At 25.4% G+C, this 120,973-nt stretch overlaps 3 protein-coding genes across 5 annotated transcripts in view; 2 read left to right on the forward strand and 1 right to left on the reverse strand.

The window, feature by feature from the left end:
* The first annotated feature begins 12,769 nt into the window (after positions 1-12,769).
* LOC112595855 (short neuropeptide F) lies at positions 12,770-75,611 on the forward strand. Of its 3 annotated transcripts, none has more exons than XM_025341240.1 (4): positions 12,770-12,882; positions 61,674-61,780; positions 64,691-64,851; positions 75,260-75,609. In XM_025341240.1, the coding sequence occupies exons 2-4, from the start codon at positions 61,696-61,698 to the stop codon at positions 75,302-75,304; spliced, it is 291 nt and encodes a 96-aa protein (XP_025197025.1). In that variant the 5' UTR covers positions 12,770-12,882; positions 61,674-61,695; the 3' UTR covers positions 75,305-75,609. The 3 variants fall into 3 exon arrangements, with proteins under 3 accessions (XP_025197025.1, XP_025197042.1, XP_025197033.1); XM_025341257.1 differs by having other exon boundaries at positions 12,780-12,873; positions 75,260-75,611; XM_025341248.1 differs by lacking the exon at positions 12,770-12,882 and adding an exon at positions 34,304-34,374 and having other exon boundaries at positions 75,260-75,611.
* Positions 75,612-86,109: 10,498 nt separating this feature from the next.
* On the reverse strand, positions 86,110-94,594 carry LOC112599245 (protein disulfide-isomerase 2-like). The gene is made up of 4 exons (XM_025346065.1): positions 94,562-94,594; positions 92,438-92,515; positions 90,377-90,575; positions 86,110-86,474 (listed from the first exon to the last, which is right to left on the reverse strand). Exons 1-4 carry the CDS (start codon positions 94,592-94,594, stop codon positions 86,110-86,112), a joined length of 675 nt encoding a protein of 224 aa, XP_025201850.1.
* Positions 94,595-109,228: 14,634 nt separating this feature from the next.
* LOC112592014 overlaps positions 109,229-120,973 on the forward strand; it is a 78,166-nt gene continuing 66,421 nt past the window's right edge. The window contains exon 1 of the mRNA XM_025336011.1: positions 109,229-109,751. Coding sequence (XP_025191796.1) covers positions 109,658-109,751 — 94 coding nt within the window. The 5' untranslated portion in view covers positions 109,229-109,657. The remainder of the gene's footprint in view (positions 109,752-120,973) is intronic.

Below are 120,973 nucleotides of genomic sequence, written 5' to 3' on the forward strand. Positions count from 1 at the left end.
TTCGATAATATTATATATATATAATTTATATATTAAAAAAATAATATTTTTATGGTATTCCATCCAAGTTAGTTGAAATATTATTTGTTTCGTACTCCTAATCAAATATTGTTAAATTAAAAACCAAGAAAGACACTCTCCTATGTAGTAAACTTTAAATATATTTCATAAAAAAAAAAATATAATTACATTATATAAATTTTTTAATTGTGGTACATTCAATATAATAAAGCTGGGTTATTTCCTTCGTTTTATTAAATTATTTGCAGGGCCGTATTGAGGTTTAGTTGTGCCTCTGACAAATCACTGCATTTATACTCCTCTCCAAAATGGGAAATTGGCATTTAAAAAAAAATAAAAATATTTGAAATATATAAAACATAACATATTAATACATAGTATACTAGGTAATGACTAATTAACTTTAATATAATTGTTAGTATTTACATTACTTTAATATAAAAACATGTATTTTTTCATTAATATTCTTAACTATCAAATAATGTGAAAAATGTGTACATTTTTTATGTTTACCAGTCGATTTTTATCGACTTGGGTATCTCTAAATATTTAATTTTTTTTAAAACTCAATAAAATTACACAATTGCACAGAACACCACAAATAAACAATAGTAGGTGGTATTTCCCGATGGCTGGAAATGTACATTTCGTAAAGTATTGTTATGCTAGAAATACATACATACATACCGACTTATTTTACGAGAATATTATTCACATATAAATTCATTATACGTATACTTTATATTATATATATTCTATGTATAATGAATTATCAATATTTCAAATTTTGTGCTTCAACGGCCATAACATAAATAATTGTTATACATTGAGAATAGAGCGAGACTCTACTATATATGTTGTTAAAATAAAAATACATTTTTCAAATATTAGGTGAAAAAAATTATTACACAAGTAGTATTGAAATTTTAGCCCCTCTTAGAATTGCGCCCCTGGCCCATACCCTCTTATCCTGCTTTAAATATAGTTCTGATTATTTTTATGACATTGTTATTGTTCATCAATCAATATAAATACGATTTTTTTACACAATATTAGGTATTTTATTATGATAATATTAAAAATTATTTTTTTTATTGAATTAAAAAAAAAAAAAAACCTAAATAACTATAATTATCCAGTTATTTCACGAACAATGATATTGTGAAAAAATTTAGATAACTAATTTTGTGACATATATTGATAATACTTTCAGTATGTTTTTCATAAACAAAAATAAAAGTTTGTAATTCTATATTCCAGGTATAATAAATAAATGTGTAATCAAAATAATTTGACTTATTATTTATACAATTCGAGTTAACTTACACATATTTCATGTTATTTATCAGCAAAATTCAAGAAAATTAACTGTACTTATTTACTATTTGTCTATTTGTAAAATGTATGCAATATTTATTTTGATTTAATTAAGATTAAGTTATTGCATCTTTAATAACTTAAAATCAATTGATAAAGAATTTAATTCATAGTTTATAACAAGATTCATTAACGTTCTTATTAACACTGAAATACGAAATACTTTATACAGTGTTTTATGTAATGAGAACAAAATTATTTCTAAAATAGAGGGAAGCATATTTTTTATTTTCAAATATAAAAAATATATAACACAGTCCAAAACAACACGTATTTTGTTTAAATTTTATTCGTTTCTTATTTTACACTACAATCTATTCTGCTCCACTTATATAAACTGAAATTAGTATGTTTTATTTATTTTAATTTTAATTATTTAAATATTTAAATAAATTTCTTATAATAATATTTTTTGTAGTAGTTAATAAATGTTTTTATATTTGATACACAAAAAATGATTTTACTTATGTCAAGTGTATTAAATGCGCAATAAGTACATGCTTATTTAATAGATTTTCAATGCATTTGATCTACAGCCTTGGTAATATTGCATAGCTTCTAAATTGCTGTAATTGTACCCACTCTAATATAAAGAATAATACGTTATAATTATTATACAAATTTTCTAGTTAAATCAGTTATATATAGAATAAAATATGTGAAATAGAGTTACGTACGTTATATGTATAGAATTATTATTTATTTCGTTTGAATAACTTCAATTGTATCTCATCGTAGGTATACTTGGTGTATATGTTACGGGCAATGTGGAATATCGGGCAATATGCAATTGTGAATCACGAATTTTTTTTTTAACATACTAATATTTCATTACTCGATATTCCATATTGCCCGTAACATATATATATATATATATATATACAATTAATATTCATATACGACACACTTTAAGAAAAAATCAGTCTGCATTACAATCAAACAAGTTGCAGTGTGGCTAAAAGTTTCAAAGTACTATAAAATTTTCGTTGTGTTCCGTGTAATCATATGGTCCGTGTTCTGAATTTTCTTGTTACTCATCAAATTAAATAATATTGTTTTGGTAAAATGATTTCATTAATTAGTTAATAACTACATTTTAATAATCAGGTATTTACCTAACCCAAAGGGTAATAGTTGAATACTTTCCACTTGGTAATCGACATATTATAACCTATGGTAACGAGTAAACCACATTTATTACACGAAGTACAAAGGCAGTTAAATAAGCATCGTTATGATACCCATCTGAATTAGATGACAGTCATAACACAGTTTGATTAGTTTGGAGTATAGTGTAAATGCAGGCTTTTGATTAGTGTATTTTGAGATAAATGACTACGATAACAATCATAGTATAACTCAAGGTTTATCTTAAGTATAAACGATAATAAGCATAAAATATATTCTATACAAAATAGTTATAGATCAAGTGCACGCAAGAACAACTTACAGGCCTATAGACAAATTGAAAAATTGACTTAAATATTTAAAAAATGGATTCCTATGTCCTGAGTCAAACCTGTGTTTACTAATAAGCAGACTGACTCGTAAGCATACACTCTACTCGGACGCACGAGCTCTATGACTACTTTCTTGAATAATTTAACATATATTTTTATGTCTTAGATAATCTGACTCATTGACTCGTTTAAAATATTACTAAATAATACTAATCCTATATGGCCATATTGTTACATATGAGTAACTTAGGCCACCCGTACTTTGTATTTGTTTGACATAATACTTATTCTTCAAGAAGATGATCAAACATCGACTTACGATAAAAGCCAAAATATTATAATATAAAGTAGTTTTAAGTAAATAAAAGAAAAAATTATAGTAAAGCATGTCAATATTGTTTATATTAACTATCATAATAAAATATTATATTATACGACACATTTCAATGTGCTTGGTGAATAACTAGTACCATCTGTAGTTATACAGTTTATTTAGAGTAAATTATTTTATTTTCTAGAGTGTGCTGTATGTATTAAATCAGTTTCTTCAAGGCGAACAGTATCATGAATCATAATAATATTTTATTCTATTATACAATAATAATAGATTATCTTAAAAATGAGAAGCTATGTAGCTTCAAACATCAATAATGTTTTTGATGACATTATTTGTAAAATACTAAAAAATATTATTCCGAATAAAATAGTTTTAGTAGATTATTTAATTATAGAAAAGTCTTATAAAATTATCCAAGTTACCAATATATAAAAACTATATTTTCTGGTAACAACAATGCACAGGTGTAGTATAATATACTGTATAGCGATAACACTATTAATTACAAATTCGTGCGTTAACGATAAATTACGTTAATTGTAGAAGTGCAAATTTCATAAAATTGTGTAATTTTTTATAAGATACTATTTCTAAAACCGTAGGTATTACATATTTAAAGTGTTGGGTAATAATATAATTTTATACAATAGTTATTATTATATTGAAACTATTTTAATTTTAAACAGATTTACCAGAGGAATAAATCATATTATATTTTTATTAAATCAATATTTTGAATTTTTGTTCATCAGTAGTCAGTAAAATATTTTCATGACTTAAATAAAATATTATTTATAACTGTAATTTTTATTGTATTTTTAAAAAAAACACTATTTTGAAATAAATTAAAACCTTGGCCCTCAGGGATAGGTATGCGGTTTAAATAACTCAGATTTTTCTTTTTTTAAAACAGTGGTGCCTAAGTATTCATAAACAACAAAAATTTATTACAATTGTGTATGTGTATGTTTTTATTTATCTGTGCCAGAAAAAGTAAAAAGTAAAATATTAATCAAAAATATTTTTTTATAATTTTTTTTTAATATCATTAAATATTTGACTACAGAACGTTTAGAATAGAATTTAAATAGAATTTTTCATAGCTTTAACTACAAAATCTTTGTCAATTATTTAGATCTGACTATTAGACTATTATGTAGTTTATAATATTATAATAGTTGGATTTCATATTTTAAGTTCAATTAAGTTTTTTCAATCTTTGGTCGATTTACTAAATCAATTGTTTTAAATATTTAATCGGTTTCTATCAGATATTATTCAACACTTTATCGGCTATATGTAATTGTTCAGTGATGACTAAAATTTTATTAAACATCACCATTTTTATCGAATTAAGTAATATTCTAACTAATATCTACATGAATAAGAGTGCCAAGAGAATATTATTAATGCTGTAGTCCTAAAATATGTTATGACTTTAAGCTTATTAAACGTCAGTAGCCAATCTACGTCAAAAGCGAAGAAAAAAACTTTTGAAACATCTAAATTTTATAGCCTATCTAATGAAAAAAAATGTATCCTAGTCAGTTTTTTTAAATATATATATAATATAATATACATATACAGTATACACACATGTTTAAACACGTCATTGATATATTCCAGAAATCCGCTTAAGATTATAGGATTACTTACTTTAGGGTAAATAGCCTATACACGTTTTTTCATCACTTACATTTAATTAAAATGTTTGATGAATGTTGCCACAACTGGGTTTAATATTTGTTATATACCGAAAAAATAATAATATGAAGTCCATTAAAGCTCGCCGAAAAAGGGTCATGTAAACAAAATTACAAAACTGACTTTTATTATTTACAGACTATAGTGAATACACATACGATTTATAAAATGACAAAATGTCGTTTAAACATTAACATTAATGTGTGAATTTAATTTACAAGCGAATCTTATTACAATTAAAACGTAGACTACATTAGAAATTTAAGATAAAAACATACTTATCAAATATTTATTTAGTAAATATAATTTAGAAGTTGAAACCGGTATTCAATATCAGTTTGAAATATAGATAAAATCATTACAAATCGACGATGAAACTGAAAAGAAACTTGTCTGTATATGATAGATAAATTCATCTATGAACCGCCACTAATTTTTGACCACAGACAGAAGATATTCTACACACTAATGCTATTCAAAATACCATTGAAAAGTCGTGGGTATGCTACGCATACAATACAATGATTAGTCGATTAGTGATTAAGAAAACTTCTCCGTTAACTTGATTCAAGTCTTTCGGTTTTTCTAAACTGACAGTTAAGTTTGTATAACCTAATGGATATAGAAAACTGCAATCGTCGGAGACAACTAACAATTCCAATAATTTCAATAAACAAATATTATAAATACGAAAAAAAAATAATAAGTAAACGACAAACAAAATAACTGTAAAAGCAAACCAGCACGTTTTATTTTACTAATGTTCATACTGATTTTCATAATTTTTTATTTTTAGTTCGAAGTGGTGAAGATGATACACATTACAATTTCCTCAGCAGTATTGCGGTGGTTTATTGTACTTTAAGGCGTAGGTTTTTTTCTAATTTTTTGAAGATCAGACAGAATATTAAATGTATGTAATACACACACACATATGCAGAATTAAACAATTGTTGTTATTGTTTTAAGTATGTATACATTTTATTAAAAACTGAAAATTTCCATCAACCCCTCTCATCACTAAGCGTTTAAGCTACAAGGAAAGCGAAGCTCATAAATTTAATTATGAGTGAATAATCGTCTCCTCGTGCACTGAACGCGCATTAAAGTGGCGAAAGCGCTAGTGGTTTAGTTTTAGTATACTATTAATATAATTTAAGATGTTTTAAATGAATTAAAGTTATACAAATAGTGTTCTGAAATAGAGAAGCAATTTCTTGAGAAAAAAAAAATGATTAATTAGAAATTTAAAACTGTTTTGTATGAGTAACTTTATTTATAATAAAATTTTTTTCTTCAAATTCGTTCGACTTTACATTATTCTTAGTGAATGAATATTTAGTAATTTTAAATTTTATAGAATATTTTATTGTCTAATATTAATAATTATTTAATGTATTATAATAACTAAAGCGGCGCTCTATATAGACTATTTAGCTACATTTATGTATACTTCTATCATTATTACATTACACAAATCATTATTATGACGTATTTATTTGTATTAATGTAATATTATAAAAATGTTAAACGATTTAAATGATTACCATTATTAATTATAATTTTTTCAATTTATTAATACACTGCATTACAGTTGTTATATAAACGAGCACAAATGTATTTTTTAATTTGTTTTTCAATAATTGTATCGGTTTTAGGTCTAAGCAGTTAAATTCATACAAACATAAACATGAACTAAAATTTAGTATTTAAGTAGCTTTATAGAATACTAAGAAGTTTGAAATAATTTGCATTATATTTATAATATAGGTATACATTTTATTCAGTAAAATTTTAATATTAGCTTCTAAAAAAAAAAAAATAGACAATATCTAAATATTTAATTTACATCAAGCAGACTTTATATTATTATATTTCAACAAATGTTACAATGATACATTTGATACATTTGTACAAAATGTGCGAGGTAGTATGCTCATCACGTACAAGTTATTAAGGGTGTGGAATTGAAAAACATTTTGTAGCGGATGCCAGTAAAATATTTAGGGAATATTCTCCAATGGCAACCTAATGACAGTTATTTGTTTCTGGTTATTTTGACGTTAATTTAACTGTTCGTATCGATTACTAGTAGACATAATTTAACTAAACTTAAACGATTTTTGTTAATTACTAAGTAATTTATAACTTACCAAAAAATACAAATACCTGATATACAAAATATTAAAAGTTAAAACTCATCCAAAAGGATTATAAGATGTCTTTCAAAAATTATTTTGTTCTTATACATAATCTTATACTGTAAGATAACCTAAGAACTTTGATTAAAAAAACTTTCTACGCTTTAATAAAATGTACATCGATCGATTTTCATATATATTTTTTATTCGATATTAAATAAGCATTTAAGGAATATAGAAAAAATGGATATTTAAAAATAATTACGAGTTTGGTTTTTGTGATTTACCAACAATAGAATTTAACTTAATTTAAAATGTACATTTGAAAAAGTTTCAGCTTATAAATATAAATAAATATGTAAAATCTATTTTTAGCCTACTGTAAAATGTGGGTATTTACTAATTAATGCAACTATTATTTTTTTATTTAAAATTATATTACATTAAATATTATATAGAATAATCCACACACTATTTTTTTTAAACTTATCTCATACATAATTTTATATTGTCAAAATATATACAGTATAATTTCTTATGGTTTTAAATAAATGTTACTGTATAACGCATGCATATACTTTTAAAAAGCATTATTGGTTTTGAATGTTTAAGTACTATATATTTTATTATTGTGAAAACATTATGAAAATAGCAATTGAGCTAACAGTCTTTTTCTAGTCATCATTATCATATATAAATACACTTCCAAAATAAGTTTACATATTTGTATTTCAGCTAAAATATTTTCTCATGGAATCCGTTGCGTTTGTTTTGACATCATTTACCTTGTTTTTAAATCTTGCTTAGAGTTAGGAGTAATTTTTGACGATCACCTTCCAGCAATTCATAAATTGCGTTATGATTCTTTTAAGTAGTTTCGTGAAATCTTATACGTGATGACTAGATTTATTGTTGTCTCCAAATATCACAAATCCCACAAAATTACCATAATATAGAGTTGAATAAATAAATCGTTCTTATGAACATTTTAACATATAGTGAGGAGTATGATATAATATTATACATATGTATATGATTTTGTTTTTATTATTCGTAGAATGTGACAAACTGCAGTTATACTTCATAGCTTAAGAAGCAGAATGCAGGAGTTATTCAACAACGCGTCAATAGAGAATTGCGTTTATTAATCTAATAAGATGAATGAATGTAGGACTATGTGTAATTTATCATTACTACCGCGGTTGTAAATGAAATTAGATTTAAGCCACGCATTACATTAAATATACCATTATAGTTATATGATTATTCTCACCATTATTATTATAGAAAGAGGTTTACGCTTAAAAACATAAAATAATATTGTGTTTACCTTGCATATTGATTAAAATATAAGCACCGTGTGTTGATTTTTGGAGATTAATGTGTAAGTCTGTTACTCATTTAAAAATATTAAATACATTGTTTAATTATTTCGAAAAATGCATATAAATAATTGTTTCATCTAAGAAACTGTATTTTTATGAGTTTATAAAACAAATTATAATGCCAAATATATTAAATTTGTTGAATGAAAATTGTTTTTTTTGACGAAAATATGAAATAAATTATTAAATTTTGAAATGATAGATGAATAAAGTTAATTTCATAATGCCTGTGTATGCTATGGAAGTATTAAATTATTAAAATAATCTTTAGTGTTTGGAAGTGTATGGAATTCAACTGCAATTTAATACATTTTTAATTAATAATTATTTTATTCTAGAAATAATTACATTTTTGAATTATTTATAGACTAATTTATGTGAGTATATGATATGAAAATGTTTTGAACAAACTAACATAATCATCGAGTTATTCAATATATGTATTTCATTATATCATAAGTGTGATACACAATAACTTAATTTTAGAAATTTGACTAAAAAAATAAGTTATAATATATATATATATATAGGTTTTAATTGGAAAACACTAAAAATACTATGTTAAAAGTTATAACATAAAATAAATATTAAACTATTAATTTATGTGTTTGATACGTAAAAATAAACTTCATATCATTTTCTAAACCCTGTGTTCTTATAAAGTGTTAGTAATAATATCAGTTTATTAGATAGAAAAATAAATAAATTAAAATATTTAATACCATTAAATATACATATGTATTATCTAAAACAATGAATTATTATTCTATTTTTTTTTTAATTTATAAGATATGTAACTTAAGTTATTATATTTATTAGATAAATAAAATTATTATATTATCACAAGATTTATTTAAAATTCAAATTATAACAAAACATTCAAAAAAAGCTTTGGTATATTATGAAAAAAATCATTTTTACTTTTTAAAATCTCACATTTAAGTAATATAAATAATTCATACATAAGTATTTTAAAATAATATTACTAATGTATTTATTTTTTATTACTAATATGTACCTATATGTTAATACTCTACAAAGTTATGGAAATTACAATTCAAAAATGAGGATACGCTATGAATTGTAAATTTATAAAATTAAGGTTACCCGTTGAAAAAAAATATGGAAATTTACATATTATTGTATTTGACAAATATTGTTCACAAAAACTAATTTTGTTTTGACAATTGTATTTTGATTTTAGAAATTTAATCATTTTTTTATCATGCATTAATTATTATCTTAGTTAGGTATGTAAAATAATTATTTAAACATTTGAAAAACTTTCAAGGCTATAAAAAATATTTAGTTGAAAGAAAATATTAGATATATTTTTTTAATAATATAAAATTCATGAATATCCTGTATTTTTATTGTTATATGAAAGTTATTTAGTATTTAAATTTACTTTTTACAATTGAAGTTTATTCTGCCTATAATATATTTTGAAAAATGAATGTGTATGACATATTTTTAAATAATTTTTTAGTTTTATGTGGTAAATAAAAATGTTATTACTCTTAAAACTTTTAACTTAAACTGAATATTAAAAGTTATATTAATGTTTAGTTGTTTAAGATAAATGTAAAATAGACGTTAAAAACATTTATTAAAAAAGTATCATCGAATAAAAATAAATATCTTATGATAGCATACATTTTTATATTTTTTCAATATTTATAAATTAGATAAAGAACAACAATAAATAAAACAAACACACAATCATGCTTGAAATTTAAGACTTCATAAAAAAAATTAAAAACCATATAATAATAATAATAAACTAACTGAAAATCAGTCACATCTGTCTTACATATAAGGAGATCTCACGAAAAATCAACCACAAACAAAATGTACTTCGTGTTGAATGCGATGACACAAAATCAAATGGAATTCTCTTCTAAAAAATATATATTTAATACATATAGTTGTTTTTCAATTATTAAGCACGGTTTATTTAAATCTTTAAGTTGATATTATTTATTCTACCTTATGTCTTTTAAATAATAAGCTTTAATAAAGTATGAACAAATTTAATGCTCTAGTTATTAAAACTTAATAATAATAATAATAATAATAATAATAAAGGGTATCAAATAACATATATTATTATTTTTTATTTACAATTTCAAGTTTTCAATTATTAAGTCATTGGTCGTTTGAACAAAATCTTGTGTTTTTTTTATTATATCAATACATTTACAATAATTGTTTTTTAATATCTAACATAGTATATATTGTATATGCCTGTCTAGAGATAGATATTATTATAATAATACGCAAATTAAATATACTATATATGGTTATATGCCTTTTAGACCTTTTAATATAATAATCGATTATATAATGTAGTTTTTCACATTTTAATATTTTATTAATGATTATTTTTGTGAGCTATTAATTATTCTAAATATTATTACCTGTAAAAATATTTAATACAATTTATAATACATTTAAAACATTACTATAATAACTTGATTAGTTATAACCAATGGAAATTTAATGTAAAATTAACGAATTCAAAGAGGATACGTTCTTTTATATTCACACACTACAAACATGTTTTAACTTGACGTGATAATATATAGTATATAATATTATTATATTTTATACTGATATTTTACCGTACTTAATATTTGTATTGAATTAAAAATAATTGAACTAAGTTTTTATAATAATCACGCTATCAAATAAAATATTATAAACTAATAGGTAGATATTAATAAAAATTTATTTATTTTTTTATGATTTGGTTCACTAGTATTCTCTAGTATTAGTAATACAAATTATCTTTAAAATAAAAAAAAAATGTCTTACTTAATTATTATAATATTATTTTTATCACGAATTGTTTTTATCACGACGCATCTGCATTTGATCTTTCTGAAATATAATTCAGTAAATAATGAGTTAATTAATAACAATAAATATGGGTTGAAAAACTTAAGTGAAAGTTTAATAATACGATAAAATTAAATGTAGCAGGTGTTAAATACAAAAAAAAATCCATTAAATTTGATTTAAGTGTAATAATAATATAGGTACTCACGCGAATACGTAATTTGAAATTATATAATACATGAAATACAAAAGTATTAAAAAATAATAATTAAAAACATCGAAGATAAACAAATAGATATATTCTAGTTCATAAATTGAATACAGATTAGAAAAAGTGTTTAATTGAGATTATATAAAGAATAGAAAAAAAAAAAAGTGATTTAGATTAAATATAGCTTATTAATAATTCAATAATCATCAAATTCATTTAATTTCTAAAACCATTTTGTATTTAAATTTATCCGTTTAATAATAAGGTATGATTTATAATAAAAAGGATAATGTTTGAATTTTAGTGACATTTCTTTTAGATATGAAACGAATAAATCATGTTTTTTTTTTTACTGTTACTATTATTTAGAGATAAGAAAAGTATTCTGAAAATTCTAAGTATCTATATTTATGAAGATTGTAAATTGAGCCAATACTCATTCATTGAGTTTTTTTCAAAAAATTCACAAGGCATATATGTAGTTCAATATCTACTTGGTATCTGTGTGCGTCACTTTGTCTAGCATGTAAGTTTATTTTAAAATATTATCAGAAGACTATAATAATCTTATAACTATGATACTTAAATCACTAATATTGATAGTATTTTGCGTGCATTTATTTTATAAATTTATGTATAATGATAATAAAAAAATTATACTTAGAATCATTAAATGAAAGTATATATATTTGAATATTTGATATTTACGCACTCTTAAAAAAAGTATATAAAACGTTAAAATAATGAATTGTTATAACGAATTTAAACTGATTATTATAATATCATAATAAACCATAGAGTAATATAATACTAGTGGTATCATTATAGTATTGTATTAATAATAAACCCATGCAAATCTACTTATCAAAAAGGAACAGTCTCCTTGATTTTTTTCTACCGCACTACCGCTATTCTGTGTTTACTATTCTTCATTTTAATTTTTGATAAACTCGACAAATGTCTATGTCTACTTTAGCGTCGTAAGATTTTTTATGAATTTAATGTTGCTTATAATATATTATTAATATACAATAATTATATATAGTTATACACATTGTAGTCAATATCATTTAGTATTATTATTTAAATAAATTTATGCAGGAATTTAATTTGGACGATAAAATATAAAAATATGTTTGACGTTTCATGATTTTTTTTAGTCCGAAAATATCCACGACCGACTGTCAACGTGTCGGTGTGGGCGGCACCGGCTACAGGACTGGCACGCAGGACCGCTACACTTTTTGGTCGTCCCTGGTGCCAACCGACTCGGTATATAAGTGCGAGCGTAACGGCGATCGTGCGGACCTCCACCGGTATTATAATATTGTATCATTTCACTGCTGCCGATCGCGACGATCATCGCACGACTACGTCTAAGTCTTTCGTGTTAACAGTAAGTCAGGTAAGAACCATTTTATGTTTTTTTTTTTTTTGTCCCGTGGCGTAATTATTTTCATTTTGGTATTTTAATTTTAAAAATATTTATGTATAAATGTTTACGCCATATCTGAGATGGTTATGTAATTATTCAAAGACATGTGATTGATTCCATTTTAGTACTCTCTTATCAACAAAATGCATGCACACTACTTTTTTTATGGTTGTCAGAACTAGATATTTATTAAGGAGTAAAAATGTAGTCAATTTTTAGTTAAGTGATGCGGTAGTTATACAATAGGACGTATGGAGCAATAAAATTAAAATTAAACTCATTTAAATAATTAAAGAAAAATATATTTAAAAACACTAAAAAAGGTATAAATATAAAAGTTAAATAAAAATCAATTTTAACTAAATATGTGTATATTTTCCAATTATTTGAATTAGCATTATTGTGATGTTTTTGAATTTTTAAAGAATGCAGCTGTTAACTTAAATTATAACTAACATAACTAAAATTAAATATTGTTATGCGATTATTGTGTTATTTAAAAATAAATATTTTAATTATTTTTGTTAAATTAATATAGTTAAAGTTTTGTAATATAATAATTGTTATTTCTATTCATGAAATTATCTATAAACTTAATTTATTTTGAAAACCATTGTTTTGTGTTAGCTGTAAATAAATCAAAATGTTGATTGATAAAAATTATTTGGTAAATTGTTTATCAATGTAATATACTTTTTTAATATTATTTTTATGTATAATATATAAACAGTATTAATTACACATACACACACACAAAAAAAAAAAAAACCGGTTTTTAATATAAATGCAATACATTTATACAACACAACTAAGTTTTAATTAAATTATAAAAAATCAGAAAAGTGTCTACAAATTACAAAATTTAATTCGAAAAAATACATTAATGATAAGTACTTTTAAAACATTTGCTTAAATTATTTAAAAAAAAAAATTGATTAAAAAACTTTATTCTTAGCTTTAACATACTTATTAAATTTTATTTAATCAGATTCTATTAAAATAAATTAAGTGTAGCTCAAACTAATAAATTGAACTTCTGATAAAAGAAAACCGAACTGAGTACATATATTTTCGTAAAAAATAATTGAATATATTATATTTTCATAAAACTTCAATTATAAATTAAAATACAGAGAGTTTACAGTTAGTTACCTTTAAAATATTTAGGTTACAGTTTTACAATTTTTTTTAATATTAGTAACTAGGAAATATGCATAGAATAACTCTAACTATATAAATTTTAATTTATGAAAACTATTTCATTGTGCTATTTTTAAACGGTTAATACATTATATATACAATTTGCACCATTTATAAAATTGAATAAATAATATAAGACGTACTTTAAATTATAAGTATGATGTATCTACAATGTATATTGTTTTCGTTAACGCTGCAGCAAACAAATACACTGCAAGTTCAAAATATATTATACAACGTTTCGTATTTATTAAGTTATTTTATGCTTAATTTATTTATGGCAGGTAAATCAAGCTTATCAGTTATTGTAATGCTTCCATTTTGTGTTAAAAATAGTGAAATATTTGTCATTTAATTACTATCAAAAAATACACTAACAAATAGTAAATATAAAATAAAAAAAATCCAATACAACTATTAAAATATCTAATAAGTACGTGATATTATCTATGTTTATCAACAAAGGATTTCATGAAGTTAACTTATGGTAACCTGATACTTATAATTTTAATAGTAAAAGTGGTAGAATTTCTCTAAAAATAAATCATTTTAAGAATTTAAAATTTATTAATTTATTTCTTATTTATTTTGTGCGGATTGAAATTCTACTTAAAAATAAAATTTAACTAATATATCATATTGAATAAATTAATAATAACTAAGTTTATTAATATAGATACTTACATATTATTATAACATTAACTAAGTTTGTAAGATTGTAATTAATTATATTATTGTGATTTATTTGGTAAATATTTGTTTTAATGAAAATCATTATTTTTAATTCTATATTTACATATAAATATTTAAATGAAAATTTCAATAGATATAATGTCATGACAAATATTAACTATATTAATTAATAGTAGTTAATTTTATAATAATATAGATTTCAAGGTATTGGAATATTATAAAAAAAAAAAATTCTCCTGGTATTAAATATATTCTATCTCCTAAACTTTGAATTATTATAAAGTTATAAATAATAAATTCTTAGTTATATCAGGTAGTACTTAAACGATATTTTTTTAATTTAATTAAAAATTAGGTGTTTTGTTGAAAATATCAAAAAAAAAAAAAAATAAATAAATAAAATAACAATAAAAACATGTGAAATAAATAATGAAAAACAGTAAAGTTTTTAACATAAATATAATAACTTCAAATAATTACTAAGCTTTATATATATTATTTGTTTATATAAAACGTATCAAGAAATTTAATGGTATAGCTTAATACTATGATATATTTCTATTTTTTGAGTAGAAAAAGTTTTGATGAAAGAACCAAGATATAGCCAGTATTCACTTTTTTAAATCTTGATACTTATGTCTTAAGTTTTTTTAAATTTATTTAGTTTTTTTTTCCATTAACCATATAATTACAATGCAATTGTATATGTTAATTGATGAAAAATTAATTTTCAGTTTGTTTTTTTATATATTTACTGACTCTGAAAAGTATGTCTTACTGTAGAGCTATAATGCCTGTTACTAATTTGTACTTTATGACATGCAAACATCATATACTGATTATTTTAACAGAAACTTTTTCTGATTTAATAATTCCTGTTAAAACTTCAAAGTATTTTCTGATAACGTAATTTTCATACCTAAATTGTGATCAAATAACAGTTATAATCACATACTTGTAATAAAAAGTGATCTTAATTAACTAAGGATATTCTATTTTGAATATTTTTTTTCCCAATACTATAATAAAATAGATTTTTATGTAGAATGCTGTTTTACTTATTGTTTTTATAACTTATTCGTATATTAAAATATACATATATCATATACCTATTTATAGATATTTATTGACTATGTTCTAAATATTTTATACTATATCCATGTCGTTTCATAAATAAAAACGTTAACTTTTTATACATCGTTCAATTAGGTAGGTCGGTATGTCTCGGAAAACCATGCAACGGCGATGTTCGACACGTTACAATATTTTTACAGTCAGTCAAACGAGAACAGGATACGACTCTATAGGGGTCTCATCTATCACCGTTAAGGCATTTTTTTTTTAAAGTCGTTCTGGAACTGCTTTTTTGTTCATCTAGCGGTATTGTAGATACCTCTCATTATCTATATACTATCACGCCATGATTGCTGTGGTCCCATGTAATACGTATTATTATTAATTTTTCTAGACGTAATGCAATTTATTGTAAAACTATAGACCACGAAGGGTTAAAGCGATTATTGATTACTACAGTATCCATTAAATAACGTTTTCGGTGTTGTATCACAATAAATTATATCTGTATAGTTCATGTAATTTTTATTTACTTAAAACTCTGATGGATATATAATAGATAATATATAGATACATGTTTTTAAATTATTGAAGAAACCAATAATATTTACTCTTACTGCACGTACATATACAAAAATGTTAGAGACATATTTTATTTATGATAAAAACTTAAAAGTTAAGATTAATTTTGAATTCAAAAATTAATTTTTAATTGAGCTCATACTAAAAATAGTCAAAAGTTATAATAATATAGTAAAAAATAACTATACGAGTGATAGCTTTTTATTTTGCTTTTTTTTCGGTTACTTCAAAATTAACTCAACAAATGACCTCTTAAAACACTATTTTTATTAGTAACCAATAATTCATAGGTACGTACTACATTATTTGTTTTGATTTTGTTTGTAGCCTTGTTTTCAACGAAACAACGCATAATTTGTCGAGTAATATTTATTCAATCTATTTTGTGGAATATATAAAATTACTTTCAAAATTTAAGTGTATTCTCCAGGGTAGTAACTAGTAACTTACTATATATGCCTATAGGTGTATTTTATTCCAAAAATATTTCACTAATAGACATATATACATTTTATGTATACACTATACATACATAGCGCATTAACATATTATTAATATACGTTTACTAGTCGTAAATAAATGCATATAATGGTAACTTTTGGGTTGACAAAACATCTGTCGTCAGCCGCGTAGATATAATCGGTTATCGTAACACTTGTCTACCACTCTATCAAATTTGAACCGGGTCACAGTTTGTCAAGATTCATCGAATTTCTGCTCTGTATAAATACATTTTTCGTTTTTGGAACAATTGATGTCGTAAAATATAGAATGAATATATGTTTCCACACTAAACATAAGAGTTAATAATAGTTAACTCGTAAGTTCCTTATTTGCTTTGGTGTTGTATGAAAAATAGCTTCTATCTTATTAAAATAAAATTGAAATAAATCTAAGAAAATGAATTATTTATACTATTTTGATATCATAGGTAAATATAAACATACATTTCAGATAGCGTTAAGATGTTAAATATTATTCTGTCTTACACTGTCTAGTATTGCCTTTAATTTAATTTTCGTATATCTGTTCGCTTACTTTTGGTTATATAGGAACTGATGTACTGGAGATTTTTTTCTTGTAGGAACTTATATGTTATCGTCTACCAACTTTATTTTGTACTGGCAGTTAAAAACAGACGGTTATCAATTTATCATACATGATATTATTGTGTGACATCAACGGTTACTTTGACCAAATTTGGTCGCGATCGTCAATGGAAGTCGGAACAACAACGCGTTGCCAGACACACTTCACTGTAAAATATATATTATTATATACAGAATACGACCAGTTTTTCGCATCCACGTTCTACTTTACTGTTTCCGTCGTAACGCGCGATTTTTCCACTATCTAGAACATGCACGTATATTGTATAAAATGCGCATAAAAAATTGTAACCGCGATGATGACGTTCACGTATACATTATAGTAGGTATCTATATATAATAAATAATATTATTGTATTATATAGGTTTCTACATTGAGTGCATGCAACACATGTATTTTCAAAAAACGATTTACTGGGTCAGAGAATACATTTCGTTAAACCTTTTTTACTTCATGATGCATCTTTTGAATTTGAAATTGGTCAACCATTTCTATGTGTATATATGTGTTTTTCGTGTTGACTTTATTTTTTTATAAATTACCCATGAATAACTCTAATAGATAATAATTTAAATCTTGTTCGATCTTAGTCAGATTAGTTAAAGATTCAAGCAACGCATAAGGTTTTTGATGGAAAATTAATTTTTAACAATAATATAATAACGCATTTATTATATTAATAAAGTGTTTGTAAGATTTATTCTTAGCAACATTATATATGTATTAAATTATAGCTTTTTCAACTATCAAATCTTTTTCATTGGCATTTAAAATATTGATAAATATTCAGTTTTCGTAATTTTAATCGATCATAATAGTTATTGTTTAATATGATTCCTTCCTGTCTTCCAATCATTAAAGTAAATTTTTACACTGTGTACTGTCAAGTATAATTAATTTTACTAATAAAAGCCTTTGATACAATTTAATTCAAAATTCACTCTCTTGTATAGGATTACAAATTCGTTTCAAGTATCTGACAAAATGCCAATATTACCGATGCATATGTATGTACAAAATACCTTTACCAATAATCTGTAAGCAGCTTAACTCGTGAATCATGGATTTATCATTGTTAGTAAGCTGAAACACTAAACATAAAAGGCATATTAAATATTTGATAAATAGAAATAGTAGGTTAAAAAAATAATAATAACATATTTAAACATGATTTACAAGTAGAGAGAGATTTGTGTTCAAAGTCACAATGTGTATTTATTTATAAGAAAAAAAACCAAATGGATATTTTAGTATTATCTTTTTATGATTTTTAAGTAAATTAAATATATTAAACAATTTATCTAATCTATAGATGCTTCACTATATATTCTGTTTCGATTTTATAGTTTTCATACATTCTAATTAAACGCAGTTTGAGTATTAAAACGACGTTGTGAATTAAATTTGTGGCAATTAGTAAACACACATATAATTTCTAATATAATGGTTATAAGTGCATTATGATTTTATAAGTGATTTTAATCAAAATGAATTGAAGACTTATTATTTCTAAACTAATTTCCATCGTCATAAGATGTACCTAACTGTATTAATAAACGGGTACTCATAAACGGGACATCATTACTTCTGTGTGTTTTCTTAAAATGGATAAATAAAATCAAACTTGTTTAAAACTACTTAGTTTTATAACTGCATCGTGACTCCATAATTTACTTATAAAAATAAAAATGTGAATGTAATAATTTCATGATGTAGGTTCACACAATATTGGTCATGTTATTATATAATTAAAATATTATTTAATTATAAATAAACCAAAAAAATAATTATTATCCTTTTCGCATATTATCATCCATATTAATTGTGATATAGTTAAATAAATTATTTTGACATTATGTCGTCAGCTACAATATAAACTCTTGTTAGCTCTAGTGATTATATCAAAAATAGGATGAACTTACAATGTTGTAAACTTGTAAACATTAAACACATTTTTTATTTTTTTAAGTATTGTGTGTGATTGCGTTTGTAAGGGATTTCACTGCGACACCGATTTCTGACAGCGAAACGCACCGTTGTTATATTTTGACTTTTTTCTCTCCTTATCTATACAACGTTAGATGTACCTACCATGGCAGTTCTAACTGTGTTTACAAAATGACAGTTTTGTGACAAACTAATCGTGATGGTCGTTTTCAGAGTAAATTTTAATATATTGAGAAACTTTCATAACAATTATAATGGAACTAAAAAAATTTAACTACAGATACTAATATATTATTTACACATTATAGTACATTTGTAAAGTAATTTTTTTTTTTAAATATTTCGAAATATATTGAAAGTGTAGAATTTTGTAAAATAAATAATTTAATACTACAATTTAAATTTTAAACATAATGGATATTAATATTATTATTATTTTTTTTTTTTTAATATTATATTATACTGATTTTTGAATTAAGATAATGATTAACTAAAGCTTGCTTATAATAGAATATCAGTTATTACTAAAAATATTTAATAAAACAACGTATACGAGTACCCGTATAATAATACGGTGCAATTAATAATGTAGTTTTATAATTGTTATTTGTAAAGGTTACTCATTTGTAGTTTTTTTTTTTTTAGTCAAGATAATATAATAGATAAAATACATTTTTTAATTTTATTTAAAATATATCATACTTCAAAAATAATGAAAATAAATATAAAAATTTGATTAAAATATGACATTTTAAACTTTAAAAATAGCATTTTTTGAGATAATTTGAATAAAGTTAGAGACGTATTTTTAACTCTATATTAATAGTTCTGGTTTTAAAATCTAAAACTTATTATTTAAAATAATTTATTTTAGAATTTAAAAATCTCAACACCTAAAATGTCTTTAAATTTCCAAAAATTATAAAAAAATTGAAAATTAGCTCAATAACATTTAATAACTTAAGTACTATAATCTTAATTTTTTTTAAGAACCTCTAATTTTAGAGTTATGAAGAAATAAAAAAAAACTTGCTTTGAAGAAAACCGTGATTGTAACAATTTTAATTAATCTTTTAGTAGTTTTTTTTTATGCATGTACTTAAAAAACATGTACTTAAAAAATTCAAAATTATAAAACGTTATTTCAGAAGTAACAGCTATATACAATTATCTAGTTTAATAAATATTAATATTGTATGGATTAAGTCTTCTGATAAAAACAATTTAATTATTAAATAGTACTATTATTTATGGAAAATAAATATTTTACTAAGTGCGATTTACATAATATTTATTTAGATAAGAAAATTAGTTAACTAAATATAAATAGCAGTTGAGTATTATTTTATCCATAGGTATAGGATAAATCATAACAAACACATTTATTTATTCAAAAAATATATTTGTTACTAGATTGCAAATTACGATTATAACATATAGAAATTGTGTAGGTATCTATAGTATTATGATCATATATAGTTATTCTATATTACTATTCGTAATTCATATATGTATAAATAGCTACTGTTCGAAAATAATATTTATACATTTAAACATTAAAATAAAACATTTATATATAGGTTATACGATTTATTATTATGGAATGAAATGCAATAAAATGTACAAATATAAAATACTCATCTACCATAGAATTTTAAATAATATATTGTATTACCCAAACTGCATAAAATCGCGTTATTAATTTTTGATAAATCATGTTGGACATCCAATAATTGTAATTATTAAATAAAGTTAAAGAAATTGTAAAGCTTAAAAAAAAAAATTAAATTTGAAATGCTTGTAAGCTTCTAGAGTTTAACAATTATTAGTTTAGTATTTTGTAAAAAGAAAACGTCTACCGTACGTAAAGCCTGTTACGAAATGTGAAATAAACTGATAATAGAAAATACAACCTACTCTTTTCAATAGTACCTCGTTCATCTATAGTATGAATTGTTTCTAAAAGAGTGAGTACCTACACGATTAAAATTAAAATATACAGAAAGAAATTATAAGACTGATTCGCGATAAAAAGTGATGAATTGTTAAAGAAAGCACACGATGAGTGCAGCATTCACTGATATTATTGATACGGCATACATTATAGATGACGATTTGAATGCGATACATAAGTCAGTATTTGCCAAGTATGTATACGTATTATATATGTATACATAGTACGGAATTTATTATGTTATGTATGGAGTGTGGTTTAATTTTATTTTAAATGTACAAGTTTTATCAAATTTTGTGAGAAAAATATTTTGAGGGTCGCGTAAGAATCGTTACAATAATAATTTTCAGTCACACGAAATTCGAAAGACGCTGTCATCTATATTACTAACGTTGTTGTTTTATTGAACAGCGTAATAATATTCTTTTCATATACAAACATAAAGTATTGCAGTTACTGTCATAGAAATATATATTATAATAATTGTTTTTGTGGCTTAACGGACCGTATCATGGAGCATTACAAAAGGATTGGATTTCGATAAAAAGAAAAAAAAATGACTCCTCGAAACATCAACGGTATTTGTTGGAAGGGAAACGATCCAGCAATCTATACGACCGTATTATGATGTGTTTCAGAAACTAAACGCGACAATGAGAAATCTGATATAATATGTATATTAAAATCAAATTTATTTAAACATTTTATACTATTCTATGCAAATGTATACATTTCCCGTCGTATTTTATTTGAATTATTTTTTAACGACCTGTTCTTTGGGCGAGTATCGTCATCGTCCGTTCAATGTCGCAAAGCGTGTTATATACGCATAAGTACGTAACACATTGAACATTTGCTCTTCATTGTCAAAATGATGGGTGGGTTTTTTTTTTCTATAAACCTAATCGGCTTGATATCCTAAGTAGGATTAAAGAGTGGATCGGGAAAGTCCTACGCTGTATACACTGACATAACATTATACGTGCCCTATAGATATCATATAATGTATTAACATTATGCTCATTCGACGAACACATATCGTCTAGCGCCCTCCTACGTCTTTGAATATCGTTAGCCGCTGTGGAAAAAGTCGAAATTTTAATAACAATACCATACACAAAAGACATACACAGACGCGAGAAATATACATTCAACAGTCAATCTCATTCCGCCATCTCCCGTCCATATAACCATTTAAATGTGACAATATTTCGGCATATATCATAAAGCGTTTATTTCTATTGAAATCTTCGGTCGTTGGTTATTTATGGTCAGATTTATGTGCTCCAGAACGATATACCCCATGTTATATTATTATTATTATTGTTATGACGCGTTTATTTGATTTTATGAATTTAAAAAAGATCACACCAGTTAAAATTCTCTGTTGAATTTTGAAACGAAAGAAAAATACTAAGAAGCGTTATTTATTTATTATTTAAATGTTTTTAGTTGTTTCCATATTTTAAGGAACCCATTTATCACTCTTAAACATAAGTAACAATATTTTTATTGTTTATATCAAGACATCCAAAAGTCATCGGTTTAATCTGCAGTACGATTGTACTGCATAATATTCTTAATATTCTTCAATCATTTATTATACATAATACATGGTGGTACCTAGGTACCTATGTTGGGACAACATTTAATCACAATACTGTTTTTTTTTTTTTTTGTAAAATGTCTATGAATAACCGAGATGTTGTTTGTATTTACATAATTATTAGTTATTATAATTTATTACAATACGATTTTTTGTTTATGGTAAACGGTTTAGTATATAGACTTATAGAATTGTGAAATCACGCTCAATTTTGATGGAGAAAATAAAAATGAAAAGTCTGTAGCACAGAGTACTTACTGGAATATAAATACAAAACTAGTACCTTATAGTAGGTTAGTTAGTAATAGGTAGTTCATACAAATTTATATTAATAAACCATAACAAATTTATACTGGCTTTTAGGTGTTCATTTTTTATTATAGTGTTTTTTCATTATTATATTGTTAAGATTCATATAGTTTATAATTTAGTTACATTTATTTAATGTAACCTGTGTTCACTGTTCAGATATTAATCACTTGTGCGAGAGACAATATTTGGGTACTTCACTATTTTCCAACAAAATATTTCTGGATACCTATATAAAATACTAGACACATATCAATGGGCATATTTTATTTGACGTATCTTTTCAATATCAAAAGTCAAAACTGTACAAAACATTGAATGTAATTTATAATATAATGTGGGTTTATAACATTATGTAAGAGTTTCATTATCTACTATTCAAGTTTTCTCGTATTTGAAACCCAATCGATTCCTATGTACTTATTATACAATTCATAATGTTCATCTTATTACTGTAAGTTTATAGAGTACTCCCATGCGTTTACAAAATCAAGTTGTTTGTGTTATAATGTTATAAGATTGATATAAAGCATACAATGTACGACCATCTAAAATTTTATAATGTTATTTTGTTAGTAATAATTGTGTTTATTAATGTGTTCTCTGTTGTATGTCATAAACGTAGGATAAAATCATTAATAATTCATTTAATAAAAATGTATTGAAACATAATAAACATAGTAATATAATTAATCAATATTTCAGTAGTTTAACTAGGTACTGAAAATGTATTTTTGTAAACAAAATATTTATTTTAAAAATTTTTATATAAAAACTGTTTGATTATAATTATTATTATGACGTTTATCTTCTCACTAATCTAGTGATTTAAATTATCAAAATAATAATAGGAATACAAAATTATAATTAGGAAAAAATACTAGAATTCCTATGACCGTGTTTTTGAAAACTATTTATAAATGTAAGTTAGTCGTCACGTCATATTGAACTATATACATTAGTCTCTTAATTAAAATATCGGGATATTTGGGATAGAAAAAATATATGAAAGTATTTAGATAATTTTTTTTAAATATTTTACTTAAGTACATAATTTACATTTAAATTTGAAAAATAGTTAAAAAAAAATACAAAAGTAAATACTTAATACAGTATTGAGAGGAAACTCACGTATATATACAAAAATATTAAAACGATCATCATTATTACTTATTATTAATAAAATATAACCTAGGAATTAATTTTTTGATTTATTAGTTACACAATATATTATATACGTATTGTGTTAACTTCTTAACTCACATAAAAATAAATTATGCTAATCAAATATATATTTTTTTTAAATATACAATCTATGCCCTTGGCATGATAAGAATTTGTGCTATAAGTAGATTTGACATGTATAGGGCGAGGGAAGAAACCATCCAGTGATTGCACTTCCTTTTATTAATTTATAAATAGTCATTATATATATATATATAATTTTTTTCTTTTTAATGTTAATCATTAAGAAGGCCTCTACACCAGTTTCTTTTTAGACGCCACGATGGGTTTCTTGGAATTGTGTGAGTGGCTAGACAAGATATAAGAGGATTTGGGTAGAAAGCAGTTTATGAAAAAAAGGTTTATAGAACGTTTTGGCTTCTTCATGTATAGTTTTGATTTTCACGTCGGAGTGGAAAGTATAATTTGAAACATAATGTGGGGCATTGGTAATGGAGCGAAGGATTTTGTTTTGAATGGTTTTTTATTTTATTTAGATTAAATTTCTTGGCATTGCCCCAGAGTTGGATGCCATATGTCCACATGGGCTTCATTAAGGATTTGTAAATGAGCAGTTTGATATTCAATTTGGTTTGTTTACTATTTAATAATGTTTTAAGCAGCCGATGACGCGCATTTAGGGCGATTTTTTTCCCTCACGTATAGTGCCCAACTGTTAGTAATCAAAATATAAGATATTCGTGTGTCACTGAATGATAATTAAAAAAGTATTAACTGTAACTTGTAGGGTATAGGTACTTTAATAAGTATTATCAAAATTTAATAAAATAATATTTTATTATATTCAATATAATATGGATATTTTGTACGTATATTTTATATCTAATCCATATAATAATAATAATAATAATAATAATTATTATTATTATTATTACTACTATGGCAATATCACATTTAATAATATTAATAAAAATACCATCTGTTAAAACAACATATGATTTTTGAACAACAAAAATTATTGTACATAGTTGTAAAATATATAGTACAAATATACATAATGATTTTTTTTTTTAACACAAATAGGTTATATTTATGAAATTATTGAATAATCAAATCTTTTTTATACTTTTCACAAGTCCTAGAGACATATTTCACCTCTTACAGTAGCGTGTACACGATTTCAAGTTAAAATTTTCAATTGGTAACTTTTAAAACCGATATCGGTACATGACAAACTCGTTATCGAGTTTATTAAACTTTATTTATTTATTTTTTTAATTTTGTAAATTGTGTATTAAATAATAATCGCCACAATATGTGTTGATACTTGTTTTGCGTTTTCAAGTGAAGCTATACAATACACCATTATTCATAATTTATTATTATACTATAATTTATCGTTATATAATATTCCCACGAGCTCTCTTTGCACGTAGTCGAAGGGGGATTCGGGAGTGATACACTTAAGCCGGGGATACGGGTATGCGTTTTTTAAAAGATGGTGGTGTACGTTCATGGGATTAAAAATGTCAAAATATATTTACCAAGCAAAAAATAATATTTTTGGACATTTTTGCACAATATTTTTTGTGCGAGTATGCAGTATTCAGATCGAATCATCGCTTCAATAAAGCTCTATTATCGTCGCAGCTGTCATTTGCTAATTTGTATATAATAATATACATAATAAATGTTTTTAATTCCAACGTCGCGGTCGTTGTCGTTTGATACACCATTTCACGAACGAAAACTATGTTTGATGTTGCACATTGGCAGTATTACACATATATACACACACATATTTATTAAATATATTATTAAACATAATGTATTACATTATAACATTCTATACGGTGGCTGAACAAACCCGCCACGTCTTTAACGCGAATTTTTAGGTACGTAAGTCTTTTATTTATGTCTTAATAATCAGTAATCATAGTTTATGATAATGCGTCGTGTATACGTTATGTTTAAGCTAACACCCAGGAAAGTGTTCGGAGCAGACAAGACTCAGTAATCTTAAAATGTAATGTGAGATTTACAAGAATTTATAACCACACAACGACACGTGGAAGATAACATCATAGTTTTGTCCGGCGCTGATGTAGTGTAGTCTTTGATGGCGTAAACTTTATTTTTCTATAAAGTAACAATTTAAAATATGTGCCCACCCAACAATTTTTCTCGTGTCAATGTGGAGAGTTAACTCATACACAATCTTAATTTATAAAAGTATATACATTATTTGTAAAATATTTAAGTCTGGGATCACCAAAAAAAATCTTGCCCTATTTTTACATGAAGCCATTACTTTATTAAATAACTATTCATCCAGCCATTGAGTAAAGTATACGAGTGCACGAGTCGAAGGGTCATACATTTAGCATTATTAATTAGCTAATTATATTGTTCCAGATTAGAAGATATTAGAAATATATTAGAAATTATATTGAATAATTTTCGGACGTATCGTATTTACGTAAATTAGCATACCGTATTAACCCAATATTCAAATTAATTAAATTAACTCCTATAGTGTTTGAAATTATTTTTAATATGATTAATTATGTTATTCTAATAAAATTGGTATTTATAACAGAATTGAATGCGCTCAGTATCATTTACACGTTATTGAATTGATATTATATACCTATTACCTATAAGATATTAAACAAAATTTGTTTGTATGTGGTATAATAACTATAGTGTAGAAATACATATACATAATATAATTCACTTATGTACTGTATGCAATATTATACGTATCATTTTCAAAGTTCACTGTAATAATATAATAGTATAATCGATTTATACCCCATTGAATTCAAAGCCCATGCCTTGATTTGTCTTTTTACAACTTTACTATACTTACGCACAAATTCTAACCAAATTCAACGTCACTTAAATTCCTACTTGTTAGTCACTATAATATTATTTCACTTACTATCAGACAGTGAATACAATATTATGATTATTTGAATAGATTTTCATATATTTACTACTTTTGTATACATTGTTATGAAAATTTCAAATAATATTATAAAAGTTGTGAATTGAACAGATAATATTATGATGACAATAATAATGATAAAAAAATAAATAATAACATTTATAATTATTTCATATTTCATATTTTATATGTATATTGCTAGTTTGGTTACGTGATTATGAGTCAATAAAAAGTTATATTACCATATTATAGTATTAAAAAGAATGACAAATGTTTTTAATCTGTATAATAAATTGTTATATTGTTTTAAATAAAATTTATGCAGTGTGAATTTTTTACTATAAACCATGAAAAATTAGAAAGGTATCATCACAGTTTTTTAATACGCAGCTCCTACTCAAATATTTCTTTACTTTGTCTATATCGTAGTTCTCCATTTCTTATTGGCTGACATTATTATTGTTGCGTAAATAAAAAATGTTATTACAATTTATTGTAGATCTACAGAATAATCAAAATAAAAAAATTATTATTCCGTGGTAGATCTATGAAAAAAATTTTATTATATTAATTTGTAAATTGTTACCCAATTTACGAATATTGTGTATACCTACTTAACTACTTCTGTCACTAAATAAAATATAATTACTCTGTGCTTCAGCAAGTGTTTTTTGTTAAAAAAATAAAAAATTTAAATTTGATAATAATATCTAATGATAGCATGGAAAATTAAATCGATCAATTAGAAGTGAAGAACTACAACATAGGCCGGAGGTGAAGGAGATGCGCATACTGCGCAAAATTAGTATCTACAACTGTGATGATACTTATCTAATTTGTCATGCTATAAACCAAGATAAACAGTCAAGCAGATAATAAATTTAGTTTTTAGTTTAATTAAATCAATGATTGCAAAAACAACGCGGGTCACATTTTTTGTTAAACGTCAAGAGTCAGAAAACTTTGAAAGTCAATAATAAAAAAACATATTATTTATATACAAAAATTATGTATAATCAGTGCATAATATATTTCTACAAGTATTCACTTTTAAATAAGAATTTTTTTTAGAATTATTTAAATTATATACTTTTTATCAATTATCCAAAAGTTTTAAAAATTAACTCATGTTATTTCTGCAATTATCGATTCAATTAAATATATTCCATTTATTTTTAATAACAGATTATTTTTATTTATATGATCATAATTTATTACATCAATTTCACATATTACAACATTTTAAAGACAGTTGATAAGAAATTATAAACATGACAAAAAAAAAAAAAAATACCAATAATGCTAACTAAGAAAAATTATTTATTTAAAAAAATTTATAAATATTACTATGTATAAAATTATTCTTATATTTTCTAAACTATAAATTATATAAAATAGGAGTACTAAAATAATTAACAGTAGAATAGTAAAATAGTACGTAATATAATAAATAATTTAAAATATTTAACTGTAATACAATTCCCAATTTTACACTTTTTAAGCAGTAAAAAAAAAAAAAAAAGGAAGATTATTATTGACTTTAGTTTGTGGTTGTATGCTTAGGAAAAATAAATTTAATGTAGATTTATATAGTAAAATTTATCATAAGTGTTATTGTTTTAGGAAATATAATATCTAAGTAAAAATGCTCAATGTTGTGGTAATTTTCACAGATTTGAGTTATATTTTATTTTGCATGAGGAACATAAACATTAATATTACAAGATAAATGGCGTTGGAAGAAATTTGGAAATTATTTTAATCCATTATGCATGATGTTATAATATTAAGTGTAACGCTAAAATTAAATCGATGAGTAACTTTAAGTTATTTATTGTAATATGCCAGAACATGAGAATAGTATCCAAATAACTGAACGTGAGTTTAATGATACAAATATTATATGTAGGTTATTGGTTAATAAATACATAGATGCTATACTATAGTATTGATAATATGTTATTGTTAAACTACATAGTTTTTACCATTTTTTTCCAATTTTTGCAGATGGCTTAACCGTTTGATTTAATTTTTTTAGAAATTCATTTAAGTATATGATATTAAATAGTATAATAAAATATTATTCTAGGACCAAAATAAGGTATTTTAGGGCATTATACAATAATATACTATAATATATTTTATAAAAAAAACCAATTTAATACTAGATATAAATAACTATACTAATATGCTATCAGTAGTAAATTATTGATACCTACTATAAGTATATAAATGTTAAAAAATATTTTTCAATTTAATACAACATGATAAAATTACCTTTACATTAATTAAATATCTTTCATTTAAATATTGTTCTTTACAATATTTGAATATTTTTAGCATTGATTTAATAAATAATTAAGTATATTGTTATAAATATGCATTTATGATTTAAATTATACGTAGTAATATGTCCTAACTTATAATTTTATCTCTACTTATGAAAAATATGTTGATTTTAAATGTTTCATGTAAAGTATAGTGTTAAGTGTTTTTAAGCTTACCATTACAAGCTTATTCTTTTTAACCACAAGAATGTTTTGGCAAACAATAGAGATAACTAATATTGAGGCATTTGTTGAGTAGGCAATGAAAATTAATAGGTCTAAACTTAAGCTCGACGCAAAATAACTAATACATACCTAGTCATACTGATATTGACTCTTATGCGTTATGAATAATAATTGTATATCTACGTTAAACAAATTATAAAACATGTAAGCCATGGTTTTAAAATTAACAAGTGGGTAGTTAATTTTACAGTTTTATGAACATTAAGGTTGTGCATAAGTTATGTACAACTTTAATGTTCTGTAATATAACTAATAAGAATAATCACGTGTTTACATAATAATAGTAATATTAAATTATAATAATCAATTGAATTAAAAATGTTATAAAAAATTTAAAAACATTGTGTTTAACTTAGTGACTTGTAACTGAAAAATAGTAGTAAAATAAGTTATCTCTGCTGTAATACTAACCACCATAATTTTAATTCATGCAATAGATTAACTTGACAGTGGGCTTGTCTACGTCCGGCCCGTTTCTTCCATCCCTTTCTGCTTCTTTAATCGGTACTATACTCTAACTGAGCTACCCGAAAATACCTCACATAGTTTTTAATATAAAACGTGATGAAATTGCAGGACAATATGACTCTTTTCTCATTTCTGGTCATAGTGAGATATAATTTAGGGTTGCTCCTAAAAAAAATTGTAATAGATGTTGACATTTTCACATTATATATTATACACACACATAACAAACATAGTTACATATAGTCTTATCTGCTCTGTTTTTACGAAGTTCAATCATTAAAAAAAAAAAAAAAAATAATAACTAAATAAAATAGAATTGCATATTTGGCAAGTTATTTTCATTTTTTAAATCTATTATAAATAACATGACTTTAGTTGACACCAAACAAGCTATTCATTTATAACTTAATGTAGATAAAAGTTTTATAATTATAATTTATATGCGTGTTACATGTAAAATTGTATACACCTTTTTATATCATACATATTATATAATGTTATTAATAGTTATCATACAAAAAACTGAAAAAAAAAAGAAAACAGAAAAAAATTCATTTGATAGGATATCGAATACCCACTATTTTATAAACACAATATACGTTATGTGTATATTTATACACAATTGTATGTTTAATCATTTTTACAAATTTATCATTTTTTATATATCAGATTTAGTACTCTGAATTTCATATTACGTATATACATATTGCATACGCTAGTTCTGTTTGACGTGTCTTGTTTTATCGCGAAAAGCATAATATACGATTATAAAATTTATAAGATACTATAATATTTTATTGAGTATTGATTATTTTATATCGCGTCTTATTGTAAGTTTATGATCTAGTATTGTGTATTTATGTATTGAAATCACATCTAAAATTATTCTTTTATACAGTTTGCTTTACAGCCGTTTGTATTATTTCGATCTTGCAAGTTATATACGAGTGAAATCGGTTAAATTATGCAAACGTCTCGGAAAAAACAAAAAATAATATACATTACCCATGTGATAGGTAACTCATTGTGTTTTTATAACACCATTTTATAAACTATTCAATGAAAAAATTTTGATCGAAAACAAAAATGTATTTGTAAAACTAACAGGAGAATGTAACGCGTACATTTTAAGAATTGCAATCTTTTTAATTTAAAAATGCAAAATTATAATGTTAAATTTGAACTTAATATGTGTTATATAACTTAAAAATATCATAAATAAACACTTCATTAATACTGTACTAGATATTTCATAAGTACAATAGTATGTATGAATGTGATAGAAATATGAAATGATTAAAACAATATGACCATCTGGAAAATGGAAAAGTTTTAGTGCAATTCAGAGTCAACATGAAAAGACCATACATCATATATAAATTTAATACATATAATATTAATAATTTTTGACTTATAATTCAAAAATTTGTGTAATTATCCTATAAAACAAATGTCAATATTTTATTTTTTAATTAAATAACATTTATCTATTAACATAATTAATATTGCACCTTTTTTTCTTGGTTCAATATATTATTTTTACTATTTTTTATTAAATAAATCTCCATATAGTAAAAGCATACATTATAGTAAAATAAATACAATTTATAATAATTTGGTGGTTTTTAATAATTACGATTGTCGTAGTAATTTGAGTAGCAATTACTCAATTTCATTAATTTTATAAATTATAAATAAACAAGGTTTAGTTTTACAATAAACATTTTAAATGACTTTAATATTATTACATATTCACTAAAAAAAAATTTGCTAGCAAAGTTATGTATTTCTTAGTTAAAGAAATAATAAAACTGAGGAAGATTTATTTCTTTGATCGTGCTTTTTATTAAATTAAATTTTATATTATTGCATAATATTTTTAAGATATTCATGGATTGGTTTTAACTTCAAACACTTTTATTTCATTCATTACTTTTATATTTTTTGAATAAATACGTTTAATACTATTCAGTAGAAATATTTAAATTTTCAATTTATATAAATGTATTGTTTAATATTTAATTTTTTTTTTTAAGATAAAGTTTTTTTTTTTTTACAAAGGCAAAGTTATAGTAAGCAGGGAACTGTTTTCATATATAAAAAAAAACTTGGATACTCTTTCTGAATATGAGCTTAGGTATTACTATAAAATCTAAAACATAATATATTTTATATTTAAATATAAATTATCTAATATAAATACGTATTTATGCAAAAATACCTAAATTTAATTGTTTTTTAATACACAATGTAAAAAAAAACCAGATATTATTACATATTTACATATGGGGTTTTAGAAGCAATTATATTTGTTCCAAAAATAAAAAAAAATCAATGTACATTTATTTTCTATGTGTATACTTTTATTTTAAACTAAATAATAATTAAACACGTAATATCATTTAATGGAAGTATGTTCAAAAAATATTATGTTAAAGAGAAATTTAATTGAAAAAGTATCGTTTTCTTAGTTAAGGTAGATACACAGTCATGTAACACACGTATGATTAAATATCAGCAATACGCCTTAGCAGATTCGAACTAACAGCCTCAGAATCAGGTTGACCAAAATATTTAAATTTATTAAATCATTACAATATTTCAACTTTCAACAACACACTATCACAATATCATTCATACAGACGTTGAAATTAAAGTCGACGTTTGCAATATAACTTAACGCGATCATGAAACTTTTGTTTGTCCGAATGACTATGAAATTAATTTCTCTTATGAGTTGTAAACGAAAAAACGTCCAATTTTGTTCGAAATTAAAAATGTTTTCCCCTTTCCATTCAATAGGATAAAATTGCCATTCGAAGATAATATAAAATCCAATTGTGCTTTATGGTAGTTTACACTTGTACGAGGTATAGTGAAAACTTGGAAAGTAGGAAATATGCAACGAGGTCGTGCTCGAAAGTAGAGCGGGCATATGTATTTTCTTATACAAGAAACTAAGAGACGAGTGCTCATTATATTATTCGTGGATTACATTAACGTGACAAAAGGGATTTGACTTTGAATGTATAGTGGCAGAGAGTGAGAGAGAGAGAGAAACAGCGACAGACAGACAGACAGACAGAGTATCAGTGATAAAAAATACATTTTAAATTATCGAACTTACTGTAGCCGGTAACCCGTATTCGAAAAAACACCTGCTGCTGAATATAAAAAAAAACTATTGTTATTACGTCGCGTATGATAAACACACACACACACACATATTTAATGCGGAAAAGACTGTCATGGTTCACAAACCAAAAGCTTCTATTCGAACATTATAATAATAATAATAATAATAATAATAATAATATAAAAACACATAAACACTCACACCGACATGCATTTAAGTGTTGAGAGTTTAGGTGAATACAGCCGTAGAATTCGTTTTGATATTTTTTCTTGTATAATATTCGTTCAGGCGCGCCCAAATTGCAATATAATTCATAACTAATATATAGTGATGCGTAACATACATGAATATTGTAGTATACTTTTAAAGATATAAGCGATTCCATCAGTTTTAAGATGAAATAATAAAGTTCAAGCGTATTATTATAGTGTTATTCGTGAACTTATACGCAACTTAATTACGATTCTCTCTTTCGAATGGAAAAGTACAAAATGTAACTCGCTTTTGGGTTATTATTCAAAATTCGTGTGTTACAAATATTTTGAAACTATTACAAATTAATTTATTAACCATCTGTGTTGCAAGTATTTTTACACATAAGCATTATTATTTAAAAGTATAAAGAATAATTGAACGACTAGCATCATATAGGTATTTTGTGACATCTATTAATAGGTAAGTCATTTATTATTATTATTATTATTATTATTAATTATTTTTATTTAATTTGTTATTTTACCTCTATGCATATTATGAATCACTAAAACGTCAAAACTGTAAATATTACGTATCGATTAATATTTGCTTCTAAAATATTATATATTGAAATTTTGAATGAGTTTTTATAAACATTGAATAAAATAAAATTTAGTTATAATGTTAGTCTTCTTCGTATTTGGTTTTTCAATAACCTTTCAATAAAAGGTGATTTGCTTAATATTAAATTTAAGTACTTCCTAATAAAGCATACAAGTGTTTGCTATTTTAGCCATGGATAAAATTAATTTTTTTGGTAGTGTAATTGCTATAATAATAATCCATAATATTTACATTGTTATAATTTAGTGTAAAAATAGTGTCAAACTGCTAAAATATCCAATTTTTTAGATACATTTTAAATTACTATAAACATACTGCACTGTTAAATTAATACATGAAAAATAATACATGTCTATAATTTCAATTTTATTTTTTTAAACGTATTGACTAATCTTATGGGCTTACTATATCGATACAAATAAAAACAATACAATCCGATAAATCAGCTTTACAATTAAATCAACCCTCGTAAACGCATTCGACAACATTACTACGACAGACGCATACATTTTATTATTTTTCTCGAAAAGTAGAAAGCATGATGATTTATATAAAAAAAATCTATTAAGAATTAAAAATAAATTGTATTTTTTTTTAAACATGTATATTATCGCGTATCAATATTAAAAATGTAAATGGCACTTGATGCAGTATAACTGATATGCAATTATCAAACGATATGTAGATAAGTGTCTATAGTATTCATAATCAATTAACTTTGAAAAGATAACTTTATTCAAAATATTCTTTATATATGTTTATATATATATATATTAATTCTGCATCTATTTCAATCCTGATAATTTAATTATTGAATGGTTAAAAGATAAATATTTGGATTTTAGCCGTATTATTACCAGTCTCCAGAGATATTACGTATAAGATATTTGTTCAAAGTATTCCCTCTATATATATATATTTAAACACTAAGTAAATGGCGTACCTAAAAGATCAAAGTAAAGGTAATACGTAACACGAGTAATCACATTTTATTATACAAGCCATTATTTCCAGGTAATAATATTGTATAGTTTGTGAAGCATTTAATATTACAATAAATCAATTGAAAAAAAAAAATATTAAATCTCTTTGAAATACTGTACAAATTAACTTTTAATGCGTTTATAATTTTATATTATAATAATTTTCAATTAAATATAAGCTACAAAAAAAAATATATATATATATTAAATTACAATCATATTTAATATTCCAAAATGTATGAAATTTAAAAATGCGTAAATAAGAGATATGTTGGATATTTTATATAAATGGTATAAAGTTATACAATAAAATAGTTAATGATCCGTTACATGGACAAAATAATAATTTATTATTTCTTTACTCGTTAAAAGCAAAACCATGCTTGTTGGTACTGGTACACCAATATTTCAATAATTTGTGATTTACAGGGACAGAGACAATAAAAATGCTTTTGTTAAAAGCTACAACTACAAATTACATTATTAGTGTCATATTTCTATTCTATAAAACAATAGATTAGTTGCACGCAAGGTATAATTATTGTTCAAACCATGTATAGTATAGGTAGTTAATAGTTGCGTACATAATATAAACTTAAATTTAAAATTTTTTTTTGTTAGTTTGTTTTATTTTGTGTTTGTAGAATTGCTATTGATTTTTTATATTTAATGTTTTTATATACTTAGTGTTTTTAAAGTTGATACACTGATAATAATATATGCTGATGGGTATTATTATTGTGCTTCGAAATTCGAAATACCACACAATTGTTATAAATATTTAATGTACTTACCTAATGTTTATCGTATCCATTGCTTGAATTGACCATAAAAAAATATTAATATAAAAGATATCTTCGACGTCTTTAATGAGTTACAAAAAAAATGTATTGGTGATCATCATATTTCATTTATTATAATATAACTTAAATCTGTAATAAAGATAAAAATAATATTCACGATCTAGTGTAGTGATTAGGTACATGAACAGTTTTATATGTTAGTATTTCGGTTATAAGAAATTATATGATCCAGAGTTTAAATAATTTTATTGTTTAGTGTAGATAAATAAATAAATTATAACGAAATTGGTATTATTAGTTAAGGTTTGATAATCTTTTGATATTTACGGTAATTTTCTAAATCACAATAGAAAAAAAACTACTTAAAATTTAAGAAGAAATTAAGACATTTAATCCACTGTTGTGAGATAAGTTTTTAATTTTAAATTATGTTTCTACCGATGATAAGATACTTATTTTTTTAATTGTTACTTAAAAATTAATCTTATTCGAGTATTTGAAAAAAATACTAAGTTCATGTTATATTATTTGTCAATATAATTTTGAAAATAATTTTCTATCAATTTCAGTTATTTTTTAATCTTTTAATCCGTGTAAGTTATGTGTCTACATTAAATTATTTTTTTTAATAACAAAAGTAAGAGTTTGGTGTACCAGACTTCCACGTAAATAATATTAATTTCGAATGTAAAAAGTGGATTACAGAGTTTCAAATTATAATGCATGTCTCGTACTATGTTCAAATAATAACTATGCTAAATAATTAGACCTTTGTCTGTATAAAAATCGTAATGACTATAAGTACAGCTGCATACGTTAGTTTTTAAACATTGAAACTTCTTCAGCAAGCGAGTTTAGCATTTTATTTTTTTTGTTTAAAATTCATCAGATTTAATAAGTCACGTAGATGTTACACAATAAAGTGTTGAAATAAAAAAAAAAAAAGTTTAAATTATAGAATAATAATAATAATAATAATATTAAATTTGAAATAAAATGTTAGATTATAAAATATGAAAGTATAACTCTATATGAGTTATGTATTTATTTATAGAAAGCTGAATTAATAAAATTTAAATGATAAATCATTTATTTAAATTATAGGAATCTATTATATTGAATATTGTGTGCACTATTAATGTACATAAATAAATAGAACAAATCAATTTAAAATTATATTTTTTTTTCTACTCTTTAAACTAATTATTAACACAGAGTCAACTTTATTATTATTATCGTTGAAAATATCAAATATCTAATAAACTTCGTGTTTATTATTAAGAAATAACGTTTATATTTTGAAATACATGATTAATTGAGATTTGAGAGCAAATATTATTAACTTAATTCAGGGATACTGTTTATTAGCGACAAAAATTATCCCAAATAGTTTAAAACTCAACCATTCATATCACTGTTATATTATCGTAAGGTGAGCATTTTTTATAAAAATAAAAAACGAAACAAACAATGTTTTATTAATATGATAATTTTTTATTTTTTCCAATTAGGTACATTTAAGTTACAATTTATTAAAATAATAAAATAATAATTATAATACGTTGCTTTTTTTAAAATTGTTTCATATTTTTTTAATACATTGATATTGTTTTTACAAACATTATTTAATAATAATTAAATAATCATTAAAATGATAACATCTTATAAAAACGGGATAAAAGGCGTCCATTCAGAGTTTCTCGTGACAACGGGACATGATGATCAAAAAAAGGGACAATTCCATTTTAAACGGGACGTATGGTCACCCTATATTATCGGTTGTATATTATAATGATAAAATATAAAAATATCTTCTACAGTTTTTGAGTTAAAAAAAAATAAATGATTTTTCAACATGTTGTTCACATATTTAAAATTTGATAAAAAAATTAATTCTTTATGTTATGTGTATACTAAATATTTTAATACAATGATTATCATACTTATAAAATTTTACTATAATAAAAAAAATAAACATTTCATAACAATTTTAATAACAAATATATGGTTAAATGTTTTAATAATTCTTGAGTAAATTGTTAAGAAATGTATACTTTTTAAAAATGAATAAAAAATTTTATTAATATAGTATACTTAACAATTATTAAGTGCATATTATTAAATGTATTACCTATTTAATATTAATATTATTAGGTATATATATTTTAATATTAAATACAAGTAAAATAAACCATTTGTTAAATTATTAATTGTACTAATAGCAATAACCAGCAAGAAAGCTCTTATAATAACTCAGTTAGTATGAAATTGTTTTTAAATTAAATTGAGTGAAAAATAGGTACAGCTCTTGAAAATAATAATGTGTCTCTACTATTCGATTTCTATAAAATAAGTTATAATATAAATTATACAGAAGTTTTTTAAATACATAAGAATAAAGAGTTATCCTAAGACAATTTATATTGGACTTAATTAATTTAATTTGAAATAATTACTAAGCTTAACGTGGTTACATTGTGTTATTATCTTCTCTGAGATTTGATTTTAATTGTCTTTCGTGATTTTAATTAATTAAAGATAGACTTAAATAGTATATTATAATTATTAAACATGTAAATAAATTTGTTTTAGTCAATTATCTTGTTTTTTGTGTCATATTTTTATTACAGTTTTACAACAATAGTCATCATAAAACATGATAATTATTTTAATGTATACATTGATAGTATACTAAAAATATTCTCGTTTATGCATGAATTCAAAAGACATAATTTAAATATCATGAATAATCTGCATAAAGTTAATTATTTTTCGTTTAATACATTAATTATTATGGATTTACATATGTAATATTATACTTATTTTTTTTCATCAATGGATAGATGTTTACTGAAAGTAAACTAAAAAGACAGTTTCTAGTTAATTTCATCTCTAGATTTTTCTAGGTATATCACAGACTTATCACGGTACGGCATAATAGACTTTTTTTCCTCCTTTACTTTTAAATAATTAAATCTTTCTTGAAAAACAATCATTTTCAGTATGTCGAAAAAATGAGTATTCAACTGCCCAGAATATATAATCTTGGTTGATTCCCCAGGGTGGTAACCTTTCACTCACACTCTATAATATAATATTTATACCTGCATCGCAAATATACTAACATAAAATCAAACTCTTATCGCCATATTATTACAATACTTGCTTCAAATAGAAATTCTTATACTGTATCACAGTGTCGCATAATTTATAATTACATTTAAATAAAATTGAGTCATTGGAAAATTAAAATTAATAATGAAATATCTCCTCGAGTGAACTTTCTTTTAATGAAAAAGAAATTTAATAACTTACAAATCTACTACATAATCAATAAAATATATTTTGGTATAATTTTGGATAAAAGGTTAAAATTGTAAAATCATGGTAAATGAAAACAAAAACAATTCAACACTAAAATCTAATACAAGTCTTGAAAATCAATTACTTATATACAAATCAATCATTAGACCAGTTATTTGTTCAGTTATTGGTCATAGGGCATTCAACATTCGCTCTATTCAACCCTCTCATTCAATCATCTTAAGACTTATCAAAGGTGTTTCGCGTTACTTAACAAATGAACCTATCTATAATGATCTAAAACTAACTTACAAACATTAAATGAACTTGCTAAAAGCCACTACAAAATATTTCCTTTTAAATTAATCAATTATACTAATCCGTCCATTAAACATATGTCTTTTTTTTACAATTCCGCCATAAAATAGTCTCCGTTAATTAAAAAAAAACTGGGCTAAAGACCATTTAAAATAAAATATAAAAAGAAGGGAAGTCTAAACTTTAAATTTTGAGGTTCTGTTGCTGATTGGTCTCTTCTCCGCGTGTTTCATGGGCTCATGGCATTGTTATTAGTCTTCTATCATCTTTGTTACTTATTATTTTTTTATCTATAACATATTTTAGTATATGTTATGATAAAAAAAAAAAAAAAAAATAATAATTTTCTTGATTTTGTAGGTTTTTGAAACGCCGCTAGTATTTTATTTGTACATACTTAGGTACTGCTAAATAAAAATGTCGTATATAATATTGTATACACAAAGCTTGAAAAATGCGGCAGCATCATAAATCGTATTATGTTGTATTATGGTATAATATCATTATATTGTTATTCCCTGCTGAATTTAGGCATTTTTCCCTCACTGTGTCATAATTATTTACGTATAAACACGTATCAAACGTGTACTCACGTGTAGGCATACTCGATACGAAAACTATATTTTTATTAACCTGGTGTCTATAAAAAGAAAAAACTCTCCGGAATCTCATATTATTATTATTATTATCACCATCGTCGTCATCGACCCTATTACCTACGAAAATTTGTTTAGAATTCTATGTCACCGTCCATCCTTTTACGCGGAGCTGTCCGCAATATATAATATTATATTTTGTTATCTGCACGCACTTTATATACGTATATGTACAATATTGAATATAATTTAGAAGAATGTAGGCCAATTACATTATTCATTGCAGCTACATAGAAATATATATGCGTTCAAACGCCCCAACGTAAAGTCCTCGGGGACGGGATGTCGGCGGGGTTAAATGATATTGCGTGGAGGAGACGTTGAAGAGTAGTGGTGCAGTCCACAGCCTCCACCTAAGTCAAAAAGGCTGTAAGTGTCAAAAAGTGAAATGTACCTTTTTTACAGTTATTATCAAAATATTTGTTATTTTAAGCCTTATAATCTAAAACATATTTTATTTGTGCTCAAAAAAAAAAAAAAAACAATGGTTTTCAACGAAAACACAGTAGATATCTAATATTATGTACCTATGGCAGTAAATTATGTATAAATTATGGTTATAGTAGATAATAATGAACTTGATATTCTGCTTTATTAATGTAAACAAATAATTAATAATTATTAACTTTTTTAAAACTTAAAATCTTTAAACTGAATTTTCAAATGTCATAGCATTAAGTGAAAAATATGTAAGAATAATTGAATTACAAAATCGGGGGTACCTAAACAATTAAGAATAATAATGTTTGAGCATGTTTGGTGAATCACTCTGTACGAAATGTACGGCGTGAGTGTGAGTACAATCGTGCATAGAATTTCGAAAAAGGGACTGTTTTTCTCGCAATTTTAGTGTCCTGGGGCCTCAGTGCGTGCGTAAATTGTATTATATATACATGCAATCCCGTAAGAGAGAGGTTCCGATAAAGCCAAAGATTCCATTAATTTTTCACCACAGCCGTCTCCGAGGAATAACCCACAGCGCGGTGGCGTCCGCTGATAGGTTAGTTAAAGCAGATATCATTGTATTATGTTATGTGTTTGCGCGTACACAATATTATACAATATATGTTTAATAATAATAATATGTGTATAGCACAGGTTAGGTTAGCGCGTAAAAGAATATTTTAACACCCATGTGTTAAGTTTTTATACAGTAAACAGACGATTTTCACGCGTGCGTACACTATGGGACGAACCCTATGGACAATAACGGTAGAGTGTTATTATACGGTTATAATAATAATATGCACGGTGAAAATATATTGTAATAAATCGACCGATTGTTATGACATGTGCAAAAGAGCATAAGCTGAACTCAATTTCATACACACAAAAAAAGTAAGCAAATAAATAAAAAAAGAAATAGACGTCAGCAATAAACCATGAAGTTTGCGTATTATTGGATAAAAATTGGCGAAAAGAGGAAAAAAATACCCTTTCGAAATCCAATACAAATCGTTTACACCTAGCTTTTTCCATCGTCAATAATGCTCATGTCCAACTTTAAGCAGTGTGGATGTAATGTTATTTATTAAATAGCATTATGTTGCACAAAGAGGGTATTATTGCGAATGTGACTATTGCACAATTCAAATGTTATTAATTTTACGAGTATAATATGTACTAATATTTTAAATTGACGAATAATTATAAAAATTCTAGAATTATTTTTAATCATCAAAGCAATAGTTTATTGATTAGACAGAAATGTATATATAATTATATAAATATATTAGAAATTTTTTTTGTGTTTACAATAATTTGTTATGTTATTAGTATAAAATCTGTATACAATTCATAATAGATATGTATCTTTATTACCGTTTTGGCAATCTGTTCATTATATAGTTCTAACCGATTATTTAAAAAACAAAATATTTAATAGTAGTTATACATAAGTGATAACTGATAGGTTTACCGACAGTTGTATGGTAATGTGGTCGGCTTTATATTCGGTATTTGTTAACTTTCGTCAATGATGGCAGAAAACTAATATCAAATTAATAAAAAATTTAAACAATGGTATAAGCTCAAATAAAAAATTAAATCCATAAATTATTAATATAATATATATTAATTTTTTGATGCACTATATAAAAATATATTTAAAAAAATGTTTAATCAAAATCTGACGTATAAATACACTGGTGAAAATCTGTTGAATTGAAAAGTTTTTTTTCCGAAAAATAAGTTTTAAACACTTTTATGATAAAAACTGAATACCTTTTATGTAGTATATTTTATTTGACAGATTTGAGTTGTCCGAAAGTTTATCGTATAATTTATTTTACCTACCAAAATAATATGAGGTTTTGGATATAATCAATATCGGTACAACAGTTTCTGATAAACATACCGTAAAATACTCCTGTAATCGACTACAAATACTATTAAATAAAGGCAGGAACAACAGCCGAGTATCCAAAAATAAACACTGATATGTATAGAACATAACTTTAATCGTGTTATATAGTATACCTACTAAAGTATGTCGGTATTGCACTGTTTCGGCAATAAGTCGGTACTCGGTAACATCAATGGGAAGTATTTTTCGATCGAAATCGTTATACCGGTTTTGTGTAATATGTATTATGATTTTACTTATTAGGATTTAAAAAGTTATAATTATTTTTTTTTACCACGTTCATTTTTTAAAACAAATTACCTAAACAGGATTAGTTAAATACAATGCGGAGTGCTGTAACACTCATATTATAGTCCCGATAGTAAAAGCGATAATAAAATATGAAACGTGTGAATGAAGTCTACTCGCGCACAACTATTATATTATTATATGTGATGACCTAAATTAACAGTGAAAATAAATTGACCGAATACTGTTGCAGATTCGCATGTTTTACTAGTCTATACAAGAAATCGCGATTAATGATGCTTTGCCACTGTGACAGTTATAAAGTTTTTTTTATGTATGTTAAATGTTGACGTCTTTTATGTATTTAATTAATAAATAATAAAATATATCGGTGCCCATGAAAAACATATAACATGTTTCCGTGAAAATGTATTTATTTGAAAATACTATGTTTTCATTAGATATTGTTTAAATAATAGCACAAAAATGTACCAACTTTATGTGTGACGTTTACGTCAATAAAAAAAAATGTTATAATCATTATTATATTTTATTTGGTATAATTATTACATATCATAATAAATTAAGAAATATATATGTTGTTCATAAATAAAAATTGATAATATTTCATAATAAAGTATTTTAGTTGACAGAAACCATATGAATTATTTAGTATGTATTTGGCACTTGTAGGTATTACTTGACACATAAATACGTAATACATTGTCTAAGAATTAAAATGATTGATTCTCAAATTTTTGACAAAAACGGGAATTTAATTTTTAAATTTTTGAGGGAAACCTGTTTCCCTCAAACAGGCATCAACCATATTTTACACCACTTAAGCAATACAGTGCAGGCTATTGTTATCTTGTCGGATGGACTTTTAGGGCAGTCTAAATACTACAGCTGAGTGGCTCGCAATAATATGTTTTACATTAAACGAGCAATATGGGCGGCCGATCGAATAGACTTAATTTTCGGTTACTACGTTCAAAGTTCTTATTATTGTAACACCTGTACAAGTAGGTACATATTATTAGTATTGCGATGACGGCGATTTCAATAAATCTGTTACCTATGCAAGTAGGACAACAAACTCGTTGACAGCTCGCGACGGTCAAAATACTCTAACAGTGATATGAGTTTTTCTGTATGCAATGTTTATCGAATAAACAAAAGAAAACGAGGAATAAAAGCACACGGTTGTTTCTTTAATAAAAACGATACATGTTCTGCTCACGACACAAAATATTATGTACTCGAGGCTGTTACATTGTATGCATAACGAGCGTACATACTTAAAGAAAGTGCTCTTGTCGAGAACGCGTTATCACCGTGCCTTGTGTTTCGATCTGTATAATAATTACAAAATAATAATATTACAACTGTTCGATGTTTTGGCCTCACGCAGTCCGGAGGGTTGAACATTCGAAACTCAAATCCCGGCCCCGTGGTGGCGTACGCTGCATTGATTGAACAAGAACAATATAATGAGTACTTACATAATTGTTATAACCTGTCTTTACTGGCGTTGTTATGAAGAGGTTTGTTGGAAATAATATGATATTGTTATACACTATAATATACATGTTTACACTCTATTATACTGTACACAACTAAATAGTAAAATAAACAGATCACGTGACTATATATGACCGCAAAATATTATAATAATTATTATTTTTAAAGCATTCATAGTTGATTCTATTACTCTTTTTAGGACCAGATTTGATGGATGGCTGAAATTGGCATTAAATGAATTGCCCAAAGCTACACTTTTTTTTTCTTGCAGGCTCAGGCTCAAAGACGAGAAAGTATGACTCAGGTTCTCAATCTAGCCCCTGTGTTATTATCGTTAGTTGTTATTATTTATTTTTAAGTCATCATAATGCAAGAATAAGCGTTCTTTATTTGCGAGTTTTATGTTAACCGTTTTAAAAACAATGATGAGTAGAACTAAACGAACACGAGTTTCGTAATTATTATAATATAGGTGACGTGTATACTCATGAGAACAATCCTAATTTGTGTTAATTGAATTGGTGTGTGGAAAATAAATTTAAGAAGTACGAGAACAATATATGAATTAAAAACACGTCACGATTATACCATCATAAAATAAATACATTAAATGTATTTTTTGTACGCGTTAGCAATTTGACAGTTGTCCAGAAAATTAATAGCTGCATCAATCATTATCATTAATTGCGCATAAATAATTTGCAACATCGTGTTCAATTTTATTCATTCATGTATCGTTGCTCAAAGTTTTGGCGCTACTGTGGTTGTCAAAATAGGTAACTATACTCATTACAGCATACCAGGCGGGTTTAACGAATGACAAAAAGGGACAACGCGTACGTGATTAACATTGTTACGGTATTCTTCTTGCTACATTATGATTTTGTTATGTATAATTTGCGTACATGTTTATATGTGTATAACTACCCATTATATTTATAATTATTACTGTTCAGACAGTTCGATAAATAAAATGCATAAAGTTATAGTTCATAATATAATACGTGCCAGGTAACAATAATAAGTAGAATACATTATTGGAATGTAGATAGATTCTATTAAAATGTTGCAAGTTGTCAAATCAAAGAAAGTTATTAAAATCTGGTTACTTTTTTGTCAGCTGCCTGTATAATGAAAATTGAATATAAGTTCGTACACGTACGTAAATTAAATTAATCTTATATATTTATATACACTTATTTATTACTGCAATCGTTTGAACAATCTTTCATTTGAAAATGATTTGATTACATTAACACAATTAGTAATCGTATTATCCATTGCCATTAGATATGTAAATGTTAATAGAAAATAATATTCTAGACGTCATCGCAGGTATGTACCATCACCTAAAAACCGTACGCATACTCTAGTTTCAAAGTATCATGTTATGCATTATTATTATTTTTATAAAACCTACGATACACGTGAATTACTATATGAAGTATAAAAAATGTTAAAAATGCTTGAATCTTGGATTCTGTGTTTGTTTTAAAAATAAATGAATGCAATATAAATCAAAACTTTCTGTACCGTGTTAGTACAAAATGAATGTGAAAAAATAAATATGATAGGATTTAAATATTTCATGGCTCATACATATAATTCATGATGCGTGTAAAATGTCTGTATAAAGTCGTATTCTTTTAAAGTAAACAATACCTTTGAAAATTTAATCATGATTTTCAACTCAGTGTAGCGTTACTAATACGACATCGCAGTTTCGTGTACTTATACGTTATGGATTAGAGTATAATGCGTGGTATGTCCACTTTTTTGTTTGTATATGCAACGCCAACTCTTAATTTGATTTTGCTTTGGTATCTAGACATTTTAGACATTATCCAATGAAATAATAATTATTTTCGTGCACGGCTGGTCTCCGAGGACCTAAGTTAGTTACTTGAAACATAGCAATTTAAATTCTCAACACTGTTGATGTGACACAGAAAAACTGAGAGATTCGTTAGATTCACATTAAGTTATTATCATCTTAATATTTTATGTACTCAGAGTTACACACGAGTAGTCACTCAGTACTCTCGTACATATACGCGTGTTTTTATGTTAGCCACCCATTCTTGTTGGCTGAATTTATTCGGTAACATTTTTCATGGAATCAAAAAATCCACGTGACTATTGTTTTGTGCACACGAGTGCAACTTCTTTTAGCCAAGCTTACGTCACTTAATTGCTGTTTGCGTTTGATTAACGCACGTTTCGTTTTAAAATCCTTCTGCAAAACGATAAGACCCTCGTAAAACTAGGGAACAGACTAAATTCCATGAGGTGAAAATAAAAAAAGAATCGGAATGAGATGATACATGCTATCGGGTTTAAATTAGATATTCACTTTCATCCTGAAAACAACTATATCAACCTAAAGATGGTTTGCAGAAATTGCCGAAGAACAAATTCAACATAAATGTATAATTTAATCTTACCATTATTGATTCATAGTTGACAAAAATTATTTCATATTACTTAAATTATATACAATATACACCAAGTCATTCATAATCACTGAATTTAAAAGTGAAAATATTTATAAAATAATTAATAAAAATTATATTATAATACACATCAAGAATAGTTTCATTTAATATATCTTGGCAATAATGTTTTATCGTGTTTTTTACATTATTTATTCAACTCAAATATATAGTATTAAGGTAATATAAACATTGACAAGAGCGATTTATAAGTAAAATAAATTAAAAATAAAATATATAAAGAAATAAATTTAAAAATAGCATTGAAAATGTTTTGAAGAAACTAATAGTAACCACCATCAATCGTCAATGAACTTGCACACCACTATATAACCACGAATTAGGTCGTCGTAACACAACTGTGTTTTTTGTTGTTTTATTATGCTATTTAAATTAGAGTAGGTTAAGTAACATCGCGTTTTGTTAAAGTAAAATGTGTATCTCAAAAAATTATGCTTGATTTTAATATCAAAATTTAGTTTATCAAAAAAAAAAAAAAATAATAATAATATAATTAATTATAATATTATATAGATTCAATGTGCTGGATTAATCAGATACTCTCATTGGAAACCAATTGTTGATTGATACAGATATAATTCTTTATTATTTATCGCATTTAACCTCTATATTTAATTTTCTCCATCATCTTCAGTTTTTGTTGAATGACGAGGACTATATTTTGAGTGGTGTCCATTAAAGTTTTATTGATGGTTGTAAAAGTACACTCAATGCTATCACGATTTTTTTTATTGCATTTTGCTCAAACATGTATGCCCGAAACCAAACCTGTAGTATGCGTTTTTTAATATACGCTTATGACTGATAAAGTACACCGAACGTTGAGAGTGGTACATGTACATGTTTCCTTGTAGAAACAGAACAGTGAGAGGAGTGAGCTGCAAGGTGCCATTATATAGTTTTAGAACGTTGTGGGCTACTTTTATAAGTGTATTTTGGGAAAACATAATTTTCGCTGGGTATGCAAAACATGACAAGTGGCCAATATAAAAATTGCTGACTTTGCTTTATTGTGATTATTTGTTGAAACAAAAGGAAATTGTATGTATACATAATATACTATGAACATTTCAATCAAGTAACCCAAATTGTTAGACACTTGCAGGTGCAATAAATATCAAATTTGTATTTTATCTTATGCGTACGTTTTGAAAAGCTTTTGTTATAAATGTTCGTTTTTATGCAGTCACGAGAAGAAAATTCTTTTCAAATCAAATCAAATAATAAACGCTTTCATCAACATTATTTCATATTATAAATATGTTATAAATCAAATGATTCTTTTAATGCAACCATTGGGTCGTAATTTCAATAAATAAATAACAATACTTTTCTTAAAACAGAAGTATAACAAAACATGCTTATACGGTTTGTATATTATTAAACACATATTAGCCTTTAAACCAATTATAATATGTATTTCTCATGATAAAAAGTTCAACATATAAGTATACAGTAAGATCATAATTTATTTTCAATTTAATTTGTATCCAGTCAAAAAAAAACTTAATTTTAATTATTAATATTAATTTTATAACTTTAAATTTCAGTTTTGATCACAATATATAATATTATGTATATTTATTTTTTTTCAACGAATTAGAATTTGAGAAATTGAAAAAGAAAAATGCAAGGAAAAAAATACATATTACTCGTGTTTTTTCCTTAAAAAAATACTTATTTATATAATTTCCTTTTGTAAAAAATACCATTCTATCATATTAAAAATCAATCTTTTTTAGTATAATAAACTGCGATTAATATTTATAATATTTATAATATCTTGAAAACAAATTATATTAATTAATTTATCTTAAATTAAAATACAATTATATAACAGTTTATATTATTATTATTATTATATTATACACCTATGTACAAAGTATAATATATATCTTATAATTACTATTATACATCAGTCATATTCATTCAAGGAATTTAATTAAGTTGGATGTCAACCATCAATGTCTTATTTTAAAATAAATGTATCAATTGATATTTTAATGGTTAAAAACAATAAAATTAATAAGTACATATTATACAGTTTTCGATTATAGAGTATATTATATATTATGATTTAATGACTTATAAAATACAATATATATAATTTAATAAATGTAATGAAATTTTTTAAACAAAATGAATCTAAAAAAAATGGTCATTGTATTAAAATAGTATTGTAGGTGTAGTTTCTAGAGTATAGGTACAATATATGTATTTTTTATTTAAGATAATAAACAAAATCTTTTTTAATTGGTAGGTTAAAATAAAATACATTTGCAAATCAAAAATAAATATAATTTATCATGTTATTGATTGATTGATGATTTAGATATTATCTTTTTTTTTCAAAAAATAAAAGTAAATATTTTAAAACATTGAACTTCATTTATTGATATATTATGTACCTACATTTTTTTTTTTTTATGTCACCAACTGTCGTCTGTCACTAATTACATAATTTAAATTTAACAAGACTAATCGGTCAATTTTGTGAATCGTCTTGTCCATTTTCCGTACGTCAAGGCATAATATTCTTATCATATTAAAGAACGTATTTATTATTTTGTTAAAATTATTTCAAAGATCGATTATCAGAAAAAAAAAGCTTTATTACAAAATTACCTTTATCAACTTTACCCTTAACTCGATGATAAGTATACACCTATAAATAAACTAATCTAATAATATGATGGTTCTCTGGAAAATAATACTTTTACTCTTAGTCTATGCTGGTGTTATAGATATTTATGTAATCAAACTAATAAATCAAACACCAAACGCTTATTATAGCGTTACTGTTAGGTGATAGTAACCACAGAATTAATTTTACTTAGTTATTAAACTAGATTTATTCTATTCAATATCATTTTATATTAAAATTTAAATTACTTATATGGTATAATATCACTTTACTAACCAATAGGCAATTATTATAAGTTAGGTATCTTGTGCCTAGTTTTCCCAAGAATCATCAGGTTATTAGATTAATCGTTTACATTAGTTGTTTATATTATTAATTATTATGTATATCCGAAATAAATAGATACGAACAATACATTAATTGCATAGGCAGTGATTGGTAAGATACTATTAAAAATAGCTTGATGAGGACCAAATGGATAACATTTATAAGCACATGAGATACCTGTTAATAAATCAATTTCAATAATAAACTATAAGTATTATAATTTATAAGTAGGTATTCCAGCTAAAATATCCTTACTCACACATCCCGGTTACCCTTTCCCTCACCACATCACCACAAAAAACGCTAATATCGTGATTAACCTCCCTCATCAAATAAAATAATTTATTCTTATATATTTTTATGTACACGCCTATCATATTTACTCATTGTTTTTTTTTTTTTTTAATACAGATTGTAAGTTTTTTTAAATAGAGAAAAAAGGTAGGTTTAAGGAACAATTAAATTATATAATAGCTATTTAATTTTAAGACTGAACGTTTGTTCGTTGTATAATTCTATAGTATAGATAATGAACAATAAGTAGCAGAACTTGTTACTATTAGAATTCACACTAAAATATATATCTGCATAAACACGATTATGACAATAGATTCAATTACAAAACACAACAATCATTATTTATTTTTTACTGAAAAAAATTATAGTGAATGCAAAATAATACAATTATTTCTCGACAAAAACACATTGGTCGCAACAGTAAAAATTGTATCAATTAAAACACGCAAATATTTATAGACGGGATATTATGCGCCGTGCATAATACACAATATTATATTATACCACTATGGCATGGAAAATAATGACCAAAATCGCATTGGTCGTGCATTGTAACAAAGACATTATTATTGCACTCGGGCAAACCGTTGAAAATTTATCATTTTGCCAGACTTGAAAATGATTCATACATATATATATATATATATATATATATATTGTTGAACACAGCACAAACTAGGTGATAGTTTACCACGAATACATTTCCCAAGTATATATTTTATTCTTTATCTTTGTAAGGAAATTATTTTGGACAGCTTAAATGTTAAACAATATCATCATAATATAGGTCTTAGATAGTAATATTGCGTAGTTATATAATATTGAAGTACTACAAATTACAATAGTAATGTCTGATATACATAATGTGCAACCATAGTGTAATAATTTACGTCATTCAAATTTGTTATTTACATGTCCATTATACTGAAAGATATTTTATTTAAAAATAAAACCGTTAAATAACTGTTTTAGTTCAAGTATTTTTTTATTATTTATTATGCTTTGTAGTAGGTAAAATATTGACAATTAGATAGAATAGTAATTGAAATATTTTAACACAATATACAATAAAAATAAACAAAATATTCTTCTAACCCGCACCTGAGTTGTTGTTAAATTTAGTTAATTAAAATAAACAAAAATTAACAGTGTACATTGTACAAGTGTCATCAAAAAGATGTACATAACTAAAAACTATTATAAATATATAAAATGGACACTGACGCGATGTGTTGTTACGCAATAATAGAACATTATATTTTAAAACATCGCTTAACCACTAGTTTTTAGTGTGATACTTTTAAGTGTATATTAAATTATTAAATCTATATTAAATTGTATCAGATTAATAAAGTAATAGACGTAAATTAATTTTTATGATTTACTGATGAATTATTATTATATTATTTATTTATTTTTCAATTAAATTAACTATTAGTATATACCTTGTTGATAAAAAGTATAGATATTTTTTTACAAAAAAATATTACAATCCCTTTTAAAACTTACATATTATATGGTATCCAATTTGATATACCTTATACTCAATATTATCCTCAGCATATTCCCGGTATTGAGTTTGTGAGTAAAATTGTTCGTTTTATTTAATAATCACTAGTGTGGTTGACTATACCAAAATCTCTGTATTTTACTGTGTTTTTATTATACATTTGGAAGCATCGAACAATAAAATTGCACAATACATGGTTTTATTTTATTTTATTTAATCCTCTTTGAAATATAAAAAGGCAATTCGTTTTTTTGACTCTAAGGACAAAATTAATAGGATGACATCAAATCGATCGTGACTATAATCAAAATATATTATTGATATCTAAGAATAAATTTAAACTTAATTTAAAGCTTATTATTGATATTTTTGAAAACTTATAACTGACATGGTTTATTATAATTACAAAATGGGAAAAATTGTTAGGATTTTTTGGAAAATCTTGTTATAAATATAAATAATGGTTAATAGCAGGGGTGATTAACATGCGGTTCTCGAGGTGCATGCGGTTTTCGTCATAGTCAGATGTGGTTTGCGTCTTATTTATAAAATCAAAATTTTCTTATTATTACTATGAATTTTAATTGTTTAGGTTATTTATTTATAAACATTTTAGTTCTTGGTAGATTATATTTATCCATGGGATTCTCGAACACATTCATGTTGACCACCCCTGGTCTATACAAATAGAATGACCTGAAAATCCATCTATCAGAGAGGCTGATTTAAAATATGGAATTCTATGAAGTTAATAAATAATGAAACTGACTGGTTTACAATATTTAAATCAAATAGGTATAGGTTTTAAATCTCCAGTATTTAATACCCGTTTTTTTAATTCATTTTATATTTAAATTGAATAGTATAGGCAGCGATTATGTTAAATAAGTATGGTCAAAAACATCATATTTTAATGTCATATAACGAATTATCAAATTTTTTTATGATTACCTACTTTTAGTTTGTTCATAGTAATACTCGTACACTTAAAACTCAAATTATTAGGATATACAATATTAGGTATAAGATAAATATGCAGTTCAAATCAAATCATCAATAATAATAAACTATAGATATTATGCGTTTGTAGTTACATTTTTAAATTGGTTTTCCTAACAAAGAGAGGTTTTGGTATAACTATCCATATCCATGAATTATACCCTATAATACCCTATAGGTCCTAAAAATACGTAAATATAAATACATTTATATTTATATAATAATATTATTTGATTTAAATATTTCATAATTATTGTTGAGCTATAATAGTTTAATACTTATGGGCTATGGCTATTAAAAAAATAAAAATAAGTTGATATAAATAGTTTAAAAGATAATATCAATAAAATAAACGAAAAATTATTAACTGATATATAAATATCTAAATAACTCATGATATAAAATCTTTAATTTAAATAGAATTCATATTTTCAACGAATCGATCAGATTAGAGTAAAAATGTTGAGTAAAAAGATAGTTATTTAACAAGTTGTTTTTTTTTTTTTTTTTTTTTTTTTTTAATGAAGTTTATATTAAAACACATTTTATGTATTACGTAGACTCTCCAGTCTTCTTATAAGGAGTTCGAATACACTTGAATTAATCTTAGTTTCAATTTTATGATGGACTATATTCTATACGAATTAATTATTAATACAATCATAAGTATTATCGTAAGAGAAAATAAATAAGAATGATCATTAACAATGTGTTATTAATTGAATTTATACACAACTGTTGTTAAAAATAAAATAAAAATATATTGAAAAAATTAACACAAATTAAAAAATTCATTAAATTATTGTTTTGTTATATGCTTACTTTTCGTATTTTGTAATGTTTTAAAAACTTAAACATTTTATATGTTTAATAATTTTAAAGCGTAGTTCGAAAAGTATGAAATAAACTTAAAACTTTTATCGCATAATATGTTTTTAGCCTATATTCTATATGATCTTCATAATTTTTTCTCAATAGCTTTTATGTTTGTCCAACAAGAGAAAAAAATATTTTTCATTACGCTGTACCAAAACAACAAAAAAAAAAAAAAAAAAAAAAAAAAAAAAAAAAAATAAAAAAAAAAAGAAAGAAAGAAAACGAAAAACGTATACAGACACAAAGCAGTAGAGATAGGGACAATAGGGCCCACTGGCACTTGGTTAGCATATTATCGGAACTATGTTTTTTTGTAATAAAGGGAACCCTCGGAATGTGAGTCTACGGAATAACCACGTATAACGTTCTATGTGCAAGTCTTCAGTCATAATATTTATCCAAAGGCTGAAAATATAAAAATTCCATTAACGAGCATATAGCATGGATGGTTATAAAAACTAAGTACATGATATAAAGTTGATTTTTTTACTACGCACTCGCGCCATACGTGGTATGCGATACGTCTCGTGAAACTATGTGTATAATCAAACACCCAGGAGAAAAAATACAAGCCAACCCACGGTCTAAAATTAAAGTCGTGTGCGCTTGCACACATCGTGTTTACATTATTTTTCCATCTACACGTGAATAATGTAGGTAATACTATGTACCGATTGAATAAATATGAATTCAATTTCAGAAATAAGAAATTGTATTACATAAAACTTTTTTCTTTGGAAATACGTAATTTATTCAATTTACGATTAGAATAATTTATTATTTCGTTGTCGTATGGAAATTAAATATGTCGTACTTAATATAGGTTAAAAATATAATAAGTTTTTATTTATTTATTTATTTATTTTTTGTTAATATTTATGAAAAAAAAAATAAACTTTTATATATATATGTATATTGTGTATTGTATATAAAGTAACTAAGATTTAATAAAACACTTTATAATTGTAATTTATATTATATTTACATTATTTGAAATACATAAAATATTAAAATATAATTAGCAACTATAAATGTGGAGAAATTAATTTATTTTAACTAACTTTAAGACGTTTATTTATATTTAATTCTGTTAAAATGTCAAGGTCACGCATATTATAAGAAAGAAATTAATTTCACATTTTAATATAATTTGATGAGGTGATTATAATGATATAATATATTGTTATGAATAATATTAATTTAAGCTTAATTTTTCAAAAGTTAAATTCAAAACATAATAATTATGGAGAAAAACTAAAAAAAAAAAAAAATTATATCATAACACAATTATTTATGTTGTAAGAAAGCATTATTTTAATAATAAAAATAATAATATAATTGTATTAGCCAATAATAATGACGTACAAAACTGAATAATACTTTTCAATAAAACGAAACTAAATCTATTGTGTGAATCGTTTTATGTTTTATTTTTATTTTTGTCTATACAGACTATATATATGTATATCGTATTTCGCACCTCAATTGATGAAAATTTTAAGTTTTATTGTTGACCTAATTTTTATGCTGTATAGATAAAAAAATGGATTGAGTTAAACCGAACTAAATTCAATTATATTTAGAGAGTGTAATATAATTTAATAACAAATATAGTTAACTAGTTGGGGCACCACTTGGTGGAATGGTTCATGACAATAATATAATAAAAATACTATTGATATGGTAGCTATAGTTAAACGATAATATTTTACTGCGTTATGAAAAGATTAACATAGATATCTAATGGTATTTTTACAAGCATATGCCATGTACTTGTTACGATTTAGAAAACGAAAAAATTCAACCCCGGGAAACAAATAAAACGTACAATAATTGCAGTCGGTGGACATCGCGATTTTGTACAAGCATAGTATATATTGTAATTATTTATAAGATGTTTGAGCATTGGAAAACAATATTATTATCAATATTATAATTAAATAGTGGACTTACACCGAATCGGTCGATTCCAGGATTCGTTTCTCGGGATGTTTATTATATTTCGAGGAGCTATAACTTACATAACCCGTAGAAATGAAGATCTCAGTATAGGTATTAATCAAAAACCCCAATGGAACAGTGTCCTGTGATACGCAATACAATCAGTGACGAGCATAATCGTGGACACTGCAGCGGACCGGCAGATAAATGTTATGTCGTCGGTGTATTCTTAGTGCTGTCTCCTGCAGTCGTACACTATATACCCAGACAAGTCTTACACATATCTATATATATTGTCTGTGTCGAAATCCCAACTACGACGTGCGGGACGGCTCTCACGTAACACTTCTGATACCACGTATGAGTTTAATCACCGTCATTACCGCGGCAGTATGGAGTGCATATAATATATCGTATCTACGTATGGGGGTCAGATATAGGATGCATTTATATATAGGTATTTATTCGGTTTTGACCGCACGACGAGTGTATTACACTAGTCGCGTACCTGCGTATATATGTATAATGTAGTCGCTGTATAAACTTTATATATGTGTGATGTGTGTGTGTGTATGTATTGATATACTTCGCGAGTAAAATAGGTCGGCCTCCCAACTAGTTTTCGATTTTCTTCGCCTGCGTGCCCGCCGACGATCATTGTGGATCGCGAGTACTAGAAATCGTCCGGCGCGATATTAGATAATGATAATAATAATAATAATAATAATAATGATAATAATATATCTGTCGATTGTGGCTGTGGGTATATTAAAACCCCGGGATAGTTCGGGTATAGGTTAGATGGTATTATAACAATATTATATGCAGATTTTCGCCATTACAATAAAACGGCGGTCAACACGGCTAATGTTATACTTGCGTTGAATAAATTTACGAGGATAAACCATTCATCCGTCCTTTAGGTAGGGCTACGATATCAGTTCATTTTAACTTTTTTCACAGAAAATAAAGCGGTACACTGTTCAATTCAACCTGTTTATTTGACGACAATCAATAATAATACCCACGCAAAAATATGCACACATACGGCGGAATTTGCTTAGTTATTCATTTTTCCCATAAAATTCCCAGTAGAATGTATGTTTAACTGGGCCATGATCTCGATTCGATTAATGAACACGTGCATAAATAATATGATACGCGACTTTGTTGTGTAATTAGGAAGTGCACTGGCTGTAATTTTGCTGCATAACCTCACTCGTTTTGATAAGTTCATCTTGCACCTAAATTTCAACCTAAGTGCCACCTAAGTCATCATTAAATGTCATATAGCACTTTTTTATAATTAAAACATACGTAAAAATTATTTATATTCATCGGAAGTATCCTAGCTGTTTTATGATTTTCAGTATTTAATATTAATATTATTTTCGTGTCTTGTGTGTCCTATATGGTTTCAAAAAAAAGCGTCTTTATATGATCTCGTTTGTTACAAAATATGTGTACGTAGTAGTTGGTATCTTCTGTTTGTCCAAATTTTGTACACATAATTGCTGGTGTTTCTAATTCATTGACTATATACAATTATTTCTGTGATATACGTATTCGTGTAGTCGTATCCCAAGAGACCATTAATCGTTTTATTTTTTTTTCTACTCATAATATTAAGATTCCTCAGGTTAGGTTAGATATAAGTCATTTTCGTTACTAATTTAGTTGACCCAGTATGTATGGTTAATATTTAATTGATTTTCACTGAATTTAACAGCAATAATTGCCATCGATATTGAAACTTCATTTTGAACATGGTTTCAGTTTAATTACAACATACTTAATAAAATAAATACTATAAAATAATAATATACTGAAGTAATATAATATAATGTTAATGTAATCTAGACATATGTACGGCTATCACGTAGGTTTATATGCGAATATAATACAATATTTTGTATATCATTAGGAAATATTACATTAGGATTTTGGACGACCGTGCCGTTACTATTTATTACAAATATAAAATATTAGTATTAATAATAAATTATAGGATGTATTAAAACTAACAATTCTATTTATGCAGTACGTTTCGTCGGTGTTTGGCGTGTTAAAATTATACATACATATGCACAACACCTATAACATATTATACTTTATACCTCATTCCTTTGTACACATCGCTTTTTCACCCCTTTCCTACATTAGACGTTTGTCTTTTATGGGTATCGAACCGAATCCAAATTATTGTTGTTACTCGTTTCCACAAAATACAAGGTGAATACGAGTGATGCGTTTCAAGTTGTTTTTTCTATTATTGTCACAAGTGGCGTCATCTCCGCACAAGAAAGCCGTTTTGCGATTAAAATAAAAGTGTTATGTTTTATATATATATAATATATTGTACAAGTCGGATATCACCTGGAGACGCGCAAACACATCGAAAACGTCGCAATATTTTTATTTATTTTCTCTAACGTAAATGTTTATAGTCTGAAAACAATGGATTTTCCGTCGACAAAACTAATAACGATTTCTTTCACGCGTTAAAAAACACTAAACAGTATTATATAATATAATATATATATAACGTTCAACACGATAAGTACTCGACGGCTGAATTTAAAAACATATGAAAAGTGTTTTCATGTCTCACCTCTACACAATTTAAATTCAATTTTATAGGTGCGTAGAACTTAAACAAAACAACAAATGAATACATAACAAATTATCGTATTTTTTTTTAAGAATATTTGTCCACGTAGGTACCTCCACGAAAATTTTTACATAAATTTATTTCAATAGGTTTAGTAATTTTATGTTCACAATGTTATATATTGTTTAAAACTCGTTTTTTGACAATCTGTTTCAAGAAATGATGTTAAGATTTTCATTATACAACCCATTTGGCGTATTGAAACAAGTTTAATAAAAAAAAGAAATTAAAATATTTAAGAGTTATAATTCCGGTTCAGTTGTATTAATTTGGGAATTTTACCCGGTCATCAATATTTATATTTTTATTTTATTAAAAATTTTGTATTTTAATTTTTAGCTATTAAATACATACAAATAATAACTATTTAACACCGTTAAATATTTTTATATTTATACGTCGTATTACCTCTGTAGTGTCTCAATAAAAACAAAAGATGTTAATCTCTAACTCTTGACCAACGACAACTTGATTCAAATAATACACTAGAATAGATAACACTACGTACTAAATTATATTACATAATATACATCATTAATTCTGATAAAAGTATTAAGCCAGGTTTTTTCCTACATAGCCAAAATTGGTATTATTATGGTATATTACTATGTATTCTCATTTGGTGTTAATACTGAAGTGCACGCCCATATTGTGTTTGTAAAAGCAAAAATTCCATATGACATCGATTAAAATAACTTTCTTTTTTTTCTGTACACGTCAGTGGTAGGTAGTTTATTGAGAAAAGAAATTAAGATCTGTAATCTGGCCAAAATCCCCAATGGCCTTACTATGAACCGGTGTTTGAACTTCGGATCCGCTATTATATTTTATTCGTTAATAAAATATATTACAAATTACAATATGAATACAAAATAATAGATCAGAAGTACACAGTATATGGACGATATTAAAACAAACCTATTTTTAAAGCTAGTTACAGTTTTCGTTAAAGTGACATGTTATTAAAGGGAAAACATACACAATTTATGTGTTCAGAATATCGCCAAAAACGTAGTATCATAAATAAAATATGGTTTTAAACGTCGATATATTTTATGGATTTTTATCAACATCAAAATGACATTTGCAATGATTGATTTCATTTGGGGTTGGACTAGCTTATTATTTATAAATAAATACAAGTACTGTGAATAACCTATCTATCATTCTTAGGAAATTGGTTAATAAAGATTTTTCTGTTTTTAAATTGTCAAAAAGCATAGTTCATTAATGTTTTATTCGATTATATTTTAGATTACTTATGACATAAGAAAATTATTTATTTATACTCATGAGTATGTGGATAACTGTAGATTCGATTTTTAGTCTTTTAAATCATAATTCAATTTGAATTGTATATTTTATTTTTATTATAACATGTTTAGGTACCTTTATTTTTTATTATTGACGGAAATAGTTAATAATTCCTATAAACCTAAAATCCATTTATAAATATATAATTATTTTCATCTACCAAATTTAACCTATGTATATAATACAAATTACAAATAACGTTAATCCAACAAATTACAACAATCTGCGTAGTCTTATATTTAAACGTAAACAATATTTGTGATAATATTAAAAATGTGGTAAATTTTTACAAAAAAAAAAATAGTAAAGAAATAAAAAACCTCTAAGAATATAATAAATTTTAAAAAATACTAAACTCAATTCTAATTTTAATTAACGACTAATAGTTAGAAAACAATAATAAATATTTGTATTAAAAACTGAATCTAACCCAGTTTAACATCTTTATAATAACACATAGTCATATAGATAAGTTGTAGAAATTAAATATTTTTATCATTGTCAGAGCATTTACTCTGAGACTTTAAAATTAAAATAAATATAAATTTATAAATATCTAATGTATAGTATCATAAATGTGCGAAATCTATATGAAACCTATTAAAATAAACAGAAAATACATTAAAAGTTTTTTTATGAACATTGTTTTAATTTTATTCATGAATATGAAAAGTATCAAATAAAAGTTTTTGAGTTTTTAAACTTTTTGTATGTGTAATAGTTTGAGTAAAAATTTTTAAAATATAAGCTAAATTGAAAACTACTTGTGTTAGTGACTATTATATGTATAATGTATAATGATCTTTAAATTATAAGGTACACCATTAACATTGACAAAATTACAATAACTTCCCATCAACATTTTTTTTTTTTTTTTGTATAGTCTAAAGTCTAAACGATTAATAAAAACATATACTTAATAATTACCAACTACGTGATACACATCACTAAAATATTTTTTAAGCTTATTAATCGTTAAAAAAAAGATAATTTTTGCACAAGTTAACAACACTATAATTTAGAATATCAATGAAAAAAATGTCTATTAAATATAAAATTAGACCGAGAAAAGAGTTCATATAAAAAATAAATGTAATTTTCAATAAAAAAAAAAACATAATAGTTTACTCTTTTATAAAATAAATATAAAACAATATTACCTACTTGATATCGTAGATTAGTTTCATAGACTCATATTTTCAGAGAATTATTTCATTCATAAATATATAAAACATATTTATAATTTACTCAACTACTTTTTGATTTTATATAATATATATATATATAATATATATTATATAATCTCGCTTTAAAATATCTTCTACTATCGCAAAAATGTTAAATAAACATAAATAAATATTTATTACCCTCAGAAAATAAGATATGACTAAACATCTGTAATGTATTAATCGTTATTTTAAGATCATTTACAATCATTCAAAATATATAGGTGTATATTAGCAGATGATAATAAAACATTCTCATTAATAATTTAATATATTAAACATGTAAATATTATAAATTCTATATTTTAAGTAATAACATAGAATCTTACTTTTAGATTATCGTGTAACTCATATCTATACGTATATCAGTATATGTATTACTTAAAAATGTTTGCTAATATTGTCTCTGAAATACTGTTATTTTTATACAATATGAATTCAATAGAATACATTTGGTTAAATGTTCATAGTACTACTTAGTCAATACCTATATGCTACAGTACAAGGTAAATTAGTACTGCATATTTTATACTATAATTCTCAGTTTATTGTAATAAAATTAATTATTATATTATTATTAATTGACAGTGCTTTAATGTTATTTTTATAATTATAAAGTAATAGATAGATCTTAATATTTTTTATTTTATTTTGCAGATAAAAATTAACTGAAATAAAAATGAAATCCATCGCAGCCGTGATCTGTACACTTCTTCTAGTCTCTACAATAATATCAGCTGCTCCATCTTACATGGACTACGAGAGTGAGTACACAAAGATTCCCGATATTATTATATTAACAAAAAAAAAAAAAAACAAACAAACAATTTACAATGTTTTTTATATTGAAGAATTCGTATAATAGCATGTTATTACATTTTATCTTGAATTCTTTAGATAATTTTAACTAATATAAGAAAATTGTAAACAATGAATGAATAATATAATATGCTTTGTTTTTTGTGAACGAATACATTTTATAAGAGAATTTAATAAAATAAAGTTAAAGCTGAAAATCACATCTAACCAACCAAAAATCTCACTGATATAATACTATATATTATTATATTTAAAATAATATAGTTATCTGTATACAATAATTTATAATAATAATAAAATACACGATTACATTAATAGCACCTCCAATTGCTGTTGTTAGTTTTGGACTTAGTTAGGTACTCTCTAAATACTAGTTTGTTTAAAGTATCTTATTTGGGTTCTAGGGATGGTTTTAAAGACATTTGATTATTATAATGATGTAGTAAAATAGTCTTGAGTTAATATTTAATTTTTTTTCATTCCGATATGCTTATTCTTTTACGAGTAAGTATTTAGAATAACTATAAGGTATTTTAAGGATTGATTTGTTGTAATATTTGATTAATGAATTTAAGATTAGAAAAAATACAAAATCAAAATTTCACGTATAAAAGAAAATAAACAAGGAATAATAAATAACTATTAATTACTAAGTTTTAAAAAATTCTTATTTAATATTAACTAATATTTATTTATTTATTTTTATTTTTAACAGTCAAAGTACAAATTGAATTTTAATTTTTATGTAACAATGGTATACAACGGTTTTTAATACAAATTCCTTAATTCAATTATTTGGTTAACACAAATGTGTGCCTGATTGACTAACTATAACAGCGCTCAATGAGAAAGAATAGTGTAGGATATATTTTTAACAAAATATTTAGTTACTATGAAAAAAAAAAAATAATAAGTTAGATATTCACTACACTAGACGTGGCTCAGTGCTCGGGTAGTACAGGTAGAAAAAAAAACTTCTCAAGTTAAATTAAAATTCTTTCTATACTAACTTTAATTTTTTAGAGATAAATTTAATATTTTTTTGTTAACTTTTAACTTATAAGTTATTACTTGTCATGCTTTAATTAACTATTTAAAATTATTTTTTTTATTTACTTGACCTCCTTTAATTTATAATAACATTACCAAAATGTTTCTTATGTAGAAGCGCTATATATATTATTATATTTGATAAGTAGTGTAATTTCTAATTTACTTAATCTTGAACTTTGTAGGAATATAATTATCTTTATTTTATCAAAATATGATTCAAACATATAAACAGTAAAAAAAATTAAAACGAAAATATTATAACTTTTATCTGTTATTAGAAATAATTTGAATTTAAATTCATATGCTATTACAAACTAAGCGTATTTTATGTTAATTATAAAATATAACAAAATTATTAAATTCAGGCTTCCGTATTCTCTGTTTATACCCGAAAATACGTTAAAATATTAAATGAAGTAATAACAACTGTTATAACTTGACAACAATTATCAAAAAATACGAATTTTCTTCAAATAATTTTAAAAACTTTTGTGAAATAATTATTTACAAAATAAATAAATAAATTTTTAACTAAGTGATTTAATATTAATAAGCATCAGAGTAAGCAATTGAAACATATATCTTGTATTTTAATTTTCTTTTTTTTCTTTTTTCTTATTTTGCTATTTTGGCCTTGATCTGAATATATTGGTTTATTATATTAATCTTCGAATAATTTGTACAGGTTTATTGTTATCTACAATTTCGCTGGGAGTGCAACGCATCAGAGCACTTTATATTCAAAATGATATAGATAGATACTTTTGTTTTCTGTCGAATATAAACAATATATTTTCTCCACTAAACCAACGACTTACGCGTACAAATAAACCACTACGTCACGTTCACCGTATGATTATACTAATACAAATAATTACATATTATACGGCTATAGAAGAACGTCGCTTGATAAAAATAATAATATTGTAACGAGAGTACAACGAAATAAACACAGAGGCAACGATGTCACGACGACGCATTTCATGATAATAATATACGAATATAATATTACATTATAAACGCATAAATCAAAATAAACAACATTTTCTATTCACCAGGGTCAATTTCCACCGGTAATTGGTATACATATAAATAGCGAACCCATACTAAAATGTGATACCTTGGTTTAATCTTTGTAAGCATATTTTATAATCATAATATTACACCATTTAATAAAATTAAATTTTAATAGATTAGTCACACTAGAAAAATACTTGAAAAAATCTCTTAAGACTAAAATTAAAATTTATAATCTCTTAGGTTTCGACAGGTTTAACACGTATGGATTTATAAAATTTAATTTTGGGACTCCTCCGAAAAAACTAACACATAAAAATTCCCAATAAAACAACTCTAGACACATTATTTATTAATGTTTTTCTTTACGTTTCAAAACGTACCTTCCGTATTGATCATTACGTTCCAAAGTTGTTGAAATATCCAAACTACATTATAACTAACACAGAAGTTACCATTAACAACATACTCACCCCCACATTTAAAACCTATTGACTCTATCTCTATCTTAGGAAATATTTTCAGATGGCTTAATTGGGATGACTTTGTGACTTTTTTTGAATTTAATTAATAAAACACAAATGTTATAATTTATTTCTCATTAAATAAATCCGAAGTGCCGTCGCCTAAACGATTTTTCTTACGCTTTTACAGTATCCATGTTATTTATTGTACATTTTGTACCATATGTATAGATATATTTAAAATATTAAAATTATCTAAATTAAAAAAAATAATATAATAAAACATTATAAATGTAACAAATACCAACCATTGTGTTTCAGATGCCAAAGATCTGTATGAACTTTTGTTGCAAAGGGATCTAATAGATTCCATGGGAAACTCTTTGATCGATCCCAATCAACATCGCATGGTTCGCAAAAACCAGAGATCTCCATCACTGAGGTTAAGGTTCGGACGCCGAAGTGATCCTGCGCTTTATCAGGTGAATTTAATTATATTTGTATAAAAGTTACTATAGATAAATCATGTGAAAAATTAGGTCACGTTATTTTTTTTCTAACATAATTTTATTATTATTAGTTAGGCATAATATTATAATATTTATAACATTATTATGATCGTTGAGACACCATTTAAAGCCGGTAATATTAAAAAATTTGAATATACTATAATTGACTGTGTTCTAGACTTAATATTTCAATAGGCGTAAGTATTGGATTTTACGATTTTTTCTATTATCTAAAAGTCGATACAACTATATTATCTCGTAAAAATTAATGTGATATTATGTAGTAGGTTGATTGCTAATATACATTTTTTGACATCACTAAAAAAGAAATAAAAATCGTATAGCTAATATTTATTAGCAATGTAATTAGAAAATTATTTGTTCGTTATATTTATAAATTTTTAGTAAGCATTTTGAATGGTTCTTACTCTATATCCAAAAGGATAATATTTAATTAAAGAAAACTTGTGGAACTAATACTGTTTGAATAAACAGAAAATAAAATGATAATTGAATTATTTTAACGAAACTTTAATTTGTAATGTGTTAATCTCAATAAAGTAATTAACTTGAGTAGAATTAAGTTTTCTGTTTAACGTTAAAGTATTAAACTTATAATAAGATTTGAAAAGATTTTTCTTAAAGCTTTTAACTGGAAATTATATCCATGGATTAAAACTATTAAAATTTTAATTGATAGTTACATTATTAATAATAATTTATTATATGATTAAATATATAAATATGTTATTTTAGAGAAAAAAAAATAGCCGAGTGGGTACCATTTTGCTATATATTTAGTTTCAAGTAGATCACTATTTTCAGTAGTGTAGAATTTTAATTCAATAATTTATTATCATTGTACACAAAAAACGATTCCGAAAATAAACAATCTCTTAGCTTTTATTGCTAAGTATTTATTTTCTTAATATGTGTTTTTGATGTAGCTATTTTAGTCATTAGTCATTAATTAAAACAATTAATGATTTTCTATGAATAATAATAAAATTTAGATAACTTATTTATAAAAAAAATATATTATTAAGTTGCACCCTCATATTTTTAAATATTAAAATAAATTATATTCATACAAGTGCTGCAAGTAGGTACTAGTGAAACAGTATATGCATAAATATGATTTCTGTATTTGTTTTTGTACAACTTTATTGAAAACAATGTGAATAAGTTCATTGTAAATATAGATAAATAATGTTTTAAAATTAATCTACACATATTTTATACATATTTTTAAATTTAATTTCATGTAATAATGTAATTGAAAGTTTTAAGGTAACTATAATAAAAAATCAGTTACTCATATTTTAATAATAATATTGAATTTACAAAAAAGTTCCCATATTCCTAATTTTTTTTTTTAATTTTGACTTCTTTAAAGTACAAAAAAGATCCAATTTTTTATATAAAACCACCTTCTAAGGTGTACGTATCGTATACATAGACGCGCACAAAAAAAAAAAAAAAACACTCATCTTTATAAAATCAATACATTCATTGCTCAAAATAAAATCTAATAATCACAAAATATTACTCAGCTTTAATAAGTTTTATTTTAAAATATAAATTTATACTTATTTTAATGGTGGTATAACACTATAATCTTGAATCTTGACCAACTATTATACAACCCTGAGTATATCATACATATTTTTAATTTATATTTCGTCACAAGTATTTGATTTAATAGATTACTTTCCGTTTTAATAAATTAAATGTATAGTGTCTAAAATAATGGTTTAATGTATGTGCTCTATTTTATTTTTCCGGTGATTGATGAAATTATGGTAATAATAAGTAATAACAAAAACAATAATACTATTATTTGATGTTACTTAATAATTATTACCATATAAACAATGTATTTTATTGTTTCCAGCACTATTAAAAGTAAATGGTCGTATTATATTTTAAAGTTACCTAATTTTTTCCGAATAAACATCATACGAATAACAGATGTAATATTTTATTATTACATTACAACAATCAAAGTAAGGGTTTTTTTTTTTTAAATAAATGCATTTTTATTTTTTATATGTATTATAGTTTAGTTTTATTGGTAAAATAAACCTTGTGATTTTAAATCATCTTTATTAATAATTCAATTAATATAATTTTGTATATGTTATTGTATTACTACATACATATAATGTATACTATTTCAGATTTAGTTTTCACCGTTAATTAAATATTATGTTTCACTCAACTTCCTTTACTTATTTTATCATAACTGTTTAAAATAAAATAAAGTTATATAAGTACTTGTATAGCGTCAGTTATAAAAATTGTTTGTTATTAAAACTAATGGTTTTTTATAAAAAAAATTTACTATATATCTATGCCTGAATACAATAGTTCAACATTTTAAGCGATATAGGTGTAATTCAATTGAAGTAACATGTGGGTTTCTAAAAATGTAATATATTATATTATTTCATTATTGCACTAATCACAGTCTTAACCTTTCTCATTTGATACGCAGAACAGTTTTCTCGATTTATCCATAATAGCTCGATTAATTTTCTATAGTTCGTATAATTTGTCATTTGTTAGGGAGTAAAGAGGTTCTTGGTATATTTGACTGTTAACATTCAAAGGGTTATTATTATTACTTTTTTAAAAATTTTTAACAGTGCGCAATATTGTTATAGTTATTAATATTTCTGAGAAATCATAACAATTATTATGATCACAGTATTATTATTTTAGAGTACTGCGTATTAAATATGAAGTATCTTATAGTACAACTAAATGTTTTAATCGTGTATTTTGTTTATAAGCTGTAACAAACCTGTGGAAAGGGAATTTCAATAAAGAAACTGGAATCGTTATCAAAATCATAACCTCGTAAAGTATACAAACTCGATTTAAATCTTACTTGACTGTTGATTTTGCATACAAGCCGGTATAAGAACAAAACACGAACGATGTTACAGCATTTAAAGCTTAATGGAAATAATAAAATTAGAATCTTGGAAATATTTAAATTCGAATAAAAAAAATAATAGCAATATTAATAATAATGTTCTTTGAAACTTGTATATTAATTTTGTTACATTCTGTTATTTGTAATTATTAATAATATTCCTATGGAGCATCTGGAGAATTCATTCAAAATAACAACTTGATAAATGCGCTTTTGTAACTGATTTTCCATTATTGGAGAGTTAACTCTTCAAGAAATTCACATTCAGAGCCTAAGGGATGTCGAATTATGGTTATACGCAATTAGTTTTGACAATCTAAAATCCTATTTGGATTATTAAGGGTATTAAATTGACTATTTGAATAATATACTAATAAACAATTATTGTTATTTCTGAATAATTTGATTTATTTTTAAACATTGAAACTTGCTTTTTATGATTTGATCTGATCCTATCGGAAAGTGGGTATAACAATACAAATATAATGGATATAGCTGGTATAATACTTATGTTTATAGAAATTAATCATTATATAAAACAAGTATGCAAAAATATATTACCATTACGATCGTACATCAAAAATATTTATTTTAACAAGCTGCAACTTTTGAGAAAAAATCGACAAAAATTTCGAGAAGATAATTTTACGAACAAAATACTGCGTATTCCAGTGAAGCTGATTTGTCCTTTTTAACAATTAGACGTGGTAAAATGTATCAATAAACCCTTCAATATTTTTATTGCCAAGCACTTTTAATTTATAGTACATTTCAAGTCAAGTATTTTATTTATATTTCTTTTTAACATTTTCTATGAATTTCTTAAACTAATTATAATTTGCAAAAACAAAAAAAAAAAAAATAATTAATTTGTATTTTTATACCTAAACTATGGGTCATCTTCTTTTATGAACTTATGTACACCTACACCATTATGCACTCGAGTCAGTATTATAGTAATATGATAATATAACGTTCAAGTTTCACTTAGAACTTTACTGACAAAGGCTCGCAGCTTTTCATAGTATTTGAGCATCCTCAAACATTTTCACTCATGTATTGTGATCCTAGGTCAAAGAGTAAATATTTCCTAAAATACTTTAACTATCTTATAATAAAAATGCTCACATACAGTGGTGAATCTAAATTTGCAACTAAAAATATGTTTTCTGTATAAGTTATATTATAAAATATTTATCAGGAAAAATATTAAATCATTCGACATGGATTATAGGAAAAGAGGTAAATCGACTTATGATAATTAAATAATTCTAAACTCCTCAAGACAAATAAATTTATCCACGGACAGTGGTGATGCAGATATGTTTAAGAATATCATCGTATATCAATGAGATGGGTGGTTATAATTCAGTTTATCAGAACATCGGTTGTAATCGGTGTTATTCAGTTTTGTCGTAGAATTAGCAGCTATTATGTAGGATTGTGTATGGTTAACGTGCACAAATACATATATTCTCGTCACCAAACGGTCTTCCGGCAATGGTCAATGGTCATATATATAACATAATAATACACTTACAAGAATATAATGTACCGAAGAGAAAAATCTCATTACAGGGATACTGGTATAATAGATATAGGCACCGGTGTCCATAATATTATATAACGTATAAAATTGGATACGTTGTAAACGCGTAGTCTTAAGCCGGTCGTTCGTCATATATGAAAACAACGACGTTGTGATATAGTCGGGAAAATCGTTTTTCCACTTGAAATGAACGATACACAATAATATAATAAATAACATATAAATACTATATACGTTCTAATGTGGACGCACGTACAAATTGTAATAATATAGCTTATACGTGTAATAATACACGTATAAGTTGTATTAAACGAACCGTATTGAAATATGGTGAACCACCATTCGTGTATAAAAAAAAAAACAGACAGACGCACACACACACATATAGTTATCAAGAAGCGTAGATGTGCGTAAAATAATTCGTTTTGTGTGTGTGTGTGTATTATCACAGGCACACGATATCGAGTGCACTAAAATCTAGCCGTATAAGTAATCCGTAGTTCTATGCGTGTATACAAATACATAGTAATAATAACGGTTGTCGCTCCGACTTTGACGGTGTAAGTTTACGGGCGATTAATCAAAATATCGAATTTATTTATTTTTATTGTATGCAATTTATCTATCTTTAAGTACATTTTTATTTTTAAGACGTGGGAGGAAAAAATAAATATATCCGTTTTTTTTGTTCTGTGGTACGGAATTTCTTTGGTTTTTTTTCAAATAAAAACAAATGGCTGATTTTTTTTTTTTTATTTTTCATAAAATAATAATATTATTATTACTCGCTACTTTATGAAAACAAAAATTAACTCCGCAAAGGAATAATACGATATAATATGTACATAATATATAATAATGATTTTAAATTACAACGCGAACGACTGTGCGTCGACTGCAATTTTATTATTCACAAGTCACTGCAGTAAACGCGCTTTCGTCGCCACTCGAAATTCTCTCAACTGTATAATATATAATATATTATACACGCAGCCACCCTCAACTACGTGTTTATATATACATAGCTTAACCCATAGTATATATTGTTACCTGTGCTCGACCCCGGTCGTCCCTGTATTTTGTTAGTGTATGCGCTCGTATATAACAATATGTATATACAGCATGCATATTGCTATATTAGCCATTGGGTACGTATTGTACGATAACGATTCTGCAGGTTTCGTCGTCAACGAGGGCGCAGACGGTCTTAATGCAAATAAGAACACCTCCTGTAAATAATGTACATGTCGATCCTCTGACACACGAATATATTATAATGTTTACGGCATCCATTTATTTGATCTGACCGTCTTTAGTGTGCTGTTGTGATGTTTTTTCGATTATTTTTGTATGTACCTATATAATTAGTCGAGTGGGTATCTAAATGCAAACCGTTATTTCTGGTATTAAGAATGGTCGTAAAGATATAAATAATATAATGGATTTAAAAATAATAACAAATGTAAAACGTCAAACTAAAAAATGTTGATAAGGCCGATAAGGGGATACCTAAGCACCTCTTGCAGCAAGCCTCCCGACATCAAATTATGTTTAGTAGATTTTGTCTTCACAGCTTTGTATTCGGATATGTCTTGTGATTCTAGATGCATCTTCAATAGACCGCAGTGAAATTTGTTTATGTCGATAGTGGTAGTAACGATTAATACAGCTTATCAACATTTTTTTAAACGTTTTTATGTTATATTGACATGATAAAAATACGTATATTATCTTGATTAGACTTGAGAGTATATAAATCTATAATAATTTAGTGAACTGTCATCCGTCTCTTTGAGATCATTATTTTGTCAAGTAACTTTAATATCGCTAAAAGTGAATGTGATAATGCTTTAATTTTACATGAAATTGAACGATAAAAATCATATATTTTATAAAAAAAAAAACACGCAAATAAAGTTTTAAGTGGTGTTTTGCCGTGGGTGGGTAATTTTCTGTAGTGCAATTCAAGTACAATATTTGTTAACTTGAGTGCGATTTGAAAAAAGGAAGTGCCATTCGACCCCACTTGCGTAAAGTTTTCTTAAATAATTATCTATACGTATAAATCGTATTCTGAGTAAAAATGTTTAAGCACATATTTAGTTTTATTTTTAGAGTGTAAATGTCTATTAATACTTCCAAAATAATGTGTATTTGATTACTAATTATAGTACCTTTAAATATAACCGTAGTTTTGATGAATTTTTTAAAATTATTACAACTTGGGGAAAAAAAATATACTAAAAACTATGATTAAAGAAGAATTATTATTTTCTGTATTTATACTTTCATAATATTCATTTTTACAATCAAATATACATGATTTTATTTCGAATGGTTTAATGATCACAGATAAATAACAATTTATCATACATTTTGTATGTAAACTTTAATTAATATTCAAATACCTTCAATGCTATAATTGCTGTAAACACTTATAAATCAATCATTTATTGTAATAAAAACGTAATAAAATAAATTTTTATGAGATTCAAAATAATACAAAATATGTAGAATAATTGAATCCAATAAAGAAAAAAGAATTTAAAACAAATTGAAAAATAGAACCTATCGTCCATTCATTTTATATTCATCGAATAATAATAATTTATTGAGAATATAAAATCGTATTTGATGTATGTACATATTTTATTTTACACGTAGTAATATTATTAAAATATTTTCAGTAAGCATTATAATTATAATTATTAAACATATACCTATTATGCATGTATAAACCTATATAACCTATTATCTACCATGTATACTCGTTTACCTAAAGTGTATGCTTATTAAGTTAAACTAAATATACGAATATAATATATTCTATATCTGTATTATATTATTTAATGCTAATTTCATCCGTAAAAGTTACTACCAAACAACCAAATTATAAACTTTCTAAAATGTCAAATATGACTTGTTTTTATGGTATTATGTGTTATATTAAATTACAATGTTATTTTTTGGTGTTTAAATATGATTTTTGAAAACACGAAAATCTTCTAAGTTTATATAAATGCATGTAATAAAATCCAAAAATATAATATTATTGAACGCAGTTTTGATGACAAATAAAATACGTATTATTGGTCAATGAAGTTTGAATTACGTCTCGTGTCCCTAGAGTCGGACTAGGTACCGACATTTTTCTCGTGATTTATTTTCACGTGTCAAACACAATTACGATACACATCTTCTGCCCCACGATAATGAAGGAAAAACATTACAACGTAACGGTAAACGCAAAGTATATACAATTTTACTGCCGAGTAATAATATTTACCGTAGTTGAATTTTAAATCATACTTACTCATTGTGGTAATAAGATATGCTGTATATAATTCCATGAAACAAGTTCTGTCATTATTATGACTCGTCAAACTATGTACATAGTTATCTCGTTGTTGTTTGGCATCCCTTTCGTCTTTCTGTGCGAAAAATACTTAATATTTTTTACTTAAAATTACATTTAAAATATCTCTGTCATGTAATATGTTCTAATTTTTGAATTTTAAATTGTAACAAAATGCGCTGCCTTAATTTTTATTTTAATACACTCAACAATGTAAAAATAAAAATAAACATATCAAAATAATAAGCTCATTAACGAAAGTATAATTAACGCATTGTAGTTCTATCTTGTTGTTTACCATTTTTAATTTCTCTGTCTCATAAGTTTTTTGAACGAATGGCTTCCGTTTGACTTCGTGGAAATATGTACTGACTACCTAGCTTATTAGGTATTTATATAAATGAATTTATTATTTTATTTGTTTAGAGTTAGTTAATTTCATTATTTAAGACCATGAATTGGATTTGGAGACAATAAAATATTTTTATTCGTTTTCTAGCATAATTTAACTCTTAAAAAAAAGAGTCTATAATATGATAATTTTTAACTAATATAATATGATGCTATAATATGATTGAAATTGAGTGATTCCGTTATAAACGTATAATTAATTAATATATGATAGTCTGCGATTGAACAAAATATGTTTCATTCGTAAAATAAACTGATTAAAACTTAATAGATAGCACATAGTTAATTTATAAAATGTAAGATTATATCAACATTATTAATAAACTAAAGCTTTAACACGAAACACGCACACCCGTTGCGATTGATCGTCATTAAATTGAAACAAGTACCTACGAAGGTAGTTCACTTCACCTGTATTTTTTTGTACGAGTCGATGTTCTTAATTTGCAAAATGTATGTAATTAATATTTTTGTTTTTTTTTCATTAATTAATGATACATATTATTTATTTAAGCCACGTGAGAACTTCATTATAAAAATATGTTTTTAGAGATTAATACTTACTGCTATTTTTTATAGCACAATATAATATGTTTATTTATGTATTTTTCTCATACAGTAATACAAATAAAAATCAGAACATTGCAGCACATGAATTAGCATTCTACAAATAATAACTGGTTTTTTAAACAAATTATCATTATACACTATTATTTAACTATTAATTAATTGTCATTAATTTCATGGTGCAATCTAATTTAAAATTAAGCTACGTACAAACGTAAGAAATGACCTGCACATACTTATATTTCATCCAACATTTCAAAGAGCAATTTCATCATTTTTAGTCTTAATATTTTGTCATGTTATAATTGCTCAAGGGATTTCAATTTATATTGAGTTATTTCTAAATTTATATATTATATATTGACATAATCTAGCATCATCGGTGTTGCGCAACGATAACTAAAAATTTATCTAGATATTGATAAAAGATGGTCAATACTTATTTAAATTATCTAGATATAAGTTTAAAAGATATAATACTTTTTATCTCGATAAAAAAAAAAAAAAATCATTTTAATAACTTAAATACACTTTATCTAATAATGAGTAACAAATAAAATATATTATTCTATTAAAATAATTATTTAGAATACAATATTGTTTCATTCAAATTTTAGGATTAAATTTTAATGTTATTATAAACTTATATTTTTTGTTTAAAAATATAATGAATAAAATAAAAATAAATTATAAATCTATAAACCATAATAGCAAAACTAAATCGTATGTATGTACGTCATGTCATTATTATGTGGCTTATTGTTTATGGTGTATCTATACAACATAACATCATATTCTTTATATAGGATAATTTTATTTATCTAAATAAACACTGATTATCATTTTCTATTACTCTTATGTACAGTTTTAAAAATAAATAATCATTTTATAAGGTATAAAATACGGTATATAAAATTAAAATAAATTTATATTTAAATATATAAATATTAGATTATGGATTTTATTTTTTTATTTTTAAAGTAAAACTGTAAGATATACCTAATCGAGTTTACCGCTGTTAATAATATATTAGACACAAAACTCTAATACGCTTAAATACTCATTATTTAAAAAATATTTATGCTAAATATTATTTATATTTTTATATTTTATTTAAATTTTAAACTTTATATTACATTATATTTCATGTTATTAGCTCATCATTTATTTGTATCAAGTAAATGTAGTGATTTTTTTTTCATAGCCAAAAATGATACAGGAATATTATGTCCATACAACAAAATTGTTCAAAAATGTATATTGCTTAACAGATTTTGGACATAAAATTATTTTATAATTTATTTTATTGAACTATAAACTACTATACCTAGTGTTATAATAACTTGCTATAAACAAATAATGTATTTTGACCTGACGGATTTTCCTTTTCACTCATGCAATTTGTCTTAAAATTGTATTTTTGTTGGTTCCATGTGATCCTGTTATCCCGTGTTGAGTTTCATTACTATATATTATTTCTTGTTATAATAGGTACCTATTTTGTTTCATGTAAACAAAAAGTCTAATATTAATCCTTCATTGTTAAAATTTGTTTCAGAATGCCTTGAATGCAGAATACCACAACGATTCCGATGTGAATTAAATGAACTCTTCATCAAAAGTTATATTATATTATACTCTTCTTATTTAAAACCATTCGCTTCATTGTATAATTCATAATTTGTTTAAATTTCACATCCACACCAGTGCTTTTTTAACCTAATTGTACTTTAAGTATACATTTTAGTATTCAAAACAATTTTAGCATAGTTAATTGTATTCCACTTTAGTTCTAATGTAAATTTTACATTCCCGATAAAAAATGTATTTGTTTACTCCGCAAATCAACATTACTCTTAAACATATGTCAAAATATTAAACAATAGTTATAATATATTTTGTCAATACTTCAATAATAACATCAATAATTAGATAAAATTTTTATTATAATTATCATTATTACAGTTAATACCAATACCTACTCTAAACCATAATTTAAAAAAAATATACTTAACCTTATGTGAATTTCCGAGTAATATTTTTTTTCTTAAATACTTCTATTTGTTCTACTGCAGGATTTAAAAATAAAAATACAATTACAAATATACAATATATGAAATATTGATGATATTAAATACTATAGATACTAGGTAATAATAAATAACGTGGTTATGGAAATTTACGTATGGTTTTTGGAATGAATAATGTTTATAAAGCGAGTTAAACATATTTAAACTTATAACTATTAAAGAAATATTACATTTTATTGAAATGGTGTTTGATCTTTTGTATAATACACCTCTAACCTCTGAATTTTCCATTATTCAAAATATAATAATAATAGTTTAAATATATTACATTACAATTACTATAATACATTATTTTTGACTCAATTGTGCCACTTCAATAATCACTATATGAAATTAAAATCGTTACCGTTGATAAGTTTTCTTCACTTCAACGTAATAAAAAAAAAAAAAATTAATTCAAGACAAGATTTATTCAAAACATAAAGAAGAAATGGTAATACAATAAAAAAAAGACAAAATGCATTACGTATATAATCAAATTTCATAGCTACTGTATTGGACAATACTTGGATGATTGAATGGAACGATAAAACCGAGTCATCAAAAAAATAGTAAAAACATGCATGGTAACCGGTGGGTATAAAATAATACAGAATTCTTTTCGCTATGGTAAACATATTGTACGACTTAGTCCATAAATATTACAAAATAATATATTTAAATACTGTAGTCATTCGTCACAATTAACCAGAGAAATAATAAACTTTGGCTGATCCAATTAACACTGCACAAATGCATCCATAAAAATATTAAAAGGTTACACAAGTTTAATGAGATGATTCTTCAATACTTTTTCAATATTATAAATGACAAGAGACAGGCGGACAACAGTAATTAATATTTTAGAAATGTAGTTATTTCAATGAAAGTAATATTATAAAATTATGTTATAAAAGCGTCCTCAATTTCTGACTTCGTGATGAAATATAATTTAATGTATGTGCCTTATAATATTTTACCTAAATAAAAAATAATTTATAAATAAAATATTCCTATGTATTAAGTTATAAGCATTTTAAATCAATTAATAAACTAAATATATATATTTATATATTCATTAATAATTACGACAATCCGAATAATTCGGATTGTTCCAAGATATTTAATCGCTTAAGTTCAAAACGAGTTATTAAGTAATTTGATACAACTTGAATTAAGTCTGCGTTTATAACACGGAGCCATTGAATTAAAAGTTCCAGATTTCACTTGGTGCAAAGTTGTCGGTGAAAAATTAAACAATGGTTATTAAAGGTATACGTATATTATATTATGAGAGTTCAGAGAATGTTAAAAGTAACTAATTTAAGTGACTTTTTGGCTTTTTTTTTTTTCTTAAGGCCAAAGTAAAGTTAGATTGTTTTATTTTTAATTATATGTTCATCAAACGTGATAAAAAAAAAAAAAAAATAATAATAATAATAATAATGATAATAAGCTAAATATATTTCATGAAAAGAAAAAGTAATTTAAGCTATAATAATGATAATACAATTATTACATAACTAAAAAAAATTAAGATCCAACTTGTCGAGATTATCGACATTTTGATAAAGTGTATCTTATTACAATATTTATATTTAATTTTAAATATATTTTTATAAATAAATCTTTTAACATTTTCAACGTTTGGTACCAGGTTTTGTATATTATTATACTTCATTACCTTTACATTTCCACGCTAATTTACTACTCTACACAAATTTAGGTTTTTTTTTTTTTTATGACATTTTTTGATTGAACCTGAATAATTAATATTTACAATAAAAATTAACTTTCTATCGTTAAATTGAAAAAAAAATTATATTTCTTACTGTTTTAGGTCATATAATTAAATATATATTTACATATTTAATGTATATCAATAATGTTATTAGCTACAATATTTTAAAATTAATTTAGCTTAATCTAAACTGAATGTTACCTTTTTGAACTTGATAAGAAAATCACATCAACTTGAAGTATAAAATATTGATTTTTAATTATAAAATACTAACAATCATTAATTTAACTATAACTTAATTATTAGTTTCGTATTAATACATTTTTAAAATAAGTAAATAATTATATTATATCTTTATAAATGTATAATAGATAAGTATTCAACTAATATTTTTACTTCATAAAAATATCGTTGAGTTTTAGTGAAATAAATTATCAGGATTAATTTGTAATATTTCAAAAATCTAAAAATACAAATTTCATTAAAGTCAGTAAGTTTGATAATAACATTTTTAAACTGTAGTTTTAATTAAAAAAATTATTTATGCTGAAATTCCTACAATACAAATAATTAAACTACAAAACCCTGTAAAATAAATAATTGAATTATATTTTTTTCTGTTTTTAAATAACTATTTTTAAGCCATATTAATTTCTATTCAAACTATTTTAAAATAACATTTTTTATTAATATCCAATTATCAAATTAATATTTTTTGTTGAATTTTTACATTATTTAAAAATGAATATGTATTATACAAACGTAAAATTAAGTGAATGAGAGAATTGTATCATAATATACGTTATATATATTTATATATATGTATGTATTTCTATAGAATTACTTTCATTAGACGCCATAAATTGCAATTGTCGTCAATATCTTCCAATAGCGGAATACAGAAAAAATACATCACGGTGAGCAACCTACTTTTAATTAATTGTAAATAATAATGATTAGTTGAATTTTACTTTTTGATCTTTCAATTGTGGTGTAAAAAAAAAATCTACAATTGGTTTTCAATGATTGTTTAGAGAGCACAGAAAACAATTTCGCTTAGTTACAATACAATATAGACCAACTATTGTCGTTCTGACATAACTTTATGCCGCCATTGAAGGTTGCAGACAAAATGCACTACATCAACAATCAATAAAGATATATTTACAAGTAAATACTAACATAAATTATTATTTAACTATACTTAATGGAGTTTTTGAAGGTTTTATTGAAAATAACAAAAATTATACAAATGATTTATATTTACTAATACATTATAATATTTTTCGGTATTTCTCTACAACGTATTAATTTAAGTTTCTCATACTAATTATTTATTCAGTCTAGTTACTTTTATATTTATATGATAAATTTTAGACGCAATATTTTAAATATCAAATATTTAATATAATAATGATATACTTTATATTTGTGTAAAACAAATTAATACATATTTATTTTAATAAGATATGATATAAGTGTGCGTAAGGAAATCGTAATATGTTAGTAATATGTCTCATTCAACCAAAATAATATATATAATAAGTGAGTATTAGAAAGTGACTATATGATTTAATTATTGCGAACAGTTAGGTTATTAGCTAAATTATATCAATGTATCCAACCGAATGTAATTTAAATCCATAATCATAAATGTTTATTTTATAATTATGGCTCGGAAGTTGTAAGAGCTAGGCAAAATATGTATGTAAATGTGTACGAAAAAATTACAAAATAAGCAAAAAAATTATTCTGAATTAAAAAAAATAAAAATATATATTAAATGTTGTTACCTAATAAATTAATAAAATAATAATATAAATAGAAACTATTTATAACTGGTTGGCATTTTAACATCTTATTGAGCTAAAAATAAAATTAAAAATATTTTTTCATTATTTTTGAAATTACGATAAATACGTTCGTTGAAAATTTTTAGTTTTATATTTAATATTAATTAAAATATACCAGTTAAGAAAGAAAATATCAATTTTTTAAGAAAAATATGAAATATGCATAATATGCATATAAAATCAATAAAATATTCACCTTTTTAGCTAAAATTGACAAAATATGCTTTTCAATTTTCAATTCTTTAACTCTCCATTGTACAGTTCAGATTTATAATTTGGCGTGCTATAAATTTAGAGCAAACATATAGAACAATATGCAATTCCTACAACTTCCGACCCCTATTTATAATACTTGTAATATTGTTATAAACGTTGCTGTCAACTTTTTATTATAGTTTTATTTTTAAAATGCAACTATATGTTCTTAGTATTACATGATTATTGGTTACCTACCTAAAATATCTATATTACTATTGTCCAAATAATAAACACTTTGTTTGTGTTGTTAAGCACTCGAGTGTACTCGAATAATCTCGAAGTTATACTGGAACATTGACGCATTCGACTATACGAGAAATCTGAAAATATCAGTACATTGGTTGAAGGAATAAATTGAATTACATTAATTTAATGGTGGATATCAAAAGACATCTCTAAGAAATAGTTGTTTCAATTATATAATTATATCTGTTTAGAATAGGTATTACACCAATTTCTACAACCTTCCTTCCTTACTAGTAACCAAGGAGGGTAAAAACATAAAAGAAAATATTTTATCCCTCGTTTTGGAAGATAACGTTAAAACGTGAAATAGTTACTTAAATTATTAGTATTGTACACATTTTGTATTGCGCTTTGTACTTCAAGTGATTGTAATTAGATGACCTTAAACTATATGTCACGAGAAAGTTGTAAGCATAAATCTTATATTATAATCTCGATAAGATGAGAACATTGGGTAAATTATAAAACAAATTTACAACAAACAACACAGTAAATAGATCTTTACTATTTAAAATTTTATGCGAACAAATGCACAGTAAGCTTTCGAGGTCAATTACTCAAATCATTGAACAAACACGATCCGTTAAGGACTTCTAATCAAAATAAATAGAGACATCGATTTGTTATAATTATAATTTAAGTATTTGGCCTAGTCAGTTAGAATAGTGAGTAGTTATGGTTAGATAATAAAAAATAGACTAACCAAGAGATAAAATTAGTTTCATAGTATTAAAATATATCGTTTATTTAATAATAATAATACTTCTGATGAACTTAGAGTCTTTATTGTTTTATAATTAAAAAAACAATGCTGATTTCAATAGTTTATAAATTAATTTTTGAAAAAAAAACATGTTATGTATTTTTAAATTTATAAAAATATTTTAATTATATAAATTATAGTTAGAAATACATTTTTAATTGGTACACAAAAATTCATATTTGTGATAGAATTAGCTAAAATTAGGTAAGACTTTTTTTTTTTTTTGGGAAAAGTAATCTAAAACATTAGTGTGCTATTAATCGATTGGTTATTAGAAACAAAGTGCTTTTTCAATTCTTTTAATTGTTCAAATAAATATTTTGTAAAACTGTGACAAAATTATTAACAAATCGTAAAACAATGTTTTTACCTTGACTATTATTTTCAGGTGGACCAAGATCTCTACCTCAGACTCCGTTTATATAAAATTACCATGATTTATTACAACTTTCAAATTTGTAGTTTTAATAATAACACTGGCTTGTACCAAGGTGAGTGAAGTTGACTAAGCTGAGACTCCTTTCTCCGCATGTTTATAGTTTTTATCCAAGCTTAAATTGTAGTATGCTAATTAAATATTAATACGAGCAGTTATGTAGGTTTTTTATTATTCTAAATGCGATTATACTTTACAATATTAACATAAAAAAAAAAAAAGTTAAAAATCAATGTTACTGTACCTGCATGATTTTATTAACGTAAAATGTTAATCTGTTCTTTTTTTTAATAATAATTAATTGTGACTGAATCGTGTATTAAATGACTAATTCAAAAAAGGTACCTGGTTACTGTATAACTATAGGCATCTATTTGCCTTTTTTTTTTGTTTTTGTCGCGTTTATTCCAGTCTTTTTTTGTAGTTTATAAATTATAGTTGTTTAAATTCAGAGTCAAAACCCTCATCAGTTGTTTTTTTTTTTGTTTGTAGCCAAACATTATATTTTCATACACGAGTTTACCACACTACACCTACATGATGAATATTAGCATAACAATCGCACTACGAAGTATACATTTATTTATCAATAGAGCAATGGTAACAGACGTATAATTCCCGCAATTTTCTCACACTCTATACATTAAGCTAATATAAATAAATCCCCCTCCCCCTATCATACATACGACCAAGTTTTTCGAAATTGAAGTCACATCTCAGCAGGCGTTTAAGAGCCAACGTGGCCTATTTTCCAACCACTCAACCACACACGTTGTCTCTCATCGCTGGTCTGCAGTAGAACGTACCACGAAGTTAATGTCACCGGTTGTATACGCATATAGGTAATAGACGAAAAATCTTCTGGTGAATGAATGATGGTCTGTGCGCATTCTGTCATGCTGAAACAATAAGTGAACTTACATAGTAACGATGTTATTATTTAATAAATTCGTACGTACCTATACGATCTAGTGAAGTAGAGAAAAAATACACGCTGATATTACACATAAACTACTACTACTTATACTACTACTAGTACTATTAATACTACAACTTCTAATATTTCTTATAACATACTATATTATTATACTAAGCGATATGCGTGAATCACGCAGCGGTACAATGATCGCATACGTGTTTTCTCTCGGCGTGTACTATTATACCTTATAATGTTCATTGATTATGATATTTTACGTTGGATGCCTACATTTTTATGGGTTTAAAATAAATTTGTAAAATGTTTTCTTGAGATATTTTGTTTTTGCAAAAAAAACAAAAATAAACCTTAAGTTAAAAAATAAAAAAAATAAATTCTAAATATCATCTATTTATGGTTCTTAAATTGAGTGAATATTTTTAAAAGTATCTTTGTAAATATTGTATACAACAAAGATAAACTATCAATATACAATGTAAACAATTTGTTTTGTACAAATCATTTATAAAACGATTTGAATATACTAAATGTCTAAGTCATATATGTTTATAACTCATAAGTTATCAGCTGGCAACTCATAACCGTAATAATTCATTATATTGATTATTATTTCATATGACATACGTATTTTCAGCTTGAGATTATTATTATAAATGTTGAAAATATATAAATTAATAAAATACAAAAATTAACAGTGAAATTAGTTTAACAATCATTAAATTGTTGATTTTTTTTTTTAGTTTTCACAATATATCAACGCAGTTTTAAATAATTATTCAATAGCATGATATCTCCCTTAAATTTAGTCCTAGAGCATAATTCTACAATTTAACAAACTGTTTATTCTTCGCTACATTCAAAATTCGATGATTCTGGCACCCTCCATTTATATAGAGTGTAGCTACATTTTTACTGCTCAGTTTTTACTCTATTCAGATAAATCCATTATACTACTATTGACGCGGCTTCGGCGGTTGTCGTGGTTTTGATCCGCAGAAAGCCGGTCGTATGATTGTAGATGTTCGCACCGGTGAGGAGACACACAAACAGGTTGGTTGGACAGATTCGGCAAAGACGTTATAAACCTTCAGTGGTTGCACGTAACATGGTGATTTCAACGAAATTAAGTCCTTGTAGAGCCGTTGTAGAGTTCTTTGGACGACATTTGGAACATCAGACGCTGTTAAACGTGCAACCGACCTGCGACGCAAGCCTCCACTAGTTCAGTGCGACTTATCTTCCAGTCCCGCCTTAACCTTTATGACGTTGGTAGGGAAGTTGACTATATTGCGTCTTTACCTGTGGTGGTGGTGATAACTGTGTAGAACGGTTGCTTCGGTGCCTGTAATTTGTACTATCGACCGTTGCGTACCGTGTCACTCTTAATAACATAAATATAGGAACTTTTATACCTATATTATCTACCTAAGAAGAAATGTGAAAATTTGATGATTTCACTGTTCTTTTTGAATTTTACACATTTTTATCAGATGTTCTGTATCTCAAATTAGATGTTTACATGTGCATAACTCATAATATTATAACAAAAGCAACTAAAATAAAAAAGATTCCTACTTAGCTAAAAAAATATAATACTTACTGTGATTCATTTATACAAATTACAAATCTTAATACCATTATTTTACTTAAAAATATAACGAAAAATATACCCCCAATTGATAAGTGTTAACTAATAGTTATAATATAATTTATAAGTAAAAACTATTTATTTAATAATCCTTGAACTACGGCTATTAATATTGATCAATTATTCATCATCAATGTTTATCATATATGTAATCAGTAATTTAATCAGTAATATTAACCATATTATGTTATAATATTATATTATTATAAAAAAAATATTTTTGACAATTTCATCAAAATATTTTTAAAAAAGTAAAATTTTTAATTTTGAAATTTAGGTAAATATTATTTCATATTTACGGATGTAGTCGAAAATTCGAACTAAACATTTATTACGTATTTACTATTTAACTAGAATTACATAATTGTATAATATAGTACAACAATAATATTACGCAGTTTTGAGATATTTCATTGATATTTAGTTTATTGTAATATATGTATGTGAACAAATTTGCTTCATTCAAATATTTTACAAAAGTAATAATAATTTAATTTAGCACTCGTGTTTTCATAATGTGTTTTTTTTAATTTATTTTAATGTTTTGTCAGTTATATTAATAAATAGTTGATATACGTCCCTATGTTTTTTTTCTACAAATTTGATTAAAAAAATGTAACGAATTCCATGTGTAATGTCGAATTCAAAACGAAAAAAAGTTTGAAAATCGAATTCTTGTTATAATTTACTGTTTCATAATTGAAAATAAATATCGGACGAACAGATTACATATATTGAATATAGAATAAAATACATTTTTGAACGAATTCTTCGAATTTCTATTTTACATATATTAGTAAAATAAATATAGTAAACTGAAATGAAACTACCATAACTCTAAAATTGCTAACATTTTTTTTTTTTTTACAAAATTATTTACCATCATCAACGTGTACATAATTGTAGTTATTTTGTCTCATGTCACGGATTTGAGCCGGTATTTTATTTTTTATAGTCGTTGTCTATGTAACAAGTAACAAACATCTCACTTTTGCAATTTTAGTGTATGAATTTATAAAAAATTATAACGACATATTTTATTATTTGCAGCGGTTTATTGTTTGTTTTTTACATTGTTTAGATATATGATGAGTGATGAAGTAGATACTTGATATTTGTGTATTGGTTGATTTCGATTGTTGTTTAAATCACAACATCTCGTGATGTCTTTTCTTTAATATAATTATCGATTTTTGGCAGGTATTTTGTATTTTGCTCAAAATATAACACAACAGGAACACTAAAATAAATTAAAACGTTAGTGTTAATGTAAATTTAAAATAATTACCTAGTACACACTTTACTGTGATAAATTATTGTAACTGGCAAATGTTTAGAAGATAAAGTGAAGTACAAAAAATGAATTATCTACAGATTATTCAAAATTGAAATTCTTCAAAACTATGTGTGTTAAGGAATGAATAGAGATATGTGTTTATAGTTATGTAGTCAAAGACAACACTTAGTCATAGGTAGTAAAAATATTAATTATAATACAAATATATTTTATTTAATATTTATTTAAGTTTTGCTCTAAAAGGAGGTTAATATTTATTTTAACTGGTAACCTAAGATCCCTGACTATCAAACGTACATACGATACTCACTACAAATGGATATCATGTTTTAGAATAAAATAAGCTTTAGTATTATTTTTATAAAAATAGTTAGACAAAACAACAAACAAACCGCAGGGTGGGAACGATTATACGTATTTACGCATTTTGAGGTCAGTGTGTTTGTTTTCAAAATTAATGTACCTATAGATTATAGACTATAATCATTGTAGGCATAAAGTTATTGGAAAAAAACTATTTTCGCTGATAAAATTCTAAGTCATTTTGTACAGTCGAACATTTAAAGTGACAGATGCTTTATACTATTAGATACGTATATACTCTTATATGCAATACATATATAGAGTAGAATATAAAGTATAAATAATTATATAAACAAATCTGAAGTTATGATAAATTATATTAAAAACCTTTGAGATTTAAACAGTATTTCTTATTTATTTTGGTATACTAATACTATACCTACTTCAATTTATTAAATTAAAATATATAATCGACATTCATTTTAATTATAAATATTTAATGTTATTATTATCGTGATTTTATATTAATATTTTTATTTGAGCATTATACTTTACAATATTTTGAATTTGACGTTTTTAACATAATTTTTCATTGCTCACGAGTTTATATGTATGTACATATAAATATGTATTTTATTAAATATCAAATAAATCTTTAATCTCCTACGTAAGAATTCGCGTTCTGAAATGTATATTTCTACCCACCGTGCAATAAGTGTCCGTATTTGGCATTTAAAACTATAATGAACTGTAAAAAAGATCGTTAAATAAATGTCAAATTTTCCTTATTTTTGTTTTTACGATCTTTTGGATTGTAGTGCTTAAATTTAAAAGTACTTCAATTTCCGTTTATTGTTTTAGGATGGCATTTTTTTTTTTTTTTTTTTTTTTTCTCCCGTTTGGCCATGTCCCTTGAGCTTCTTGCGCGCCACGCCGCCGCGGGTCTTACATACTTTTAAGCACTTGTGTGCAGTGGCGGAAGTATCGACCGCAAACAACTGCATACTAGTTGCCGACCAGTCGCCCCGGTACTGCACCGCCTTATCGACCTGTTCGCCATTCCGGTAGAACAGCATTGTAGGTAGCGCGTTAATGTTGCACATTATTGCCAACTCGTCATCATCCGAACAGTCCACAGCTGCTGCCACAATGGGATGGCCGCCCTGCAACGTAGCCGCGACTTCAGCAAACACCGGTTTTATCGGCCCACAATACCTGCACCCTGTGCGAAATTTCATTTTACTTATAGACTTTTAAATAAATGGACTGATAGCACAGTGAGAGAAAATTTTTAGAATAACATATTATGCAAATTTTAAGTCCATTTATGTTCATTAATAGTGTATATGTGAGATAAAGTGGTGTGTGTGTGTGTGAGAGAGAGAGAGAGAGAGAGTGAGTGATGAAGACGTATCGCTATGATCATACTTTATTTTTGTTAGCCAACTGGAAAATATTATTATTATTATCGATTGATCAATTATTCTGAACACTTCTATAAGCGTTTGGAAAACAAATACTGTGTTATGTGACTATAAACCGTAAAAAGAGTTCTAGTGGAATGCATACCCCTGTAAATTTTATTCAAAGAAAAAAGTAAAAACGTCTTCTGAAATGTATTCGTTATACTTTTTATTATTTATATATTTCTGCAGAGAATCGCGCATTTGGGATTTCGGTTTTTCCAAAGCATAAGATATCGACATCCGGTACTCTGAAGTGTGATGGCGATAATAGTGGTTTGAGCTATGAGGTTATAATACTTAAGAAAAATATTTCTGATATCTAACAATACAAAATATACGAGATTATTAAAACATTAGAATTGAAAATTCTTAGTTAGGTACTCTTAGTACTTAGAGCAAAAATACTTGAAACAACTATTTTACATAATATTGTATTTTAAATGTGTATTTAAATTAGCGATGTGGTAGTAAAAAATATCTAATGGATATAGTTTTATTCCTATTGCTTATGTTTGTCACATCAACTGCACTTATGTTTTTTTTATACATTGCTCTAATTTGATTCTACTGGTCTTCAGAATAATAGATTAATTAATATAAGACAAATATTCTCCTTGCGCGTAGTGTCAGCTATACGTCTTCTTGATCCTGCACTATCACCATTATTTTCAACAAAAACATTATAATTGTTACTAATACTACCCCCTCCAATAAACTATAGTATGTCAACGTCTCCCTATATAGTTGAGAAATGTCCACTTGTTTGTGATTTTGATTAGAACATAACCTACTTCTGTCTTTCGCATCACATACTACAAACGTTCGTTAAATGACCCCTTCCCCTATAATATTTTATTTGTTAGCTAAGGAAAAATTGTAATTTTTACCTCCACCTTCTCCATTTTATTAGTTATTTCATAACTTATCTAACTTAATAATTCCAATAAAGTCAATTATCTCAAAAAATTTGATTTATATGTATTAAACTCTTGTGTAAGCATAAAAAGTTGTAATAATAACATAGAAAAAATAGATTTTTTCAAATCCCGAAACAATAAAAATGAATATAAAAGTATATTCTAGGTATATAATTTTTCCGTAAAAGTTGTAAATTGCTTAATACTGATGACAAAAATAATAATGGCTACAACATAAAATAAACACATTATTTAAAACCTAAAATTTACCTATCTTTTCGCACGCCTTTAAACATGGTATGAAATATCACACGGTGTTTGGCATACTTAGAGAAATTTGGCGACCATTTTTCTATTGATGTGACGTTTTATAATATATTTTGACGGAATTATCGTAGTATGTCTTTAATATTAATATTTTAGTTCACCTACACACATGACACGGTGGTGCCGATTTGAGTACAACGAAATAATAGTCAATCGCCTATAGTATAGTGCACAATAAAAAATATTGTCGAGTCCGACCTCGACGGTAATGATGTGTAGATGAGCCATTCTAAGTGTTAGTGTTTATATTGACCTCATGCTCGCAACCTTTTCTTAATTATAATGTGGCCAACTATATTCTAATAATACCTGTATCAGAAAACAGTACTACGCAATAAATATTTAAAGAAAAAAACAACTTCGATATTACCTATTCATGAACTCTTGGGCCACAAGAGAGAGTCACATCAATCAAGGTCCGTCGTTCGTGGGAAATTATTTATGTTCATAATATTATTGAATTGCGTATTTGCATTTCGATTGTGTGTGTACGTTTTCTTATAATTGCACTTGTTTATTTGTATGAAATATGTTTTCTTAATCGCAATGCATATATTATTATAATGGCATTAAACAAGTGAAAATACTTTACCAATAATTTAATAAATAATTGGATAGTTTTATTTTATTGACATAAAAAAAGTACTGAATATTTTCATCCTTATAAATGATCTATTTCAAGTTGTCATTAATATGGTTTAATGACATTTTAACTTTCTTTAAAGTAAGGCATATATGGTAGGTGCACATAATTTATAATTTCTTTGATGTACATTTTTTAACGTATGAATGCACTAATATTCTAATAAACTAGACAATTCTTACCACAATAACTCGAGTGCTGGCATAACAGTCATGGATGTATTATTAATACAATGACACAACAATTCAGGTAGATTGGTAAATGGTAGGTAGGTGTGCAATCTTTATTTTCTTTGTAATAACTAGAAACGTTTTCATGGATGAATGTAATTTTTGTTGCTCAAAATACAATTTAAAATTTAGGTACATGATATTCGTGTAAAGCCAGCTAATGTGTTTTTTTTTTTTTTTAGTTTTAAGTAGATCCTAGTGAAATCGTTCTAATTTTATATTGTCGAATTCAATCTCTAAGTTTAAATACACATAAATAAGATTTTAATATATTATTTTCTTTTGCATTATATTATTTTTACTTCGCATAAAATATACATATATAATTATAATTAAATAATTAAGAGTATTATTTTTATAAAATCCAAAGTCCTTTCCGATAAATCCTTTTACTTAAATAAATAACGAGGTATCTAGATTAAATACTATCTATTATTGTGTATTATGTTTTCAATGTATACTATATATTATATACGAATCATATTGCACTGACATATACAGTACACACATACAATAGAATAGTTGTTAATCCTATTAATATATTTTTTAAGAAACGATACACTATTAAAAGTTAAAAAGCCATGTTAACAATACAAATGTACGATTATGTCTTTTATAATTTTCTGAAGCATAGTTTTCTATGGTTGAAGCGCCAACAAAAACGTATTAAACGATGAGCTTTCTAATATTTTACTGCGAATTCATTTCGATTTTATCTTATATTATAACCCCGATAATCGACGTGTCCGTTGAACGCGTAACAACAGTTGGCTATAATAACTATTGAGTATATATTATAATATTATAATAGTTTATAGGTACCTACCTGATAATTATAATTTAATATAATAACATATGAATAAAAGCTATTATTTCACGTTGAGTATACCGCAAATGTACCGAGAGGAGGATTTCTATTCATTAATATTTTCGTGTGCGTGGGAACTCCGATAAAAATGAGACGTCCGGCGCAAATATTATGGGTACCTATGTATAATAAATTATAATTTATACGTCCTACAACATTATAACGTCGTGACAAGAGGTATGTACAATATTAAGGTGTATCTATAATACTATACCCGTTTCATGCAATTGGTAGTATATGCCCTTAAAAATGCCGATTTGCCGATTTCACGTATTCGACAATTGGCAACGGCTTTGCTGATTTCATGAATTCAACAATTTCACGAATCTAGCGTAACATAGACAGATATACTAAATTACAGGATATAATCAATAATTAGTAATTACTATGCATAGTATAGTTATATATAAGTAACTAATCAATACTGTGGACACGGAATACAATTTAAGTGAAAATTTATCTTTTTTTTTTTTGAGGAGGAAGAGGAGGAAAAGGTGGGGCTGGAGATGTTTAATCTCTTATTTCATTCATCCACCTTACAAATACATAAATATTATTTTACTGCTGACCTACCTAAAATAGGTGCAACCGACTTGGCGAGAGTGTATGTCTATAATGTTATTATATAGGTAGCAAACTGATTTTCGGGACGTTCAATGTGAATTCTACTCACATTTAGCGTGGAAAAACACCAACACACAGCAATTTCCTGTAATCGTCTGTTGAAAATTCGTCTCGTCCAATGTCCGCACGTGACTTCCTCCCGGCATGTTTTGCCACCCAACATTGTAGTCATTTTCATTATCGTGGTCGTTGTTATTGCCATTCGTCGACGGCCACGATGCTATTGCTAAAACTGTCAAAAATAAAGCCTGCGAAAAACCCATTATATCATATAGACGGACGTAGGATGTTGATCTACGGGTAGGTATATTAATATTATTATGCCGAGGGTCATTATTTTATGGTGATCAGTACTTAGACTTATAAAAAATAAACCTGTTTATATACATTTTACTCAGAAAAATTTAATATCAATAATGATTTTACCGCAGCCGTACCCAGCTTTCAGAAATTTATTATTTAGTCGGTTAATTATGGACAAAATAGACTATCGTTGCAAGGTAATTCTAGCCATTAGTATTGGAAATGACTCATTCCGTCACCTTTTTTATTTATCATTTCATTTTATAAATATTTTACACACACATATATACATATTAATAAATTACTATGTGCGATTTTGTACACGCTAATGTTGAGTCACTTCGGAGTTTTTATTCATCTATCTCCATACGTATATGTATCATACAAAAAACTAGTTCCGGAATGTGTTTTACTTTCACAAATACAAATTATTGTTATTCGGTGTTTAAGAACATTATAATATCTATCTGATAATTCGCCTTGCCGCCCAGATTATTATCGATCATTCTCAAGAGAACGGCACATCGTTAAGACCGGAGAGATGTGTGTATGATGAACATCGGGGTGTCTATAGATTCTAATTATATCATAATGTTTTAAAATTAATTATGTTTTATGCTATTTTACTAATAAGATTCATTGTGTTGTGCGGTCATTATAATGATCTATCTTTAAGCCAAGACAACACCTATCTAATATATATAATGGAAGAATTGTTTAGAATATGCACGTCAAATTGCATGAATGGAATTTATTAAACGAGATTATTATTTAAAAATATTAATTTAATGATAATATCACAGTAAATATCATTATGGACGTAACCACAATATGTCATTAATCAATTATTAATTAATTTAATCTAAAACAAAAATATATAGGTATAACTTTTATTTTTTACCATCTAACTTTTAAGGACTAGTCGTTAATATTTAGTTAATTATAATACATTTTTTTTAGTTGATCAGTAATCATTTAATAAAGCAATAAATATTAATTTTTAATTGATTAAGTTATTAAAATCATTGAGATTTATAATACAAAGACACATTTTCACGTGATTTTAACAATAATAATAAAATTAAGTAGCTATTGAAATTAATAGTATGCGTATTTTATTAAAAAAAATCATATGATCATATCTAACTTATGTCGCTATAAAAATAATTAATTTTCCTTTTTAACATCTTGACTATAGCTTAAACATTTAGTAAATAATTATTTATAGCCCAAAATTCATTAAAAAGTAAAAATTGTTTTTTTAAATCGTTTATTATAACATAATTTTAAAGAGATGCAATATATTTCATAAAACTACTAATATTTTTTTTTTATTTAAGTTACAGTAATAAACAATATATCGTTAATAATTTTTAACAGTTTTATAATTATTTTGATCTGAATAAGGGTTTTTTGATAGGTTAAATAAATAATTGATTAACAAGTGTGTCGCTTTATTATGTTTTAGAAATAACTATTTAGAATCGTTTTATAGGTACTATATTATACTTTAATTAACAAGTGTTTAAATACCGCAAACATGAAAAATAAGTAACTTTATTACACCCATATACGTATTTTTAGATACGTTATTAATTTTCATGTTTTTGACAATAGATTAGCTTCCCACGTTATTTCACACATATTTAATTTACATTATTAACAACCTAGAATTAGAATATTTTTAATTTAACCAAAAAACTAATTTTAAAAATACTTTTTTCTATTTCATATTACATAATTGGGAAATTACATTTATTTTATCATTAAGTTATTGTCTTACAAAATATCTTATTATCAACCAAACCTGTATGGCATCTGCATCGTCATTGCCATCATCATCAGGAGTATCCATCTCGATAGATATAAATATTGTTGAAAACGCCTTTCAACTTCAATGTCCGATAACAAGGTTTGATTTAATTAAAACGAGAGAATTTCAATAATATAATACACTATTGTCACCACAGAGACGTAATAAACAAAGTTTACTTGACATAAAAAAATCTCGTATTGCTAGATAACATGGATCGTTTCCCTCTACTTAATCGACGAAAATTGTATTGATTAATTTTGTTCTGAAGGTCAATAATGGTGATAAATATCAACCAAATTAGCCATTTAAAAATAAATAAATAAATAAATCTTACACTCTATTATTTGTAAACACACTGTTTAGTGTTTAGTTTACTATACCTACCGAATACCAGGAATATCAATTTAATGTAATGACATGTAATTATGTAATTACATTCAGTCTCCAATGATGTATCTCATATCGCTAAACATCGTTCTAGTGTTTTCTGAGTTCACAAAACTGTAAATCAGTATTTGGGTTGTAATTTTTTGACTGATAAGGGTTAATACTTTAAAATTAATATTGTCATCGATCTATAAGTTGTATTGCTTAATTAAAGTATGTTAAAATTAAAACAATGACTAAAAAAAAAAAACATTATTATATGGCGATATAACGATAAATTTTGAAATAGAAAAACTAATTCCAATCAATATAATAAGCTACATAATTTATAAATTTAATGTATTTCAAGGTAAATTGAGAGGGTTGATTATAAAGACAATATTACCTATATTAATATTCTGTGGTTGATTAAAACAGATTCGAGGAGTAGTGTAAACTAGTAATTATATTCTAAATTCAATAAACATAAACATAGTAAATATAGTGACGAACTTAACTAAGTATATTTTGATAGAATTTAAATTTGCTTATTTAAACATACAACAAATCGTGTATCTGAAGTGTTCTGAGTAAAATAATATTGATAAATATACCTCTTGCATATGCACTGCAAAGGAATGTGTATTTTAAACCTATAATTATTCATAGTTAATATAAAAACGATAATTATTGTATATTTACCAAAACAATGATTTATTAGTTAAGATATAATTTTTGATATAGATTTTAACAACATTTTACAAATTATGATTTACTTATTAATTGGTTATTTAGATTTTAAATAATAACGTAAATGATAATTTAAGGTGCATTTTAATCGCACTAATGAATATCAATGGTGGTGTAAAATATTATTACAGAACTATACCACCTACAAACAGTATATATAAATTCAATATTAAGAGGACACTACATCCATATGTGTTGTTTTAAAAAACGTAAAATGTGATAATTTTCGTTCAGTAGAACCAATTTTATGTGTTCAGCTTAAATATTGAAGTAAAATAACCTATTATCAAACTTAAATGTAAAAAAATTATTTATGTTCTATCGTTTAATTTTTTACAGTTTTTTTAAAATTTTAAGCAAATTTATTATGAGTATGTAAATAATTAATATTTAAAAACGCTTATAATTCACTTAAAAATTAAAGTATCGTAAAAAAACCGACAAAAACATACAGATAATTTTTTTACCTTAAAATTTGATAATAAACCATTTCGTTCTAATATTAAATCTAAACACACAAAATGTGTTCTACCTAACAAAAATTTTCCATGCCATACATTTCTATGGCGGAACAACGTTTGCAGATGTGGCGTCCACTTAAATATTATAGTACTTAATACTCAACATTAAACTATAAACGTATTGACATTACATCAGAGTATATATTTAATTATTCGATTCGGCTACTTGAGTATAAGTATAATCAAAAAAAAATTGTTTAATTTAATTCAGTATCTACTTAAATAATCGATTCTCCTTTGTGATCATAAAAATACATAACCGTATCAATATTCAAATTATACTATTGAGATGTCCATTTTAAGAGATACCTATTCTTATATATTCAAAGTAAAAATTACTTTTGAAGGATAACTATTATATTATACTTGAAAGATGCTGCAAACACGAATAGTTATTAAGTTTTAATACATTTTATCTTTAGCCTCGGAGAAAGCAGTCATAATGCTATATTATGTTTAGAAATGTGTCTTTCTTTACCATTACTAATGTGTTAATGAGACCATTGCGCATTATTCAACTAATACACTATTTTATCATAACCGATATTACATATTATATTATATTGATATAACATCTTACGAATTGCATAATTATAAACAATAACAAAAATTATTGTTATATTTTATACTATTAAACACAAATAGTTAGGATACTTGAGAAGTACAATAACATGTATACATTTCAAATTTGTTAATTTTATCGTACTACAGAGGTGGCGTTAACCTAATTTAAAATGTATAATTTGATACACAAGGTCTTTGTATTATGTGACAAAAATAGTGAAGAAAATTATCTAAGAAATCAATGCGATCTCCATCATTTTTGCTTTACATAATTGTATTAACATTAGAATATGTGTGTAACTATATGGAAAATATAAGATAAATTTTACACTTTTATATTGCAGTCGACTATTGATCAAACTTATATCACAGTATTACAAAAACGGATAACTAAGTAATTTTGAGAAAAATAATACATAAAAAAATGTTACTATGTATGTGAAGATTAAAATATATAAAATGTATAAGTATATTAGTTATTGAATTAGTATTTATCAAATATAAGTATGCAAATCAACAAATTTATAATTAAATATTTAATAAGATTGAGGTTGCATCTAAATATTGTTTTGTAATAAAAACAACAAAATATAAAAATAAAATATACCAAAATAGTTTAATTTTAATCGTAGATTAAAATAAGCTACTTATATTACAGATGTATAAAAATAGTAGATAGTCGAATTTGATCGATTATTATCACTAATAAAACGGTCACTATTCGTTATTTAAGTAGTGAATGTTTATGTTGTTAGTATTACTAAGGACATTTAAATATTAATATTATCAAATTAAAAGACTTGAATAGTATTTTATTATATACCAGTTAAATTTAGAAATATTCATCTTTTAGATAAAAATAGCGGTCATTTTATTGAAGACATTATTTTATACGTATGGCCCATAACAGTCGACTACCAAGTATTTTTTTTTCATATATTCGTGACTCATATAAATAGCGTTAACACGAGAACACAAATACAAAGGCACAATATATATTTTCATTATTTCTTACCTAGGTATACAATTACTATAAACTATTGAATTGATGTAAGTATTAAAATACTTTTATATAAAAGTAAATTTAGCATTTGTACCACAATTTCAAAATTTGCAATCAAAATTTTAGTTTATGCCGTAAACACTAAATTATGGTCGATTATTCAACGATTTCTGATACAATTTTTATTATTTTATTTGTCTGAATTTAAATTTAATGCTATACTAACATTGCTAATTAAAATGAGAAATTAGCCTAGCGTTCCGAATGTGACTTACCTACGTCTATTTTTGAGTAAATTCGAGCCTAATATTAACAAACTCGTTAAAAATCATCAGGTTCATCCTTCAAATTAGATACATTTTGATTTAATTTTAATAAAAATACTTTTAAATATGATTCAGATAAATAATTAATGTTTGAACTTAAATAAATATGATCAAGTATGCGTTTTAATTAAATATATAAGTTTGAATTCAGATATAGAATAAAGTATATTGAAATATAATGATTAAAATAATTACTGTTCTTAAGATGCACTACAGATAGAAAGTTAAAAAAAAAAATGGGGGGAGGGCTCTAGAAAATTATTAATTCTCAAAGTTATCGGTGGATAAGATAAGTTTGAGAACCTGTAGTGTACGGTTTTCAGGGCAATTTACATAACATATAAAAAGTAAAATATATTAAATAAGTATATTATACATAAAAATGTTGTTTTAACGAAGGTATGTTTAAGATTTTGAACGGATAGAAGTTGTTATTAGTTTAACGATAATATATATATATATATATTTTTTTTTTTTGAGGCAAGTAGCCAGTAAGATAAATTCTCAAAAAATATTATGTTACCTTGATGAATATAATACGACGGTTTAATGCATTATTTTTCACAATCATTAATAACTTATTATTTATCTGTCTATTATCATATTATTCTATTAAACCATAAACGCGCACTGAATATAGTAGGAAATTCTAAAAATACAAATATCTATGTTGATGACAAATATGAATTAAAAATTACAATCAAATTTTTTTTTTTTTTTTTTTTATTAATACAAACCATTACTCAACTAATATTTAAAATATTTATTATTAAAATAATTATGAAATTAAAAATATACAGTTATTTATTTGAAAACTTGATATGCTTATAAATATCACTACTTATAAAATATAACCACCATACTCTGCTTCTAATGTGTATAATCTGTAAAAGGCTTATAAACTTTTAAGGTGATCGTTTGTTCATTAAAATTCATGTAAATATATATATTTTGAAGTCTGCTACAAAACAGTTACATAATAACTAATAATAAATATTACTACAAACTTTAAAAATCATATAAAAATAATTTATGCACGATTTCAGAAATATGCATATTATAATGTATTAAATAAGTGAAAAACTTTTATCATATCATATACAAAACAAAGGCATTATAAAGTATTAATCTTTAAAAAACACAAATCCATTAGGTTTGTGTATAAAAAACAAATATAGGTGAGATTCGAGTTTCCTTTTTTTACAAAGGCCAAACTTTAAGTCTATTTATTTATAAATTAAAATAATATTGACAGCAGTCAACTACCACGTTTTGATATCGTCGTGTGAATCTGCCTTAACAAATTATGGTGAGATCAGCAACAAAATGTCTATTGTCTGTTTCTTGTGTACTGCATTATAAAGTATAATATAGTCGTACTTTATATCATATTCGTATATTACAGTATTATTATATCTTTATTTGTTAAACGTTATTTATAAAATTTCTTTAAAAAAAAAATCACATCTATTTGTATACTCCATTGACCTAGACTGCAGTGCGTTTTGTAATTAACGTCGTTAATCATCAATTGTTTCCAATATCATTCTTGGTTCTTAATTATTTGTCTTTGCCTGCATATAACCAATAACATACATTTATTTAGGTGCTGCAGGTGTCGTAACGATACGAAAATGTGCGGCAATACGTTTACTACAGCGCCGTTTTGAATACCGCGACCACAGCAATAACACAATAATATAGATACTATTCAAATATTCTAAATCGATATTACACATTATATTATTGCTTACTTACGAATCATGTTATTATGAATTATAATGAAATGCCTACGCAAATAAACAGCTATAATATCATTGCAAACATGAAAATTATTATTTCGCGCCAATTCCATTACGGTTGCGACCGCAGATTCTATCCAATTAACATTTAACAATAATACATATGTGCATCACACACACATACATATACGCGCACGTGTATATTTATTATTATTATGTATAGTTGGCTTTCCATGAAGCAGCCGCACCGTTTGAATACTACGAGTGAAATTTCCCGACGATATTTTACAAAGTAGGTTGGTCGATGTTATTCAAAATTATTTTAATAGCGGTCGTTTTTCATCTGCGGGTTTCGACAGCAAGTAAAAAACCACTATCTAGTTAATATTACATGCTACTCTTTTAGTTGTTTATATTAGATCTATATAATATAATATATGTGTGTGGGTTAAACATTATAGTATTGCTACACTTTGTAATACCTACTATAAAAATACGGAATCAGCGTCGTGTAAGAGATCAACTTTGATAATGATAGAGACGTCATCAGTACTGGCGCACTATTATTGTAACACTTATACAATACACATATACCTATAATTTTCATATATGCATATATGTACACTTAAGTATACAGGGTAAATTATCAAACATGCGCACCCCTTTTTCCTTTAATTATCTATTTATTCAAATTCTTTTGAACTTAAATGTGGACTGAATGTGTATTGTGTTCAATACATAAATGTAAACTCTGACAATGGATATCTAATCTAATCAACTGTATATAATATAATATTTTAAGCTAATATGGTTAAATATAATTGAAACTTTGATGATACTAAAATAATATTAATTATTATAATTATTTTAATATTTTATAATTCTTAAAAATTGTATGAGATTAATATAAGTAATAAGCTAAATATTACATATTTAATTTAATATTTTATGTTTAAGAAGGTATAACCAGTATAACCAGTAATATTAAGGAATGCTATCCTTATTAGTTCTAGAACATAAAGTTAAATAATTTTAAAACTGCAAATTCAAATTTTGATTTAAATGTATTAATGTGATAAATTATGTAAATATATCTAATAAATAATAAAACCCTATGTATAATTTCATATTTTTGGCTCTTAGAATATTGAGACGGTGACGTTAGACTGTCATCAAAATGATTTTTAATTTTTATTCGTAATAAGAATTAAACAGTAAGATATAATACCTATAACTGTGTGATACCAAAAACCAGTTTATTATAATCATTGAATTCTACATTCTTTGATCAAATTAAAAAACAACGTGCAGAAAAATATAATTTGTTCACGTATCAATTTCACGTTGCATTTGAATAAAACTATTACCTATACATATAAATTAATATCAACGTTTAAACAATAATTTAATATTATATCTATTGCATTTTAAGCCTATCGTATTTCCAAACAACGTTTCAATAAAACGGTTTTATTTTAGGTTTTACAATCAATAACTAATGTAATTTATGTAGTCGATATTCTAAAGTCTTGTATTATAATAATATTATGTTTCAAGCATTCAGATATTTGATATACAAATATTGGTTAATTCCAATTCAAATATATATTTAATAATATTAAAGACAGTTAAGTTAGGTTAAGTTATTTCTTAAACTATTATCAAAAATTTTTATGTATCTTCTGTACACAAGTCAGTAGAACAAATTAAATTATTAAATTACTCGTTTATTAGTGCTTATTAATAAACGATTGACTTAAAAATTAAGGATTATCTATAGTGCTAAATCAATATCCCGAGAAAATAATTTATTGTATTTCACAGTTGAAGGTATCATATGAGCTGATAATATGTTATAGATTTTAGTTTATAAAAGACTAAACAAATTTCATTTTAAATTAATCAATGGCATTATAGAACAGTACAAAATATCATCATATTATACATTTCACCAATTATGATGAATTTGAAAAAAAGTTAAAATTTTGTGAACAAAGTTTAAAAAACAATTTTCAAATGTCAGTTTTACATGTTCGTATTTATAAACATTTCTTCTCAGATAGTCTAAGTGGAAGAAGTTGCGATTTATTAAAATACCATGTACCGACAATAACGTATATTAGAATATTTTATAAATATTATCAACTAAATTCCCTCACAAAATTAATTACATTTTTAATGTAATTATTGTTAATATATATTATTAAATAATCTTAAATTACCAAATGTGTATTTTGTTAGTTTTAATAATTCCGTCTCTTTTTGATCTAATTGTATTTATCGTGAAAAATAAATTGTCACGCCTATTTACTGACGAAAATATTTAAAGTATATATTTAGTTATTTCTATTTTCAACGTACAAAATATATCTGAAAGTGATGAGTTTCAAACTTTTATCGTTTTACAATAATTAATAACTATATTATTATTTATTGATAAAAATTTTTCTTTTTTCACCATTAATATTGTCAATACTTAATTTTAAATAACGCAATGCAAAATAAAATATTTTTGAATATCATTAAAATTGAACAACATGCAACGCATACCACAGGTTTTTAACTTATGATCCTTAGGTACTATGGGGCATGAGAATACCTATTAATGATTATAAATCAACATATAACGTCAGAATTAAATACTTGCTAGGATGCTTTCTGACGATCTAAATCAAGCGACCACAGTAAAAAATTGTATAACTATCCCTATAAAATAGTTTAATATAGTTACAAATTACAATTTATAATGATGATATATTACATAATATCGTTATTGCGGTGTTGTTATCGCTATATAAGCGGTGCCCTATTAAACGTGACGATGATAATATGATATTAATCCGTCGCGAATTGTTGATGTTGTTTTTGTAGAATTTTTTTTATGAATGAGCTTGAAATAGTAAAAATAATAATTTCGGACCAATAATTTCTACGACCCAATTTCGTTGCAAACTCAAACAATGAGTCGTGAGAACGTCTAAGGATATCTAGCTAGTAGCTACTACAGGCCGCACGAGGTAGTGTGCGCCAGTCGACTAAATTTTTAATTTATAATTGTATAAAGACCAACGTGGAAAATGTGTACGAGTACATACATAAATAATTAGCAAAGTATGTTATATATTCTAAATATGTATGTGATATATATGTTTGCAAACATACACACATTTATACATGATATATAAAATTATAATCATAGCCAAACAAAATGCATTTAAAATATGATGATAAGTATATTTTATGGGTTTTGTCATTTATCTGCTACGAGTCCATACTATATAATATATTATACAATGTGCATACATACCTAAGCACATCGAATTTGCTATTAAAATAGGAATAATATCTACTGTAAAATTGTGAATAAGTATAGTCCTTGTTCCTTTTGCTTTAGTACGTAGCATTGCAGTACGATTTTGATCGAAAAATACGGTATACACGTAACGAATAAACTTCATTTTAATTCGTATAAATGAACACATTTTTTGGATGCCTGATTTGAAAACATTGTATCATATAATATTTTTAATAGCTTAATGCCTTATAACAATATAAATACTCGTATATCATAAATAGATACATGACATGAATAGCTTATAATTAGTTTCAATATTTTGATAAATATATAGTGCATCGAAAATACAGAAATAATAATAAACAAAACAGCAAAAATCAAAAAATCTGAATGATTAATATTTTTTGATTTTATATTGAACATTTTTCAGCAAAACCTGTAGTTTAGCGTAAAGTATATCTTTACGTGATTCTAATTTATATATTTTTTAGTTATGTTAATGTTTCAATAATTATTTCTATTCATTTCAATATCAACTTCAGCTAATTTATTCATTTAACTAGTTTTGTATTAATAATATTAAATATCACATAAAATAAATAATATAAACAAGTTAAGTTATTTACATAAAACTATATGTTATGATGATAAATGCCAACATGATAAAAAATTTTTATCTGTAAAAAATTTCATAAGTGTAAGTACTTCTTGCCAAAACAATCATACCAAAATGTCTGAATCCGAACTAAAAGCGTTAGAGCAAGATATCTTTAAGTTTCATTTAATATAAAATTTAGTTGACTCAACGATGTTTTCTAATATCTTAAGAAAATTATTGTATCTATTTATTTTCGATTATTTTAACTTTCTTGAAGTACAACTTATGAAAACTTGTATTACCTTTTCAAGTTTTATAATATAAAAAAATCGTGGCTCCTTGCAATCTAAAATTTTGGATACGCCACTAACTCACATGATGAGAATATTTTATTACATACATATTATACGTACACCCACGTTCACTAAAGTGATTAAGATTTACAATGCTACTTATAGGCGCGCGCAAACATTTCTTGCAGGTGGTGCATTCCTATTTTACTATTTACCACTACTCAAAATATGTATTTTACTGATATGATTTATTTATTAATATTTAATTATATAATATATTTATTTATCCATATGAGTTCCTGATGAAACAAATTATATTTTAAATAGTAAAATTATTAAAAATTATAAAACATAAATGAAAAATATATATATATTAATAATTAATATAAAAAGTTAATTATTAACTTGATTACAATTTATGATAGTATGTATTTTTAAATTTTCAAATTCAAAAGATCTTCGATTTATCCATAAAACTAATACCAATTTACCAATTATACACCGACTAAATTATGTTTCGACTTCCACAGATGTTATTGAAATTGTAATCAAGTTGATTAATATTTTTATTTATATTTTAAAATTTTTAATAACTTTACTATTTACAATATAATTTGTTTCATTAGGAACTCATATTGATTTATAAATATATTAATATATTAATTAAATATTAATAAATAAATCATATCAGTAAAATACGTAGTCTGGCCGGGATGATATCTATTTGTTCATTTGTTCATCCATATGCAACGCATTACACTGGCATAATTTAATTTAAAATATGAATTAAATAAATATAATAATATAACAATTATGTTCTAAAAAAATACGAATTAAATTAATAGTAAATTAACTCCAAACGCGTATAAAACCATATAACCATAATGTTTATTCAAAATATTTTGCCAACCACGGAATTGGCGGGAATAAATTATTCGACTTCCCACGATAACACGAGTACCTCATCTAGTATAATATAGACATCTGTGAAAATACCACAGTAATTAAAACTGATATACAACCATGATTACTACAAATGCAGATGTATGATAATTGATAAGAAGACAAATTTTAAACGTAATTTTTATTTTTTAAATTGATAAATTCCAAAAGATTCACTAATAGTAATATATTTGAATAAAATATTTGTTTCTATAACAAACACCAGGCTATAAAGCCGCACTGCCGCCGGCGGAACATTTGTATACCCTGCACCGCCCATACGCACGTCTGTAATCCTACTAAAAGCTTAAATTATGAAATTTGACCTGATTGAGGTCCAATAAGAACAGCACCTGAAAATAAAACTAAGTATGTCTCAAGAATGATAAAAAATATAAAAAGGGTACAACGAAATTTCACAAATTACAATTGTTTTTCACGTGCAAGATGTCAGGACATGCTTTCAGGATTACATTACACCTTTACTCGTTTCAAATTCCACTATAATAAACAATGACCGCTGCCAAAGTATAAATAATAATTACATTTTGTTCGTACGTTTTACAAGATGGCGAGTATATGGTATTATGTTGAAATATTAAAATATGTAAAAATAATCCAACTAACTATTACTATAATGAATATAGAAAACCTATTGAATTATTTTCTTATTTGATATTTCACTTATTATTAATTCTAACCTAATTAATAAATACTATAACTACAAACTAATGAAATCAACCGTTCACAAAAATAACTATTTTTTTTTTCATTTAGATGTCTTGGGTGTGCATTACTTTCATTTTGATTGCATTTAGTGAATATCAAGGCCACGCTCAATATTTCTAAAAACAAATAAGGTCAACGTATTCACAAACAAACATTACATACTTAAGTATATAAAACATTTTTCATATTTCAAATGAAATATTATAATACTTTATTATTTGTGGATATTCTATGACGTGAGAATTGATTTCCTTATTATTATTTTATAAATTTTTAAATTTCGATTTAATCATATTTTTTTTTTTTAGTATCAAATAAAAATATTGATATGTATATTATTACAATACTCGTTATCATTATTTCATTAGATTTCGTATAAGCATTATTCCAACTTCTGTTTGCTAGAAGCAAATACCATATGTATAATAAATAAAATTAATTGTTTAAAATATATTACATAATTATATTTTAGTTATAGCGTAACACTTACGTAAATAATATAGGTACTTCCAAAAATAAAACATATACATGTAATTAGGTAGTCATTATTAAATATGAGTTAAAAATATTATATTTGATATTTATTTTTATTTGAAGTTTTATTTTATTACCTAAAACTTTTGAATACTTTGATTTTGAAATGTATAACACTTGTCAAATAAAAATCAAAAATTAGAGTGATTTTCAGAATCTTCTCATTCGGCGTTTTATGGAAATGCAATACTTAATTTAAGATTTACAATTAGATTTGGTCTATAGTAGTCATTGGAACTAATACAAAAAGGAAAATCAATATAATTAAGTTTCTTCATTCTTCAGTTATTTTTTAAAAAAGCTTTTGCAACTCAAAATATCAATTGTATATTATATTAAATTGTATAATATTTTCAATCGCACAAAACCTTTTTATCGATACCAATTTTATAAAACAAAATAACTGGTATTGCTTGTAATAAAATATTGTTTTACATAATATTACGTAATGCAACAAGTAATTTTAATTAACTTACAAAACGATTCTATTTTTTATATGATATAATATAATATACATGCATGTAAGGGTTTAATCTTTCTTACAGTGATGACACATTTTTATTTATCTTTATATTGTATGATATTTAATTATAATTAAAATTAATTAATTTAATAATATTTGCATAATGTTCATTAAAATTATATTTCAAACGGAACATCAATTAATAGTGTTCTACACACAATATGATGAAAAATAACAGTAATTAAATATTTTAAAACCTACAGCTGGTTTAATTATTAAAATTTTAGTTACAAAATTATTATATATGTATAGATTAATAAATAAAACATAGTCTTATTTCTTTAAAATTCAAAAATAAAAACAAGACGTTTTTAGTTATAAGAACCTAATATTTTCATTTTTATAACTTAAGTGTACAATAGTATTATTATTTGTTAACTGCAGTTAAGATTTATGGTGCACAGTTTCAGTTTTAAACTTTATACTGATAATTTAAGCCGTATAATAATTATATAATATAATAAGTATAGTAAACGTATACCGTAAAGCAAATTAAAACAATAACATATTTTTATATTATAGAGCGTTTCTCGTAAAATAAATGGACTGTAATAATAATAGTGTAATAATATGAAATTTATTAAATAACTATATTACTACATTTATTATACATACATAAATATCAAACATTATGTTGTATATTATTATTTTTATACATTAGCTTAATATTCCGTTATAGGGATGTTTACCTGTTGCTGTACATTAAATTGTAAATAGCAGTAAAAATGTTGTATGAAATTATAAAATATCGTTATGATTGTACAAGTAAAACACGCGGTAATTTGTAAATCAACTATGAAATAACGTTTGTTATACATGCATATGATTATATACATCAAATTACGTATATTTATATACTTATAAAAAATACAACACAAGCTCAATTTGTTAAAATAGCTTTTATTATTTTGACTTATTAATAAAATAAGTTTGATAATGACCTAAATAAACAAATTAAAAATACATTTATATATTATATTTAATCTAATAATATAGTTTACGAGTTTACCTGTTGTTTTCAAATTTTTCTTACGTTGCAGTTTATGAGTAATACAAATATGTTTTTGGTAGCAATATGATTATTTTATTTTTATAATTTAGAAACTTAACAATATTACTTAAATAGTATAATAAGAAAACATGATGATTACAATATTTACACATTTCAACATGAATAGTATGAGTAGGGATACCGTTTGGTGATAGAACCCTACATGATGATAATTGTGCTATGTATTTATTTAAAGTAAGTCTACACCATTGACGTTTCAAACGGCGCATTAGATTTCCAAGAAGAGATTAATAAGTAATACAATAATAATCTATAATAATTGCATTATTTAATCATCAAGCAATATGGCGAATATTTCATCTTACATTTTGTTCCTTTTTTGAGGGTTGGAGGTATTTGGGCCACATTACTTCTCTAACTACACAAATGGATGTTTTGGAAGAGGATCTGGACAATGTAAAATAATATGTATATCTATTACTTGTCTATTAAAAACAAAATTTTATTCCGAACCGTCCCGTACGAAATAAACAACCTGACGAAAGTTTGGTTTTAAAACAAAATAACAGATATGTTTTAGTATGCAAGTCTTGCGTGTTGATAATATACTAAAATTTAAAACAACGCGATTCCGCGATACCTACGTCACCACGTGATTCGTTATAAATTATGACTTTTATAAATAACGAGACACCAAAACTCGTGAAAAAACGCCATGCTTACTAGTTTGATGATAATTATATTGATATGTATTATTATCATAAGTTATGATTCATAACATACACTGTAATTATAAAAATATTTTAAGATAATTAAATTTAGTCATACGTTTCTTGTACGACCTACAATGTTCCAATTTTTAAACTTTATTACAATTGTATATATTATATAATATCTATATTCTATATATATAAATATATAAATATTTTTATTTTTTTAACCATTATAATATTTTTTTATTACACAAGTTAACCAAGTTGAGTGAACATTTTATTAGGTTTTCTGACAAGAAAATATATAACTCTGCATTATTTATTTAATTAAAACAGTAAATTCATATATAGCCATTAGCTATATATGCGTTCAACATTACACACACATATATAATATATATATATATATATACATATACAGTTTTTTTAAATATAATTTAAGTAAGGATTTTCCTGCAATAAAAATTTCAAAATACGTGCGTAAATATTTATATTGTTAATTTTACCAACATATATATGAAATAATAATATTTTTAAATTTAATATTTAATGAAAATTTTAGTTAACCAATAATCATTTTTAATTATAAAAAAAAAAAGAAAAAAATAAACAAACGATTGAGAACATCTAATTCCTTTTAAGGTATCTATTATAGATTATACAATCAATATGGTGATAATCAAAAATTATTACCTATCTTATCTTGTAAATTAAAACGTTCTCTATTTACATCATTTACTATAAATTTAACACAGAAATATCCAATCAGAATAACGATTATTATTATTAATATGACAATGGATAGTTGATTACAAAAATACGAGTTATTTGTACTTTTTTATTGGTAAAATATTTTAAAGTATGCATTTACTTTAAAATAATTAAAAAATAAATACGTTTTATTTTATTTAGAGTTGTGAAGAGTAACCATTTTTTTAATACTAATAAATCTGCATTCAGTAAAATTATATCTTTACATAAAAATCGATGAATCGTATTTAAATAAAGTATCCAATATTTCCGTAGTACAACTTAATACTCACGCTCATCGATATAAATTTATTTATTTATTTTGTTAAACTGATTAAATAAAACATATTATTACAGCAAAGGCTTATCCCGGATATTCTTAATCGCATTCCAAATATTAGTACCTCGATTGCGTCCTAACTCACAAAATTGAGTTAATCAATGGAATAGAAATGTGTGCTATATATTTATGTAAAAAATGTAAGATAACAATGGAAGTATTTATTTAGTTTTAGTAACCATTTAAAACAGTATTTTTTTAAGTATCTATTTTGTATAAAAATTGAGGAGTCATAGCACATGGGTACTTAATAATTTTTTTCCAAAATAAGGTTAATTTTCATTTTCCTCCGGACATTTTTTTGGACTAGAATTATAATTATTTTCTTCCAATATTAAAATATGACTTATGTAAAACAAATTCAATCTAATATTTATTTTAAAATAAAAAGTATTCACACTAAAAAAAAAATTAAAGACTGTTGTCTTTTAACAAATGTTTATCTATTACTGAAATTTTCTATAATAACAAAAACATGTATGTTTGCAATTTATTTTATTTGTATTAAATATATTAGTATGGCAATAAAAAGTTGGAGGAAAATACGTAAACAATGGAAAAACGAAGAAGACAGTATCTAATTTTTGGAGGAATCCTCGCGCTGCCTTCCCTCCACAGGATGCCCAGGTTTTCGTGACAACGAAGTACAACATTCTTAGCCGTATTTCTCCAAATATTTATTCATTTAATTATATTTTATTATTCATCATAATAGTAATATAATTATTGTCTATAAGTTATAACTTAGGTGTGTACAGTGTACTGTATGTGTATAAAAAAATGTTTCATTTATTTAAAACTGTGTAAACTGGTAATTTGTACAAGTATACTGACCATTTCAACGTGAATGCGTTCTGACGTTTCTATATGCGCACTTGAATCTACGCATTTACTACACTAAGCTGTTAAAAATCAATAAGAAATATTACTTGGTAGGTATTTAACAATTTACTGCTGTTAACCATATTTTGGCGTCCTTTCAAAATACAATATTACCGTTGAGACTAGTATATATAGTATATATACATATTTATATATATATATATACATACCTAACGAACGCAAACGCATCATTACGGCGTTGACATGCGTGTAATAAATTTTTAGAATAATGATTTTATTATATGCTCACGCGTGCGCAGTCGTAAACGTTATAGACCAACAATAACCGTCAATGGCGACAGTCATTAGGTCGTCAGAAGATCTTCCGCAACGGTCATCACCGCCACATTAGGGTAGTCTACGCTGGATTTGCAAAATGTGTGTAGACTGCATACACGCGAGCGTGCGTACGCGCGTGTGTGTGCGTGTGTGTGTGTGTGTGTGTGTGTGTGTGCTCGGTTACGGGTCATTTGGTCGACGTATCGTAGCAGAGGTCAACGAGCAAATACCGTCAGCGGCGGTGAGTTTTTAATTAATGACGGAAACGGTGACTTTATAAGATTACAACTTACACTTCTGCGATGACGACGACTAGAAAAATAGTCGGAACATTATTATTATTGTTGTTATTTCGTGCCCTTCTCCTGGGAAGGAAGTGGTGGCGGCGGTAGTATAGTGACTACTATATAGCTTAATGGTAGATATCTATAAAACAGTTGTTGTAGTAGTATTAGTAGTAGTAATAATAGTAATAGTAGTAGTAGTAGTTAGAGTAATGGTAGTAATAGTTCGAGTATAGCGCTGTGTTTAGAAGAAGAAAAAGAAGAAGAAGAAGAAGAAGAAGGAAACACGGTGAAAGATCTGTTGTGCCAGCGCGCGGCAGTGGATTGAGGTTAACCTCATTCGTTCGTTGGCATAGACCGCGGCACCATGTCCGAATCGCGTGAGTGAACCACAGTGGTTTCGCCGACAATTTTACGATATAATACACATATAAACGCACGCGCATATTCACATGTATACACAATTTTAAACATTTCCGGTTGTTCCCGACAGTGTTTACTTAAGGTTTTATATTTTATATCGTTTCCGTACGGTTTGTTTGTTATACATATTTTGTTTAATTTTTACATAATTTTAAATCCCTTTAACTATTTTTAAGTTTTTTTTTTTTTTTTTTATCGTGCGTAAGTTTAATATGTTGTAAACTCAACATAAGTATTACGAAATGTTTGGCGTATCACAGGATTACGAGCTCGTTGTTTATTCTACCGTCGTAGTGTCAGTTTAAATTTTGGATTTACTGTGAAATTGACAAACTTGCTATAATGGCTACGAAGCGCAAGAAGCTCTTGCCCGCCAGAACACTTGCCCTATTGCTGGGCAGTTTATTTATTTTTGACTGTTTAGCTTTAAGTGAAGGTAAGTGAATCGATATTTATTTTTAACTTAATAATTATTTAACTGTATTCATCTATTCATCCAGTTATATATAATTTACAAAAATATTGATAAAATACGAATTATCATTTTTACCATATAGATATTAGATACATTATAGATACTCATAATTATTAGTGGTTACTATTTTCTACAACAATCCATAATATCAAATCGACTCATTTTATGTCAACATCTCACAGAATTTAATTATTTTAAATTAAAATATTTGCTCTTTAAAGTACTCATTTAATAATTTTATATCACCAACATACTAAAGTTATTAACTTTGAGCTTTAAGACGTTAACTGTATATTGAATATACCTATCTATTTTCCGATTTTATATATATCAGAAATATACATGATAATACTAATTAATTTAGATATTTAAATTTGCATTATTATCACATTGTTTTAAACGCTTAGAAGTTTGATTGAAAAACAGTTATTAGAGCATTATTTAAGTAGGTATCATAATGTAATTTATGATATTTCATACTCTATTTTGATCCTAAAAAAAAATGTTTTTTCGACAAAATCAAACTATTTATAATAATCATGGTATCTCATATTGTTATTTTTTGTTTTGGTGCGTAACGGCTCTCATGATGACATTTAAGCTTGCATTAAAGTCACCATAAGTTACATAGTCGTTATTTTTTTTTTCCATCAAGTAGTAGCTATTTGTATACGAACATTAAATTTCTACTGTAATTCTGGAAATCAGATAAAATGTATATAAAAGTCTAAATTCATATAGGTACATCTTTTACTCGCGATTTACTCGTTTTTCGTCTTCCCTTTCTTTCGAAATGATATATTATTATCATTGTTCGGTGTATTCTATTGGAGCGCCGTCGGGGCGCTATGATAAACGATGTGTATACATATATACCCACACAAAACGAACAATAGCGAACAGTAGACGATGAAGGTCGGATACTATTTGAAACAAATTAAATACAATGGGAATATAAAAAAAAAACATGTAAATTGAAAAACATACTTTCATTCGTGTACAAATAATAATATTAGGTTTTTCATTAGCATAATATTATCCGATCATAACATGTAATATTGTACGGTGGATGCTTTTTTATACGCTGCTTACAAAACCACAACCATTGCCATTTTTCACTATTATTGTTTTTCAACCACAGTATATTGACTATTAGTGTTTGCTAACAGTTATAAGACCATCTAATATATTATATTATCGTCGAAGAGATGACATTTATTATATTTTTGTACCATCATCAGTATGACGATTATATCACATAATAAATTGCAGATGTGTTATGTATATAAAAAAAAAAAACTAATTTTTTGAAGCGCCGTCGGTGTTTGTCACGTACTGAAAAGTAAAAGTCCATTGTATTAATAATATTATTATTATTGTAATCCGAATAATAGTGATCAAAATTAATTAATCAAAACGAGATTATGAACTGCGTGTACACGAGTTGATCCAGGAAGAGTTATTTTGCGACAAGGCGTTGAAGTCTCCGCGTACATAACGTAATTGCAACAGCCTCTTCTATGCGTGTTTTGTTTTGCATATTTTTTTTTTTTTTATCGCATAAATACTTTCTACGTATGAATATGGTTTTATTACGTCTATACACGAATCGAGGCGTGTGTTTATGTATAATAGCATTCGTCTTTTAATGATAGAATTTTCGTGTCTAAAAACTGTATCCCCCGTTGGCGGCGAAAGTAGTTGTGCATATTATATTTCCGATGGCTATTTTAATGATCCTTATATTGATTTATCAATACATAGAAATAACTCAAAATCAACTCAAATTAGAACATTTTTTATTCGTCACCTAAAACGATATATATACTTATTACAATGTTTGAATTATTGTTTTCATTTCTAACTCAATGTAGTAATTATATTATTATGTATATATTGTAATGCAGATAAATTTAAGTTCATATTTAATGGAATCGCAACTATAATACTATACCTATGTAATGTATTTGTATAGTATATTGTTTGTAATCGATAAAGTATTTTATTGTCAAATTTCACGTCCCAAAATACTTATCAAACGAATAAAAACAGATCAATGTACCCAATTGGTGTTTTTTTTTTTTTTTTGTGATTGTATTCTTGATGTAAAAGATACTGAACCTGTTGGCGCGACCAGCCATAGCGGTTCCAGGTGAAATCCGCCGGAGACGTTAGACAGTTTTGTGAGAACTCATACACCTCGTTAGTTTATAGTCTCTCCTCTCTCCTCCAAACACCCAGATCAAACACACGTGTCGTTTAAATTTAAATACACCTACAATTAACACACGGTCATAAGACAAAATAAAAGAAAAAAGCCAATTCAAGATTCATACGATATATTACACAAATCACGGTAAACCTAAATAAATCTTAAAAGTCTCGCCAAAAAATATATAATAATATGGAATATTAAAATTGAGAATAAAAATGTCAAAAAAACTTAAAATGTCAAAATTATTTATAGATATATATTTACAATCACGCAAATAATATTATTATTTACGGCTTGTATATATATTTATGTATGACGTTTTTCACGATTTTGCTAAAAACGCGCATAACGATAAGTTACGACGATGACAATTATCGGTCAATGCGATTCGTAGCGAATAAAAAATAAGAGACGCAGTAAAATAATGACGATAATATTAATAATATGAAGAAGAAGGAATAGATTTGTCCGGGAAAGAAGATTTGGCGGTTTTGTCGAGAAAATAATGTGGCACAACGACGGGTGTAAGAAGGGGAAAATAATCGCCGGATGACGGCGGTGTATGGTCGTGGGTTACCACGGAGCAGCGACGGCGAGTCTGACACAATTCCTCGGGCCGACCGGAGCCGGAAGCCTCCGAGCAATACTATACACGACTACCAGCCATTACTAGATATATTATTATTATTTTACACACAGATACGAAAACCAGTTGGACCACACTCGATTTTCGCGATATCGTTCTTTCTGGCGGCAGAAAGTCGAATGGTTATGTATATATACTATGCGTAAAATATATACAAACACATACATACACCATACACACACACACACATATATATACTACAACGTTGAGCTGATATATATATATGTACATATGTAAGTGCTAACTATATAAAATAATATTAGACCCTTTATATATGAATCTGCGCCAACAAATTTCCAAAAACACGTGTTATCCGTTTATCATATGATATGTCAGCTGTTGATGTCGCAGATCGAATAAAACGGATTCAATAAATGTTTTTAATATTAAATTGGCAAAAATCGACTACGGACAGTGTATGGGTGCACATTGCGATACAATAATATATATTGGTATATAATATACGCGTTTGAGCATAAATTATATTATTGCGGTGCTTATAATCATATTATACCTGCATATAGTATAGTACAATAGCCCGCGGGGAGGACTGCCCACGAGAACTTCAACGCCACTTATGTAAGTCTTATATATATACACATACAAGTATATATTATGCTCTATGTTAATGTTTCATAACGCATATGGTATATATGTATTTATAAATAAATAATTTGTAGGACGGTTTATTATGTTAATATGCAAATATAAGACTAAAACATTTTTGAAAAATGTGCAGAATGGTGTCAGATTCATTTTCGAAAATATCGTTGGGCGTCGCGGCAGTGCAGTGTGCTGTAGTCGAATACGTTAACGCGAATAAAGTATACCAACAAGAAAATGTAAATATTAAGGAATGTAATAATATTGAGGTAATGAATAAATTACGAAACTTTTTTTTCATTATCAAATTTCTATATAATGTACTGATTACCCAGCAATGTTAGGAAGCATTTCGGCAGCATATAGTATAAAGTATAAATAGGTAGTGCCTATAGATATTATATGTTGAAATCGTTGGCGGAGACAAACCGACAATGCGGTTTTTTCAAAGTCTACGACCGGCGAACGTCGAACCATAATTACCATTCCTGCGTGTATATTACGGTCGGTTCTTCGCATATTACGTGACGACAAAATTATTGGTTTGCGAATAGAAAACAAAAATTGCATTACACAATGTCGTCGTCGTCGTGTCTTTAATACAATTAAAGAAAAAATACGAAACACGACAGCAGTGCATAGTGGATAATAACGCTGTATTATGTACTTTTGGTTTGGACGCTATAACATTTTTCAATCTTATTGTCGATAGCCGAATGCCGAATGCCTGACAATTAACAATATGTCGTAACCTCCATAGTACGACCTACATTTTCGTTTACATTTTTTTCTTTCTTTTAGAGTGCGTATCTCTGATTGAGATCATTCCAGGATGAATAAAATCATAATTGCAGTAAATCCGGAGTTAATAGTCACAAACTACTTGAATAATAAGTAATAACAATTGTCATCACCGCCGTTTGAAAAAATGGCGCGATACCTACCGCACATAATATTATTATAACACGGAACGTCCGCCGGATTTCGTGTGGTTTTCTGCCGAATTAACCTCCCATCGCGACACTTAATATTATCCAAATACGCCATGGGTAGCAGATATGTGCGATTTTCGTCACCGAAAACTAATCATAATCGCAATTCGTAACAGACGATACGACACTATCACTCGAAAATTATATATATATACATATATATTATAGTGCAGCGTACCAGCTCATAATATGATAAATAATATAGATTTATTATTATTGTATGTGAGAGTGAAAGGAAAGCGGCATTATATAGATATTACTAATAGTTACCGGTTAGAATTAAACAGTGAATTATACTATATTTTAATATTTATCACTCAAAATTAGGTTTACGTTTTTGAAAACCTCGTTTATGGAAAAGTGAACGACTAAACGACAATCCCTGCAATTGATTTTTGATTTTTCTGTGTGCATGTATAGATACCAAACAATCTTGATGTAATTACCATAATAAAATTCTCGTTTTCGCACCGTCGTGGCTTATAATATAGTGTCGTAATAAACGCATTATAATTAAGTATTATGGTTGTAAATATTATCACCGAACAGCGGACGTTTCAAACTCACGAAGACGTTTAACATCAAATCGAATATTGAAAAATACTTTTACCAAAAACGTCGTCACCCCGCACATATACACTATACTGCTTTGTCGTTGACACGCAGAGTTACAGTAAACATATAATTTCCTTTCCATTTCGACGGTTTTATGGTCACGATTCCACTAAATAGGCATGCAAGCGGTGTCATTTATGTATATATAATTATACAGATATGTCATGAATAATATTTAATATTCATAAAATATACAAAATTACGTTCAATATCTATCTGTCCTAACTATTCAATATAATATATTATGTATTCTAACTATATATAATAATAATATATAGGCGATAATATAAACACTCGTATAGTATATATTATTATTATTAAAGTCGTTCAATAGACTAATAGGAAAAGCGACAGCCGGTGAGTATTGTTGACTATCGATTATCGAAATAATTTTTAAACCGAAACTCAAAAAGTGAACACACACTACGCTTCAACTTTTTGTTTCGTAGACGATCAATTAAATTCCGACAACTAAGAACACAATATGAAACAAAAAATTTTATATTTTACGTAATTATACGTGTAAGTACAATACACGCAACAGATAACGTACAATGTTGGATTTACTCGGTTTTCCTAATACGGTACATTATCTATGCACGAATAGGTTGTAGGTAGTAGTGGGCATGAAATCCGAATATTTGAATTATTCAAATTCAGATAATCCGAATATGCCAAACACAAGTTGTAAGTACCATAGGTACATCACAATTGCCTGTGTGAACGTATAGGAATTAACATTCACATTGTATAATTGTATTTGCACGTCTACGTCGAGCTGAAAAAATAATTGATTTTTGTACGTACATAATTTTTTATAAAGGTAATAATAGAATATAACTGATTTCAGTAATTGGGTGAATTGTAAATATGCACTGTATAAAGTGTATAAGGCACACAATGTAATAATAATAATAATAATAATAATATGTATCCAACGTCGTATATTTTACGGCGTGGTTAATCGATGCGCAGTAAGAAGAGACTAGGTAGCGGAAACAATTTACACATAATGTTTAAACGACGTGTTATATATTATTATGCATGTCAATTATGTGGTTCTTGTCAGTTACAGAACCGCAGGAGACATATTGTCCGGACCGAGACGAAAGTATATATACTGTATAATGTATACCTACACGGCGGCGTCGTTGAACGATTTGCTTAAATTATTATTATCATTATAACAGTATTATAATAATAATAATAATAATATATTGTAACATAAAGTCAACGAAATTTCAATAGTTTTCCGGAAAAACGGTGGCGCTGCAAAATCGTGTGAACAAATTCGATTTTCACATGTCCATTCACGATGATGCATGTGTTTACTGCCGATCACTTTTCATTTCACTTTTCGGACGGTGCAATAAAAAATAAAGGAAAAAAAAAGAAATTATATCAATACTACTACTACTACTACTACTACACTACAACCACTGATGCAATATGCCTGCCTATACTCTAAGACCCCCGAATAAGTATACCGTGGACATTGGACAGGTCGTTAGCGATTTGAAAAAAGAACATACATGTACTTGCGAAAATAAACCTGCTATGAATCGGATTATACATATTATATTATATTACTGTTAAGAAACCAAAGCCCCGCGATCGAAGACAAAATCAGACGGCGTGGGACGTGACGCACGAACTTCGAATCAAAAGCACATTGAAACCGCGTCGCTCGTCGGACGACCGATTTGCATAAATGTATACACTCTTGTTTAATAACACAAATACACGCGTGTGGCCCTCGTCAAAGCTAGTTCTCACGCTTAGAGCGATATAATCGGCCTGCTATTTTCGTCGCAAAACTTACACGTTGTATCTCTCCATTACCTACTGATGTGGGCGGAAAACGTGACAAAGCGGATGTACAGCAATATAACAACGTCGCTGTTTTGATGGTTTCATTTTTTTCAAATCGCACCCATTGAAGATATTCATCAGCCGGGCACCGCGACGTCTCGTCGTAATGTACGCAACTACGTCGTAATATGCATATACTAACGAATATATAATAAACCTAAGTACCTGCCATTTGTGTTGTTTGCTATTCTTTTTCTACACCTATGTATTTTAATGTGACTCTATACTCTACAACACTATTACGGTATTAAATGTTGTTTTGAAAAACGTTTTAGAAAACCCCGCAGATGAAAATTTTAAACTCGCGCCTGTGTATTAAGTATTTTTACCTACAAAATACAACTCAAACACCATTGTCGTTGTTGACAAAAAAAAAAAGACAAAATATAAAACATAATATTGAGAGCGTTGTAGTAATATTATCATACATCATAATTGGCGTTTGTGTGTTATTATGTATACAATTATTTGTGTAGCTGGTTTTGAAAATAAATTTGAACATCGCTTCTGTATTTAATATGATAATAATATTAAAATATATATAACGAAGGATTCAGATGACCTCGATGGTAATGGTTAAGTGCGTCCAGAGCTGATATTTATATATATATATATATATATATATATATATTATATGACTTGCACCATACGTATATATATATATATAAGTTTGTTCGTAGCTGAACTGATAAGCTATTGAGCAACACGTATCGTATTTTAATACATATTATTACATTATTATTATTATTATAATGCATTATACTGAGTTTGGATGTTTCAAGGTTTGTCAAGTGAATAACGATAAACTGGATTGTCCTATTTTAATAAGTAATAACTATTATGCTGTATATATCTATAAGACTATAGTATTATATGTGTGGAGGTTAGCGCGCAAACGACAAAGTTTGAAAGTGATTACATAAAATTGTTGAACGCAAGCTAATATCTCCGACACACTCGAGCAGAGTATATACAATAAACATATATTATATGTATTATACGAGAAAAATGTTCGTTAAGTATTATTATATACATGAAAATAATACGTATAATATATAGCAATCGGTAGGTAGGTACCCCATTTCCAGTTCGGCATTTAATCGTTCGCCCGTTTATTTATTCATTTAATCGTTTTGAATAATTTCATAAATGCATCCTGAAATTGACAACCAGCTGCTAATAGTGATTTCACAAAACGCGCGTTAATTATTATTTGGGCGTCGGCAACCCGACCACAACACCGAATGCAACCAGTTTTCAAGACCCGTCGATCGTTTCGCGCAGTGAAGAAAGTGTATGCCGTTGCCAGCCGGTATCATACATCTCGCACGCGCCGGAGTATCGATATCACTAGGCGGTGTGCGAGCAAAAACAGTGCGATTTCTTCGCAGTATCGATGATGCGTCGACTTGTTGATTCGCTAGTTATGCAGAATACAACAATATCATATACTATAATACGAACACGGGTAATTTGGGTTTAATATGTGAATATATCCGTACAGTGTGTGAGGTTTTCGACGTGTGCTATTGTACTCGAAGCTGCCGATAAACTGTCGACGAGCTCGATTGACAGTGGAAAGTTTTTCTCGGTGGCAAGCCCGTGAAACGACAACGTGCCCACTTATGGGCAGTCAACTTTTTGTTTTCGCACGAACTTCTAAAATGCAATCGCACAATACATAATATATTATATATATATATATTTATTATATGCTCTGTATTAAGAACCGGCAAATTTGTTCGTTAGAAGTCTAACAAGAACAACCGGTCCCGCCCTTTTATATAACGACACTGCAACCCTGGCCAGACCACACCTGTAAATGAGTTTTTGTACATAACATATTATAAATATAATATAATGCACCGCGCTAATAGCTATATCTCCTAATAATAGTAATAATTATTTTAACCTGTGCAAATAATTGTTGAGTGGACAAAACGATTGCTTTAAATACACTTGTTGTCGAGTAGACTTTTGAGTAGGTAGACTATTATTGTATTATAATATTATTGTTATACGAAACATGATTTTTTTCAAGAAAAAAAAAATCAATGTAACAACACGCCTATAAAATATACATTTTAATGTATAAAATATACCAGTCCTTTAAACTCTGTTGGAACGATCTAATAAAATAGCTGTACACACCAGAAGACATTTGGCCGCAGACGAAACAAAAAATATCTGTCCTATAGATATTATATCATAATAATGCTGTGTGCGATTTTCTAAGTTCTATCGCTATAACCACATTTGAATATAATTATATTATTATGTTTACAATTTTACAATTTTATTTTCAATAACACATAAATAAGTGTTTTAATAATATTGTGTCTTGTTTTAAACAATATTTATATCCTCTTACTTTTTTTTTTTTTAATTTAAAAATTATTATTTGTTTGAAATGTATAAAATCGTTCCATTTTTAAAATAATATATAATATATATTTTAATATTTATAGAGCATATTTATTTTATTCAACTATTTTTCATGACTTAACTTTATATAATGTCATTACGATGAAACACGATTATCATGGTAATTATACAGTTTAAAAGTATGTTTATGCACAGACAGAAATTAAGCAAGTCATCAATAAATATAATATTAATTGTTTTTTTTTTCAAAATTCTTCGACAAAAAAAAATAATTATTACTATATTTACTATATATTTAAGATATTACATTATGACTTGATAATGATACCTACTTCTATATTATTTTCGAAACGATTAGCTACGTTATTTTCGTAGACAGATATCACATTTTATTTGATATAATGAATTGATTTTAATTTTATAATTTAATTTCATATAAGAGTTTTTTTCTTAACTAATTTTTTTCTAACTAATTTTTTATTCCTTAATAATTTTGAGACAAGTGTGTAAAATATACACATCAGTAATAATCAATAGATTAAAAGCGAATTGGTACCATAACTTTTCTACGTAGGTATAATAGTGGTATCTATAGTACTATCGACCTTTTATTATTGATCGATAAATTATTAAAATATCGTGATTATTTTCACCTTGAGCATAATATTATAAATACAATAGTGCTCATAACAAAAAAATAAAAAAATAATTGGTCAATGGCTCTAAATCAAGAAAACCGTTAAAGAAGGTCAAAACATATAATGTTGTCTAACTTTCGTCGAATTCCATATGTGGTTGATTATTATACGTGGGTGTGTGTAGTAAAATATAATGAATATCGGTCTCCTCTTGATCGTTCTGAGTGACCATTAACAATTTTTTTTCTTAACATACCTATTACGGGCTAGGTACATCATCCAAACAAGTGTTGATCGGAGAAATCTCCACGTTTGTCCGTATGCTTACACGCCGTGAAATACAATCCAACTAATAATAATAACAAGAAAACGAAATCAACATAATATATAATGACGATCAAATTCCATTTGTTACTTTCATCGTATTCTTGACCGTCATCATTGTCAGCGTCCTTTCCCTCGAACATATATTGTAATTACATCATTCATCATCATAATTTACTGATACCCGGTTACCTCTATATAAACATATATCTGTATTATATCGTATATATTATAAGCATATACTATATAATATGTGTACATTATAGTATTATACGTATCGAGTTTTTAGTTTTTTTTCTCATCCCGGATAACCGTTTAGACAGTTGGATGGATTTACATCTTTTTTATCGTCGGATTGTTTGTTCATACTATAATAAATAAATATATATCATAATACTCAAAGAAAAAAATACAACATTCACAAATATATTATACAACAATAATAATAATAATGATATAAACCACATGACACATAATTTTAAAGAATTAAGTATAAAATGTCTAACACTTATAATATTATAGCTACAGCCCACAAATATATAAATCGATCAAAACACCGAACGTTCGATTATTTAAAAACGACACCACGCGACGAAATATTGAATATCTTTATGTATTATTTATATATTTATACAAACATAAACCACATTGTTATATATTGTATTACACTCAATACACGCGTTTTTCACGCTAACTTGATTGGACTACGGTTCGTAGACCACGCGCTGCGGAATATTTACTTTATTTTCTTTTGGAGCTATTCTAGAATCGTATCCTATACTACGCCACCGCATGCGCGCACTATAAGACAAACCGCAGAGGAAACAATAGCGTCACCACACAAATACACACACACACACACACACACACACACACACACACACACACACACA

Source organism: Melanaphis sacchari, unplaced genomic scaffold, assembly GCF_002803265.2.
Source record: "Melanaphis sacchari strain LSU unplaced genomic scaffold, SCAv2.0 Contig0_pilon_pilon, whole genome shotgun sequence".
Lineage (NCBI taxonomy): Eukaryota > Metazoa > Arthropoda > Insecta > Hemiptera > Aphididae > Melanaphis > Melanaphis sacchari.

Coding starts and splice junctions, on each gene's coding strand:
- LOC112595855 (XM_025341240.1), top strand. CDS start 61,696: ATGAAATCCATCGCAGCCGTGATCTGTACACTTCTTCTAGTCTCTACA. Junction 61,781..64,690: donor ATCTTACATGGACTACGAGA/GTGAGTACACAA, acceptor ATTGTGTTTCAG/ATGCCAAAGATCTGTATGAA. Junction 64,852..75,259: donor GTGATCCTGCGCTTTATCAG/GTGAATTTAATT, acceptor AATTTGTTTCAG/AATGCCTTGAATGCAGAATA.
- LOC112599245 (XM_025346065.1), bottom strand. CDS start 94,594: ATGCGCAATGGTCTCATTAACACATTAGTAATG. Junction 92,516..94,561: donor TCATTAACACATTAGTAATG/GTAAAGAAAGAC, acceptor TGAAGTTGAAAG/GCGTTTTCAACAATATTTAT. Junction 86,475..90,376: donor GGTGTTTTTCCACGCTAAAT/GTGAGTAGAATT, acceptor AATTTCGCACAG/GGTGCAGGTATTGTGGGCCG.